This window comes from Lactuca saligna, chromosome 8, assembly GCF_052625555.1.
Source record: "Lactuca saligna cultivar CGN05327 chromosome 8, ASM5262555v1, whole genome shotgun sequence".
Classification (NCBI taxonomy): Eukaryota; Viridiplantae; Streptophyta; class Magnoliopsida; order Asterales; family Asteraceae; genus Lactuca; species Lactuca saligna.
The window spans coordinates 2,668,114-2,812,292 of record NC_136424.1 but is presented as its reverse complement, the minus strand read 5'-3'; the positions used below and the strand labels follow the sequence as shown (position 1 = coordinate 2,812,292).

General features: G+C 36.9%; 3 protein-coding genes and 1 long non-coding RNA gene across 13 annotated transcripts; 1 reads left to right on the top strand and 3 right to left on the bottom strand.

Annotated features, from left to right (window-relative positions):
- Nucleotides 1-21,727: 21,727 nt before the first annotated feature.
- Nucleotides 21,728-23,591, bottom strand: LOC145011749 (TMV resistance protein N-like). Its single transcript, XM_078970480.1, has 2 exons — nucleotides 22,904-23,591; nucleotides 21,728-22,516 (listed from the first exon to the last, which is right to left on the bottom strand). The coding sequence occupies exons 1-2, from the start codon at nucleotides 23,386-23,388 to the stop codon at nucleotides 22,336-22,338; spliced, it is 666 nt and encodes a 221-aa protein (XP_078826606.1). The 5' UTR covers nucleotides 23,389-23,591; the 3' UTR covers nucleotides 21,728-22,335.
- Nucleotides 23,592-70,083: 46,492 nt separating this feature from the next.
- On the top strand, nucleotides 70,084-76,510 carry LOC145008663 (disease resistance protein Roq1-like). Its single transcript, XM_078967259.1, has 6 exons — nucleotides 70,084-70,256; nucleotides 70,623-70,631; nucleotides 73,403-73,726; nucleotides 74,282-75,359; nucleotides 75,448-75,657; nucleotides 76,085-76,510. The coding sequence occupies exons 1-6, from the start codon at nucleotides 70,084-70,086 to the stop codon at nucleotides 76,508-76,510; spliced, it is 2,220 nt and encodes a 739-aa protein (XP_078823385.1).
- A 23,235-nt stretch (nucleotides 76,511-99,745) lies between these two features.
- On the bottom strand, nucleotides 99,746-127,738 carry LOC145010894 (TMV resistance protein N-like). Its single transcript, XM_078969460.1, has 5 exons — nucleotides 127,169-127,738; nucleotides 125,684-126,761; nucleotides 125,386-125,598; nucleotides 100,550-101,395; nucleotides 99,746-100,443 (listed from the first exon to the last, which is right to left on the bottom strand). The coding sequence occupies exons 1-5, from the start codon at nucleotides 127,669-127,671 to the stop codon at nucleotides 99,883-99,885; spliced, it is 3,201 nt and encodes a 1,066-aa protein (XP_078825586.1). The 5' UTR covers nucleotides 127,672-127,738; the 3' UTR covers nucleotides 99,746-99,882.
- Nucleotides 127,739-132,119: 4,381 nt separating this feature from the next.
- Nucleotides 132,120-138,660, bottom strand: LOC145009284 (uncharacterized). 10 transcript variants are annotated; one of them, XR_013663822.1, is made up of 9 exons: nucleotides 138,309-138,660; nucleotides 138,165-138,234; nucleotides 137,983-138,016; nucleotides 137,431-137,600; nucleotides 135,662-135,736; nucleotides 134,771-134,840; nucleotides 134,051-134,117; nucleotides 133,130-133,200; nucleotides 132,120-132,307 (listed from the first exon to the last, which is right to left on the bottom strand). It is a non-coding gene; the product is annotated as an uncharacterized LOC145009284 (long non-coding RNA). The 10 variants fall into 10 exon arrangements; XR_013663821.1 differs by lacking the exon at nucleotides 133,130-133,200 and having other exon boundaries at nucleotides 132,122-132,307; XR_013663825.1 differs by lacking the exons at nucleotides 133,130-133,200; nucleotides 134,051-134,117 and having other exon boundaries at nucleotides 132,124-132,307.
- Between the last annotated feature and the right edge of the window lie 5,519 nt (nucleotides 138,661-144,179).

The window sequence follows — 144,179 nt, the reverse complement described above, 5'->3', positions numbered from 1 at the left end:
CGAGGAGAACTCCTTATGAAGCTCGGACATCAACTTCATAGCTTCAAGACTAAAGAACTTTTAATTTCAATTTCGTCTAAATCGCCCACCACTTCCGAATTAGGATCGTGTAACATCCGTATTTTAAGTGATGCAAACACTAAATAAAGTTTTCCGATGCTTCAACCCTTTTTTTATCAATGAATCTTCTCTATTGTCTTCTTTTCTGGTGAGTACTGAGTTCTTTTTCTTAATTTTGATGAAGTTGGTGTTGTCTGTTGAGAGTTTTAGATAAATTGAGATAGATTATGCCAAATTACATATCTTATATTGCTTATTTTATACTTTTGAACACTATATATTTGTTTTTTTTTTTTTTGTCATAATACTTTCTAAAACTTGCAAATAACAGATGTTTGTGCTTGACAGAATGCATCGACTAATGTTCGAAGCTTTTATGTTAATAAACTATTATTCATGCATTTTCATTCTAAAAACTATTATTCATACATTTTCATTATTAAAAGTCTAGCACATAGATTTGAGCTAGATAAAATGATTTATATTATATTTGCTTGGCAAATAAATCCATCATTTATGCCATAATATGAAAAAAAAAAACTAGGTATATGATTATTTTGTGAACATATCATAAGATACCAATTAGATACATGAGTAACTCATTGGATGACTATAAGGACACTATGAGAGTACTTAAGAAGAACTAAAAGAATGTGTATGCGTTAATCAATCTAGAAGAAGATCTTTATGTAAAGAGCTACACAAGATGCTAACTCCAAAACACATAGATATAATTATGAATTATAATTGGATTATGACTTCAATAGAATGAAGAGTAAGTTTTCTTGGAATAAGGTTTAAGCAAAACAAAATTGCACAGTCTACTACAACATCATAATACATTACTGCTTTAGAAGATGTAATCAAATATGACTAGATGAATAAGTTCATTAAAAAACTATGTTGATTCCTTCCATTTAGGGATAACCTAGAAATCTTTTGTGGCTTAAAGAGTATATTTAATTGTAACACCGTAAATTTCAAGACAAAATTTTCATTTAAAATAATCATTTTATTCTTAGAAACACTTGTTTAAAATCTCATTCATAGTCGATTTACAAAACATGACTCCATTTTCACTTGCATAGAAAACCAGGATCCTCCAAAATATGACTCTTTCTCTGGTGTGTACAATCAAGCCGGTGCCGTCCCGTGATACTGAAAGAAACCTGAAAAACATCACACAAAACACTGTAAGCACGAAGCTTAGTGAGTTCCCCAAAATACCACACATAACACATATTAGCCACTTAAGGCTATAACTCTATGGGTCCGTGCACCCAAACTCTGTGAACCCTCAGGTTCTAACTCTGGGAACCTTCCGGTTCCAACTCTATAAACATGCACAACATAAATCACATAGAAATAATGCAGTACAACACATCACGTACATATAGCATACAAATACTTTGATCACATAACTCTGGTTACCTACTCAAGGTAAAGTATAGTGAGAAGACTCACCTGGCAAGCAGAAAGCAGATATCCCCACACTTGAATCTCGAACTCGCCACCGCCTAACACGTAAGGCAAATACTCTCATGAATATAACTCTCGAGACTAGAATAAATCCTCTCATAACACCCTCTTATGGGTAAAAGACTATTTTACCTCTCTCTTGGCCCAAAGGCCACATCGCTGATCAAACCCTAAAAGTCAACGGCCAACCCTTGGTCGAAATCAAAGTCCCCAGTCTAAGTCAACCCCTGACTGACCCTACTCGCCGAGTCAACCCTGTGACTCGTCGAGTTCCCATAATCAGAACTTCACTCAATCTACGACCTAACTCGCCGAGTCACCCCGAGACTCGCCAAGTCCAATAACTCTGAGTCCACTCGCACACGACTCACCGAGTCATCCCTCGACTCACCGATTCTCGACTCAACCAGAGAATATTTGGGACTCTTCGACAAGACTTGCCGAGTCCAAATGGACTCGTCGAGTCCAAGGCTATCTTCAACCTACTCGCCGAGTTGTTCTTCCAACTCGTCGAGTTCCAGGCCATCTTCAAGCAACTCGTCGAGTCGCCCCATGTGACTCGTCGAGTACCACCAGTCTGAATCCATACAGAAGCATCTCAGGCCATGCAATTGATCCAAAACATAGATCTAGTCTCCTACCACTCATCCATCACGTAAAGTGGCAAACTTTACGTGAATCCAAAGAGATCTAAGCCGTTTGCACATTGGGGCTAGGGTTTGGGACATGTAAGCTTCACTAAACACTCCAACACAGGGACTTTCATGCTCTCTGATTCTTCTCCCTTCCAGATCTGAGGTAGCAACCTCAGATCTAACCTATAGACTTCCCATTTCATCCATAGACAATTTCTCACAAACCCCAAAATGAAGAAACAACATAACAACAGGTCAATAACGAGATATTACCTCTAAGTGATGCCCCAACTACAATGCAATTCGAATCCAAGCAAAGCCCCTTGCTCCAAGCCTTCAATCTTCCCAAAATTCCTTCAACCATTACTTCTCGAAGCTCCAATCCACTCAACAATGGTGCTTCTCCGTGATTTAGGGTTTTCTAGGGCTCAAGGGGTGATAAAGAGGCTGGGAGGAAAACATAGTGATCTTTATATAAGGCTCAACCCCGAGAATTAGGGTTTTCTCCACTCAGCGTCTACTTGCCGAGTCCATTACACTGACTCGCCGAGTCAGCCACTTAACACGCGACCAAGTCGCGACTCTACTCGCCGAGTCCGCATATGGACTCACCGATTCACTCTTTCCCAATTTACTCTTTTAGCCCTTCAACTCTACTCTTGATATTTCGGGATGTTACAATTCTCCCCCACTTAAATTAGGCTTCGCCCTCGAAGCCTACAGCAACTCAACTCCAGAAATACTCCCACAACGTGCCACCTGGCCTTAATCGGACCAGATCTCACAAGGCATACCCATCGAAACTCGAACACACTTTTCCTTTCCTTACGGTGTCCTGACCACTGTCTCGAACCGGGCACCAGATGTACCCTCTGATAACCACACTCAACGATCCGAGAATTACCCATGAAACATCACTGACCCAAATCTCAACAATTACTCGACCCATAATGTAGCACCTGGTTTCCGGTATGTGAATTTTATTTGAGCATTGCCCTATTTTAGCCTTGGACTCGGCGAGTCATAAGGTCCGACTCGCCGAGTAGGGACGAGACTCAGGACACGTTTAAGTGGGCGACTCGGCGAGTCCATATCCTGGACTCGGCGAGTCACTGCTGCTGGATGAAACCCTAAGTTTCAAGGGTTTGCACCCTATTTAAACCCTCACTCCGCCCCAACTCGTCCCCATTCACCCCCAGAACTCCCCCAACATCATTTTCCCTTATTCCCTTGAGAGATTGAAGTGTTCTTGGTGTGTTCTTGGAGGTTTTGAGGAGAAAGAGGAGTAGATCAAGAAGAGGAGAAGGAGATCAGCCATCTTTGTGTCATTTCAAAGTATTCCTTGAGGTATAGCTCGTTTCCCCTCTGTTTTCAAGCTTGTAATCCCTTTTTGCTTCATTGGAGTCCTTCTTGGGCTCTTCCCCAAGCTTGTTTGTGCTTTGTGGGTGATAATAAGTTGTTAGCCTTTAGATCTAGGCATGATCTAGTCCCTGGAACTTGGATCTAATGCCTTTATGGGGTCGTATTGCATGAAAGCCCTAGATCTACCCCTTTTGGTGCACTTTGAGCCTTAAAATCCATATTGGTGAATATCTACACGTAAAGTTGGAAACTTTACGTGTGATTTGTGTCCTAGAAGCCCAGATCTGTGAATGGCATGGACTGGAATCGAGCAAATCGGTGTATTTTATGGATGCATGGCTACGACTCGACGAGTCATCTATGTGACTCGACGAGTCTGGTCACGAGTCACTGAACCGGTCCCTTTAAGATGTATCGAGTTGAGCCGTGAGTCACAGGGGGTGACTCGGTGAGTTGGAAACTGAACTCACCTATGATAGGACTCGGCGAGTCAATGCCCTGACTCGGCGAGTCCAAGGCAATCTTCATAGATCAAGAACAGACTCGGCGAGTTGTTCATACAACTCGGCGAGTCTTAGCATAAAGTGTTCTGCGGATGAAGATGAACTCGACGAGTTGTTCATACAACTCGGCGATTAGGATGAAGAGGGTGAACGTCAGTTTAGAAGATGAACTCGTCGAGTCATAGCCCAACTCGACGAGTAGAATCAGGGACCCAGGACAATAGTTTGCTAGGGACTCGGCGAGTGGAGATCCACTCGGCGAGTCGGGTAAACTAATAATTGACTTCGATTTGACTTAGGGCTAGACCAGGGGTAAAATGGTCTTTTTACCCAAAGGACAGTTAGCAGTGTATGATTAAGTATATTGTGGGAATTACAGCCGGGGAGTTTCCGGAGCAGCAGCAGCAGTAGTAGGTGATCAGTTCCCACACAGACCAGCAGCTATTTCGAAGTGAGTTTCCTTTCATTAGTAATGGGTCTAAGGCACCAAGGCCGGCCCGTGTAGATGTGACGTTAGTATTATAGTGTGGGCCGAGCCCGTATCTATTAGTCGAATTGATTGTGACATATATACCAGTATGATAGAACTGTTTATACTTGTTGTCTGCGTGATACTTGTATGATATATGTTGACGGTTGGGTGTGGACGAGGCTCGTATCCCCCCGAGAATGGAGTGTGGGCTAGGCCCGTATCTCCCAGGTAGCAAAGTGTGGGCGGGGCCCGTATCTTCACGAGTGTGGGCGGGGCCCGTATCTCTCAGAAAGTGAGGTGTGGGCGGGGCCCGTATCCTCACGAGTGTGGGCGGGGCCCGTATCTCCTAATTGCATGTTTTGTTTTATGTTGTATGGTATGGGGTATTATGGGGGAGCTCACTAAGCTTTGTGCTTACGGTTTCAGTTTTGGTTTCAGGTACCTCCTCAGCTAGGGGAAAGGAGCTGGCACGGTAGCAGCATGTCACACACATACTCTTCGGTTTCCGCATTTACGAGATTCACTGGGATTGTACTCTGATAATTGATGGATTGTATGGTTTGAATATTAAAACATGTTTTGCGATGTGTTATGGCCTGATCAACAATACTTTTATTTATTAATGTTTTCTAAAAGTAATGTCTTAAAAATGAAATTTTGGACATGAAAATTGGGTCGTTACAAGTTGGTATCAGAGCCCTGGTTTGAGGGATTCGGACACGCCTTTGGGAGTGTCTGAACTCAAATCGAGGGATTGAAAGATTTTCCAAAAGAAAATGTTTTCTAAAACTCGGAAAGGAGTCATAAGAAAGAGCGAAGTGTGTGACGTGCGCGACCGGCCGAGCTCAAGTAAGTATTCCCCATAGTACCCATACAAGTTTATGTTATGTTTATCAGCTTACGTAGAACTGCATGCTAGAATAGGCTAAGGATCTAGGAGTGATGCCTTATGTGCCTGCTTATGTGTTACAGCTTTATGAATATTGCATGCTAGAATTGAGTAGGCAGCAGTAGGATAGCCTGTTTAGGTTATGCCTGATAATATGAGCTTAGCATCCTATGTTAAGTGTCGTTTCTTGTTATAAGAATAGTTTTGGCTTGAGTCTGTTTTTCCCTTATCCGAATGCTGCTTGCTTCGTGCTTGGTGGGATTCTGAGTAATAGGAGTGAGCCACTAGGTAAACACGTCACACCACATGTAATCAGGGTTGAATAATCCCAAAGTATTGGGACTGGCCCTATTGCGCAACTCTTGTTTGAGTCCAACCGTTGTAGGGACGGATCTTTTACTTGAAGGATTATCTAGTCCTCATCACATGTGATGGTGTTTAGGTGGTGGCTAACTAGCAGCATGTCACACACACACTCTTCGGTTTCCGCATTTACGAGATTCACTGGGATTGTACTCTGATAATTGATGGATTGTATGGTTTGAATATTAAAACATGTTTTGCGATGTGTTATGGCGTGATCAACAATACTTTTATTTATTAATGTTTTCTAAAAGTAATGTCTTAAAAATGAAATTTTGGACATGAAAATTGGGTCGTTACACATAAGGGTTAGAAGCCATGAACCATCGGATCCCCGATCCGAATCCCATTCTATCCAATCCGTGACGACAAAAAGGCCCACTCTTCAATCCCAGAGCAACTCTCATGAGTCCTCTTCTTGCAATCAAGCACCCAAGCCGCACCAACCTTTGCACTCTCGGGTTAGGAGAACCCATCGCACTGATGACATTTCTAACATCCCCAGGAGACACCACCATTACGCACACGGCCCTTGATCAGAATCAAGCTGGGAGTCCCAGACTCCATCCCTACATCCATCCTGAGACTCTTGGCTCTACACCCGCGGAATCCCTTCCGCATCCTCAGCAGACATCCCATCATGATATCATTCCATACCACTGTCACAGGCACAATGTTCGACCATCATACTCCAAATCATCCATTCTCACTACAACTTTCACTTCCGCGAATCGACACTTTCCTCAGCAAATGAGGGTCCGACACTTCCTCCCATACAACAACACAAGGGGTGGCATACCAATGCACTAATGATGGCTGTTGAAATAGGATAACTCAACCAAGGATAAATACGTGCCGCAACACCCTCCGAAATCTAATACACATGCCCGAAGCATGTCTTTGAGCGTCTGAATTGTTCACTCCCTCTGAGGTGTCCTCAGACATCATCATGATAGGCTCTAGCTCATCTCATATCCCTATTCGAGACTAGTCACCAGGTCAGCTTTTGACTCCACAGTTGAGCCTCCAAAGGTCACCCAAATCATGATCCAAATATCCCACTAACTTCCTCCCCGTGACCACTATCCCGGCCCCGTGACACGCAAGTCATGAAATTCTCTTTTCCTTATGCAAGAAAGTACAATCCAACCGAGGATCGTCTCCACTCTGATCTCTGGTTTCTGCTGCGCATATCCCTTGCTCATCTCACCACATTCCCTGACAGAGACGGGGACCCCAGTCTCGCCCCCGGTCCAACATCCAGGCTCCAAAAACTCAATACTAGGGCTACTCAATCCCAAAACTCTTCCACATCATACACTGATCGGAGAACATTCCATCATCACACTCTCTTGCCATCTAGTGAGCACTACGGCTCCCCGCGGTATCACAGCACCCTCTGACTAGTGAGTACTACGGCTCCCCGTAGTATCACAACACCCTCTGACTAGTGAGTACTACGGCTCTCCGCAGTATCACAACACCCTCTGACTAGTGAGTACTACGGCTCCCCGCAGTATCACAACACCCTCTGACTAGTGAGTACTACGGCTCCCTGCAGTATCACAACACCCTCTGACTCCACTAGTTCGTGCTCCACAGACTATCATAGGCGGCTACCCATACTCGTCTCGAATATTCATCACAGACTCTGGAGGCAATCGTTATAACAGATGCCCACCCTTGCGAAGATCCACTCTCCCAAGTAATCTCCTGGATGCCCATACTCGAAGGCTCTCACTAGATCCATAGATACCTGATATGCCACAAGTCGTCTCAACTCAAGATTCACGAATAACTTTGAAATAAAGATATCAATACTCGTATACCTCGGAACACCCCCACCGAACATCACAAGATCCTGCCACAACCACAGATCTCCTGCTCCAAGCACCATATAGGTGCAATAATACATTCCCTCTGAACCCCATAACTAGATCTTCATTTTTCCCAAGTTGCAACTTCGGTGTATTCAATTTCTCAATTACAATACGAAGAAACGCTAATGCTACGAAATACGCTGATAATTCTCCGAAACCCTTTTTCCCGCCGCTCAAAATCCAAACAAGGATACGCATACCGACCCGGGAGTTGGCTGCCCAATCATTCTTTATCTACTTGCCCCAACACTGACCAATACCAGATTTCTGACTAATAAACACCTGTCGTGGAGGCATTCATCCTTCTCAAACAAGTACTTCCCGTATTAACTCACTCTGACCCCTTTCCTCAATCACCGACATCTCTGGTCTCATGATTTCTTACCGCACATCTCTATACTTCACTTATAACTGCTCTTGACAAACCTCTGCTTTCTTACATATGGCACCCGGTTCTCCCCCACTTAAGGTTTGAACCATCACCAAATAGCACACAACCAACCCATAACTATTTTCTCCAGCAAAATCGCACCTGCCCCCGGAAAGTGCTACACAACGCCCGATGATCCCCCTTAAGGAAATGAATCGACCTCATATACTCTGAACCTCTGATGAACTCCTCTAGAACTTCTCGTCACGTCTGTCTCTAGTCGTTCCAAATCTCGTACCAATCTAGTACCAAACAACTCAACTGCTCAATAACATCCCTGGCTCATAGACTGAACCATAAAATCATCGTACCCCTCACCTCAACTCAGTAACCAACGCTCCAACACCGGGATCATCCCAAGAACAGGAACCCACTCCCAAATTCAACACCCCATGGATAGAAAACTCTCTGCACCGCTAAACTCGACTGAACTCCCCACTGATACCACTACCATACACCCGACTAAACTCAATTAGGTATAGCGTGGCCCTCGACTATCCCAGTCCAAACTGACTATTTGCTCATGATAAATTACTGCCTCGCGGCACACATGCTACCTGATACTCTGGTGGGAAATCATCATCAATGACGGCCTGCAGGGTTTACCCCTAAACCCAAAACCAAAACATCATGCTTCTCATATTCTCACACGTACATAATCAGTACCTCCCCGATCATAGGAGGTGACATCTCCTTTATCGACTGCTCGCTCAACTCAGATCGAAATTCTCCCTTCCACTGACTCCTTACTAGAATACTCTGAGGGACTCTCGATCTCCCTCTCAAGGGACGCCTCTTCGAACCTACTCATGACCGAATAACCGGAGAACCACAAAAATCCTTCACTACGAACCATGGTACTCATTCCATGACATCTCTTCTCAATATGCCCCGTGTATGGTACCCTAACCATAACATCACTCCCCAATCCGTTCCGATGTATGGTACCCGGACCATAACATCACTCCTCAATCCGCTCCGATATATGGTACTCGAACCATAACATCACTCCTCCATCCGCTCCGATGTATGGTACCCGGACCATAACATCACTCCTCAATCTGCCCTGATGTATGGAACCCGAACCATAACATCACTCCTCAATCTGCTCTGATGTATGGTACTCGAACCATAACATCACTCCTCAATCTGCTCTGATGTATGGTACTCGAACCATAACATCACTCCTCAATCCGCTCCGATGCATGGTACTCGAACCATAACATCACTCCTCCATCCACTCCGATGTATGGTACCCGGAACATAACATCACTCTTCAATCTGCTCTGATGTATGGTACTCGAACCATAACATCACTCCTCAATCTGCTCTGATGTATGGTACTCGAACCATAACATCACTCCTCAATCTGCTCTGATGTATGGTACCCGAACCATAAAATCACTCCTCAATCCGCTCCTTAGAACCTTCAGAATACTCCCTGTATCAAGTATGGGTCCTCTGCTTTCAGTAGTACGGGCCCATACTACCTGCCACATCTACCGATACTTTCCACACGGACCATCCCAGAGCTTCTAAGTAGCTGCTCGACCTGCCCTTTCACTAATCCCATCGCACGTGCTCGCTCCCCAGCGAAATTCTCTATTCTACAAGCGCACTCATCTGGATAGGGTTACTCCCTAGGCTCTTCCGTTGTCCTCCCACTTCTTTGCTATCAGCTGTTGAAGAGCTCCTAATGATGCCAGCCATCTACCTCCTGAATATCGTCATATTCACTTGGTAGCTGACTCCCATCATCGAGAGTTCCACAAAGCACAAAGCAAGCAGCATTCGAGCATCGAAGAATACATAGGACTCCCTCTTTGTGATAACTCCACCTTCTCAGCTCATCCTCGAAAGTACCACCGAACTCTGTAACTCTACCCCTCATGGGTTCTAACTGGATACTCTCACTCATCACATACTCAAAAGCATAACACCTATAACAACGAGTCCTAGGCTAAGGCATCACAAATCAGGCCACTCTAGTCCTAATATATGAAATACCTAGCCTGTCTCTAGCGTGCAATAATATCTCATAAAGTGCATCATAAATATCTTAAAACACAAAAATAAGGGTATTTTGGGAAATCACCGTTCGGGGTCTGGCTGATTGTACACACTGCTCTTTCTTGCTTTCTCTTTGAACTCTTATTCATTTTTAGAAAATTATTTCCTTAAAACTTTTCTTACTTCCTCAGTTTGAGTCCAGATTTACCCGAAGGCGCATCCGAATCCCTCAAACCAAGGCTCTGATACCAACTTGTAACACCGTAAATTTCAAGACAAAATTTTCATTTAAAATAATCATTTTATTCTTAGAAACACTTGTTTAAAATCTCATTCATAGTCGATTTACAAAACATGACTCCATTTTCACTTGCATAGAAAACCAGGATCCTCCAAAATATGACTCTTTCTCTGGTGTGTACAATCAAGCCGGTGCCGTCCCGTGATACTGAAAGAAACCTGAAAAACATCACACAAAACACTGTAAGCACGAAGCTTAGTGAGTTCCCCAAAATACCACACATAACACATATTAGCCACTTGAGGCTATAACTCTATGGGTCCGTGCACCCAAACTCTGTGAACCCTCAGGTTCTAACTCTGGGAACCTTCCGGTTCCAACTCTATAAACATGCACAACATAAATCACATAGAAATAATGCAGTACAACACATCACGTACATATAGCATACAAATACTCTGATCACATAACTCTGGTTACCTACTCAAGGTAAAGTATAGTGAGAAGACTCACCTGGCAAGCAGAAAGCAGATATCCCCACACTTGAATCTCGAACTCGCCACCGCCTAACACGTAAGGCAAATACTCTCATGAATATAACTCTCGAGACTAGAATAAATCCTCTCATAACACCCTCTTATGGGTAAAAGACTATTTTACCTCTCTCTTGGCCCAAAGGCCACATCGCTGATCAAACCCTAAAAGTCAACGGCCAACCCTTGGTCGAAATCAAAGTCCTCAGTCTAAGTCAACCCCTGACTGACCCTACTCGCCGAGTCAACCCTGTGACTCGTCGAGTTCCCATAATCAGAACTTCACTCAATCTACGACCTAACTCGCCGAGTCACCCCGAGACTCGCCAAGTCCAATAACTCTGAGTCCACTCGCACACGACTCACCGAGTCATCCCTCGACTCACTGATTCTCGACTCAACCAGAGAATATTTGGGACTCTTCGACAAGACTCGCCGAGTCCAAATGGACTCGTCAAGTCCAAGGCTATCTTCAACCTACTCGCCGAGTTGTTCTTCCAACTCGTCGAGTTCTAGGCCATCTTCAAGCAACTCGTCGAGTTCCAGGCCATCTTCAAGCAACTCGTCGAGTCGCCCCATGTGACTCGTCGAGTACCACCGGTTTGAATCCATACAGAAGCATCTCAGGCCATGCAATTGATCCAAAACATAGATCTAGTCTCCTACCACTCATCCATCACATAAAGTGGCAAACTTTACGTGAATCCAAAGAGATCTAAGCCGTTTGCACATTGGGGCTAGGGTTTGGGACATGTAAGCTTCACTAAACACTCCAACACAGGGACTTTCATGCTCTCTGATTCTTCTCCCTTCCAGATCTGAGGTAGCAACCTCAGATCTAACCTCTAGACTTCCCATTTCATCCATAGACAATTTCTCACAAACCCCAAAATGAAGAAACAACATAACAACAGGTCAATAACGAGATATTACCTCTAAGTGATGCCCCAACTGCAATGCAATTCAAATCCAAGCAAAGCCCCTTGCTCCAAGCCTTCAATCTTCCCAAAATTCCTTCAACCATTACTTCTCCAAGCTCCAATCCACTCAACAATGGTGCTTCTCCGTGATTTAGGGTTTTCTGGGGTTCAAGGGGTGATAAAGAGGCTGGGAGGAAAACATAGTGATCTTTATATAAGGCTCAACCCCGAGAATTAGGGTTTTCTCCACTCAGCGCCTACTCGCCGAGTCCATTACACTGACTCACCGAGTCGGCCACTTAACACGCGACCAAGTCGCGACTCTACTCACCGAGTCCGCACATGGACTCGCCGAGTCACTCTTTCCCAATTTACTCTTTTAGCCCTTCAACTCTACTCTTGATATTTCGGGATGTTACATTAATCAAGCTAAGAAACTCTAAATCATGTCAGAACACCAATCGTATTCTCAAAAATATTTAACTATATTTAGAATAAAGTCAAATATGGAGATGAGAGTATTCGTAGAATTCACAAAAATTAAATTTGGTCAGCCCCATTAATAAGGTCATTCCTTTAAGCTAAGCATGAATGACCACACTTGAGATGTAGGACTTTGTTATTCTAGATATGGGATTTGATTTGGATTTAGTATTTTGATATTGGAACATTATAACAACTATTATATTGTTTAGATATATTCGGACATGATATTCACGTCAATACTTGTTGTATTCTATATTAACATGTTTAATCCATGAATAAATTTATTATTCTGAAAGTTCATAGTCGACATGATTGTGGGAGCAATTATGAAGTAAGATTAGTATGAATTGGATTTGTTGACTCTCATTAGGTGAATGTAGGCAATTGGTTGTAACCAAAATTCATAGGTACTTGTCAGAGAACTAGTATTGGACAGACCCACATCAAGATTACATCATAGACCGCTTTCGTGAGTGATACTTGATAAAAGTTACTACCTTTGTATAATTGTATCCTTAATACATGAGGAACATAATGAGACTTAATACATGAGGAACATAATGAGACTTAATACATGAGGAACATAATGAGTACTAAGCTTTTATGTGGTCAAACACTTATCCTTAACGTGGCAGTTATAAAAGCTACTATCAGGTGTGGTGTGAACTATACAAGAGGCTTATATAGTCAAGATGTGATTTCTTCCTCTTATGTGTTGAGAGATAGACATCCAACGCACATTAACTAAAGTTGAGAACCAAATGAGATTGATTGTGATCCAAGTCTCATATCCAACATGTTTGTAACAAATGGATAACTGATAAACTTACCTTATACAACAATTATAACTTTGAGCTTTTGAGAATTAGATGTTGATGAATAGGTAACTCATTGGATGACTATAAAGCATTCTTCGTCGTATGTTATTGGGCGCAGTGAAATGTTTATAGACGTTTACCACTGTCTATATCAATCGATGATGAATCTTGTGCAAGTGTGAGATTGAAATATCTTTATTCCCAAGAGTTATTATAAAATGATATTTACTAATGACATGATCCTATAGGGCTAGACCTTATATCAAGTTACTAATAATTAATTATTCATTAGAGTAATTTTGATTATTAATAAATATCAATAGTTGTATTTAACTGAAAAAATATTATTTTATGAAAATAATATTTTACCAACATATTGGGAATTATTGTTTCAAGGAAATAATAATAAAGAGAACAAAACTAGTAAATATCATATGGTATGAATAATAAGGTTGTGTACAAAATTTTTGGGAATTCTAAGTAATCACTTTGTTATATTCTAACTAGCTAGTTATGGGATGGAGTATAAGACACATTTTGGTCTTGACTTTGGTCATCAAAACCGTAGATAGAAGGAAGAAGCTGTAACATCCCAAAATTTCCAATAAATTCAAACTTTTTAAAATAACATAAATCATCCATTTACAACATTTTATTTAAAACAAATGAAATATCAAACCCCAAGTTCAATTATGTTTCTAAACATTATTAGTTATAATACTAAAATTTATGAAAACACAACCAATACAATATTAATACCAAAAACCCGCCTCGAGCAAGTGTATACAATCATGCATGGCCATCTTATTGTACCTGAAATAGTATTTTTAAGGGAAAATGAGTAAGCACAAAGCTTAGTGAGTTCCACACATACACATTATCATATCATATAGTCGTCACCCTTACATACAGATACAAATGGTATCAGTCACAAAACCACACATGCATATCAAAAAACGAATCATTAACAGACATACTCCTATCGAGACTTTAAGTTTGGACAACACATAACACACACAAGCTAACATAAAGAGAATATAACACAACACGGTGTAGTGAGGAACTCTCTAACATTCCGTTTGAAATTTAATTAAATAAGTACATAAATTATTAACCCAAAACCCCGAGATGTATTTTATATTTTATTGTAGCCCTAAATCTGTAATATCTTAGCAGGGCGTTAGGCTTTGGTGAGTTAGATGATATGATTTGGACTTTGGGGGTTAAGATTGTAATTTCCGGATTAGTTTTGTAAGGAATTTTGAAGGATGAGGGCTGTTTGGTAAATTATGGATTTAATTTGAAAAGGATTTCAGAGGGCAGGGGAGGTTTGGTAATTATTAGGGTTAAGTTGAAAAAGTTTTAGTGGAGGAGGACTAAATTAGGAAGAATGAAAATAAGTTTGAATGAGGGACACGGGATTGAACCTGAAGATTCTCCCTTCTGTTTTACTGGAACAACCCTAAACCTAGTCCCACTTTCATCAGGCACCACCATCTTGGAAGCTATCCCAGCCGTCGCCGCAGTATCGAGCCCAACTGCCATTCCGCCATCTGCTACCTTGATGTCAGCGCCTCCTCAACAACTCCTGCTGCCGGACGTCGTGTGCAGTTGGGAAAAACCACCGAGACCGACGATGGAAGTCGTGAACGTCGATGTGGGGGTCGGGAATGACCGGAAGCTTCTCGGTAAGTAAAGTTGCAACCTATATCTCCTCTCTTTTGTTCTTTCCGGTAAGTGTGACGTAGGGAAACATCCCTACTGCCGCTGTCGGATTCCCCCACAGTTTATTTTAGCTGTCGGGTCGTTTCTGACACCTTGTAGGTGGTTGAATGTGTATGTGTTCGCATGTATGGGTTGCTTTCGAAACTCGTGGCGTAGTACGTGCATTATTTGGTCAGAAAACCCACCACCACCACCATGAGGTGGTCGCTGCCACCGTTTGTTGCCGCCTACCATCGCGTGGGTGGCTGTGTGTGTGTGTGTGAGAGTACGTTTCCTATATGTTGAGATGTTGATTGGATGTTTTCGCTGGAGAAAAGTCAAGGAGAACCCCCACAACCACCATAAGGTGGTGGTTGCCGCTATGAGCCGTCGTCGACCACCACTGCTCGAGGTGGTAATGGGGGGTGCCCGACATAGTGAAACTCTAATTAATCTAAAAGCTTAACTTTGGACCTAATTGGAATGCGTTTGGGTTCGAAACCCTGATTAGGATTTAGAAAACCCTAATTTTGGATATGTTAGTTTTTGAATTGTCAGGACCCGCATTTGGACCAGTGGATTAGAATTATGACTTATGCCCGATTACATTGTATGTTTGGCCTAGTGGAGTGATGAAATTAATGGATTAAGTCCTTAATGGGTTAAGTAAGAGCACTTAACCTTAATCGTCATTTTATGTGAAAACCCTAATTATGTTGGGCTTCGAGTTGGACCTTTTCTTTGGGGCTTAGGTGTTTGATTTCCTAATGGGCCATCCAAGAACAAGTATATGGACTAGAATGTTTGGATGGGCTTTAGGGTAAGGCCCATGTGAGGGGTTTGGGCCCAATTTGGAAAATTGGGCCATAATTGGGCCTTGATTAATAGTTTGGCTTTTTGGGGCTTAAGAGTGTGAGTTTGGGCGTTGGTCTTGGACCAAGCTAGGTTAGGGATGAAATGGTCCTTCACCCAAAGTATGGACTTATGGTTATGCATTGAAACCCGAATGTTAATTGGGTTTTGTTTTGACGATTGACAGTTCGGGGATTTGTCAGTTAGCAGCCAGAGAATTATCCGTGGGTCTTCAGCAGTTCTAGGTGAGTTTTCCTCCTGTTTGAACAAGTCGAAGGCACCAATTTCGACCCATATTTATGATTGAATGTATTTCGGACTAAAGTCAGATGTCGGGTAGTGCCTGATGTATGTTTGTTTTCTTTCCGGATTACTGTCCGATGTTGGTCGGCGCCCGAGGAATGTTTGTATAGTTGATGTCTTCGTGATTCTTGCATGTGTCTTTATTAGTATGTTTCTAGATTACGGTCCGATGTCGGGCAATGTCCGAGGAATGTTTGTATGCTTTTCGGATTACAGTTTGATGTTGGGCGGGGCCCAAAGAATGTTTATATGCTTATGCTATGTGATTATTCTATATGTATTTGTTGATATGTTTATATGTATATCGAGCTTTGCTCGATTCCGGGTGGGGCCCATAATATGTTTGTATGTGATTATGTGTATTGTATGTGATTATGTGATTATGTGTATGGTATGTGGTAGTTTAGGTGAACTCACTAAGCTTCGTGCTTACGATTTCCAGTTTTGGTTTCAGGTACTTCTAGTAGCAAAGGGAAGAGCTCGGGATGAATACATTGCACAGACCATGATGTTTTTAGCCTGGGATGTTTACTCTGATGATTTTGATATGGATACTCTGATTGTGATTTTTTGGATACTTTGACTTATGTTTTTGACGGATGTTTTGATAACTATGGTTTTACTCTATAATTAAAAATGAAATTTTCGGGACCATATTTTATGTATGTTACAAGTTGGTATCAGAGTCTTGGTTTGATGGATTCGGACACAGTCCTGGGTGTGTCTAAACTCAAACTGAGGACTTGGTATGAAATTTTTAAAAGAAAATCATTTTTATTAAAAAGGAATTTTAAAGAGAGAAAATGGTGTAGTGCATGCAATCAGCTGAGCTCAAGTAAGTTCTCCCAAATTACTCATACACGTTTAAGTTATGATATGAATTGTGAATATGTGAACTACATGCTACATTAGGGCTAAGGATCTAGGAAGGATGTCTTGTATGCCTACTGTATGAGCTTATTGAACTGAATGCTAGTACTGATTAGTCAATTATATGATAGCCTGATCAGGATATGCTTGGTGAGTTTAATATGGTTTTTCATGAAAAACTTTTCAAGTTCCATAACTTGAGGACAAGTTATTGAAGACATAAAAAACATTTTATGATGACATTAAAATTAGAGACTCTTCCATTTTCATAACATATGACTTTTAATTACATTTTAAAAGAAAAAACTCTTCATTTTCCATAATCAGAGGACAAGTTATGGAGTTCATAAAAACCATTAAGATCAAATTACCAATTAACACAATAATCAAGTAATTTTTCTATGAACAAGATCAAACTCATAAGTGAAGATAATTCATATCAACAATTTTCAAGAACTTAGCTAATCACATAAACTAAAACAAGTCTTGAAACTTTGATAATTATCATTTATTTGGATGAGAATAAACATTACCATAACATCAAAATCAAGTTTTATGAACAAAAACACTTTGTGGTAATGATTCTAATCCAAAACAGGCCAAAAAAAAAAAATCACTGAACAGTCACCACCTAGTGGTAAATTTTACCACCTCGTGGTGAACTAGCGGATTCCAAAAAACGATTTTTTCTTGCAAATAGCATCAAGTATAATTGAAAACAAGTCTAAGCTCTGATACCACTGCAGGGGTTTGAGCATTCTAACACTCTTATGGTGTACATGCATCCCTATAAACCTTGGATCTATGTTTTCTCTATTATACATGCAAATATTCTATATTCCAAGGTTTCATCCTAACTAGCATAATATGAAGCAACTATACTACAAAGCCTAGTTAGATGACATACCTTTTGATGGAGCTTGAAGTCTTGAACCTTTAAGAGCTTAGTGCCCAAAGTGTTGCACCTCAAATGGAATCACACAACACCAAAAACACTTGGAATAACTAAAGAATAAGGATACTTAGGTTCCCTCTTATGAAATCAGCCTTGCCCTCTTTTTTATGCACTAGTGCCCATTTCATGAACCAAGGACCTCTTTATATAGTGTGGAGGATTAGGGTTACATTCATGTAAACCCTAATACCCATGACCTTTCATTTTAATAGGATCCATGGGTTAAACACTCCATGAACTATCCATGAAAGCTTAGCCCAACCTAAATGAACTTGGCCCACCACACACACACACACACACACACACACACACACACATATATATATATATATATATATATATATATGTGTATATATATATATATGAGTCCATATTTAATTAATTCCTTTTGATCACTAAATTAATTCTTGATCAATACTAATTAAATAATACAATTTCATATTAATATATTAGAACTTATAACATATTAATATAAATCACTAGTATCATTTTTCTCATTTTGTCTATCCAATTATTCTGATGCCATGCAACCCAAATGGACCATGCCAAATCGGGTCAAGTACACACCAATTGTAGTTATGGACTTAGACACTAATTCAACACCTGCTGCCGCTGCCAGCTTCGGGCACCGTTTCTTTTAGCTTCGGCCCTGCCGCCTTGTAGGTGGCTAAATGTGTATTTGTTCGCATGCATGGGCTAGTTTTGGAACTCGTGGTATAGTATGTGCATTATTTGGTCAAAAAACCCACTATCACCACCATAAGGTGGTGGTTGCCATCGTTTGCTACCGCCTGCCACCATGTGGGTGGTTGTGTGTGTGTGTCATTAGGTGTGTGTGTGTGAGTACGTTTACTTTATCTTGAGATGTTGATTGGGTGTTTTGGCTAGAGAAAAGTCAAGGAAAACCCCCACCACCACCTTGCCGCCATGAGCCACCATCGACCACCATTGTCCGAGGTGGCAGTGGGTGGTGCCCATCCTAGTGAAACTCTAATTAATCTAAAATCTTAACTTTGGAACTAATTGGCACGCGATTGGATTGGAAACCCTAAGTAGGGTTTATAAAACCCTAATTTTGGATATGTTAGTTTTAGAATTATCGGGACCCGCATTTGGACCAGTAGATTGGAGTTATTACTTATGCCCGATTACATTGTATGTTTGGCCTAATGGAGTGATGGACTTAATGGATTAAGTTCTTAATGGGTTAAGTGAGAACACTTAACCCTAATCATCATTTTATGTGAAAACCCTAATTATGTTGGGCTTCGCGTTCGGCCTTTTCTTTTGGGCTTAGGTGTATAGGCTCTTAATGGGCCATCCAAGAACAAGTATATGGACTAGAATGTTTGGATGTGCTTTGGGGTAAGGCCCATGTGAGGGATTTGGGACTAATTTGGATAACTGGACCAAAATTAGGCCTTCGTTAATTTTTTGGCTTTTGGTCCTTCAGAGTGTAAGTTTGGGCCTTGGTCTTAGACCAAGCTAGGTTAGGGGTGAAATGGTCTTTTTACCCCGAGTATGAACTAATGGTAGCCTAAGGTCATGTCGTGGGGACTGGTCTGAACAACTCAAACGAGCTTAATCCATTTTCTTTTGATTCCAAGAGCTCCAAAGCTCATATTTGATCCTTTCCAAGGTCTTAATGGATAAAGTTTCTAACTTTATCCATTAGGTAGATCCAAACCACCAAGATGAAGACTTTAAGCCTCAAAGTGACCCTAAAATGCATCTTTCTCAACTTAATCCATTAATTCGAAGTCTCCAACTTTTAGATCTGAATCAAGAAGATGTCTTGATGGATAAAGTTTCCAACTTTATCCATAACAATTCCACAATCATCCAAGATCTAAACTTTAATACACCAAAATAGACTTAAGGACAAAGATACCTTGCATGGCTAAAAGGGAAGACCAAGGATCACAACTTTCCTAGCCAATGAGGTCCAAAAAGCATTCTAAGATGATCAAAAGATGTTGGAGTCAACCCAACTCCAAGATCTCCCATAAAATGGACCAAAAGTGCCAAAATCCCAAATAAGAAGATCTAAAGAACTAGAAAGCAAGAATGGAACTTTATATTTACAATAGTCCAAAAATGTGGTGTCTTTGATGGATCTAAACTTGAAACATCATTCCTTGCAACCAAAAGAACCTTCTTGATCTTCTTATTTCATCAAATTAACATAAAAAGCATCCAAAAGAGGAGAAAAGAGAAGGAAGAAGCTCAAATCTTGAAGGTGGAGGCTAGGGTTTCTCCCAAGGGGTTCTAGAGATGATGGATGCTGATAAAATTCCCAAATTGCAGAACATTAAGCTTAAATATGTTGAAACGCCTAAAAAGATCATGGGCTTGGGCCTGACTAATCCACATGCCGTGGCCACAACTTTTCACACAAACCGACCCCAATTTCAAACAACTATAAATTCTTTGTTTCAACTCCATTTTCAGCGATCATTATATCCACGGAAAGGTATTGACGGTCTTCACAACCCTATCTCATTACTTCTTACTTGATACATGTCAAACTAAAACCATAATCCATGCAAGAAGCCCGAAATATTAATTTTCCCATATTACTACTCTTTTTCTTCCAAGCACAAATCGAAGGCTTTAATCACTTAATCAACATTATCATCATCCAGTAAGGTCTAAACCCCATTCCCTTGAAGCCTAAAGTCTTAACTCACTCCATTTATAGCCCGAAATCCCGAAATAGGAAACTTTTCAAAACAGAATGTTATAATAAATTTCAATATAAGATTTAATCACTTAAATGAAACTTCAACCCTATGTATCTCTTTAGGTCTCACTTAACAATCGACACAAGGTAAATGTACATATCAAATAACAAACCGTTATAAAAGCTAAGATTTGGCCATCGTTTTCGACCATTACACTACTTGTCACAACTTTTTTTTTCATATGATACATTCTAATATAAAATTTAATCACTTAAGATTAAACTACGTCACCTTATATGTCTTTACGTTTCACTTAATAACCGACACAAGATAAATGTACATGTCAAATAAAAACCATTATAAAAGATGACATTTGGCGATGGATATTCGATCGTGGCACTACTTGTCACTAGTCTCATGTAAAATCGATGTTAATGTGTGAAGTCTGATTTACAGTTGTTACTCGTTTTGAGTTAACGGTCCTAAACTAATTTCTAGGTTTGTTTCCATGAAGGCTTCATGGAAACCATCATAGAAATTAGTTTATGACCGTTAACTTCGAGAAATATGTAATCGACATCACCTTATTTTTAGAAATTGTTGCCAAATGTCGGTTTTATACTAATGTATGGTGGTGAAATTTTTCAAGACCTCACATAAGACTTTAATGCAGATCAAGAGGGTTTTCCTTTGGTTCCTTTGGATATGACAAATCATGATGAAATGCTTCAAGTTGGAGAGATTCAACTGTGTATGTGCTATGAGAAAGACATACACATTGTCACCAGGGACGTTCACAATATTGATACCGTTAAAATGGTAAAATTTGTCTTATTAGAAATTTTTATTTTAAGGTTGAATCATACATTGAATTTTATGTCACCAGGGACGTTCACAATATTGATACCGTTAAAATGGTAAAATTTGTCTTATTATAAATTTTCATTTTAAAGTTGAATGATACATTGAATTTTATGTTGATTCTTATATTAAATGTGTGTGTGGGTGGGCATGGTGGGTAGAGAGTAAGGGTGGTAGGTAGGGTGGGTAGGGATCGGTGGGGTGGGGTGGAATGGGTAGATATGAGATGTGGTGGGGTAAGGTGGGTAGGGTGGAGTAAGGTATTGTGGGATGAGGTAGGGTGGGATGGGTGGAGTGTAGTGTGAGTGGGGTTGTGGGTGTGTGTGGTGTTGGTTAAAATAACAAAAATTGGAAAATAAAAACCGATAGAAGAATGCAAATCTAAACATGTTTTCTAATGTTCTAAAACAGAAAATGAAAAAGGAATAAGTTTTAACTAAGCACATTTTCTAAATTTTCCAATGAAATCCAAAAACAGAAAACTGAAAACAAAAGATGAAGACTATTTTTCTGTAACTAAATAGACTCTTAGTATCTTGGATCTCTTTTAGTCTCGCTAATGCACTCCTCCACCGTTGAATGTTTTTGTCACACAGAAAAGAAATGGGGACTGTAAGTGCTAATGGAAGCCCACCAATATAAGAGACCATCACTTTTGAAAGCTGCTCATAATCTTCCAAAAATCTGTGATCCCAAGGTGCATGCTTGCGAAAAAAGATCAATAGCCTCATCATCGTTAAACAAACTAATATCTTGTGCCAAAACTATGTGAGCTTTTAATAAATGCTCATCTCTGGTTGTGATTATTATTTGGCATTTCGGTTTCCTTCACTGAACCAATCAATCAGGTGATCCAGCTAAAGATAAGGACCTTTCCATGGCGCAACCTCTTACTCCTCCAATGTTGTTTGCTTCCATTTTTTGAAAGAATTTTTTCTTGCAATGTTTCCAAACCATGCCTTCTTGATTCCTCTCGAATATTTGCAATAAAGCAACAACCATATATAGAAGATGCAAGAGTAGCCTTACCACCACCCCCAACCCCCCATATTCCTATCATGCGCACCTGACCAAAGTTGTAGGTTTGATTCAAGACCATGGACCCGAGCCCCTGTTCCAATCAGGTTCTCATTTGCATTTGAAGTTACTAGTTGCAACCTGGATGAAATCTTGTCGACAATTTCTTTGATAGCCATTGATTCATGCCTACAGATTGGAAAGAGGGATAATTAAGACATGATCACATTGAATAATTCAAACAACTGAAAGCGAAAGCATGGTGGATTTGTTATTCTAGCTTCAAGCAAGGCTTTAAGTAAGGAAATTGAGGTAGAACTTAATAAAGTCCATCATAACTTAATTTTAGCTTATCAATAATCCTAAAACTTGAGATATGTTTTAACAGACCGAACCGATCAATTGATCTAGTCAAAGCCTCTGTTTTTTTTTTTTTTTTTTTTTTTTTTAAATCAAGGGCATCATATCATCAAGAAAAACTAAATGAAATTAAGCTTATAAAGTACAATTATAGAATATCTTTTAGAGCACACATATCTTAAGTGTAAAAAGTGCAAACAGAAAGGGGAGAATTACCCGTTGGCAATGTTCATGGGTTCCCATCCAGAAAGGTTACTTGCATCCACAAGTGCTTTTCTCCAGGATTCAACTTTGTTCTCCAACTCATGTTCAGCAAATGCTTCTCCGTATTTCCGTTTTTGCTTTCGCACTTCCACATCATAAAATATGGGCATCATGATTTGCCCTCTCATGTCCTTGCATTTCATAATATGTGTAAGTTCATCCAAGCACCCAGGTGAATCAACATAGTTTTCAGAGAATACGATAACAGCTATTTGTGATTCCTCGATAGCCTTCATAAGGGATGGACGGATCGATCCACCCTGATCAACTGTTTCGTTATCCTTGTAAGTCTCGATTCCTTGTAGGACAAGAGCCGAGTAGAGATGTTCAACAAAAGTCTTGTGGGTATCTTCTCTTCTAACACTAAGGAAAACATCATGATTCCATGATTGAGAAGAGAAGGCTGGAGTCGAGCGAAAAGATGATGAAGATGCCATTGACAAGTTGATTTGTTTAGATAGAATGTATGTGATGTGGTTTCAGCACCACAATGAAATGAACTATATACTGCGAGACTGAGAAATGTGAGTTTCCAAGAAAATACCAATTAACCTAAACCTCAAGAAGCGACTATGTCAAAACATGTTGATTTGCTATTATAAAATGTATGTAGCTTGAAAAAGTCAATGATACATACATACATATATATATATATATATATATATATATATATATATATATATATATATGCAGTTGACATTGGCAATATAAATCATCAAGATCAATGAATTTTTATCGCAATAAGTAACAACTTGCTTAGCTAATTCTAGCATATACACAACAGATGTCATTTTCCATAAAACTTTCAAACTTACCAAAAGCTAAAGAAATATCCACTTGACAATTTGAGTAAAAAATGAGTCGATTTCACATCATCAAAATCAATGATTTTTTATTGCAACAAGGAACAACCTGCTTAGCTATTTCTACCAATATACACAACAGATGTAATTTCCTAAGGAACTTCCGGTTGATATTTTCAAACTGGATATACACAACAGATGTGATCTTCTGAAGATATATCCACTTCACATTTTTAAATAGATCATCATAATCAATGATTTTTTAGTAGAAAAAAAGACAATGGGTTCCCTCTGTAAAAGATATCATGAAATCAGTTGACGTATCTTTTCCTTCTATTGTAAAAAATATAATTAACTGCAAAACTTCATTTTGTTTACCCATATAAAATACACTTTTAAAATGCATCCAAAGTGACCTTTAACAAGATTGCAGCAAACACCATTAGTATAATATGGTGCACCCCACAAAATCAAGAATCTAATATCAAAACAGTATATCAGATCAGGGAAAGCTAAAAACTTATATATGGTGTCGGAACAGCTGCCATGACAAAGCCTGTGAATGCAGCTAAGCCTGCATACCATACATCACACATTAAGCTAAAAATCAATACTTTATGATCTATCAATAACCTGAATCTAATTCCCAACAATTTTAAGTAAAATAACTATTATATTGTTAGTGCGATTAAGCAGAGTAAACTCCATTCTAGCATCATTTAAACCCAATCGGTTCACTTCCACCACCATGGGATTAACATCACCGATAACTACAGTAAAGGAAAAGGACAAAAGAGGAATCCCCGTGCAAGCGATGAAAGTTAAAAGAAAGAAAGACTGATCGCTTGAGCTTAATCCAGGCGGCAATGGATAAGACGGAAACCTAGGATTCCCAACCTCAACCTCAAAGGTCTCATATGCAACATCGTCTTTAATAACAAGATTTTCTTGGGGCACTTTGATATTTACAGTGGTAGGAGAAGGAGTGCAGGAATTACAAAGAACGGAGAAGAAACGAAGAAATGGCGGTGATGGCGTAGAGATAGAAACTAGAGAGAGAAGATGGGTCAACGGAGAGAACAAAATTGAGTGGGAAAAGGGGCATGAGATAGGGATGGCAAAAGAAACCGAACCCGATGGTGAAAACCGAAAACCGACATATTAGGGTTGGGTTTGGGGTCGGTTAATTGAGGTTGGGATCGGGTTTGGTATGCTTTTAGAAAATTTTCGTGGGTTTGGTTACGGGAACGGTAAACAAAATACCCGTCCCGATTGCCCGAAATCAAAACCAAAACCGAAACCCGTTACCTGAAACCGTTAATATATATATATATATATATATATATATATATATATATATATATATATATATATATATATATATATATATATATATATATATATATTTCTTTGAGTTATCTTCTTTGTTGTGAACGATTTAAAGATAATTTCTTGAGATAGTTTCATGTTTATTTGTAATGCTAGTGTTTTGATATTTTTTTATTCATATTACTTAGAGTAATAGTGATATTATGGTTTATGAATGCTAGTGTCTTTATTATTTTTGTTGCCACTAGTAACCACTTATGTATCAAAACAAATATGTATGCTCTTAGTAGTTTTGTAAATTATCAAAATTATTTTGGATGTGAATTTATGTTTGCATCACTAAGTCTAATGGTTTGTATTCCCATTTCATCAAAATTATTTTTAATTTGAATGTTAAACGGGGATCCCCGTTACCCCGTTGGGATACCCGCAGACCCGATAGTGTTTGGTAAACGGATACCCGTTGGGAATTGAGCCGGTGATGGGATCGATTTTCATATTCGGGGATGGGGGCGGGATTACCAAAACCCATCCCAAACCCGCCTCGTTGCCATCCCTAGTATGGGAAGTGATAGACGAGGGTTTCATTATTGATTTGCGGGTGAGATGACTGATTTACGGTGATGGGATGTAGAAATTGGTAGGGCTAAAGTGGTGGTGAGGTGATCGTGTTTAAGAACAAATTACTAAATGTGACTTAGGAGGGTAATTATATAGCGTTGTTCACATATTGGCAACTTTTTTTTTTTTTTTGTACCTAATATACCAACTAACTTGTTTTAACCGTTTACATTATAATATTATTACCGGCTAACCTCCATTTTAACCGGTAAATGCAATTAATTCATTTAAATGAAAAGGAAAAGAAAATACGTGACTCCAGAAGATTATACGTGGCATGTTACGTGTCTATTTATACCTCACTTATTATATAGAGGGTGTTTGTCGTTGAAGCCCTAGACCGACAATGGCTTCTTCTTCTGCTTCATCTGCTTCTTCCAAACGAAATGTTGAACTCCAAGCTGACCATCCATGTAAGTGCGACATGCCATATCGTGTGAAGATTTCAAGAACACCCGATAATCCAGGAAGAAAATTTCGAGTTTGTCAAAATTCTTTGGTAAATATGTTTTATTTATTCAACCCGGAACTGAATCTTCTTCATCTTCTTTTCAATTTTTTTTATCCTTTCATGAAGAGTGCAAGAACTCCAAGATGTAATTTCTGGGAATGGTTGGAAGACGACGAGTACCAACAACAGAAGAACAGTGATTTGGGACAAATCTACAACATAACATTCAAGCTTGGAAATTTGGAAAACGAAATTAGTTATTGCAGGAAGAAGTTGGAAGAAGAGAATAACTCTAATTTAGTTTTCAGACAAGAACTGGACAAAGTGAAGTGGAAGTTGTTTACTCATAAAGCTGCATTGTTTGTGTTATTTTTCTTTTATGTTAAACATGTATTTTTTAAAGTTTGATGTGTTCTTTGTATCCTGTTTGATGTACTCTTGTTTGATGTATTCTTCTTTGATGTGTTCTGACTAAATCATGTACTTCATGAAGTTTTGTATGCAATGAAAGTTATGACTAAAGTTTGATGTTTAATACTTGATGTATTAAGACAGTAAACATGTAATGTATACAAACACATAAATAAACATGTATTAAGACAGTAAACATGTAACTTGGGAGTTTGATGTATTAAGACAGTAAACATGTAATGTATATAAACACATAAATAAACATGTATTAAGACAGTAAACATGTAACTTGGGAGTTTGATGTATTAAGACAGTAAACATGTAATGTATACAAACACATAAATAAACATGTATTAAGACAGTAAACATGTAACTTGGGAGTTTGATGTATTAAGACAGTAAACATGTAATGTATACAAACACATAAATAAACATGTACTTAAATTAGGGGATAATGACTTGGGAGGGTAAACATGTACTTAAATTAACATGTTCTTAAAGTACCAAAATACCCCTAATGACTTGGGAGGGTAAACATGTACTTAAATTAACATGTACTTAAAGTACCAAAATACCCCTAATGACTTGGGAGGGTAAAAATGTACTAAAATTAACATGTACTTAAAGTACCAAAATATTCCCAAACATACAGGACCCATGATGTTAAAGTATCAAAACATTCCAAAAGATGTGCCAAGTTTGTCCTATTGTGCCAAACAATATTACAAGACCCAAGATTCCAAAACATGCAAAATAAAACAACACATTGAATTCAAATCTCCAGTGGGTGGTCAGTACTGCTTCCTTCCTTCCTCCTTATGTTCTTCCTTAACTGAATCTTTATGAGTCTTTTTGAAGTTTTTCTTGTCCTCTTCCTAACTGGATTTTCTACATTGTGTTGAATTTCATGTTCCACATTATCTTGAACTTCAATTTCATGTTTCACTTCAATGTTAGCTTGAATCTCATCTTCTATGTTAGCATCAACTTGAATGTCATCTTGAATCTCCCCTACAAGGTTATCTTGGACTAAAGGAACATCAACTTCAACTTCAGGTACCACATAAACTTTAGGAACATCAACTTCAGCTTCCACATCAGGTTCAGGAACATCAACTTCAGGAACATTAGCTTCCACATCACTTTCACTTTCAAAGTCACTATCACTTTCACTTTCAAACATGACAACATGTTCCACTTCCAATTCAGCTTCAAGGTCTACTTTACCTGTAAAAGGGAAAAAAATTAGAAATGGCACACAAGTATAATATATTAGATAATTTAACACCATACCTTGTTTCTTAGGTTTCTTTTTGTTAGAACCTGAAGTAGATGGTACATCATTTGGTCTTTGAGGACATGTTGATCTGTTATGTCCTCTTTCCCTACAAATGGTACATCTCATGATCATTCCCTTTTTTGAGACTGTATGCCTTGTTACCTTAGCTTCTCTCTCAACCTGATCCCTTTTCCTTTTCATTGTTGGTCTTCCAGGTAGTCTTCTTTTTTTAGGGGGCAATGGTTTGGTGTAATCCACTTCAGGCCACATAGCACTACAGTTTAGTGGCCTAATATTATACCTATAACAACTTGCATACATTGATGTAGTAAACCACTCTAACACTTACTCCTCAGGGTCCCTACTAACTGCCATGCCCTGCATCCACATTGCCTAGTATTCAGGTCTACAGCATACCCTTCAGTCCCCACCCTCACCTCAAATTGCATATACACAGAAGGTACCACTTGCCAAAACCTATCCATAATCATATACAAATTAGAAAATATTAAAAATGACAAACATATAAGCAATAAGAATTTACCTTTGTGTTTCCTTGTGCTTATTCAACTTCAACCTTATAGAAGGACATATGCTTAAATCCCAAGATTGACCCTTGGCCTTGTATATACACAACCTTTCCATTACATAAATCTGGATTTCTTCTAACATGGTAATAAGTGGTTTCTTCCTAGCAGCTTCAATCACAAAGTTAAAACTTTCAAAAACACCATTTTCATATGCATCACAACTCCTATCAACCTGAAAAATGCTTTACACCATGTTTTAGGGTCCCTTTCCATCAAATGTTCATAAGCTAGTGGCTCCAGCTTCTTGATTTCATTCATATGGTATTCAAATTTTTGTGGAACTGTAGATCCAACAGCTCTCCAAAACAGTTTCTTAAACATTTGCCTCTTAAATCTTTTTTGGAAATTAGCACATATGTGCCTAGCACATTGCCTATGCTCTGCAGCTGGAACCCTTTCCTTTACAGCTTCAACTAATCCCTATAATCAAAACATAAACAGCATAAGCAAAAACATATTAAGTATGGAAAATAAGTATGGAAAATAAGTATGGAAAATAACAATAATTGAAGTGTGAATATTACTTTGTGTTGGTCTGATATTATGGTTAGTCCATGCCCAACTCCCATTCCAATGTCATCAATTAGAAGATCAAGAAACCACTTCCATGATTCTTTATTTTCTACTACAACCACAGCCCATGCAATAGGATATATGTGGTTGTTTGCATCCCTCCCAATGGTTGCAAGCAACTGACCTCTGCATATGACCTTTAAGAAACAACCATCTACTCCAATTACCCTCCTACAACCCTCTATCCATCCATCCTTCAAACCCTTTAAACACACATAAAACTTTGAGAAGTATGTTTCTCCATCAGGCATCACATCAACCTCCATCTTAACTGTTGATCCAGGATTTGTCCTTTTTAGCTCTTCTCCATAACTCCATGTTTTAGCATAATCCTCTATTAAAGTACCTTCTATCTGCTGAAATGCATATTTCCTAGCATTTCTGCATTGTCCAACACTAGCTATCAGGTTAAACCTTTTACTGACCTTAGCTTTCAATTTCCTAATGCTCATCTTTTGTTTCTGTATTATATCATTCATGAAATGAGTTCCAATCCATTTGTGGCTTACAATGGACCCAAATTTGAAAACTCTTGCACAATTATGCCTAACAATTAATGACTTAATCTGAAAAGACCTCTCATTCTTCATCCAGGTTGCCCACAACCTAAAGGGACAACTCTTACTCTTCTTGTTCTTCTTATATTTACAACATTTTGCCAACAGCTTTTGATGATCATTTTTTTCAAACCATAAGTCATACCCATTCTTGACAGCATAGTTGGTTAGACAAAGCTTCAATTCAAGAGGGTTGGCAAACTTCATACCTAAAACTGGGACCATTTTATCCCATTCTTGCTTCTCATCAAAGACAGGGAACACAACCTCATCATCTTTATCCCTATCTTCATCATCATCAACATCATTTACTTCTTCTTGATTACTATTGAGAATGGGTTTACCACATAACTTGTTCAAGAATTCATCATCATCTGTTTTGTCAAATGTATGCACCTCTTCATCAGGTTCATGCTCACATTCCCTTATATCTGAAATTTGTGACTCTGTATCATCATCTTCTATTACATCAGACAACTCATCACCTGTTAACAACTCCTTATCGACCCAGTCAAGAATGGGTTCGTTTTCGTGGTCAATGTACACATTCATCCTTAGCTCCTGCTTATCCATGTAACCATCTTCAATAAACTCAAAATATTCAGCGTCATTGTCGATTCTTCTGATACCCTCTGCCAATCTTTCATGAGTACTACAATAGTACAAGTTCTCACAGCTTCATCTTGTCAGCTTTGAAACCCACAACACAAATTCTCTGTAGTCCATGCCACCAAAATCCACATCACGAACTGACATTCTCATAGGGTCTAAGTACACTAACGGGTTTGGTGCAAACATGCCGTTGAAGTGAAAATCTATAGTGAGATACTTATTGTTAGATGCTTCCATTGTAGTGAGATACGTATCGTTAGACGATTTCAAGTCCGAACTTTAGTTCCTACCGTTTCGATCGACTGAATTCTGAGAAAACTTAAGTAACCATGATCGGTTTGGGGAATGATTTGGGAGTAGTTGTTAAGATTAAGAACCCTAAATAAATTAGACCGATATGTGTAAATGAAGTCGAATACAGACAAAGGGTGAAATAGCCACGTCATAAGCCACGTATTTTCTTTTCCTTTTCATTTAAATGAATTAATTGCATTTACTAGTTAAAATGGTGGTTAGCCGGTAATAATGTTATAATGTAAACAGTTAAAACAACTTAGTTGGTGTATTAGGTACAAAAAAAACAAGTTGTCAATATGTGAACAACGCTAATAGGTAGTTACCCTCCTAAGTCATTAATTAATAGGCATAATTGTGCAAGAGTTGGGGCAGATTCACGACACTTTCCACGTGCAACTCTACTGGCAAACTGCAACTTTACCCAAACCACATGGATGTCCCAGCTTCAATATCCAAAGAGCTCGCGCGATCAAGACCAAACTCCCCCTCGAAGTAACACCGGTCTTCAAATCCGCAAATGAATTCCCGAAGCTTCAAATACCCACTCTTCATTCTCCCCCTTTTTATAATAAAAAAAATGATTATAAAACCCATTAAGGGTGAGAAGCGCTTGAGGATTAATCTTCACAATACTCCCCCTTAATGTTTGCCAAAAATTGTTGGGTACAAAGTTATCCATGTATGACTTTGTAAATGGTTTGACTTTTGTAGACCCACTTGCATGTGGTAAATTAGCCTTGTGACATGAGAGAGAGAGAGAGAGAGATAAACACCTCTATATAAGGTGGGTTCATACCACTAGTAGAGATGTAAAATTGAGAGTGTTGGTGTGTTAATTATGTAGATTTAGATATAGATCCATTTTTGTAACATCTTTCATAATCAAATGCATCTCTTAAACATCAAAATCACCGTGTTCTTTGTATGTTCTTTAATTCCACATGTCAAACCAATGTTCATAATTCACATCAATTGGTATCAGAGCGGATCTTCGAAGATCAACATGAATTTTTGAAGAAATGATTCTTGGTTTGGCTAAATTCGTCACAATTGGAGCATTTATGGTGAGTCATTGTATGATCTCTCGAAATCTCGTTGATTCGTGTGTTACGTTCTTGAATTTTTGATCATTTTGTCTCGGTTGGATTGAATTTGTTTCAACCCCAATTGTAGATCCAATCTATTTTCTTACTTTGATCAAGCCCAAACCAAATTCAAAATCATTTGATTAACTATTTTTCTAGAAAACCAAAATTAATCAAAAAATCGTCAATCTTTTATTATTCACAAGGTTAATTGAGCCCAAAAAGAATTTCTAAATATGTTTACTGTTCATGTCCAATTCATTGAGCCCAAATGTCGAATGTTTACTGTTCATCAATTTTGAGTTCATATCCATTTTCGAGATCCGAATTCATTGTTGAGCTCAAGAGGTGATTAAGTTTATCCGGATTCTAAGATTCGTTAATTGAGTCGATTTTATCATTCACACAAAAGTGTTGTATGTTCTTGACTCTTGTTGTGATTTTGTTTCCAATGTTCCGATTTCATCAGTTTTATCAATCTGGATGATCGATTGTTGTTTGTTTAATTGATAAAATAGCCTTCTGAATCGATTTTGTATTGTGTGTTCGATCTTCAAATCGATTTTATTTAAATCTTACTATAGAAATCGATAGTTGATTTTTGATTTTATGAAATTGGTCAAGAACACTTGAAATTGATGAAGAACAGTTGAAGAACGGGATGTTTTGGGTTTGATCTGAAATTGTTCTGAATATTATTGATTTCGTGTTTGTCGATGTTCGTATGCGAACGTTAATATCGAACTGGATTGGGATGGATGTCTGATTTTTGACGTAGTTTTTGATTCTGATTCACCACAAAACTCAAAATCAAAAAGTCAACATTTGTGTTCTTGGATGTTGAATGATTGACACTTGGGTTGATTGATTTCAAAAACAGTTAATGGATAAGTTGGATATGATCGATTCGCATAGAGTGTTTTAAAGTTGACTTTGGATTGAAGAAGTTTGGTTGATGTGTATTGCTTGAAGTCAAAATTGATTCTTGAATCTGTCGACATTTGACTGAAGTCTTTTTCGAAATTGATTTTTGTTATTTGAAATCGATGTTGGTTCGATGGTTGCTCTTCAATGGAGAAATTGTTTGGGTTAAAGAATCGAAGATTTGGATTGCTTGTGATTTCGAAGATGAGTGATGATAGTGTTTTGGTGTTTGAAAAACGAAGGTGTTAATAATGAATATTTTGAATGGAAATGAATATGGTGTCCAATGTACGAAGACTTTTATAAAGTGTCGATGGCTAGTATCAACTAACGAAAATATGGTTGTTAGAACGAATTTCACCTAATGAAGGTTTTGTGTCAATGTTACGAAGGTTTTGTAGTAGTTGGAAACATTCGTTACCTGGAAAACCAATTGAGAAAGAAAACATAAAAGTTTCAAAAGTGGACATTAAAGTTTCGCACGTTTGACACTTTAATCCTACATTTGAAAGTTGGACAAAATTTCGAAAATTTGGAAGCAAAGGAAAGTTTCGAAATTGGTCTTTCAGATTTCGACATCTTGACACTTTATACACATTTCAAAAATGGAGCAGAAATTTTGAAATTAGTCTTTCATGTTTCGAAAGATTGACACTTTGCACCCACTTTCAAAATAATGACTAAACTTTCGAAAGTTTGAAGATGTGTGTAGAAGTTTCGAAAACTGTACCTGAAGTTTCAAAATTTTGGCAGACCATACCCAAATTCGAAAATGGGCTGATTTTCTGAGAAATTGAAGAATGTACATTTCAAGCCCCTACAGTTAATGCGAATTGACGCTTTCTACTCTGTTTCGCAAATGGGGGAATGTTTCGCATTTTTGGTTGTTTTGGGCACAACGGGTGACTATAGAATTTTGAAATTGACAATTTCTACCCAATGTTGAGAAATTTTGTCAAAGGCGGTCCGTGAACGAAGCTAAAAATTGCAGATTTTTTTGGCTTTTCCGGATTGAAGCAAAATGTTTATGCCATGTGTTAATAGGGAGTTTTAGATAGAAAAATTCCGAATTGAGCACTTTCTCATTCCTTTTTGGTTTTATAATCAATTTTCGCTTATAAAAAGGGGGAGAAATTTATATGGAAATTCGAAAGTTGAATTTTTCATATTACGCAGACTTGAAGACCGAATTGACCTCGAGTATTTGAAGTACATGAGATGATTCGATTGGAGATTCCGAAGTGGATCCGGTTCATGATGGGTTTGGACTTATTGAAAATTTTTGGGGTGTGCTTTTATGCTTGATAGAATAAGAACGGTTTGATGTGCAGGGACAAGGTTTGAGAATTCAAACTTTGAGTGAATGCTTAAGATCAATGTCTACTTGCTAATATATGTTCAACTAAAGTCTGGAAGGACCAGTCAAGTCTTAGATAATGTTTTCAACAAATGATCAAGTCATTAAATGAAGAATGAGAATAAATGATCAAAGTAAAGCTAATAAATGAAGAACAAGAAGAATGTTTTGAAAGAAGTTTGAAACAACTTAGTAAAATCCAAAAGTTGAGTGAATGATCCGTACTTAACTTTGCATTCAAAGCTCCTATAAATAGGAGAGAAGGTTACAGGAAATTAACTGGAAAGCTTACATAGGATTGGACAATAGAAATGTTTATGACATTCTGATTGTCTAATATTACAATAAAACTAGGTCTTATGAAACGTTACATCAATACAAAGACAAAATTCGTAAATGCATAAAGACAAAACAAGGTGATTTCGGATCAGCACCCATTCCGGACATGAGAGTCATTCTGGAATGTATTCACGTTAACTTTTCTTCTTCTTCTCCTCTTTTGGTCCGGACAAATTTTGGACCACTCTTCATATTTCACTCCGGACCATCATCAATTTCGGAATATCTCTACTTTGGAATTTAAGCTTAGGATTGCTAAGGGTTCACTTTCAGGTTCCAACAATCTCCCCCTAAGTGAACTTAGCAATCCATACAGTTTAAACAACATCTTTTTTGATGAAGGTGTGGGATCTGAGCAACCATTCTCAAACTGCAATGTACCAGGATAGATGACTTACAAATTTGGCTTTGACTTGTTTTGGAGCTTCTAATTTGGAGGAACATGAAATGAACTTCTTTAGGGCTTTAGTAGGAACCAGGTGTTTGTCAAGGACTTGGAAAAAAATCCTTCTTGTTTATTTTCCTGGTAGTGTAGACAAACCCTAGAATCGGTTCTTCAATTGGACCATCAACAAGCATTTCAGCTTCCGGAAGAACATAACTAATTTTTGCCACAAAGTTTTCAGTTCCGTATAGGTGCACAATCTCATAGTCGTGTTTGCAAAATTATGCGACATAATCTTTAAGAAAGTTCATAGCTGTGTGATATGCACCTATACTGATGTCATATCTTTGAATCCCTATGAAGTAACCAGCCAGTGTGAGAATGTCGTTCGGATTCATCGAAGGGAAATTCACATCAGAAATGGTCCGGGGAGTTGGCTTGTTCCGGAGGACATGAAATCGGAATAGTAAGCAGCTCTGATCGAATTTTACCAAAAATTTCTTCCGAAACCATCAACTTTAGTAATTCTCTTCCTCGTCCACACTTCCTTGAGAGGTCGTGTGTGCTTGTAAGTCTTTCTCACTCAGTCCGGAGGATTACTTCCGGATCGTCTGATCGGTGAAGATGAGCAAACTTGGTGTAGAATTTGTTGTAGGGAGAGAGAAGAAGATCCAGTTGTTTGGAATCATTGGTGGGAATATCGTAATACATGAGTGGGATAATCTCATGATCACGGATGATTCCTTCTAAAAAAAGAGGAGAAATTACACGTATTAGATCAGGGCGATCCTTGAGAGCTTGGATCCGGATGATGTCCTCTAGTGCTTTATTGATTTCCTCCTGAGACCATCCATGTTTTTGCTTTGGAGGAGGTCCGGAGCGAGCAGCTTGTTCGTCTGTTAGAGGCCTTTTGCCTTTGTCTTTTTTCAACATATCAATGATTAGCTTCATGTTTCTGTCTGTGACAAATTCCAAAGTAGGGCTTGGAAGAGGTTCTTCCGGAATTTCAACAGGGATCCGGAGTGGAGAGCCCTGGTCTACTGGAGCAATAATTAGAGCTAGAATCAGAGGAAGCATTGAAGGCGTGGCTCGGAAGGCTTGGGCAGTGAGTAGAGAATTTGCTTTTGCCATTTAAATACCCATCTGAAGAGCGTTAGGACGAGAAGATGGCCAGGAAGCAGCGGATCAAATTCTTTTTTATTCATCAGTCATGACCTTTGGGAACATCTTCTTTGGATCCTCGAGACCAAGGACAGGCTTTGTTACAAATTCTTCATCACTATCTTCCTCATTGTGTTTAGAAGGGGAGGAAATGAGCTTCAGGTCTTCTTCATCAGAGTCAATTTCATCCCAGAGTGTGAACTCCGAGGCAGGCTTCCAGATTTGACTGGGATCTTCTCCCCCCTTGCATCGGTTAACCTCCAAAACCGGTGTAAGCATCAGCGGTTCACGCAGGCCGTCAAAATTTTCAAACACTTTTTGGAGTCCAGTGTTGAGCTGTTTTATGAGGGCATCATATGCTTTCGTAGTGGGGGCTTGAGCAGTAAGGTGATCAAACAGATGTCCTAGAACGGCGAACATCTCATCAAACTTTCGATTCGGAACATCAATAATGTTCCATGTGGATCAAAGTAGTTTGATGAGGACTTGTTGAATAATTAGATTCATTTCATCCTTCTTCTTTATCTCCTTCTACAGTCTCTGAATTTGTTTTTCGTGACGAACATGTGTCTACTTGATGAGTTCATTTGTAGCAGACACCAAGTCATCATGAACTTTTAGCATTGTGGTGATGTATCCAGGAAGTGTTCAATCGAGGCATCATACTTGGCTTCAACTTCCTCCATTGAGTGCTTGAGCCGGAGAGAAATTAATTGGTTCATTTGTGCTTCTCTTTTCGCAACTAAAGTTCTGTTCCGTCGTTCAACTACACCATTATGTTGATGAGTGTAAGGAACAGAAAAATTATGGTCAATTCCCTTCTCGGTAAGAAAGTTCCCAATGGTGGAGTTTGTTAATTCCGAACCATTGACACTTCGAATACGTCTAATTGGGAGTATGATGAGAACTTCTATTCGTTTGATAAAATTTATGAGTTCTGAGGCTGTTTCTGACTTTAACCTGAGGAAGAATACCCAAGTAAATCTAGTGAAATCATCCACAATCACAATAATGTACTTTTTGTGATGTAAACTTTCCACTGTTGATGGGCCACACAGATCAATGTGTAGAAGTTCTAGAGGCTCGGAGATTGATTTCTCAATGATGGCTGGATGACCTTTCTTTGACTGCTTACCACACTCACATGTTGCACATAAGTGATCATTTTCGAATTTGAGGAGTGGTAGACCTTTAACCATTTCGCCTGAAACAAGATCATTCATGTATCTGAAGTTCAAATGAGCAAGCCTTCGGTGCCATAACCAGCTGACGTTAGGAATAGCTTTGGTGAGTAAGCACAGTTGGGGCTTGCCAATGATCATGTTGATGTCAATAGGGTACATATTTTTGTTGCAGTTGGACTTGATCAAGCATTCTTTTCTATCTTCAGTCATGATGTAGCTATGTTGTTTGCAGAATTCAACTCGATGATTTGAATAAGTGAGTTGAGAAACACTTATCAAGTTGTGTTTTAGATCAGCTACATATGCCACGTTTGAAATCGAAAAGTTTCCATTTGTAAGAATGCCATAACATCAGATTTGGGAATCGGAATTGTTGCCATAAGTTACATATCCAACATTTGGTGCTAGTTCTAGATCTCGCAGAAAGTCCTTCTGCCCCGTCATGTGCACGGAGCAAGCACTATCAATATACCATATTGTCTCTTGCTCTGAAGCACAGAGTACCTACAAAATTAGTGAATAGTGGAGTTTTTAGGCTCCGAGTTAGATTTTGGGACAAGCACGCGAGTCTTGGGCTTTTGAGGTGAATTATGAGGGTCCAACTGACACTTTTGGAACTACAGCTTAATCAACAAGAGTTTTAATCTTCCACACAAAATTTTTCTTTGAGGATTTTGAAGAAAATGTTTTCTTTAACTCTTTTGGTTTTCTTGATGACACAGTGGTTTTTGAAGACTTTGGTTTAAAAATTGTGCCATCAGATTTAGCAATGAAAACATATGAGACAGTCTAAGGAGAGGTCTTTTGGACCGAAGTGGTGTCCAAAATATTTTTGAAATTGGTGGAATTGACTACATCCTTTGGTTCTATAGGATCAGTGGAAGGTCTCTTGATGATCTTATTGGGAGTGAAGTGGTTTTGACTACAGACTGAGGATTGAGAATTCCGAGATTCACTCTTTTTGGAGTTATGAAGAAACCTGGCATTTTGTCTAGACTTAACCTCGGTTTTCTAAGCATTTCGAGCTTCCACTTTATATCCTTCCTATTGAGCATTGATTTTTTCATGGGTTGAAATAAAGATTTTGAGGTTTGTCTTGCATAAGGATTACTAAATTTTGGATCAATGGGAAACAACTTGGTTTTTGAAGAAACTAACGATTCTTATTCACACAAATCAGAGGAGACACAACTTGAAGTTTCAATTTTATCATCTAAGCATGTCCATACACACTTAGAGGTAGCAGTTTCAGTCGTCATCGGAATGATTTCCTCAACAACACAGTTGTGAGGAGGATTATGTCTTGGAACATAATCTACACAATTTGAAACACTATGATGATATTCCATGGTCCGATTCAGGTCCAGGTTTGTCAGAGGCGTAAAAGGCGTGGAATCAGGACACTTGACAACAATTGGTTGAAAATCAGGAATTAAGGAAACAAAGTGATCTTCTTTTTCGTGAAGAGGTGACAAAGGAGAAACTGGGTTGTCCGAATGTTTGATGTTCGAAACCTCTCCCATGAATGTCAGATTTTGAAATTCCTTCAAAGGACGAGTAACTGGCTTAGGAAACTCGCTTCCGAGGCCAGGTGCTTTGGACCATGGATGATGAAAACTATGAGTCATCCGAATATTCGCTTCAAGCATGTCTATGGAATTATGCAATGCATCTATCTTAGCATTAAGATGTTTGTTATCATGGATCAAAACATTTCGTTCGGAATAGGTGATTTCACATTTATCTTTCAAAATGATACATTTATCGTTTGACATTACAAGTTCATGCTCTAAAGACTCGATTTTCAACTTTTTATCCTCGAAACATAACCTAAGACGATTTAACTCGATTTCCTTCTTCTCACTGGCTTCTATGGTTGAATCATAGGCTTTGAAAATGATCTTCATGTTTGATTAGATCTGAGTTAGATATGGTTTACAAACAGATAAATTGAAATTATTTTTAGTAATCATAATTTTTACCTATTGAATGATGTTTCTCCCTGGTGGATCGTCCGTAGCCATGTAGCAGTAGTTAGGTTCAACATCTTCATCTTCCTTTTCAGATCCGGATAACCAGTATCCTTCATCACACTTTATTTTTTGCTGAGCCATGAGACACATGTTTCTTCCAGTTATTAACTCATCATCATCCCCAGATGACCAGTAGTCTTCCATATCTCTCGAAACCGTTGTTACAAATGCTTTTTCACTTTCAACCATCTATTGAGCTTTGCATGTCCACACTTGTGACACACAATTTTTGTTTTGTCCGATTTGGAACTCTAGGAGGGTTCCAGAGCAGAGTTTGGTTTAGAGAGTTTCGATTTGTATGTGGGAGGATTTTCCGAAGTTGATTTATGTTACGAGGCTAAGTGTGTTTGAGGATTGATATGGTGAGGAGCTTGAAATCTATTTGGTATGGTTTGAAGGAAGGGTTGAAAGGACATTTTTATTTCATTGAGAGAAGAGCAAACTCCTATTAAAAACGTAGTTCAGAGTCCATGGCTTCGGAATCATCTGTAGGATAGATTTGTGTGGGTGAAATGGGTATGGATTGAACAGATGGAACAATGGATTTTGTAACGTCCGCGTTTCCAGGCTAGGCATTATCATTGATGTAATAGTCTAGGTTAACCCTTGTAACTCTTTTTGGATTATTAATGATGAAATATTTGAGTATTACGTGAATTATGTGAATTATGTGTTTATTTTCTTAATTATTATGATTTAATGAATTAAGAATAAAATAAGCATCCAAATTAAAGTATGAGATAAGCCCGATATCTTTGCATAAAGATGTAGTGCTCAAAACAAGGATTCCGAAGATATAAAGAATGCCTAAATCCGAGTTATAACGAACAAGTGCCTAAAAAGAACCAACAACACTGAATGACGTAAAAAGTGAAATTTACGTTAGAGAAATATTTAGCCTTAGTGATCTAAACGAAAGTCATAGATTTCGTTAAACCGAGAGTGTGCCTAAAAAGAACGCCCAAATCTGACTTCGTATGAGGAAGATATGATTTTTTGAAGTTTATTAAATATTTTCGATATTTAATTTAAATATAAATTATCCGATATTATCCAAGGGGGGGAGTCAGCGAGCTGATCCTCATTACGCCCAACGTAATTTCAGATTACGCCCAGCGTAAATCGAAGTTCCAGCCCCTATAAAAGGATATCGAGGGCAACCGAGTTCTTTGCTCATTTCTTCCCTTTTTCTCGCGTTTTTGCATCGTGTTTCATGCAAGAATTATCCCGAAGCCCCGGTATCATTCCTGAGCCCCGAAGCAAGTCCAGAAGCCCCGAAGATCCCGAGAAGTGCAATTCCCGAACCGATGCTCTGCCCGCATGGAGTCCGGTTTTTGTGAAGATCTACCAGATTTGCCGAAGAATACTACTTCTACAAGTCGTAGTGCTGTCCGATCATCTTCTGATCAAGTGAGTGTGTGGTTACTTTCTTCTAACGCATAATTATGAAGTATTTTATACGAAATACGTGTTATGTGTATATTTTGTATTATATGTGTGAATGTATGTTCATTTTCTTCTATCTCATAGATATGATTTATTCTCTATGAAATACGTGTTATGTGTAAGTGTCTTATCTGTTGTTTTGGAATATGTATTGAATGATAATGCTATGCAGGTTTTAAACTATGTATAAAAATATATATTTTTATCTACTAATATGTCGGGTAGAATATGGGTAGATAGTTGTGTGATAAACAGATGAGAGGCCTCGATGTTGTTTTTGATTCAGTCATCTAGCGGAGTTCAGATGAGAGGCCTCGATGTTGTTTTTGGTGGAATTAAATATAATTATTTATTATGGGTTGAAAACCCTATATGCTCACCAGGCTCCCAAGCCTGACCCACTCAGTTTATTTGTATTACCAGAAGTGGTGCAAGGGCATAAGATGGATGAAGCATCAAGTTCTTTTGTTTACAAGTCTGTATATGTATATATTTGTTGAATGACTTGTAATGTTATCGTTTATGCTTTATGGTCTGTATCGGAACATGACATCCCGAGTTTTGATTATATAATGAAAATAAATTTGTTTATGAAATGCTTTGGTAAATATTATTTTATCATACTTTGTTTTTGGGAACAAATACCGCAACTCTTTCAAATCAAAAGGATTTACTCTGAAATTATTTTAAAAGCATAAATGAAAATCGTTCTTTTCTAGCCGAGATTTTTGGGATGTCACAGATTTGAAGGAATCCGGAGTAGACAGGTTCAGAATGGTTGAATCAAAAGAACTGACTAAGGAAAGGGGTCCTCCAGAGAGTTCCCTTATGGTTTGTGCAACATTAGATTCATGTCCTTGAAGCTCATCAAAGAGTTGCTAGAGCTTCAACTTTTTCAAGGAACCATTGCTTTGCAAACAGAATTTCACATTTCCCCATCCTTTTCCTAGACTGTTTATGAATTTGAGATTGTACTCTAATGGAGTTCGGACAATCCCATGAGCAGTCATGTTGTTAACCATGATTCGGTAAGGGTGGGAGGCAGATGCCACAGATTCGCCAGGAGTGGTTGTGAAGGTATCAAATTTGCTGATGACTGAAGTAAGGCGCTTGTCTTTCATATTTTTTGAAACTTTAATCAGGTCCTGAAGAGTGTCCTAAATCTCTTTGGCTTATTTGCACAAATTGATGTGCTCGAAGAGTGAGGGAGGAACACCAAACACGAATCTGATAAAGAAACCTGATCAGCATGCAGCTTCTCAATATCATCTATAGTTAGAGGAGCTAGATGATTTTCATCTTGACCCATAAGCTGAGCAGCAACATCTCTTACAGTGGTTCTTACAGGAACATGAGGACCTTCTGTGATAGATCTCCAAATTTCTTCACCTTTATCTTTGTCTAGTAGAAATCTTTCCATTCTAACTTTCCAGTGATCATATTCTTCCATAACTAGTAACAGGGCACGTGTAGGGCCACCCACACTATTTGCGATTTGCATTGAAATCATTTTCTAAGGATTAGAAGTAGCCATTGAAGTTAAGATATCTTCAAGCTAAAGTGGTATATAGAAGATCATTTATCCTTATCACATATATGGTTGAAATACCAGGGTAAATTCAAACTAATTATAATCTGATCTTATGGATTCAAAGGACAACCACTCAAGCTCTGATACTAATTGAGAGAACAATAATGATATGATGCGCAAGGACAAGGTTTGAGAATTCAAACCTTGAGTGAATCCTTAATATCAATGTTTGCTTGCTAATATATGTTCAAGTCAAGCCTGGAAGGACCAGTCAAGTCTTAGATAATGTTTTCAACAAATGATCAAGTCATTGAATGAAGAATAAGAATAAATGATCAAAGTAAAGCTAATAAATGAAGAAAAAGAAGAATTTTTTGAAAGAAGTTTGAAACAACTTAGTAAAAGCCAAAAGTTGAGTGAATGATCCGTACTTGACTTTGCATTGAAAGCTCCTATAAATAGGAGAGACGGTTACAACAAATTAACTAGAAAGCTTACATAGGACTGGACAATAGAAATGTTTATGACATTCTGATTGTCTAATATTACAATAAAACTAGGTCTTATGAAACGTTACATCAATACAAAGACAAAATTCATAAATGCATAAAGACAAAACAAGGTGATTTCGGATCAGCACCCATTTCGGACATGAGAGTCATTCCGGAATGTCTTCACGTTAACTTTTCTTCTTCTTCTCCTCTTTTGGTCCGGACAGATTCCTTACCACTCTTCATATTTCACTCCGGACCATCATCAATTTCGGAATATCTCTACTTCGGAATTTAAGCTTAGGATTGCTAAGGGTTCACTTTCACGTTCCAACATAATAGGTGTTGGATTGATTTGGAAGGGAGGTTTGTTTTGAATGATAGTGTGTTCTACGTACACATTTTTAATGTTACCAGTTTCATCCTTGTTATTACTACTGCAAATATTTTGTACCACGTTTAGTGAGTATGAGTGCTCCGATTATTAGCAATGAAACTTCATAATATAGTCCCCACCAGGCCCCTCTATAATCGCTTGGTGTATACAAGTCATGTATAATTAAGATTGGTAAGACCGCCGACTGAGGGACTCTGCCCTAAATCCAGAACCAAATAAGGAACAGGAAATAAGGCAAAATCACACACTCTAAGCCTTTAAAATCTCAATTATATATGACCCTAATGTATACACTAATCCATCATAACTCACTTACAAGGATCCTTAGTTTTTATATGGTTGATATGATTCGTTCAGACGAGAGTGTAATTTATAATTATTTACTAAATACTTTAAATATCTTTATTGGGAAACGTACCACTACTCATAGGAGATTCCAGGAGGGTCTCTCCTGCAATGATCATCAACACCCTTCCATCCCCGTCATAGTTCCTTGTTATTGGACAATTCCTCCTGAAGTGTCCTGGCCCACCACACCTGTAATAGGTCGAGTTTATTCCGATGTCGGGGACCTAGGAGATTGATTGTGCCGATGCCTTGCATAAATGGGCAGTGTACGTCTTCCTGTTGCAAATCTTGTAGTGTAACTCTCGGCATGCTCCATAGTGATGGAAACCGCACTTGTTGCATTTTGGGTGAATCCCAACATATAGTGCTCTCGGTGTTGAGGTGGTAAGGTCAGTATGGGTATGGGCTACTACCACTTGTTGCTTTTTGGTAGGTCCTTGAGTTGAGCTACTTCCTTTCTTTTTCCAAGACTTTCGTTTCTTGTTCTTGGATTTGTGGTTTGGGGTGTCTTGGTAGGTAGCCGCTCGTTGGTGCTCTTGGCTATTTCCACGACTGGAATAGTCGACACCTATTCCATTTCCGCTTGTGCTGTTACCATTGAGTTGTGCCATGATGGCTATCACAGCAACTATCACTAGCTTGGAAAGTGGCGGAGTCTATCCATAGGATCGGTGTTTTGCCGGCGTGTTGGTTGTCTCCATGGGAAGGCATGATTCTGTTGTATGATGAGAAGCGAGTTCATGAGTAACTATAGTTATTTCTAGTTGTATTTCATATATATTCATAGACATACATTTATTTATGTACATATATAAGTCACATGTTTTGTTGTATGATTCTAAAGGCTTCGATCTACATTCCTTCAATGTATTTTTGGTGATACGTAGTGGTAGGTATTAGATGATCGTTAAGTTTAACAAAAGAGAATATAGATTTCAGTACAATTAGTTGGTTCAGATTACATGGGTTCTTGGAGGGTGTACCTATCTTGATTTACTACTACTAGTTATAACGAAATACATAATAAACCTACGACATACCGCGATTAGTGCAGTGATGCTCATATGTCGAAATAGCGCACAAGGTGCTCGGCAATTTCACTCATTTCACGAGTGGCCTCTTCCACCCTCTACTCTGCTAGGGCTACCTTAGCTTCGGCTATAATGAGTTGTTGCCTCATGGTGGCCACTTCTTCCTCTAGGGAGCGTAGACGGTTGGTAGTGTCCTCTTGCTCTGCGTGTTGGTTTGGTATTGCTCCCGAAGGATAAGGCTCACTAAGGATCCCTCCGGTGCCTTCATCCTCATCTGAATCCTCATCAAAATTCTCCCCCTCGTAGTTCATTTTTGGTATTCTTTAGGACCCACTCCTAGGTTCCTCCATTGAACCTCTTCTGGCTCCTCCTTGATCCATTCATTGGCCACTACGGCCGGGTAGTAGGGGTCTTCGTGGTGAAACTCAGCCATGTTGCTTGCGCGAAAATAGAGGTGTGAGAAGTGTGTAGAAGGTTTAAGTGCGAGGGTTATATGGTATCCTAAAATACTCCTATAATATTTTAAACTTCATGTTTGATCCTAATGTCTCTTTGCATGTACAGTTGGTAAGTTTTATAGTTGTTGCAACACCACTATCACTCCCAAACACATGTTGGTCGTATCTCAAATAAATATAGTTGATCATGCTATAGTTATCTCAGATATGATTGCATAACTTTCTAGGTTTGACTGTAGTGTCCAACATCTAAATACTTTTATTTTGTTCTTATTATGACACCGTTCTAATAGGTGTATATATACTTTTATAAAATACTTATACTTTTAAGGTATAATTTTAGTCAGAATGTTTTAGTCCCATTGTATTTATAGTTGTATATCTTGTATGGTTTGATATACTAGTTCACCATAAACAATGCTCTAGTACCAATCTATCGCCCACGAACTAGGACGACAGAAACGTCCGAGGGAAGATGACGTCATTGTGTAGTACCATAACATCTGAATATGAATGAAACATAGCATTACAAGTGACATACATTGAAAATACAAACTTACATTGTTTACATATTGTATTTGTTCACCAGTTACAAAAAAGTGACAAAAAGTAAAATTTCCTAAGGTTGCACCACTTGATCTCGTCGCAGAGCTGATTATCAATTACTGGATCTCTGAGAATACAAGTCATTTTGAAAAGCATAGTTGGATTTCTAGTCAGTAGCAGTGCGGGGATGCAGAGTATGGTGGAATTCAGTCAGTCGATTGTGGGGTGCTCGACACCGAATGATAGTAGGAAGAATGCCCAGTGGGTACTGGCAACGATGACCTGTACTGGGAGTGGCGGGAGTAATAAATTTGGTGAGGAAAGGGTCTTCACTGCGGCAGAAGGGATAGATGGTTATGGAGCATTGCCTTGGGAGAGGCAAGGAAAGTGCGTAAGGAAAGAAAGGGTGAACCCCTACGGGGTCAGTGCAGTATTTGGAGATTACTAGAAAGATTGTCGGTTGAGTAAGTTGTGTTACAGGATGTTCAGGCTCAGGATGGACCCGAGATTATTATCTGTAAGGATTGGCGTTGGTCTGAATGATTGAACGGAAGGCCAGCAAAGTTAGGCAGCTGGTGCTAGAATGGATGGTGGGGCTTTGGAGGCAGATCGCCGGCAGTAGAGTATAGTAAACTTCGAGGACGAAGTTTATTTTAAGGGGGGGGGAGAGTTGTAACACCCAAAGTTTCAAAGGCCAAGAAAGGAAAGAAAAGCCCTAACTTAAGGGTCGACTCGGCGAGTCCAAGGAAGGACTCGACGAGTCCGAGTGGGATCCGAATCAAGGAATAAGTGAACAACTCGGCGACTCGGCCAAGGCGACTCGGCGAGTAGGGTCTATGCGAGGAAAACCCTAAATCCGGGGCTTGCAGCCTATTTAATCGCCTCATTCTTCTTCCTAGTGCTCCTTTACTGTCTCTCACGCCCAGAACGCCGCACCCTAAGCCCCCATTGTGCTCATTCATGCTTTTGGCCATTTTTGAGTGATTTAAAGGAAGAAGAAGTGGGAATCTTTGAAGCATCAAGGAGTGGCTTTGGATCCGAAGTTTGGGGATCATTTCAGATCATTTGAAGGTATTAAGTCGTTTCTCCCCTCCAGATTTTCCTTGGTTATGAGTTTTGGGGCTTTTAAGCCATGTTTGAAATCAATCTCGAGCTTGAGGTCCAGATCTGAGGTTGCTACCTCAGATCCATGCTTGTTTTGGTCTAGAATTCCATAAAGTATCAGCCCTTGAGTGGATCATGGAGTCTTTTTGCCTTAAGCCCTAGTTTTTGGCATGTTTTTCCTAGATCTCCTTCTCTACACGTAAAGTTTGCAACTTTATGTGTGGAATAGGCTTGGGAAGGGTAGATCTACAGTTTGGAGTCCATGCATGACTCTAAAATCCTCTGCATGTAAGGAGAACTGAAGGGACTCGGCGAGTCCTTTGAGTGGACTCGGCGAGTAGCATGAAGTTGTGGAGAAACTCGACGAGTGGGATGAACAACTCGTCGAGTCGTATGAAGATTGCCTTGTACTCGGCGAGTCTGTTCTTGGACTCGGCGAGTCAGGTCGCGAAACCCCAAACCCTTCGAGTTGAGACTCGAATCAATGAGTCGGGTGGAGACTCAGTGAGTTGGACAGGTCTGGACTCAGAAATCGGTAGACTCGGCGAGTCATGGACTGACTCGGTTAGTCGAGTCATGAATGGAAGGAATCTGAATATTATGAACTCGGCGAGTCAGTAGGGTGACTCGGCGAGTAGGGTTGACCTGGAAGGTTGACTTTGACCAGGACTTTGACCTTGGACCAGGGTGGACTTGCTTGTCTTTCGGGGGTCAGTTAGACTCAGTGTTGCATTGATATTGATAGTTCGAGGAGCAAGGGGAGCAGGAGTTCCGTGAGTTGTCGGGCAGCAACTAGTGAGATCATCAGCAAGTCCAGCCAGTTCAGGTGAGTTTCTCTTTGTGTGAATGGGTCTAAGGCCACAATGCCAGCCCATGTAGTTATAAGTAGAAGACCCGGGGGTTAGCCCTAGGTACAGTATGCTAGTATTATTTTCAGGACGAGGTCCAGTAATAGCGGGCGGGTGCCCGAGGAATTGTTTATATGATAGTTTATACTTGTTGTCTGTGTGATACATGTATGTGCGTGGTAGGGAGGTGAGTGTGGGCGAGGTCCCGTATCTCACCAGTAGCAGAGCGTGGATGGGGTTCCATATCTCATTAGTAGCAGAATAGGGGCGAGGCCCGAACTAGAACAGGAGTGAGAGTGGGCTAGGCCCGTACCTCACTACCATTAGTAGCGTGGACGGGGCTCCATGACTCATCAGTAGCAGGACATGGGCGAGGCCCAGGATATGCGAGGCCTTAGGACAGAACCAGTTGCATGTGTTAGTTATGTGTTGGGAAATGTTTATGTGTTATTATTTGTTGACGGGCGAGGCCCTGTGACAGGCGAGGCCTAAGTAAAACGGATCTGTATCCGAGCGGGGATCGAAGCCAGGCGGGGCCTGGAGCGGCGGGGCCGTTGTAGCGGGCGAGGCCCGAGGTAGGGGGCGAGGCCCAAGATAGGGGGCATGGCCCAGTATGTGCAGTATATGGTTATGCATGGTATGTGGTAGTGTGGGGAACTCACTAAGCTTCGTGCTTACGGTTTTCAGTTTTGGTTTCAGGTACTTCCGGTAGTGGAGGGAAGAGCTCGGGGTGATCGCATGGCACACACCATAGATTAGACAGCCTGGGAATGTTTACTCTGATAATGAACATGTGTTTTGAAAACTTATACTCATATTATGTTTTGGAATGATGACTTTACTTTAAGTAATGATTTATTAAAAGAAATTTTTTTTTGGTCTTAAATTTTGGGTCGTTACAAGTTGGTATCAGAGCCTTGGTTTGAGGGATTCGGACATGCCCTCGGGGGTGTCTGAACTCAAACTGAGGAATTGGTAAAGAAGTTTTCAAATGAAAAGACAGTTTGTAAAAAGGGAGTTTTGCTAATGAAAATAGTTTTAGAAAAGCAAAAAGAATTCGGAGAGATAAAAACTTTGAAAAGAGAAAAGAGGTGTGGTGCATGCAATCAACCGAGCTCAAGTAAGTACCCCAAAATACCCATACAAGTTTATGTTTTGATCATCAGTTAATAGAACAACATGCTAGATTAGGACTAAGGATCTAGGGAGGATGCCTTATGTGCCTGTTATATGTGCTTTTGATCTGCATGATAGTGCTGAATAGTCAGTAGTAGGATAGCCTGATTAGGTTATGCCTGAGTTTATGAGTTGTGTTGCATGCTAGTTCAGATTCTTGCTATGTGGATATGATTGCTTGAGTATGTTATGGTTAGATTTTCCCTTGTATGAATGTTGCTTGCTTTGTGCATTGTGGGATTCTAAGTGATGGGAGTTAGCCATTAGGTGGATACGTCACGTCACATGAGATTAGGGTTGAATAATCTCAGAGTGTTGGATTTGGTCCTATTGCGCAGCTCTTGTTTGAGTCCAACCGTTGTAGGAACGAGTCTTTTACTTGAAGGATTATCTGAGCCTCGTTACAAGTGATGGTATCCAGGTGATGGCTAATTGGCATTGCGAGGAGGCCTTCAGCAGCTGAGGACTGGTTTGAGTTGAGTCAAAGGTTTCCCTAGGGTAAGCCTAGGATGAGGTAGTGCTGGGAGCAGTAGAAGTAGAAAAGGGACCTGGTGGAGTCAAAGCAGTTCCTGAGGAAAGTACGGATAGATGTGGAAGGTAGTATGGGCCCGTACTACTGAAAGCAGAGGATCCGTACTCGATTCAGGAAAGGCCGAGACAAGACCGGGAACCTGGAGTGAGTATGTTTAGCCTCGCAACAGTGAGGAGTATTCTGATAGCGGTTATGTTATATGTTTCAGTATGGTGACATTGCAAGATGGACCAGCAGGCGGATCAGGCGCCGGAGAGGGATTGAGCTCGGGTTTAGGGGACGAGCAGCTCGAGGAGCGGATGAGAGAGTTGATATCAGCGGAGGTTACTGTGACATCCCCAAAATCTCGGCTAGAAAAGACCGGTTTCATTTATGCTTTTTAAACATTTTCAGAGTAAATCCTTTTAATTTTAAAAGAGATGCGGAATTTGTTCCCAAAAACAAAACATGATAAAATAGATATTTATCAAACCTTTCATAAAGAAATATGATTTCATTTCATAATCAAAGTTGGGATGTCATGTTCCGATACAGATCATAAAGCATAAACGATAGCATTACAAGTCATTCAACAAATATATACATATACAGACTTGTAAACAAAACAACTTGATGTTCGCCCATCTTAAGCTCTTGCGCCACTTCCTGTAAAATAAATCAACTGAGTGGGTTAGGCTTGGGAGCCTGGTGAGCATATAGGGTTTTCAACCCACAATAATTATATTTAATTTCAACAATCAACAATAAACCCGATTACCCATTCCCGTTATCCTCACCTTACGTTCCTAAAAATAACGTCTATTGTAAGGAACCTATTTCAGGATTTTCCATCGGGACGAACATCACTGCAGAGGGGCTTCCTCAACAATAAGTGTCCTAAAGGCAACCATGTGGGGGATAGAGTACACCGGTGAACACGTCGTTCACAACACCTACAGGTAATGAGCCTGCTAGTGTTCCACAGAACAGTCTAGAATAGTCTGTGGTCGTCATTCATACTCTGCTGAATGACTAGAATAACACCAATAACACCGAGGCCTCTCATCTGTTTATTACACACCAATTACCTACCCATGTTCTACCCAACATATTAGTAGATAAAAATATACGTTTTTATACATTGTTTAAAAACCTGTATAACATGCTTTAAGCAATATATATTCCACATAACAGATGAGTCATACACACATAACACGTATTTCATAGAGAATACATCAGATCTATAAGATAGAAGAGAGTGAATATACACTCACACGTATAACAACCAAATATCTACACATAACACGTATTTTATAGGAAATACTTCATAATATTGCATTGGAATGAAAATAACTACACACTCACTTGATCAGAAGATGATCGGGCAGCACTACGGCTTGCAGAAGAGGTGTTTCTTTGTAGATCTGGAAGATCTTCACAAAACTGGGATCCTCGCGGGCAGCGTTTCGGCTCGGGAATAACGCTCTTCGGGATCCTCGGGGCTTCGGATCTTGCTTCGGGGCTCGGGAATATTACCGGGGCTTCGGGGTATAAACGGCACGCAAAACGAGGCAAAACTTAGAGAGGGAAGAGTTTGAACAAGAGAAAATGGTTGAATTCGAGTTCTATTTATAGGCTGAGGGTCTGGGATTACGCGAGGCGTAATCTCAAATTACGCAGGGCGTACGCGAGTTACGCAGGGCGTACTTTGACGTCACTTCGTGCGTCGACTGGTGGCACTCGAGTATCGGTCAGACAAGTTGCATCCAAATGAGTACACTGGGCGTACTCAAATTACGCGGGGCATAATTGACTCGTCGAACTTCTAAATTGCGTAACATTCGCATACGAGCTCCGTTTTCGACGTTCTTTATATCCACGCGAAGGTCAGACCATACTCTACAACTTTCATTTAGACTCCATTGGCTAATTTTGAATTTTATTTTTATTATTTATTTTTAGAAGGTCGGGACAGAAAAACTTCGTTATAAATTCATAACTTCTTTGTCTGACGTCCGTTCTCGCCTAACTTGTCATCGTTTCGCTACTAACAACGAGATCTTCGATTCTCATTTAGATTGTTTCGGCTAAAAACCGCTCGATCTCAAATCGAGTACTCGAGCTGCATACTACCACGTCGAAACTTCAGAAAATCATAACTTCCTCATACGAAGTCAGATTTGGGCGTTCCTTTTATGCACACTCTTGGTTTAACGAAATCTACGACTTTCGTTTAGATCGCTAAGGCTAAATATCGCTCTATCTTAAATTCATATTTTACATCACTCGGCGTCGTGCCGGTTCTGTCTCGAAACTTCGACAGGTCATAGCTTCTTTGTTATAACTCGGATTTTGGCATTCCTTATATCTCCGGAATCCTTGTTTCAACCACTACAACTTTATGCAAAGATGTCGGGCTTATCTCACACTTTAATTTTGATGCTTATTTTATTCTTAATTCATTAAATTATAAAAATTAAGAAAATACACACATAAATCACATAATTCAAATAATTCACAAATAATACATTCTTATTATTTCAAGTTGAGTTACAAGGTTAAACTATACTATTACATTGCTAAAAGTGGCAAGCCTAGAAACACGGGCGTTACAATTCTCTCCACCTTAGAATGATTCCGTCCCCGGAATCACACACCAGCAAACAAATGCGGATAGCGACTCATCATGTCACTCTCCGTCTCCCAGGTGAGATTCGGCCCATTCACGTGTTTCCATTGGACAAGCACTAACTCAACCATCTTACGTCGCAACTTCATAGTCTTTCGGTCAACAATTGCCTCCGGTTCCTCAATCAACCTTTTGTTCTCATCGATCCTCAACTTCGAAAGTGGAATTATGTCGGGAACTTCTCTCATGAACTTCCTCAAATAACAGACATGGAAAGTGTTATGAATTCCATTCAGTTCTTCTGGTAGTTCGAGCTTGTAAGCTTGGTTCCCAATCCTCTGAAGAACTTTAAACGGTCCAATAAACCTCGGACTTAACTTTTCCCTTTTTCCAAATCTTATAAGTCCCTTCCACGGCGAGACTTTAAGCAAAACCGAATCTCCAACTTCAAAAGTCATCGGTCTTCGCTTTTTGTCAGCATAACTCTTTTGACAATCCTGAGCTGCTAACATTCTCTCCCTAATTATTTTCAACTTTTCAGCAGTTTGATGGACTATCTCCGGCCCCATAAACTGCTTTTCCCCAGCCTCAAGCCAACAAGACGGCGTACGACACTTCTATCCATACAAAACTTGATAAGGTGCCATCTTTATGCTCGAGTGAAAACTATTATTATAGGAAAATTCTACCAAGGTAAATGTTCATCCCAATTACCTAGGAATTCCAAGGTACACGCTCTCAACATATCTTCAAGTGTTTGTATTGTCCATTCGCTCTGACCATCAGTCTGCGGATGGTAAGCTGTACTTAAACACAACTTGGTACCCAATTCCTCTTGTAGACTTTTCAAAAATCTTGAGGTGAAACAACTATCACGATCTGACACAATTGTTAGCGGAACACCGTGAAGTCTCACAATTTCCTCCACATAAGAATTCGCAAGCTTTTCCATAGACCATTTTTCCCTGGCTGCTATGAAATGCGCACTCTTAGTGAATCGATCGACGACCACCCAAATCATGTCGTGACCATTCTTTGTTCTGGGCAGTTTAGTGACAAAATCCATAGTAATGTCTTCCCACTTACCCATAGGCACAGGCAATGTTTCTAAACTCCCGTACGATTTCTGATGTTGTGTCTTGACTCTCGCACAAGTCACACACTCCGCCACATACTTCGTAATGTCAAGCTTCATCGTCGGCCACCAGTAGTAGGGTTTCCGGTCCCTATACATTTTAGTACTACCGAGATGAATCGAGTACATGGTCTTGTGAGCTTCTTCCATCAGAAGATCTCTGACTCCTCCTGTCTTAGGTATCCAAATCCGATCTTGGAACACCTTCATTCCGTGACTGTTTACACCGAACACCAACGTTTTGCCCAAACGTTCCTCCTTTCGGTCATTCTTCTCAGAAGCTTCGCTTTGAGCTTTCTTTATACTTTCCAAAATAGTCGAGACAACTTCAATTCTCAACGCTCTTGGCCTTCTCCTTTCAAGATTGACTTTCCGACTGAGAGCATCAGCGACAACATTGGCTTTACCAGGTTGGTAAAGTATCTCACAGTCGTAGTCTTTAAGTAATTCTAGCCAGCGCCGTTGCCTCATATTCAATTCTTTCTGATTGAAGAGATATTGGAGACTCTTATGATCAGTGAAAAGTTTGCACTTCGTGCCATAGAGGTAATGCCTCCATATTTTCAGAGCGAAAACTACCGCTACCAACTCCAAATCATGAGTCGGGTAGTTCTTTTCATGCTCTTTCAGCTGTCGAGATGCATACGTGATCACCTTATCTCTTTGGGTCAAGACACAACCCAATCCAACACCACACGCATCGCTATAAACAACGAAGTCTTCAACTCCATCGGGTAAAGAAAGTATTGGTGCCTCGCATAGTTTCTTCTTTAGCTTATCGAATGCTTCTTTATGCTTCTCACTCCAAGCATAAGTAGCTCCTTTGTGGGTCAAAGTTGTCAATGGAGTAGCAATCGAAGAAAAGCCTTGGATAAACCTTTGGTAATATCCAGCTAATCCTAAAAAGCTTCGAATCTCCGTGGGACTTTTCGGTTGTTCCCACTTCATCACAGCTTCGATCTTTGCTGGATCAACCATTATCCCTTCTTGGTTGACCACGTGACCCAAGAATTGGACTTCACGAATCCAAAAATCACATTTGGAGAACTTAGAATACAACTTCTCCTTCTTCAAGACTTCTAACACTTCTCACAAGTGTCTGCCATGCTCCTCCTGGCTTTTTGAGTAAATCAGAATGTCATCTATGAACACTATCACAGATTTATCAAGGAACGGATTGCAAACCCTATTCATTAAATCCATTAACGCTGCCGGAGCATTGGTTAGTCCAAACGACATAACCAAGAACTCGTAGTGTCCATATCTAGTTCTGAACGCAGTCTTCTCTATATCATGCTCTCTTACTTTCAGCTGATGATATCTTGACCTTAGATCGATCTTCAAGAAATAGCTCGAACCTTGCAATTGATCAAATAGGTCATCAATCCTTGGCAACGGATATCTATTCTTTATTGTTGCCTTGTTCAACTCTCGGTAATCAATGCACATCCTCATGCTTCCATCTTTCTTCTTTACGAATAACACCGGAGCTCCCTAGGGTGATGAACTAGGTCTAATGAAACCTTTGTCCAATAACTCCTGAAGTTGCATCATCAGTTCCTTCATCTCCGTCGGTGCTAATCGATAAGGTGCTTTTGCAATTAGCGTTGTTCCGGGAAACAAGTCAATACGAAATTCCACTTGTCGATCAGGCTGTAATCCAGGAAGATCTTCGGGAAGTACTTCCGGATAATCACACACAACAGGAATATTTTGCATCACCTTCTTTTCCTTCTTAGCATCGATCACGAATGCTAAATATGATGTACATCCCTTGGCATCATTGGCACTAAGCCAATCCATTCCCAAAACGATGTCGAAACCATTAAGTTCGATAGGCAATAATTCCTCGTGGAACTTATTCCCATTCAAGTCAATTAAGATGTTTTTCATATAATAGCTAATAGGTACAAACTTGCCACTAGCAACTTCGACTAATAGAGCATTATCTAGTCTAACAACAGGCAAAGCTAGTCTTCTACCAAATTCATGCGATATAAAGGAGTAGTTGGCTCTAGAATCAAATAATATTTGGGCAGGCAAATTGTTAACGAGAAAGGTACCTGAAGCGACATCAGCTTCATCTTTAGCAGCTTCCAGTGTCATCTGGAATGCTCTCGCCTTTGGCTTTGGCGGAATATTGGGTCTTACTGCTTCCTTCTTTTTCGTACAATCTCTTGAGATGTGCCCCTCCTCACCGCAACCATAACAAACATTCTTGGTGAAGGTGCAATTGTTGGCATAATGCCCTGGCTTTCCACATTTGAAGCATGTGGTTTTCCCGCCACACTTCCCATGATGCTTCTTCTTGCACTTGTCGCACCATTTCGCCTCTACCTTTCCTCCACTTCCTCTCAAACTAGACTTAGAAAATTTACTTTTCTTGCTGGACGCTGAGAATCCATCGATTTTCCATTTCTCACCAACCTCTGACCTTTCCAGACCTTTTTCCCTGATCTGGGTCTCAACATTTCTAGCAGCCCAGATGGCGGCTTTCAATGTGGTTGCTTGCTTAACCATTGGACCATAGTCCGCTGGTAGTCCAAGGGCAAACTTGTTGACCTTAGAGAGTTCTGTAGGCACCAAATATGGGATAAACTTCATCTTTTCCGTGAAACTTGTAGCGTATTCAATAACGCTCAATTTCCCTTTCTTCAAATTCTGAAACTCATTACTGATTTCCAGAAGGTCCTGTTCGGAGCAGTATTGTAGCTTTAGTTGTTCCACAAAGTCTTCCCAAGACATTTTGCTTGCTTCTCCCTTGGGCATAGAGTCAGCTAACAGCTTCCACCAACTCAACACGCCAGATTTTAGCAGAGGGATCGCAAGAGCGGTCTTCTGCCTGTTGCTTCATTCGCAACTTTCAAACATAGTCTCCATTTCGGAGACCCAGTCCATAACTTGTACCGGTGTCGGGCTTCCGGATAGGCATGGTGGTTTGGATGCCATGAAATCCTTATACTTGCACCCACGACCATCATTTCCTCCATACTGGTTATTGCGTCTAACCACTGGTTGTTTGTCTTGACCAATGATCCCACTAAAGTTTTCTCCTTCAGACTGCCCTCCATTCTCCTCGGGCTCTTCTACATGAATTGACGGTTCTTCACGATTCTGCCTAAGCAGACGTCTTGTTTCTTCCATCTGACGATCCATTGTTATCGGCTCAGGTGCAGCAGCTACGACAGGTACTTGTTGATTTACAGGCGGTTGATTCCTGTTTTCATCAGCATTTCCAACTCCGCTTCTTGTTCTCACCATTTTGATCTATACACCGAATAATTTCACCTTATTACTCCAAACGATTACATGCTAGTTCTAATATTGTATACATACGCTTAGAATCCTAAACACATAAACCTTTAGATCTGGTTGGCAACAAACCGTAGATCCGAACAAATGATATCATATATGGCGACATATAACATTTAGCACATAAAAGCATTTTAGGCAACTTTCCTAAAATAAATTAGTGCTCGTGTCTAAAATTTATCAGACACACATCTCACAATCTCCACTTAGCATCCTAAGTTTAAGTCTAGAAATCCTACAAATTCCTAGTTCGCTTAAACTAATGCTCTGATACCAACTGTGACATACCCAAAATCTCGGCCAGAAAAGACCGGTTTCATTTATGCTTTTTAAACATTTTCAGATTAAATCCTTTTAATTTTAAAAGAGATGCGGAATTTGTTCCCAAAAACAAAACATGATAAAATAGATATTTATCAAACCTTTCATAAAGAAATATGATTTCATTTCATAATCAAAGTTGGGATGTCATGTTCCGATACAGATCATAAAGCATAAACGATAGCATTACAAGTCATTCAACAAATATATACATATACAGACTTGTAAACAAAACAACTTGATGTTCGCCCATCTTAAGCTCTTGCGCCACTTCCTGTAAAATAAATCAACTGAGTGGGTCAGGCTTGGGAGCCTGGTGAGCATACAGGGTTTTCAACCCACAATAATTATATTTAATTTCAACAATCAACAATAAACCCGATTACCCATTCCCGTTATCCTCACCTTACGTTCCTAAAAATAACGTCTATTGTAAGGAACCTATTTCAGGATTTTCCATCGGGACGGACATCACTGCAGAGGGGCTTCCTCAACAATAAGTGTCCTAAAGGCAACCATGTGGGGGATAGAGTACACCGGTGAACACGTCGTTCACAACACCTACAGGTAATGAGCCTGCTAGTGTTCCACAGAACGATCTAGAATAGTCTGTGGTCGTCATCCATACTCTGCTGAATGACTAGAATAACACCAATAACACCGAGGCCTCTCATCTGTTTATTACACACCAATTACCTACCCATGTTCTACCCAACATATTAGTAGATAAAAATATACGTTTTTATACATTGTTTAAAAACCTGTATAACATGCTTTAAGCAATACATATTCCACATAACAGATGAGGCATACACACATAACACGTATTTCATAGAGAATACATCAGATCTATAAGATAGAAGAGAGTGAATATACACTCACACGTATAACAACCAAATATCTACACATAACACGTATTTTATAGGAAATACTTCATAATATTGCATTGGAATGAAAATAACTACACACTCACTTGATCAGAAGATGATCGGGCAGCACTACGGCTTGCAGAAGAGGTGTTTCTCCGTAGATCTGGAAGATCTTCACAAAACCGGGCTCCTCGCGGGCAGCGTTTCGGCTCGGGAATAACGCTCTTCGGGATCCTCGGGGCTTCGGATCTTGCTTCGGGGCTCGGGAATATTACCGGGGCTTCGGGGCTCGGGAATATTACCGGGGCTCGGGAATATTACCGGGGCTTCTAGCTCAGACTCCTGTGATCTTTAGCACGGTTAAGGAGGGTATATTGGAGATTTTGGATGAGAGGTTGGGAGCCTTCCGTATTGAGATGATGGCTTTGTTGGGAGCGCGTACCTTGACATTTCGGGAGTTCAGGGCTTGCGGGGCACCAGATTATCATGGGGCTAGGGACCCCATCGCTAGCAGCAGATGGTTGGCTGATGTTGCCAATACATTCCGTACGAGCCGGTGTCCTGAGGAGGACAAGGTCAGACTCGCTTCCTGTCTTATGAAGGACAGAGGGAGGGATTGGTGGGAGGAGATTGGTCACGTTTTGGGTGATGATGCCACGTTGGACGCGATGACTTGGAGTGATTTCTCAGCGAGGTTTAGAGCAGAGTTTTCACCGATTATTGAGGTGCAGCAGTTGGCCCGGGAGTTTCAGGATTTGACGCAGACTACTGAGATTGTGGCGGAGATCACCACCAAGTTCAGAGAGAGAGCCCTTCTTGTTCCGCAGTATGTCGCGGATGAGGAGATGAAGAAGGCACGATATCACGAGATGCTGAGGGATGACATTAGGGAGTTCGTGAGCAGGTCCGTATGTAAGACTCTGGAGGATATGATTTCTCGGGCCAGGGAGAGGGAAATTGATTTGGAGCAGATCCGGAAGAGGAAGCCGGATGAGGTTCAGGTAGCCGCGAGTTCGGGCAAAAGGCCCAAGGGATCGGATTCGAGGTCGAGGGATTATCAGGACCGCAGTCGATGCGGAAGGTGTGGCGGGACGCACAGGGGCGCGTGCAGGAGTGGTAGTGGTGGTGAGTCTGGCTGTTTCAGGTGTGGTCGGACTGGTCATTTTAGCAAAGATTGTACTGCTACCATCACTCAGGGATCAGACTTGATATGTTTTCACTGCAATCAGCGGGGACACAAGAAGGCCCAGTGCCCCAGTTTGCTTTCAGCAGGACGGGTGATGGCACCTGCCCCTGCAACTTTGAGGATCACAGACGACCGTCAGGGCCGTGCGGAGGTGCCTGCGGTAGGAGGCCGGGCTTTTCAAATGGCTACTTTGGAGATGCGAGCAGCGCCGGACATTGCAGGTATGCGACTTCCATTTTCAGTTCTTTTATTTTGTGCATGATTATATTGTTATGATTCTGCATCATTAGCGGTTGAGCATTTTATTTTCGAGCGGGTTCAATGTGATCGAGTTATATGCCATTTGCATACCTTGGTTATTGGTTAGTAATTAAGGGATGGGTTGTATCGAAGAAGGTTACCTTGAGTGCAGTATCAGTAGCATGCCTTGGAGAGACTCGGTATGTCTCGCTAGTTCGGAGTCGTATAAGTTTTAGAATGGACAGGTTAGATCCTTAGCTATGGTAAGCTTGGGATTCCTCAGCGGATTGATTATGGTAGCAAGGATTGGGATTCCTTCTCATCGATCATCGAGGTGTAAGCAGGATCAAAGTGGGGGAGAATCCTCCGAGTGTATAAGGGTAAAGGCACGCAAATCTAGATCGGGTATATGATTTCTGAGAAGGAAAGAAGGTAGTTCAGCATTTGACAGATTGAGAAGTTCAGGGTTGGGAGTTTGAGAACTTCCCATCAGTGCGGGCGTGTAAAGGGTAATGGTGAGTATGTGATTTAGGTTAAGGGTCACATGTAGGACTCGTGTGAGTCGGAATGGAGATCTTGAGGTCAAATAGCAGGAGGTGTTTTCGTGTTAGCAGTCAATGGTGGAAGTGTCGTCAGACTACAGGGCAGCCGTAGCATTTTGTAGTAGCTTCGTTGGCGGAGTCGGGGCGAGGCCCTTATCTCCTAGCATTCAGATAGGGATCGGGAATGGAGAATGGATGAGAATGGTAAGGAGTTGCATGTATAGCCATTGAGAGGTGAGACCTTGGAAGAGGCCGCTCTAGGATATAGTCGGGTGAGACCCGTGGGCAACGCCCGTATGAGGATAGCAGTATAGGTGAGACCTGAGAGCAGGGTGGCTCAGTAGTATCATTGGGTGAGACCCGTGGGCGAGGCCCGTGAGTTTTAGTAGCACAGGTGGGACCTGGTAAGGATCTTAGTGTCTAGATAAGGGGATCGGGGATCCCAGGAAATTGTAGTGCCAGCATGGTAGAATAGATTGAGCAGTATAGGTGGCTGAAGTATCTTCGAATGTCGCTGGGAGCGACTAGTGGTTGTGCTGGGTCAGTAATCGGTGAGAGTCGGTAATCCAGATATTGATAGGTTGGTAGGGACCAGGATGGTCTCAGTTTATTCGGAAGCCAGATAAGAATAGCTGGATTTCTAGTCAGTGGCAGTGCGGGGATGCAGAGTATGGTGGAATTCAGTCAGTCGATCGTGGGGTGCTCGACACCGACTGATAGCAGGAAGAATGCCCAGTGGGTACTGGCAACGATGACCCGTACTGAGAGTGGCGGGAGTAATAGATTTGGTGAGGAAAGGGTCTTCACCGTGGCAGAAGGGATAGATGGTTATGGAGCATTGCCTTGGGAGAGGCAAGGAAAGCGCGTAAGGAAAGAAAGGGTGAACCCCTACGGGGTCAGTGCAGTATTTGGAGATTACCAGAAAGATTGTCGGTTGAGTAAGTTGTGTTACAGGATGTTTAGGCTCAGGATGGACCTGAGATTATTATCTGTAAGGATTGGCGTTGGTCTGAATGATTGAACGGAAGGCCAGCAAAGTTAGGCAGCTGGTGCTAGAATGGATGGTGGGGCTTTGGAGGCAGATCGCCGGCAGTAGAGTATAGTAAACTTCGAGGATGAAGTTTCGTTTAAGTGGGGGAGAGTTGTAACACCCAAAGTTTCAAAGGCCAAGAAAGGAAAGAAAAGCCCTAACTTAAGGGTCGACTCGGCGAGTCCAAGGAAGGACTCGACGAGTCCGAGCGGGATCCAAGTCGAGGAATAAGTGACCAACCCGGCGAGTCGGCCAAGGCGAGTCGGCGAGTAGGGTCTGTGCGAGGAAAACCCTAAATCCGGGGCTTGCAGCCTATTTAATCGCCTCATTCTTCTTCCTAGTGCTCCTTTACTATCTCTCACGCCCAGAACGACGCACCCTAAGCCCCCATTGTGCTCATTCATGCTTTTGGCCATTTTTGAGTGATTTAAAGGAAGAAGAAGAAGTGGGAATCTTTGAAGAATCAAGGAGTGGCTTTGGATCCGAAGTTTGGGGATCATTTCAGATCATTTGAAGGTATTAAGTCGTTTCTCCCCTCCATATTTTCCTTGGTTATGAGTTTTGGGGCTTTTAAGCCATGTTTGAAATCAATCTCGAGCTTGAGGTCCAGATCTGAGGTTGCTACCTCACATCCATATTTTTTTTTGGTCTAGAATTCCGTAAAGTATCAGCCCTTGAGTGGTTCATGGAGTCTTTTTGCCTTAAGCCCTAGTTTTTGGTATGTTTTGCCTAGATCTCCTTCTCTACACGTAAAGTTTGCAACTTTACGTGTGGAATAGGCTTGGGAAGGGTAGATCTACAGTTTGGAGTCCATGCATGACTCTAAAATCCTCTGCATGTAAGGAGAACTGAAGGGACTCGGCGAGTCCTTTGAGTGGACTCGGCGAGTAGCATGAAGTTGTGGAGAAACTCGACGAGTGGGATGAACAACTCGTCGAGTCGTATGAAGATTGCCTTGTACTCGGCGAGTTTGTTCTTGGACTCGGCTAGTCAGGTTGCGAAACCCTAAACCCTTCGAGTTGAGACTCGAATCAGTGAGTCGGGTGGAGACTCAGTGAGTTGAATAGGTCTGGACTCAGAAATCGGTAGACTCGGCGAGTCATGGACTGACTCGGTGAGTCGAGTCATGAATGGAAGGAATCTGAATATTATGAACTCAGCGATTCAGTAGGGTGACTCGGCGAGTAGGGTTGACCTGGAAGGTTGACTTTGACCAGGACTTTGACCTTGGACCAGGGTGGACTTGGTTATCTTTCGGGGGTCAGTTAGACTCAGTGTTGCATTGATATTGATAGTTCGGGGAGCAAGGGGAGCAGGAGTTCCATGAGTAACCAGGCAGCAACTAGTGAGATCATCAGCAAGTTCAGCCAGTGCAGGTGAGTTTCCCTTTGTGTGAATGGGTCTAAGGCCACAATGTCGGCCCATGTAGTTATGAGTAGAAGACCCGGGGGTTAGCCCTAGGCACAGTATGCTAGTATTATTTTCAGGACGAGGTCCAGTAATAGCGGGCGGGTGCCTGAGGAATTGTTTATATGATAGTTTATACTTGTTGTCTGTGTGATACATGTATGTGCCTGGTAGGGAGGTGAGTGTGGGCGAGGTCCTATATCTCACCAGTAGTAGAGCGTGGATGGGGTTCCATATCTCATTAGTAGCAGAATAGGGGCGAGGCCTGAAACTAGAACAGGAGTGAGAGTGGGCTAGGCCCGTACCTCACTACCATTAGTAGCGTGGACGGGGTTCCATGACTCATCAGTAGCAGGACATGGCCGAGGCCCAAGATAGGCGAGGCCTTAGGACAGAACCAGTTGCATGTGTTAGTTATGTGTTGTGAAATGTTTATGCGTTATTATTTGTTGACGGGCGAGGCCCTGTGACAGGCGAGGCCTAAGTAAAACAAATCTGTATCCGAGCGGGGCTCGAAGCCAGGCGGGGTCTGGAGCGGCGGGGCCGTTGTAGCGGGCGAGGCCCAAGATAGGGGACGTGGCCCAGTATGTGCAGTATATGGTTATGCATGGTATGTGGTAGGGTGGGGAACTCACTAAGCTTCGTGCTTACGGTTTTCAGTTTTGGTTTCAGGTATTTCCGGTAGCGGAGGGAAGAGCTCGGGGTGATCGCATGGCACACACCATAGATTAGACAGCCTGGGAATGTTTACTCTGATAATGAATGTGACATCCCCAAAATCACGGCCAGAAAAGACCGATTTTGTTTATGCTTTATAAAAATCAGAGTACTTCATTTTATAAAAAGGTTGCAGAATTTGTTCCCAGAAAAACATGGTAAATACGTTATTAAAACATTTTCGAAGAAACGTATTTATTTCATTTTAAAATGTTTGGGATGTCATCGTTAATACCAAAACATAAGCATAAACAGAACTTACAATGATTTACACTAGTGATCTACATCTCTTTTAAATCTCTCAGTGTAATGTCACTTCACTTCGTCACCTGTGATATACATAAACTGAGTGGGTCAGGTTGGGAAACCTGGTGAGTACATAAGGTTTTCAACCCACAATAACATAATTACTATGTTCAATCAAACAATCAACCCAATTACCCATCCCCATTATCTTCTTTACTCTTTAAGGATTTAACCTAAGAGTCGTCTATCCTGCATTCGTTTATTCCGAAGTCCCTTACCTCCAGGGTTATAGGACTGACACTAAATCCATAGCTGCCAATGTTCGTTCATAAAGCACTAATTCCATAGCTGCTATGGTCTATTCATCAGGTACTAAATCCATAGCTACCAGTCTTTATCTAATAGGTACTAAGTCCATAGCTACCAATGTTCAACAGGTACTAAGTCCATAGCTACCAATTCCCAACAGGAACTAAATCCATAGCTACCAACGTTTAACAGGTACTAAGTCCATAGCTACCGGTGTTTGTCCCATAGACACTAAGTCTATAACTGCCAATGTATCATCTTCTATCTCTCATCATTCATCTACCCATCTCATACCCAACATATTCGTATATATAAAATACGTATACAGCTTAAATTCTTTAAAACATGTATAAAACGTTCATCCAGCATAGACAACAAGTATTCAGATAATATGCACACATAGCACATAGTTTATATAAAATACTTCATATCTATGTGTAAGATGAAAGGGACTATGCACTCACCTGAGAAGGTGGTGACTCGGTACTCGGACAGCGCTTCGTTTACTTTAAAATAATTTCCTTTGATGAAACCTAATATTATCACCACTAGATTTTAGTCTAATATTACCGTCACTAATTATTAGTCTTATTATTATTATTATTATATAAGCGTTTAAACAATACTTTCCAACTACTATGTACAGACAGGGGCCAGACATAAAACACCGGAGGGCAGGACCATTTTGGCGTATAGCACTTCTAAAATCCAACAACCCTATGCGGCCCTTTAAACCAGATTCCCGTACCGCGAGTAGTTAAAAGATATTATAACGACACTTATATAAGTCATAATAATAGCTCAAATATTTATTATAAATTTATAATAACAATACTAATTTTAAATATAAACTATATTTAAAATAGGGTAAGCATAACTTACTTTCAAGGGGATTTTAGCTAGGAGTCGGGCTCTGCAGGGGCAGAACTTCGTCGCTGAATCTTTCTAAGAAAGATTCGTGCAGCGCTTCAGCGCTCACCTTACTATACTAAAACTACAGAAAGAGAAGTCGAATCACGAGGGACCGAAATGCTCGGGTGATAAGGAGAGAAAGACTCTTGAATCAAGAGAATGGTGCAAGAAATATGAGAGCCCAAGGCTCTTATTTATACTAATTGAATTTTCAAAAACTACCCTCCATAATTACTTAATGACCTTTTAGTTATATAAACAACTAAACACCCCTCTATAATACTATTTTAAATGGATTTAATGATATTTGTACTAAAATAATGTCGAAAGAACTCAACATTAGTCTTATAATGACCGCATCGTCGATACCTTTCTAATGATATATACATATGTATATATATGTGTACGTATACATGATTTATACTTTATTTTAATACGTAAATATGCTATTATAATTTGTAACTCGTTCATACGAACTCTGTTTTTGACGTTCTTTATATACACGCGTAGGTGGAGACGTACTCTACAACTTTCATTTAGACTCCGTCGGCTAATTTTGACTTTATTTTTAAAGTTATATTTTTAAGAGGCCGGGACAGGATTGGTCTGTTAAAATCTCATAACTTCTTTATCCGATGTCCATTTTCGTCTGTCTTTTTATCATTAAGCTACTAATAACGAGATCTTCGATTCTTGTTTAGGTTGTGTCGGCTAAAAATCAATCGATCTAAAATTCGAATTTCGGGTTGTACACTGCTAATCCGAAACTTCGAAAAATCATAACTTCTGCATACGAAGTCAGATTTGGGTGTTCTTTTTATCAATGTTCTTAGTTTAACATATTCTACGACTTTCGTTTAGAGCGCTAAGGCTAAATCTCTCTCTATCATAAATTTACTATTTACGCTTCCCGGCGCCGTGCCGATTCCGACGCGAAACTTCGACGGGTCATAACTTCTTCGTTATAACTCGGATTTCGGCGTTCTTTATATGTACGGAAACCTTGTGACATATTCTACAACTTGGTTAAGATTATTTATTCTAAATAATCTTTTTGTCGAAAAGTCGTTTTTGACCCCTATTGCCTTTAAATTGACTAGCCCGGATCTGCGGGCATTACAATGAACATGTGTTTTGAAAACTTATACTCATATTATGTTTTGGAATGATGAATTTACTTTAAGTAATGATTTATTAAAAGAAAATTTTTTTTGGTCTTGAATTTTGGGTCGTTACAGTAAGTCTCGTTCTAAAACCATGAATATATGCATGGATGTCCTTTGTATTCTTTTGTTTGTATTTGTGAAGCGAACATTCCCAGAAAATCCAATATTTTATGATGTAAGAAAACTATAGTCTTAAACCCTAAGACCGGAATTGTAAGACACTGAATACTTGATAAATGATTTGCAGTTTTATAGTTAATTAAAACCGATGAAGTGTAAGCTTCCTGTAAACCAAAATCGTATTGTTAATCCCTATGTGAGTCGCTATGACCATGCTTGATATGACTGATATGCCTGTCATGGCGTTCTTCGGGCGTCGGTTTTGATAAGATATTTGTCACCCTAGATTGGCCCCGTCTAGCTGTAGCGAACAACTCAAGTGTGGGGATGTCAACCCCGTATAGATCTATACACAATTATCTCGCTCTCCCTCCAGGAAACTCTGATTATAACTACAGGACTTGCGGTGCATGCTAGGTATGTGCAATGAAAGAATATCTCACAAGAGCCTTAATAGATTTACGTGAACTATGACTTCGTCTTACTTGCAAAATAAGATAATTACGCCTTTAAATAATTATGAGTCCTTTGAAATTGAGGTTTGAGACCTTCAAACTATACCGATTATAATTTATTATGCTTGTTCGTCAAGACAATTTATATAATCATATATATAAATACATATAAGTTAACATGTTTAGATGTTTTAAAAGTATATATATATATATATATATATATATATATATATATATATATATATATATATATATATATATATATATATATATATATATTGTAACACCCGTGTTTCTGGGATTGTCATTTTTAGCAATGTAATAGTCTGGGTTAACCTTTATAACCCAAATTTGAAATAATAAAAATGTATTATTTGTGAATTATGTGAATTATATGAATTATGTGTTTATTTTCTTAATTATTATAATTTAATGAATTAAGAATAAAATAAGCGTCAAAATTAAAGTGTGAGATATGCCCGATATCTTTGCATGAAGATGTAGTGGTTGAAAAAAGGATTCCGAAGAGATAATGAATGCCGAAATCCGAGTTATAATGAAGAAGTTATGATTTGTCGAAGTTTCGTGACAAAACCGGTGTGGCACAGCATGACGTAAATAGTGAATTTACGAAGGAATAATATTTAGCCTTAGTGATCAACACGAAAGACGTAGATAATGTTGAATCGAAAGCGTGCATAAAAAGAACGCCTTAATCTGGCTTCGTATGAGGAAGTTATGATTTCTCGAAGTTTCAGTTTAGCAGTAGACAGCGCAAAAGTTTGAATTAAGATCGAGCGAGTTTTAACCGAAACTTTCTAAACGAGAATCGAAGATCTCGTTGATAGTAGTGCATTGGTGAAAAGACAAACAAAAACGGACGTCAGACGAAGAAGTTATGAATTTCTAACGAAGTTTTTCTATCCCGACCTACTAAAAATAAATAATAAAAAATAAAGTCAAAATTACCCGACGGTCTCTAAACCTACGTGTGGATATAAAGAACGTCGAAAATGGAGCTCGTATGTGAAAGTTATGAATTTTTGAAGATCATGGCACACGTACCAAAGCTTATCCGAAGCGTACGCCCAACGTAACAAAAATTACGCCCAACGTACTTGAAAATTACGCCCAGAGTAATCCCAGACCCAACATCCTATAAATAGAATGCGAGAGCTACCGATTTCTTTTGTTCAAACCCTTTCTTATCTCTAGTTTTTGCCTCGATTTGCGTGCCAATTATATCCCGAAGCCCCGGTATCATTCCCGAGCCCCGAAGCAAGTTCTAAAGCCCCGAGGATCCCAAGAAGTGAGATTTCCGAGCCGAAGCCCTGCCCGCGAGGAGCCCGGTTTTTGTGAAGATCTTCCAGATCTACCGAAGAATACTACTTCTGCAAGTCGTAGTGTTGTCCGATCATCTTCTGATCAAGTGAATGTATAGTCCCTTTCAATACATGATATTATACAAGTAATCGTTGAATGTATTTAAGAATAAGGGTTATGTGAGGGTATTATTATTACCTTCTAACACATAGACTTATATGACTCTCCTTGAAATTTCTTGTTATGTGTTTACGTATTTCTTGCTATTTGGAGGGAGTATTGAAAGAGCATGCTATATAGTTTTTCTTTTAAAAATTATGTATAAAACATGTATATTTTTATCTACTAATATGTTGGGTTGAACATGGGTAGACAGTTGGTGTGCAATGAAATAAATTGATGAGAGGCCTCGTTGTTGGTGTTATTCTAGTCATTCAGCAGAGTATGGATGACGACAACGGACTATTCTAGACAGTCATGTGGACCGCTAGTAGGCTCATAACCTGTAGGTGTTGTGAACAATGTGTTCACCGGTTTACTCTATCCCCCACATGGTTGCCTTTAGGACACTTATTGTTGAGGAAGCCCCTCTGCAGTAATGTTCGTCCCGATGAAAATCCTAAATTAGGTTCCTTATAATAGATGTTGTTTTTAGGGACGTAAAGTGAGGATAACGGGAATGGGTAATCGGGTTATTGTTGATTGTTGAAATTAAATATAATTATTTATTGTGGGTTGAAAACTCTATATGCTCACCAGGCCCCGAACCCTGACCCACTCAGTTTATTTGTATTACAGGAAGTGGCGCAAGGGCATAAGATGGATGAATCATCAAGTTGTTTTGTTTACAAGTCTGTATATGTATATATTTGTTGAATAACTTGTAATGTTATCATTTCTGCTTTATGATTTGTATCGGAACATGACATCCCGATTTTTGATTATGAAATGAAATTATATTTCTTTATGAAATATTTTGATAAAAAAAATCTATTTTATCATGTTTTGTTTTTGGGAACAAATTCCGCATCTCTTTTAAAATCAAAATTATTTAAAAAGCATAAATGAAACCGATCTTTTCTGGCCGAGATTTTTGGGATGTCACAGTTGGTATCAGAGCATTAGTTTAAGCGAACTAGGAATTTGTGGGATTTCTAGACTTAAAATTAGAATGCTAAGTGGAATTTTGAGTTAAGTGTCTATTGAATTTTAGACACGAGCATTAGTATATTTTAGGAAGTTGCCTAAAATGCTTTTATGTGCTAAATGTTATATGTTGCCATATATGATATTATTTGTACGGATCTACGGTTTGTTGCCAACCGGATCTGAAGGTATATATATATATATATATATATATATATATATACTTACATCTAATACCAGTATAAGAGCTTTTAGTATGATAAAGGCAATTTCTTGTTTTTGACTTTTCTGTCCCTGTTTTTAGAAAACTTATAGAAAAATCATCATAAGTCGAAATTTGGATCCGTAAACTCTGAGAGTTTTTAAAATGAGTCTAATTTGTTCATGATTTTTATCATAATTTTTAATGGCCTCAAACCAGTGTGAAAATGTTCATCTTCACAGACTGGTCTGAAATCATTCCTGAAATGATAGACAGTTTTGTAAAAATCGCCAAAAATTGTAGAAAAATCGTATGAACATATGCGAGTAGTCCTTAGAATAAACCTAAACTATTTGCATATTAAACAGTTTTGAAAAATATTAAGTTCAAGATGGTCAAAATAGTCCTTAAATGGACCATAACTTTTCTGTTGAAAGCTGATGTTTAAGTTTAAGTTATATATGTTTGAAACCAACACACATTTTTGCTATTTTTTGAGGCTATAACTCTTATCCATAAGTTTTCATGCAATATATATGTTAACAAACACATTTCTCAGGATTTTTATGAAGTTGTATAAGATAAACTCCATGTTCATGCAAATACTCAAAGGTTGAAAACATTACACCCCGGTACATGCAATTATCCATTGGTTAAACGAGATTTGACTTGTATTCCCCCCAAAAGTATAAAAAACACGAAAAATTGTGGGTTATGAATCTCACCTTGAAGAGTTTCATGTGGAAGGAAAAAGAAGAAGCAAATTTCGAGCCTAGCTTTGTGTCTTGGAGAGATTCTCGAAATGTGGATGTTCTAAGGGTCATATACACAAAAATGAGGGTGTAAGTGGAAGGATCTTAGGCTAAACATGAAATAAAATACTTTGAGTTTAACATAGAAATTACCAAGAAGCCTCGAATCCGATTTTTGTAGTGAAGAACTCGAAATTTTTTGAGAGCATAATGGATGATGTTCTTGAGAGTAATCCGATTTTTGCAATTAAAAAATCATTCATTATCGTAATTTAAATATATTGAAAATGTCAAGTGGATATTTCTTTAGATTTTGGTGAACCGGAAATTTCTTAGAAATCACATTTGTTTGTGTATATTGGTTGAAATAATTCAACAGTTGTCATTTGTTGCAATAAAAATCATATTATATTTAGCTGTTGGTAAATTGGAAATTAATTTCTTGGAAAATCACCTCTTAATATATATATATATATATATATATATATATATATATATATATATATATATATATATATATATATATATATATATATATATATATATATAAGGTTGTAAAACTCGTTACTCGGTACCTGCTCGGCCAACTACCGAGTAGCGAGTACTTGGGAGTACTCAGGAGTACTCGGGGAGTACGCAGATTTGGTAATTCATGTAGTAATATTTTTAGGGAAACTATATATGTCAAAATCATAAGTTAATATCATAAGTTTATTGAAATATATAACAAAATTAGATACATGTGAATACAAAAAAACTAAAAAAACAAATAATGGTCACACTTCGTGAATAATTACTGAAAATTTAAGATATATATGTAATAATAATCACATGTGTGTATGTTAAATAATAAATCATTAAGTATACCATACATATTAATCACCGAGTTGACCGAGTTTTACAACACTGCTCAATTCAGTAAGGGGTCGATCGGGAAGTACTCGGGATTTTCTAACTCACCTCGGCAAGGGGCCGAGTAGCGAGTACTCGGAGGAGTAATCGGTCAACTCGGCGAGTTTACAACACTGTATATATATATATATATATATATATATATATATATATATATATATGTCAACTAATCAACATGTCATTACTTAGATATATCGTGAGCTTCTGGTAAATTGAAATTTTCTTAGAAACTCACATTTCTCTCTTTTCTATATAGTTCATTTCATTGAGGTGGTGACACCACATCACATACCTTTCTATCTCAACAAATTATCAACTGATCAATGGCATCTTCATCATCATCATCTTCTCCACGGGCTCCAGCCATTTCCTCTCAGCCATGGAATCATGACGTTTTCCTTAACTTTAGAGGAAAAGATACTCGGAAGACTTTTGTCGATTATCTCTATAAAGCTCTTGTACAACAAGGAATCGACACTTACAAGGACGAAGAAACGCATCATCATCGATCTGTCCATTGTTGAACACGACTCTTTTATATGGGAAACAACAAGACTTTTATTAAGACACTTAAGGAGAACTTACACTTTATGAGACTACTACACACTTTGCTTTCTTTGAGGCTTTCTTGGATACTTGGATGTTGGATTGTTTGGAGCAAATGAGCTCCACACCTATTTATAGGTGTTTCCACCTCCTTATAGGAAGTTTCTAGATCTACATACATTCATGGCTATTCTAGAACTATCTACCATATTCTATATCTATTACAAGCTTTTATATGTTTCTAGAATGTTCTATAATGTCCTAGATAAGTATAGACATTCTTGTGTCTTCCATAGTGTTCTAAAATGTTCCATAGCCTTCCAGGGTCTTCCATCTCATTCTAGAGTATTCTAGAATCTTCCAGCATCTTCAACACTCCTCCATAGTATTCCATAATGTTCTAGAATCTTCCAGATCATTCTAGAACATGCTAACTTCTTCTAGACAATAACATGATTCTATTGGGCTAGTGACGACCTTCAACACTCCCCCTCAGCACTAGCCCCTATTCGTTGTACCATGTTGAGCTGATAATTAAAGCCCTCATATTTGTTAGTACTTAACCCTTTATGAACTCCATTTGCTACTTGGTCATTAGTCTTGATATGTTTCATATTGACTTCTTCCTTGAGAACTTTTTCTCTTCCACATGTTTTGTTTTTCCTTAGTTGTTGCAGTTGTTGCTTCGTATATTGTTTCGATAGTTGACAACGACATTTGTGGTTGCCTTTTGTTGCACCATAATATTGTTCGTGACCCCGTTGAACTCTCTTATATAGTTTCTTATGCCTCCCGTTGGAGAACTTGTAAGCATGTGGGGTGTCCCTTTTACAAGCCCTGGAAAATTCCTGTAACATGTTATGACGTGATCCCTTATTGATCTGATCATCTCGTTTAGATGTTGCTTGGTTGAGAGATTTTACTTTGCTCTTACGAATTAATGTGTTTTTCTTCTTATTCGCCTTATCCGGTTTCTCCATCACATGTTCCACTTTTCTTCTAAGATGCGAGTTTTTATGTAACCCTAGTGACATTATGTTCTTCTTCTCCTTCGGAATGTCCATCTTTGAGGGAACAATTTCCTCCTTCAAGGCTATCATAAACTTTGCCTCACTCTTCTTGAGACCTTTGTTGAGTTGCATAGTTGATAGGATTTGGGATCCAATCCTATTTCTCTTCAAGGGTACAATGTGAATTATTGAACCCTTGGTGATACGCATGGTATCATCTCTCTCAAATGACCATGGTCGTACATTGTCTAGAAAATCCATTCCCAATAGCATATGATAGTCATCCATATTCACCACTGTTAAGTCTATGGTGCCTTCCCATTCTGCTATCTTAAGAGGTACTCTATATGCAACACCAATGATAGGCTTGGATAAAGAGTTGATGACTTTCAACCGGCCTGGATTTTTGGTGTATTTGATGCCCAACTTTTTAGCTTCATCTTTAGCAAGGAAATTATGGGATGAACCTGTATCTACTAAAGCCTTGGTGTATCCTCCATTTACCCTGGCATCCACGAACATTAGCCTTCCTCTTTTAGTCTTATTCTCTTCTATAGCACATAGTGCCTCAGCATCCCATTCATCCTCTACTTCCTTTTTGGAAGTTACTACATTGCTTTCCAAAGACTTTTTCTTTGACCAACAATCCTTGGACATGTGGCCCCACTTTCCACAATTGTTGCAGTTGCCTTTGAACCTCCTCCCCCGAGAACTCTTATTGTCGGTCTTTTGAGATCTCCATTGTTGTGAGGTTCCTGGCTGACTCTTCCCTTTGTCAGCATTTTTGTATTCTTCTTTAGACGGTGGCTTGAAATTCCTCCGATTTTTACTTGTGTAGAGTGCTTCTTCTTCACTCTTCAGCGTGATGCCTCCCATTTGCTTAGCCATAGCTTCTTGGTTGGCCAACGAATTCTCAAACTCTACAAGTTATGGTTGAACGGGCCATCCTTGTACAGCAGTAACAAAGCTTCAATATTCCGACCTCAGTCCATGGATAATGATCCTCTTCATTCGAGCTTCTGCAATGACGAATTGTGGATCTAGTTCAGTAATCTCCCGACATATCGACTAGACCTTGTGGAAATATTGAGCAATCGTCATGTCACGTTGTGAGATTGATAATAGCTCGTTCTCCAAAAGTTGTAGTCTCGTATCATTCTTCTTTGAGAAAAGCGTCACAAACGTGTCCCAAGCTTCTTTTGGGGTGTTCTCATCCTGAATATGCTCCAACATCTCTTCTTCGATTGTGGTCTTCAAGGAAAACATTGCTTTGCCTGCTTTGATTTTCCATTTGCGGAAAGCACCATTAACGTCTTCCTCTGGTGGCGTAGTTTCGCTTCCACCAACAACCTCCCATAGATCTTGTCCTTGTAAGTAGGACTTCATACATGTTTCCCACGTTTTGTAGTTGCTGTTGTTGAGTTTCTTGATTCCTCTGACGACTTGGAGATCACCCATCGTGTTGGCAGTACCTCGGTAATACCAAACAAGCTAGTTTCGACACTAAACTTGCAGAGTCACAAACTACTCACGATACAACAAGAATCACTCGTTCTCACTATCAAGAAACCTTGCTCTGATACCAGATTGTTGAACACGACTCTTTTATATGGGAAACAACAAGACTTTTATTAAGACACTTAAGGAGAACTTACACTTTATGAGACTACTACACACTTTGCTTTCTTTGAGGCTTTCTTGGATACTTGGATGTTGGATTGTTTGGAGCAAATGAGCTCCACACCTATTTATAGGTGTTTCCACCTCCTTATAGGAAGTTTCTAGATCTACATACATTCATGGCTATTCTAGAACTATCTACCATATTCTATATCTATTACAAGCTTTTATATGTTTCTAGAATGTTCTATAATGTCCTAGATAAGTATAGACATTCTTGTGTCTTCCATAGTGTTCTAGAATGTTCCATAGCCTTCCAGGGTCTTCCATCTCATTCTAGAGTATTCTAGAATCTTCCAGCATCTTCAACACTCCTCCATAGTATTCCATAATGTTCTAGAATCTTCCAGATCATTCTAGAACATGCTAACTTCTTCTAGACAATAACATGATTCTATTGGGCTAGTGATGACCTTCAACATCCATCCCTTGTGAAGGCTATTGAGGAATCGCATATTGGCGTCATTGTATTTTCTAAAAACTATGCAGATTCACCGTGGTGCTTAGATGAACTTACACATATTATGAAATGCAAGGACATGAGAGGGCAAATTGTGATCCCCATATTTTATGATGTGGATCCGTCTGAAGTGCGAATACAAAAACGGAAATACGGACAGGCATTTGCCAAACATGAGCTGAAGAACAAAAAAAAGGTTGAATCTTGGAGAAAAGCACTTGTAGATGCAAGCAACCTCTCTGGATGGGTTCCTAAAAACATTGCCAACAGGTATCTTTTATTATTATTGTTATTATTATTATTATTATTATTATTATTATTATTATTATTATTATTATTTTCACTTTTTATGCTTAAGATATGTTTGATCTACGAGACAGTTATCCTTGTACCTTATAAGATCTTATACAAATGTTTTAAGTATTCTTGTTGATGTTGATAACCTTGATTAAACAGAGGCTTTTACTTGATCAGTTGGTCAGTTTGGTTAATTAAAAAATATCTCAAGTCCTCATATTATGGATAAGCTCAGATTAAGTTATGACGTTGAGTTTTACCTTTAATTCTCTACATAACGCCATGTTTGAAGCTACAACATCAAATTCATCTTTCTTCACCTTTTTCTGTTTGAAACTATTCAACATTTCCCAAAAATATTGTTACAAACTAAGTAGGTATATTAACTTTACAATTTTATATTAAATCTGAAGTATAATGGGTACGTGGTTATGTCTCCTCCTTTTTTCATAATTAAAGCATGACAACGAATTCTCTCCTTTGTCAATGTGATCATGTCTTAATTATTCCTGTATACCCAATATGTAGGTATGAATCAGCGGCTATCAAAGAAATTGTTGACAATATTTCATCAAGGTTGCAACTAGTAAATTCAAGTGTAAATGAGAAGCTGATCGGAATAGTGACTCGCGTGCAACGTTTAAAATCAGCATTACAAATTGGGTTGGGTGGTGTGAACATGATTGGAATATGGGGGGGTGGAGGTGGCGGTAAGACTACTCTTGCATCTTCTATATATGATGAAATCCATAGAATGTTTGATGGTTGCTGCTTTGTTGCAAATATTCGAGAGGAATCAAGCAGGCATGGTTTGGAAGAATTGCAAAAACAAATTCTTAAGAAGATGGAAGGGAAGAGCATTGGAGGAGGAAGAAGCTTGATAGATAAGAGGTTTCGTAATAGAAAGGTCTTGATTGTTCTTGATGATGTCAATCACCTTGACCAACTAGAAGCGTTAGCTGGATCACCTGATTGGTTTGGTGAAGGAAGTCGAATAATAATCACAACCAGAGATGAGCATTTATTAAAAGTTCATGAAGTTGTGGTACATGATATTAGCTTGTTAAATGTTGACGAGGCTATTCAGCTCTTTCACAAGTATGCATTCCGGGGTTCCATGCCTATGGAAGATTATGAGCAACTTTCAAAAGAGGTGGTCTCTTATGCCGGTGGGCTTCCATTTGCACTTACAATTCTCGGTTCTTCTCTTTGTGACAAAAATATTGATCAGTGGAGGAGTGCATTAGCAAGACTAAAAAAGATCCCAGATAATAAGATTCTGGAAAAGCTAAAAATCAGCTTTAATGGACTTACAAAAGTTCAGAAAGACTTGTTTCTTGATATTGCATGTTTTTTTAGGTGGGTGGAGAAAGATACGGCAATGGAGATGCTTGATGCTAATGGTTTTCATCCTGTAATAGGAGTAGAGGAGTTGAGACAAAAGGCTCTCATAACTATTTTGGATGGAAGGTTTGATATGCATGATCTGTTGCAAGAAATGGGACACTACATTGTTAGAGAGGAACACCCTAGGAATCCCGAAAAACATAGTAGAGTTTGGAAGAAGGAAGATGTTCTAACAATATGTGCTATGGATGCTACGATGGTAACAGTTAATTTATCTTTGTGTGATATATGTATGAACAATCACTTTTAGCTCAAAATTAATGGCACCATTTTGTTCCTCTTCACAGGAACTTGACATGATTGAAGCAATAAAAGCTGATTATAGTAGCTTTCGAGAGGCAAAACCTCCTCCTATTCTTGCAAACATGAGAAACCTTCGTTATATTCAATGGAAAGGTGATCCTGCAAATCCGTCGGGTAATAACTTTCCACCAAGGGGGCTTTGTTGTCTGGTATTAGAATATGCCATCCAAGACCAACTTTGGAATGGTTATAAGGTAATTCTTATTGTTTATCCAAATCACAAATGAAAACAAAGTAGATAGTGAATTAATTATAGACTGTAATCCATCAGAGTAAATTTTTAGTTAAATGGATACATGAGTACCCTTTTGTCTAAACATACCTTTGTCACCTTTTATCGTTTGTCTAAACATACATACACAATTGCTTTTGTATTTTGAAAATAAATACTATTTTGTTATATATAGGTAAGATTTCAATTTAAATTCTATATTTTTGTTTATTAAATCGATATATCCGTCAGTTTGAGTTTAAAAGTATGTTCTTTGTTTTATTAAGTGATTTTTACATATTAAATTAAACAGTCAAACACTTCAAATGATTTCCATTCGGATTTTGTTAAGCTCTTATCACGTACCTTAGTACATTATTTACTTAATTATTTACACTTGTATACAACAGTATCTGCCAAATTTGAAGATGATTAAACTTTGGCAATTGAAAAACCTGGTCATGACACCAAATTTTGATGGAATTCCACTTCTGGAAAGATTCAAGCTTCATGGATGTCCGAAACTAAAAGAGATTCATTCATCATTTGGACGCCTGGACAAGCTTGTTTGCTTATCGATAATAGACTGCAAGGGTATTAAGAAGTTTCCATCTATTAGCCGATTTAAGAAAATCGAGACCCTTTCATTCGCAGAGTGCCCTAGAGTTTTTAAGCTTTCAAAGATCCAACGGAAGATGGACAGTTTGGGAGATGAAGACATGAGCTCTGCTGTTAGGGAGTTATCCGACTTGAACAACATACAGTTACGTTATTTTCGTTATTTTCGTTTTTTTCGCAGAGAGTACTTGAGAAAGTTGGATCTCGGTTTCTGTTAACTGGGGGATGAAAACATGAGCTCTGCTGTTTGGGAGTTACCCAACTTGAAAGAACTCGATCTAGGAGGAAATTACTTTTCATGCTTAAGTTTTGGTCTCATGCGAATTCCTCGGCTCAAATTTCTCGATGTGTCATCTTGCACATGCCTTGTAAAATTATCAGAGCTCCCATCAAGCATAGCTGTTCTTAAAGCAAATGATTGCAAGTCACTTAAAACTTTTGGAGATACTTATAACTGTAAATGGTTGTGGAAAGTCTCGCTTTTTGGGGCCCACGAAGTAGGTTTAGCTGCTGGTTCCATGTTGCTAGATTATGTGCTTAAGGTTTGTCTCTATCCACTTTTGGTATATCGATAAAAATTGGTAGGAATCGTGGATATTATTTTCTATAATTATAACGTCAAACTTACTTGATAATGTTTTGAATCAATTTATTTTAAATCATAATGTTTTGAATTATATCGATACTATGTATCATATATTTTTGGATCATACTAATTTGGATAATATTAATTTAGATCATAATATATTGAATTAAATAAACTTATTGTTCAATACAACATTTAGATCATTATATTTTTGAATCATTTAATTTTAAATCATAAAAAATAAAATAATTAAGGATCATTAAATATTTTTAGATCATTACAAGTTAAGGATCATAAACATATTAAATCATAAATATTTTGAATCATTCTATTTGAGTCATATTATGTTCAACATTATTTTAAAACACTTTTAGTCTTTTAAAATCAAATTTGGTATTTAAAACACTTTATTTAAAAAAAAACAAATTATTTTTACAAAGTCATTAGAATAGTGAATAGAAATATTTTTTAAATTTTTATAACTTTTGAAGAATTTTTTTTCTAGGTTTTTTTTAAATATAAAAAAACAAATTTTCATGATTGTGTTCATTTTGTAGAGAATTAAATATTAAGAACTTTAGTTTTTTTAGTATTTTTTTTCAACGGAAAAAAAAGTTATGACCAAAAAACTAAGCAAGTGGGAAAAAAATATATCGGCCAATAAGGGTTTGACATTTGTAATGCTTGGTGGGGGCACGTGTCAATGTCTAGAGAGGCCACATGGCCCGATTTTTTTTTTCTTTTTTCTTTTAATCTTTTTACTCTTCCACTTATACCATCCAAACAAGTAACATTCTTCTGAAATTATCAAAATATCACAGTACAAAAATGTCATCATCTCGCAAGATTTTAACGATAAATAAAATCAAATCTTACACATTTATTTTTTCAATCTTGAGGTCAAAAATTGTCCTCGCGGTGCCTACCATTTTTTGAGCTCCTAACTATTCCTACTTCTCTCTCTCTCTGTATGTGTGTGTGTGTGTGTATATATATATATATATATATATATATATATATATATATATATATATATATATATATATATATATATATATATATATATATATGGCTAGGTTCGTGTGTTTCTTACGTTTATTGTGTGCCCATAAGGGCAATTCTAGACCAACGGATGAGTAGAATCAGTGGTTAAGATTTGAGGGTCTATGATATTACAATAGAGTAATATTTATCATATAATCAATATGGTAAGAGGTTGAAAAATCATGAATTTATATATTTTTAGATTTTTTTTTGATAAAAAATAACCTCAAAAATAAGGGTTAAAAAACTTATCCTATTGATCATAAAAAAGTTAATGATCATATTTAAACTTATATATATATATATATATATATATATATATATATATATATATATATATATATATGTTCATGTGAGACGGCCTAATTTTGTGAGAACGTGAGACGTATTTTTTTATTTTTTTACTTTTTATTTTTTTATAATTTTTTTTAGTTAATTCAAGTTCCGAAAATAATATTAAATTTTTTTTATTTTTCCAATTTTTTTGCATTTTAAAATTATTTTTTAGAATATGTACAGTGTAATATTCTATTAGAATATTTCACGTATTTTTCAAAAAAAATAGAATTTTTTTTTAGTTAATTCAAGTTCCGAAAATAATATTTAAAAAAAGAGTTTTTAGATTTTTCCATTTATTTTGTATTTTAAAATTATTTTTAAGAATATGTACAGTGTAATATTCTATTAGAATATTTCACGTATTTTTTTAAAGAAAAAATAAAATAAAATAAACGGGATTTTTTTTATTTTCCTTATTATTATTTTTTTTAGTTAATTCAAGTTCCAAAAATAATATTTAAAAAAAAAAATTTGGATTTTTCCATTTATTTTGCATTTGAAAATTATTTTTAGATTTAGTCTTACGGTCTCACAAAATTAGAATGGTCTCCAATGACTATCACCCTATTAAATTGAACATCCGTAAATTTTCAACTTCTAACTTTTTTTAATTTACTAAATATAAAATTATCATTTTAGTTGTAAACTTTATAAATTATTAATATAATTTTTTTATATCTCAAATTAAATATGATATTAAATGCAAAATCTAAATTAACATTTTGAATTAGTATTATAGTATTTTGAATTTGTCAAATTAAGTATGGTATTATATGCAAAACATAATCTAAAATATCAAACAGGCTTAAAAACAAATTGTTCAAAAAAATTATTTTCAAAATAGTTAAAAATATTTAAATAAATAAAATGTAAAACATACATTGAAATATTAAATTAACTAAAAAAATATCCAGTTTCTTTTTTGTAATAATTGAAATTTTTCTAAAATGTGCTTTATATCAATTAAAAATAATAAGTTAAAAATAACACAAATTATAAATTATGTTTTGTTACTTTACAAACAAGTCACACGAGGCCATTGAGTGATGTAATTTTAAGGTATGATTATCTTATAATATTGTTCTAATTAATTAATTTTTTATATATAAACTTAATGTAAGAACTATTATTTCATAGTTAATGTTAATACCATAATTATTTTCAATAACATGTATATGCCAAAAGTTTAACGTATAGTTTTATGTTGCGGAATGCGCCTAATAAGAATCATAACATGATGTGTTTCCCATGGTAGGGAAATGCTATTGAAGATCACCTTATCAATGTTACTCTTCATCCTGAGATTCTAGTGGGGTCTGTAGATAGGCTGTTTAGAGGGAACTCATTTACATTATGTCTTCCACATGATTAGTACAATAACTTTTGTGGGTTCTTAATACGCGTTGTTACCTTCAACGTAATTCCATTTCTTTCTATAATCATCAAGCACGGGGTAGATGAAGTTCCTCCATTTGAGCTTTGACAGGATTTTGATGAAGAACTAGGGTATGGTTCTGACAAAGAACTGGAGCAGGAATCCAATGAAGAACTGGACCCAGAATATGTGACACATGTAGGATATGTTTCCTTTAGTTCATTGAGGCACATTATATCCTTGAATTCAACTTACAATGTGATCACGATTTCGGTAGATCAATTTGATTTCAATCTTATAGAGACAACTAGAAATAGAATAGGAGCTAAACTCATTCCTAGGAAAAATATAGATGATCTGGTGCAAACAACAAAAGAAGAAACAGGAAACTCAGAATTTTGGGATGAGGAAGTTGGCCTTACATCGACAATTACCATTGAACCTGATTCATCAATCAAGATTGTATTGTTGACCTGATACTTAGGCTAACATCATCAAGTAAACGACTATAGTTCATGCTCTCAATATTTTTTTTAGCATTATTTTTGTTAAATGATCAGTGGTAACAAGTACTTTTCTTAAATTCTTGATAAAATGATATTTCCATATGCATTAACTCTAATAAATAAGGATCTTTTTTGCTACATGTGATACTCTCATTTATTTATTTTTTCACATGTCATTTTGTGGTTATTTTAAATTATTTTTTTCCACATCGGATTTTATGGTTTCTTCATTTTTATTAAACTTCACATAATATATTGATATGTAAAAATTGTAATATATATCATAATAAATGGATATCAATTTCATTAATGTAAACTTTCCTTCTAATTTCAAAATTCATAAACTAGTAAATGACATAATTCACTACTATTCATTAATGGGAGAATTTCGTATGTGCTCTTGTTAAACGTCTAAATATCGTATTTGCCCAAGCTAAACTTTAAATATCATGTTTTCCTTTGTTAATCTCTTCAAATATCGGATTTGCCCAAACCTATTTTTTTTAATGTTTTTTAATATTTAATAATCTTTAAAATTGAAAACAATGGATGGTTTTTCCCTTTACTCCTAAAACATAGGAAATCTTCACAGTGCATGCTTTTCGCTTCTTCCCCACGATCATCGTTGTTCAGTCTCGTCGTCTTCCCTTTTGTATCTCACCACATTCCTTATTTTAGTCGTTAATAAGCACCATATATGCTCTTCCTTTTTTGCCCTTCTTTTTGGCAACATAATCAACCAAGAGAAAGTATTACTCTAGGAAATCGATTTGAGCTAATTAATTATAACTATTGAGGGTCTTCAAAATCTTTGAGAATGAATGATCAATTACTACTTTGACTACTTTCAGCATTTTTACCCAACACTACAAAATACAAAACAATCCTTTAAATGCAAGACAAAATAAGTCAGGAATTAACAAAAGCATTGATGTAGCTTTTTCTTCCATTCACAATAAGCCTTCAGTGTACCTCCAAGAGCAATGACTTTGGCTGTTGTAATATGCTATTCTTTTTCTCCACATTCTTCTTATTCTTACAGTAACAAATCATAGTTATATCGTTAACTAAAGTAAAAAAATTATACTTAATAATAGTTTTTGGTGAATTAGTTTCACCCGATTGGACTTATGTACCAGAAAGCACTAATTTTTATTTGATAGTCATGCCATTCAATATGATTCTTCTTATTAAAAGTTACTTTGATTATCACAAACCAAATACACAGTAACACAGACAATTTAATTTGGTTATTATTGTCACTGTAATTTATCAATTGTATTATCTTATTGATCAAGATTATATTGAATATTAGATGACTATTATATGTTAACTTATATAGTTAAGTCTTATTTTAATATTTTAGTAAAATTACTACGTGTTATTCTGCTCAATAAGTAATGTTCAAACATTTCAAATTTCATACTTTTTTTGTTCTAGGATTGGAGCCAAATTGGAATTGAGTTTTTTTTTTTAATGTTGTGCCAAATTGGAATTGCTCGAGAATCATCTATGCCTCTTGATCCTCCAGTTCATGACATGCCCACTTATTTAGAGAGTTCCTCGGGTCCTCTTATTCTTGAGTCCGCCCCTTTGACAGCTGAGATTGATAACCCACCTCCACCACGCCTCAGGAGGTTATCCTATCAAATCCACAAAACTTCCAGATTTTTCTTACTCTACATACTCAGGACCATTTGTTTCATTTATAGCGAGCATCCATCATCTATCTAAACCTGAATGTATAGAGAAGATGTATTAGATCCTATTTGGTAGAATTTTATGGCTGAGTAACTCACTGCTCTTCACCAAACTCATACATGGGGTTTGGTTTCTCTTCCTCCTAGGAAACATACAATTGGTTATCGTTGGTGTACAAGATAAAAACACAAGTTGATGGTTATGTTGAATGGTACAAGGCCAGACTTGTAGCAAAAGGGTATTCCTAACAGTACAATTTTGACTATAAGGAGACATTTGCCCTAGTTGCAAAGATGATGATAGTCCATACTATGATTGCAGTTGCATTTATTCGACAATGGGAGATCTTTCAAATGTATATCAATAATGCTTTTTGAATGGTGACCTTCATAAATAGGTTTATATGTCTCCCCTCCCCCCCCCCCCCATGAATTCAACATCAGACGGGTGAGGTGCTTTGTTTGAGAAATTCTCTATAGTGATTAACTATCTTGTATTTGTCCAGAGTAATCATGATTCAGCTTTGTTTGTTAGATGCTCAAGTGCAGGATGGATTCTTTTGTCCTTATATATATAGATGACATGATCATTACTGGTGATGACCATGGTGGTATTGGGTTTTTAAAGCATGGTGGTATCAGTCTCTAGATCTTCCACAGAGGTTGAGTATTGTGCTATAGGTGTGACTACATGTGAGATTATCTGGTTACGGTAGTGAAACATCCCAAAAATACAAGCCAAATTTTTTTTTAATCATTTGATAATCATAATCTCATTATCATAAAAAAAATCATCAGACATATATTTCGAATCTCATAAAATCTGTCAATAAATAACTGTCTCATAAAATATCATATTAAACTCCTAGGCTAATTAATTATGGTGTGTGCCATGCCATCAGCTCGAGCCCTTCCCTTTGCTAGCTGAAGTACCTGAAACCAAAACTGAAACTGTAAGTGTAACGCCCAGGTTTTCAGGACTAAGCATTTTTGTCAATGTAATAGTCTAGGTCAACTATTGTAACTCTTTTTGAAGTAATAAATATGAAATATTTGAGTATTATGTGAATTATGTGTAAATGTATAATTAATAAAGAATAAAAATGAGCGTCAAAATTAAAGTGTGAGATAATCCCGATATCTCTACATAAAGTTGTAGAATATGTCTCAAGGTTTCCGTACATATAAATAATGCCGAAATCCGAGCTATAACGAAGAAGTTATGGCCCGCCGAAGTTTTACGGCAAAACCGGCACGACACCGGGAGACGTAAATAGTGAATTTACAATAGAAGACTTTTTAGCCTTAGCAATCTAAACAAAAGTCGTAGAATATGTTAAACTAAGAACATCGATAAAAAGAACGCCCAAATCTGACTTCGTATGAAGAAGTTATGATTTTTCTAAGATTCGGCTTAGCAGTGCACGGCTTGAAACTCGAATTTTAGTTCGAGCGGTTTTTGGCTTACGCAACGTAAATGAGAGTTGAAGATCTCATTAATAGGAAATCAACGTTAAAAAGACAGACAAAAACAGAGTCCGTATGTAGAAGTTATTAATTTTACGCAGACGTTTAACAGTATAATCTCCTTGTACTGTTAAATTTAAGATCGGTCGAGAATTAGCTGACGGTGTCAAAATGAAAGTTGTAGATCTTATTATTACCTACGCGTGGATATAAAGAACGTCAAAAACGGAGGTCGTATGTGAAAGTTACGGATTTTAGAAGTCGGAAGTGTGCTGTGCGAAAATGGGTGATGTGGCACAATCTTGGCCATTGCTTTCTCCCCAAGGCTTGCCACCAGATGGTGACATGTGGCCCCAAGTTCAGCCACATTTCACCCTATAAATACCACCTCTCCCACCCTCATTTTCTTCACACCTTTCCCATTCTTTCTTCTCTTTACTCTCTCCCTCTCTAGAACCTCTCTCTAGCCCCGAAATCCCCCGAAAAGCCTAGGGAACCTCCCTAGCACGAGGCGGAAGCCCCGGAGTGCTCGAAGGCTCTGAGAAGAAGAGCTTTTCGGCTCGGGAACGCTGCTCCAAGCAAAGCCCGGTTTTCTATAAAACCCGCTGTAAGTGAGCTACGCCTACGCTATTTTTAATATAACTTTTATTTAATTATAGTAACGTTATTAGGAACTTATAATAAATACTTGGGCTATTATTATGGGTTATATAAGTATTTTTTTGACGCTTATATAATAATAATAATAATAGCTAGACTATTAATTAGTCTCGACGAATAATAAACTAAACTCTAGTGGTAATAATACTAGGTTTCGTCGAAGAAAAATTCTTTTTAAGAAGCGAAGCGCTGTCTGAGTTCGAAATCACCACCTTTTCCGGTGAGTGCATAGTTACTTTCAGCTTACACATAGATATGAAGTATTTTATATAAATTACGTGCTATGTGTGCATATTATCTGAATACTTGCTATCTACGTTAGATGAACGTTGTTATACATGTTTTCAATGATTTAAACTGTATATGTATTTTATATCTACGAAAATGTTGAGGTAAAACATGGGTAGATGTAATAGGTGATGTGTGATAAAATGATGAGAGGCCTCGATGTTGTTGTTGTTGATCCAGTCATCTAGCGGAGTATAGATGACGACCACGGACTCTTCTAGACAGTCCAGTGGAACACTAGCAGGCTCGCAACCTGTAGGTGTTGTGAACGATGTGTTCACCGGTGTACTCCATCCCCCATATGGTTGCCTATTAGGACATTTATTGCTGAGGAATCCCCTTAGCAGTAGTGTTCGTCCCGATGATGATCCTTAGGCTAGGTCCCTTATGATAGGTGTTTAGGGACGTAAAGTGAGGATAACGGGAACGGGTAATCGGGTTATTGTTGATTGATGAAATTAATAAACTTATTTATTGTGGGTTGAAAACCCTATGTGCTCACCAGGCTCCCAAGCCTGACCCACTCAGTTTTATGCATTACAGGTAGTGGCGCATGAGCATAGGTGTGATGTTTTGGACGAGGGATTACGGATATAGGCCTGTAGATATGAAATAATGTAGTAAGGCTTATATTGTACTGTTTATACTTTTGATCTGTACGAACATGACATCCCGAGTCTTTTAATGAAATACATTTCTATGGAAATGCTTTTGATAAATCTTTATCATATTATTGTTTTGGGACAAATTCCGCAACCCTTTTATTAAAAGATAACTCTGATTTTGAAATAAAGTATAAACAAAACCGGTCTTTTCTGGCCGTGATTTTGGGGATGTAACAGTTGGTATCAGAGCATTAGTTTAAGCGAACTAGGAATTTGTAGGATTTCTAGACTTAAACTTAGAATGCTAAGCGATGATTGTGAGGTGTGAGCACTAGCTTATTTTAGGAATTGTGCCTAGAATGCTTTTATGTGCTAAATGCTTTATGTATGATATGCTGTTATTTTGTTCGGATCTATGGTCTGTTACCGACCGGATCTGAAAACCTTATGTGTTTAGGATTCTAAACGTACGACTACGATATTAGAACTAGCATGTAAACGTTTCGGAGTGATAAGGATGATTTAAAACGTCTCTCCTAAATAAAGATCTAAATTCACCTTATTCGGTGTATAGATCAAGATGGCAAGGACCCGTAGTGGAAACGTGAACACAAATGGAGGTAGGAACCAACCCCCAGTAGTTCAGCAAATACCTATTGTTGAAGAAGTTGCACCTGAGCCAGTTACCATGGCTAGAGTTCAAGCCATGATTCAGGCTATGCTAGCTGAACAAAGGGAAGAAATGAGACGGATGCTCCGCGAGAATAGGGACGAACCTACCATACATGTTGAACCAATGGAGCCAGTTCCCGAGCCATCTGAGGAAGGGAACTATAGTCATCAAGTGAGTCAAATAGGGACTCAAGGTGAACAAAGGGATGGCCCAGAAGGAAGAAACAACAAGGATGGGCGGATGTACAAAAATTTCTTGGGTGCAAAACCACCAAGTCTCTCAGGAAGCCCAAAGCATGTTGAGATTATGGACTGGATCTCCGAGATGGAGATGGTGTTTGAGAGTTGCGACTGCAACGAAAAGCAGAAGACTGTCTTCGCTGTAAGACAATTGAAAACTGGAGTCTTGAGTTGGTGGAAGCTATTGGCAGATACGATGCCACGAGGAGAAGCCCTGAAAATGTCATGGGATGAGTTCTTGGAACAACTGAAGGCGCAGTATTGTTCAGAGATAGACCTGATTGATCTGAACAATGAGTTCCAAAATTTGAAGAAGGGGAGAATGAGCATCGATGACTATGCTACTGCATTTATGGAAAAGATGAAGTTGTTTCCATACCTAGTGCCAACCGAACTTTCTAAAATTGAGAAATTCGCAAACGGACTGTCGGCTGACTTTGGCCCAACAGTCAAGATGGCAACCACTCTGAAATCAGCTGTTCGAGCAGCTAAGAATGTGGAGACCCAACAAAAGGAAAGAGGTCTGGAAAGGGCTGAGGTCGGTGAGAAACGAAAGTTCGATGGATCCTCGAAGTCCAACAAGAAGAGTAGATTCTCGAAACCTAGTTCAAGAGGAGGAGGATCAGAAGCAAAGTGGTGTGACAAGTGCAAGAAGAATCACTTTTGGAAGTGTGATGGAGGGGTCAGTTGTTACAAATGCGGAAAGCCTGGGCACTATGCCAATGAATGCACCCTTAACCAAAAGGCCTGTTATGGGTGTAATGAAGAAGGGCACATTTTGAAGGACTGCCCGAAGAAGAAGGAGGCAGGAAGACCCAACATACCACCAAAGCCGAAGGCGAGAGCCTTCCAGATGACGCTCGAGGCTGCAAAGGAGGCAGCAGACGTCGCTTCAGGTACCTTTCTTGTAAATGGTTTGCCTGCAAATATACTGTTTGATTCCGGAGCCAACTACTCCTTTGTGTCGCATAAATTTAGTGCGAAATTAGCATTACCTGTAGAAAAACTTGATAACGCCCTAATTGTAGAAGTTGCCAGTGGCAAATTCGTACCTGTTAGTAATCGTATTAGGAACATCGTCATTGACCTAAACGGAAACGAATTCCAGGAGGAACTATTACCCATAGAGTTAAACGATTTCGACATCGTTTTGGGTATGGATTGGCTTAGCGCCAACGATGCCGAGATATTATGCCGAAAGAAGATAGTTAGGATAAACCCACCCGGAAAGGAATCATTTATGGTGTACGGGGACAAACGCAGAGTGAGTTCTGGAATCATCTCCTTGATGAAAGCCAAGAAATGTTTGTCCAAGGGATGTGCATCGTACTTGGCATTCGTAATCGATGCTATGAAAGAAAAGAAAGAGGTGCAGAATATACCGGTTGTGTGCGATTATCCGGAAGTCTTTCCCGAAGATCTTCCCGGATTACCACCTGATAGGCAAGTAGAATTTCGTATAGACTTATTACCAGGAACAACACCGATAGCAAAGGCACCTTACCGATTAGCACCGACGGAGATGAAGGAGCTCATGACGCAACTTTAGGAGCTGTTGGACAGCGGTTTCATTCGACCTAGTTCATCACCCTGGGGAGCTCCGGTGTTATTCGTGAAGAAGAAGGACGGAAGCATGAGGATGTGCATAGACTACCAAGAGTTGAATAAGGCAATGGTGAAGAACAAGTATCCATTACCGAGGATTGATGATCTATTCGATCAGCTGCAAGGTTCGAGCTACTTCTCAAAGATCGATCTTAGGTCAGGATATCATCAGTTGAAGGTGAGAGAGCAGGATATTGAGAAGACTGCATTCAGAACAAGATATGGACACTACGAGTTCTTGGTTATGTCATTCAGACTAACCAATGCTCCCGCAGCATTCATGGATTTGATGAATAGGGTTTGTAAACCATTCCTCGATAAATCTGTGGTAGTGTTCATCGACGACATTCTCATCTACTCGAAAAGCCAGGAAGAGCATGGCAAGCATCTACGAGAAGTGTTGGAGGTGTTAAAGAAGGAGAAGCTTTTTGCAAAGTTCTCCAAATGCGACTTTTGGATACGGGAAGTCCAATTCTTGGGTCATGTTGTTAACCAAGAAGGAATAATGGTTGACCCTGCCAAGATCGAGGCTGTAATGAAGTGGGAACGTCCGAAGAGTCCCACGGAGATTCGAATCTTTCTAGGATTAGCCGGATACTACCGACGATTTATCCAAGGCTTTTCTTCGATAGCTGCTCCATTAACAGCTTTGACCCATAAAGGAGCTACGTATACATGGAGTGAGAAACACGATGAGGCATTCGAGAAGCTAAAAAAGAAGTTATGTGAAGCACCGATACTTTCTCTACCCAATGGAGTCGAAGATTTCGCAGTTTATAGTGATGCATCTGGAGTCGGTTTGGGTTGTGTTCTGACCCAAAGAGAAAAGGTGATAGCATACGCATCTCGACAATTGAAAGAGCACGAAAAGAACTACCCCACTCATGATCTGGAGTTGGCAGCGGTAGTATTTGCCTTAAAGATATGGAGGCATTACCTCTACGGCACGAAGTGAAAGCTCTTCACTGATCATAAGAGCCTCCAATATCTCTTTAATCAGAAGGAGTTGAACATGAGGCAACGACGCTGGCTAGAACTTCTCAAGGACTACGACTGTGAGATACTTTACCACCCAAGTAAAGCAAATATTGTTGTTGATGCTCTCAGTCGGAAAGTCAATCTTGAAAGAAAAAGGCCAAGAGCGTTAAGAATTGAAGTCATCTCGATGGTTGTGGAAAGTATAAGGAAAGCTCAAGAAGAAGCCTTAGAAAAGAATGACCGAAAGGAAGAACGTTTGGGAAAAACGTTAGTGTTCGGTACGAACAGTCGAGGACTGAATGTATTCCAAGATCGAATTTGGGTACCTAAGACGGGAGGAATAAGAGATCTTCTAATGGAAGAAGCACACAAGACCATGTACTCGATTCATCCCGGTAGCACTAAAATGTATAGGGACCTAAAACCCTACTACTGGTGGCCGACGATGAAGCTCGATGTTGCGAAGTATGTGGCTGACTGCGTAACATGTGCGAGGGTTAAGGCACAACATCAAAAACCGTATGGGAGTTTAGAACCCTTACCTGTACCCATGGGAAAATGGGAAGACATCACCATGGATTTTGTGACTAAACTGCCCAGAACGAAGAATGGTCACGACATGATTTGGGTAGTCGTGGATCGTTTCACCAAGAGTTCACACTTCATAGCAGCCAACGAGAAGTGGTCTATGGATAAGCTCGCAAATGCTTACGTGAAGGAAATTGTAAGACTTCACGGTGTCCCTCTTACTATTGTGTCAGATCGTGATAGTTGTTTCACATCGAGGTTTTGGAGGAGTCTACAAGAGGAGTTGGGTACAAAGTTGTGTTTGAGTACTGCTTACCATCCGCAAACTGATGGTCAGAGTGAAAGAACGATTCAGACGTTGGAAGATATGTTGAGAGCATGCACCCTCGAATTCCAAGGGAATTGGGACGAGCACTTACCTCTGGTAGAATTTTCCTACAACAATAGTTTTCACTCGAGCATCAAGATGGCTCCTTATCAAGCCTTGTATGGGCAGAAGTGTCGTACGCCGTCTTGTTGGCTTGAAGCCGGAGAGAAGCAGTTTATGGGCCCTGAGATAGTCCATGAGACTGCTGAGAAATTGAAGGTGATTAGGGAAAGAATGTTAGCAGCTCAGGATCGTCAGAAGAGCTATGCCGACAAGAAAAGACGACCGATAACCTTCGAAGTTGGGGATTCAGTTTTACTTAAAGTCTCACCGTGGAAGGGACTTATACGATTTGGGAAACGAGGAAAGTTGAGTCCAAGGTTTATTGGACCATTCAAAGTTCTTCAGAGGATTGGGAACCAAGCTTACAAGCTGGAATTGCCCGAAGAACTCAATGGTATTCATAACACCTTCCATGTGTGTTATTTGAGGAAATTCATGGGAGATGCTCCCGACATAATTCCAATCTCGGAATTAAGGATGGATGAGAATAAAAGGTTGATCGAAGAGCCTGAGGCAATTATTGACCGTAAGACTAAGAAGTTACGACGCAAGATGGTCGACTTGGTGCTAGTCCTATGGAAACATTCGAATGGGCCGAATCTCACTTGGGAAACAGAGGATGACATGATGAGTTGCTATCCACATCTGTTTGCTGATGCATGATTCCGGGACGGAATCATCCTAAGGGGGTGAGAATTGTAACGCCCGAGTTTTCAGGGCTAAGCATTTTTGTCAATGTAATAGTCTAGGTCAACTATTGTAACTCTTTTTGAAGTAATAAATATGAAATATTTGAGTATTATGTGAATTATGTGTAAATGTATAATTAATAAAGAATAAAAATGAGCGTCAAAATTAAAGTGTGAGATAATCCCGATATCTCTACATAAAGTTGTAGAATATGTCTCAAGGTTTCCGTACATATAAAGAATGCCGAAATCCGAGCTATAACGAAGAAGTTATGGCCTGCCGAAGTTTTACGGCAAAACCGGCACGACACCGGGAGACGTAAATAGTGAATTTACAATAGAAGACTTTTTAGCCTTAGAAATCTAAACAAAAGTCGTAGAATATGTTAAACTAAGAACATCGATAAAAAGAACGCCCAAATCTGACTTCGTATGAAGAAGTTATGATTTTTCTAAGATTCGGCTTAGCAGTGCACGACCTGAAACTCGAATTTTAGTTCGAGCGGTTTTTGGCTTACGCAACGTAAATGAGAGTTGAAGATCTCATTAATAGGAAATCAACAGTAAAAAGACAGACAAAAACAGAGTCCGTATGTAGAAGTTATTAATTTTACGCAGACGTTTAACAGTATAATCTCCTTGTACTGTTAAATTTAAGATCGGTCGAGAATTAGCTGACGGTGTCAAAATGAAAGTTGTAGATCTTATTATTACCTACGCGTGGATATAAAGAACGTCAAAAACGGAGGTTGTATGTGAAAGTTACGGATTTTAGAAGTCGGAAGTGTGCTGTGCGAAAATGGGTGATGTGGCACAATCTTGGCCATTGCTTTCTCCCCAAGGCTTGCCACCAGATGGTGACATGTGGCCCCAAGTTCAGCCACATTTCACCCTATAAATACCACCTCTCCCACCCTCATTTTCTTCACACCTTTCCCATTCTTTCTTCTCTTTACTCTCTCCCTCTCTAGAACCTCTCTCTAGCCCCGAAATCCCCCGAAAAGCCTAGGGAACCTCCCTAGCACGAGGCGGAAGCCCCGGAGTGCTCGAAGGCTCTGAGAAGAAGAGCTTTTCGGCTCGGGAACGCTGCTCCAAGCAAAGCCCGGTTTTCTATAAAACCCGCTGTAAGTGAGCTACGCCTACGCTATTTTTAATATAACTTTTATTTAATTATAGTAACGTTATTAGGAACTTATAATAAATACTTGGGCTATTATTATGGGTTATATAAGTATTTTTTTGACGCTTATATAATAATAATAATAATAGCTAGACTATTAATTAGTCTCGACGAATAATAAACTAAACTCTAGTGGTAATAATACTAGGTTTCGTCGAAGAAAAATTCTTTTTAAGAAGCGAAGCGCTGTCTGAGTTCGAAATCACCACCTTTTCCGGTGAGTGCATAGTTACTTTCAGCTTACACATAGATATGAAGTATTTTATATAAATTACGTGCTATGTGTGCATATTATCTGAATACTTGCTATCTACGTTAGATGAACGTTGTTATACATGTTTTCAATGATTTAAACTGTATATGTATTTTATATCTACGAAAATGTTGAGGTAAAACATGGGTAGATGTAATAGGTGATGTGTGATAAAATGATGAGAGGCCTCGATGTTGTTGTTGTTGATCCAGTCATCTAGCGGAGTATAGATGACGACCACGGACTCTTCTAGACAGTCCAGTGGAACACTAGCAGGCTCGCAACCTGTAGGTGTTGTGAACGATGTGTTCACCAGTGTACTCCATCCCCCATATGGTTGCCTATTAGGACATTTATTGCTGAGGAATCCCCTTAGCAGTAGTGTTCGTCCCGATGATGATCCTTAGGCTAGGTCCCTTATGATAGGTGTTTAGGGACGTAAAGTGAGGATAACGGGAACGGGTAATCGGGTTATTGTTGATTGATGAAATTAATAAACTTATTTATTGTGGGTTGAAAACCCTATGTGCTCACCAGGCTCCCAAGCCTGACCCACTCAGTTTTATGCATTACAGGTAGTGGCGCATGAGCATAGGTGTGATGTTTTGGACGAGGGATTACGGATATAGGCCTGTAGATATGAAATAATGTAGTAAGGCTTATATTGTACTGTTTATACTTTTGATCTGTACGAACATGACATCCCGAGTCTTTTAATGAAATACATTTCTATGGAAATGCTTTTGATAAATCTTTATCATATTATTGTTTTGGGACAAATTCCGCAACCCTTTTATTAAAAGATAACTCTGATTTTGAAATAAAGTATAAACAAAACCGGTCTTTTCTGGCCGTGATTTTGGGGATGTCACAGTAAGCATGAAGCTTAGTGAGCCCCCACCCCCACCCCCAACTACCACATACCATACACATATAACAAGCAACTAGGAGATACGGGCCCCGCCCACACTTATGGAGATACGGGCCCCGCCCACACTCTACTAACTAGGAGGTACGGGCCCTGCCCACACTCCGCTAGCTCTAAGATACGGGCCCCGCCCACACTCAGCTACTAGGCAGACATACAAGTATCACACATTCAACAAGTATAACTAGATCTATCATTCAGACTTATATCATAATCAAACTCAGCTACCATGAGATATGGGCCCCGCCCACACCCAACTAATTGGGAGATACGGGCCCCGCCCACACTCAACTACTAATCATAACGCGCTAAAGGCCGGCCTTGGTACCTTCGACCCGTTCCTAATGAAGGGAAACTCACCTTGTGTGACCGACTGCTGCAACTTTCGGTGAGAAATCTCTATCTGCTGCTCCGACGACTCTCCGACTATAATTTCCATAAAGACACATAGTCAAAAATTGGTAACTGATCTTAGGGTAAAATGACTATTTTACCCTTGGCCAAAGTCAATATCATGGTCAAGTCAACTTCCAGTTTACTCGACTCACCGAGTTGGCCCGCCAACTCGCCGAGTCCCTATTCCATCATTTGTCCCCCAAACCGACTCAACTCGTCGAGTTTAGCAAGAACTCGACGAGTTCTCCTTCAATCATATCATCGGGACAATCTTCAACTCACTCGCCGAGTTCCTCCTTGAACTCATCGAGTTTATCTTCGTCATATGAACGTGTCTAGTCTGTGACTGGCCAAGTTATATGAACAACTCGTCGAGTCCATCTTCATGGGTTGGGAGATGGCCTTAGACTTGCCGAGTGCGTTCATACACTCATCGAGTCCCATGGCTTCCAGGTCCATAGTTATGTCTATTTCGTTGGGCCCTTCTTCTTGACTCAACTACAGCCCTTCTAACTCAACTGGGTTCCTGTAAATCATAATAGGTTGGGGGAACCAAACCCCCGGACTCGCTAAGTCCCAAGAACGACTCGTCGAGTCGACTATTGCCCAAGTCCATAACTCGATTTCTATGTACAACTCTCATCCAAAAGGTAGATCTAGGCTCCTTAAGTCGACATAACACGTAAAGTCATGAACATTACGTACATGCATGGGACTTTTATGCTCAAAGGGACAAAATGGGGTTTATTTCATACACGGGGTTCCCATGGCCATGAATATGGCACCTTTATGCCATGAGGACCCTCCAAGGTTCCAGATCTGAAGATATATTAACTTGTGACATCCAAGTCCCAAGGATCAAGCTTCTTGGACCCAAAACTCCATAAAAATGACCACAAGGAGATCTAAGAAACTACAAGTCAAGTATGAAGCTTGATTACCAGAAAGTGAGGAGAAAATGATGTTGTTCCTAGATCTACAATCTTCTCTTAAATTCCTCCTCTTTCCTCTTCTTCACACAAACTTCAAATCACACAATATTACTCAAAAATGGCACTCAAACACTCACAAGGCTCAAGGTGGCAAGTTAGGGTTTTCTGAGCGTTGAGAGAGTGATAAGGAGGCTACAAGGGTGTTATGTTTCTTTAAATAGGGGGACAAACCCTAAAAATTAGGGTTTCCATCAAACAGATCCTACTCGCCGAGTCGGTCTTCCGACTCATCGAGTAAGTCACATAGTTCCCCGACCCGGAGTCGATCCTACTCGACGAGTTAAGCCTCCAACTCGTCGAGTCCAAGGGTAAAATATGAAGTTTGACTTGAATTAAATGCGTACCTTATAAGTGGCGTCTTTCGGATATGGGGGTTCACATTTCTTCATCTACTCCCATGCATTGTGATAACAAAAGTGAAATACAAATTGCAAAGAATTCTATTTTCCATGAACAGACGAAGCACATTGAGATTGATTGTCACTTCACACGTCATCACTTACAACTTGGAACCATATCGCTTATGTTTGTTTCATCAACGTTGCAGCTTGTGGATATTTTTACGAACGCTCTATCAACATCTCGGTTTTGTTTCTTGTTTGATAAACTCTCAATGCTTATTGTTGTGGCATTGTGTGTTTGAGGGGGGATGTTAGTCTATATGTTGTTAGCTCACATGTTTATGGGCCCTTTAGGCTTTAGCTCATTAGGGTTGGTCTTAGCTTGTATTTATTATCCCTTTCTTCTTTGTAGCCTTTTATGCTTTTCATTGAGAACCTTGTAATTTCCCTCTTTCAATAATCATATGGTTATATTATCATTTATTTTCATCTTCTGCCAACAAAACATATAGCAGGTTGTGATTACTTCAAGTTCCAATTCCCAACAGATTCCATTTCTTCCAAAAACGCTCTTTAAAAGTCTCTTCCAATTCCTAACATCCTATGTTAAGTTAAACTTATTCTTGTTTACGTATTCAAGACATGTACTCTAACATCTCTGACTTTTTGTTCTAGTATTACATGGTCTACTTGCAATGTCTCACAAGTTATAGTTCCTTTTTTTGCTAGATTTTATCTTCCCCGAGTGAATTTAAGTTCTCATGTATATAATATATTACAACTAACATACTTGTAGTTTATACAAAAAAAGGCTATAAACCCGGTTAATATGGCTAATAGAACCCGGTTTTGCAACAGGGTTATATGAAGGCGAGTCCTATGTGAAAGCATCCAAACTCCAAAGAGTATAAAACCTGGTTACTTGTTTTAAATCGGATCATAAATGAAAAGCCCCTATTTCCCTACTAATAAAACCCGTTTTTCTTCAAAACCGGGTCCTTTCTTGTTGTCATTGTTGATAAAACTTACCCTTGAATATCCAAGAATAAGACAATGCCACTGATGATTAATATGATGCTTTTACAGGGTAGTTTGCTATACTAGGAAGCTATTAGATACCTAACCCTTGTTCAGGTTGATTTTAGCTTTAGCTTTTTTAGACGGTGTTTGGAATGTACCATTTTTAAAGAAACATAACTAAGATCGTAAACTAGAAATTAGGTTCAAAGTGATCGTCATTAGAACAACAATCTGCTCACTAATGAGAGAGAAGAAGAAGTCAACCACTAAGGCTTATTGTCACCACCGGATGAGGTCTTTAGAACCGGAGATTTTGATGTTTGTCAATGGTTTCCTCCCCGAAAAGATGACTTAGGATTTAGCTTTAATTCCTTCAATTCTTATGAAAGAATAATGAACGTCTGACTTTTTATGGAATTGGTGTTGACCTCCTCCGAAACAAACAAGGTTTTTGATTTTTTTTTTTTTCGAATTTATCTTCACTTTTTTCAGAATGTATTTTGGTCTTTTCCTCCAGCCCAACATGTAGTCACTAGATAGTACTGCCCTTGGTCCAAAAGAAGGATTATTACCTGCCGGTAGGATATATGACTCGTCCGAGTCACGATTTGGCTTGACTCGGTACGAGTTAACCATCAAATTCCATATTACCAAGTCACTACTTTTTGGGTTTGAAATAACTCGATTCATAGACTCGTATGAGTTTGACAAATATGATTATAGCAATGTCATCAAAGTATAAAGAAATATTTATTGAAATAATTGGGTAGATTTTTTCATGTACAATGTTTTGTTAGTTAAAAAAAATCGAAGGTACAATGTCAATGAAATAAGTGGGTGGATGTTTCAAAGTTTTCTCCCTATAAGAAAAAATTGAAAGAATAATTACAAAATCGGGTAGTTTTGTCATTTAAACAATTATAGCAGTGCCATTCAAATATAAACTCGCTAGTAGGACATATAACTCCTCTTAATAAGAACAATTTTGAAAGTACATTGTTATAATTGGGTTAATTTCCCACAATGTTGGATTTTTAATTTATCAAGTGTTAACTAATATTGATAAAATTATCATGTGTTAGTTTTCTGCATGATAGCCATTTTTAGTTTTGATCTTGCATCTTGTAATAACCGTACAACCATTTAATTTTTATCTGTAGATTCCTGGCGTTGCTTTATCCAGGGGAAAAGTGGCCAACAAATGACAATGGATCATGTTTTGGGCTTCAAGAGTGTAAGACAACATATAAAGAAAAATATTCATTAATGCATATATTGGAAGCTTTTTAGCCGATATTCGTTCCCAACATCTGGTTGTTAATCTTTCATTTATTATTTCTATTTATTTGTCATCATTTCCTAAAACCATGAGAGGAGAGAGTTAGTGGAAACTAGGATGCGATAGTCATGCCTCCAGCTAAATGTAGAACTGTACCGTGTTAACTATTTGTAGGTGCATGTGTTGCAAGTGTTGGAGAACATAAATTACAGACCGGCACTTGAAAAGGACCTTGAGTACGTCAAACCATTAATGATCATTATTATTTATTATATATGGGGCTGATATTGATCAAAGATGAAATTTTAGTTGAAGCTGCTGAACATTTGGAATGTGCTATCATCAAACTGTTGATGTTTTTAAATCCAACTGTTAAATATCTATTATATTCGATAAAACAAATCACCATAATATTCCATTATTCATTTTGTTTTGGCAGCTTCTTCTCGTAGGCCATCCGAGTAAAGTTGAGGAGATTGATGTCTTTATCGTCAGGTTTGGCCCTTGCGAACCAGTTGGAGAATATTTGTATATTTTTTTGTTTTTGTTTTTATTTTTATTATTTATCTTACTCTTAAGTTTTGACACAAGTTTTCTATTTCCCATATTGAGATGAGAGGTGATTAGAAGTGGTTTGAAATTAATACTTTTAGAATTTTTCATAAGAGGTTAAATGCAAGAAATAGAAACACACATTCACTGATTTGTTTGTTATGGCATCCTATTTTCCTTTCTTCATATTACAACATTGTTCTTCGAAAAATCTACTCCAACATCATCCAAGTAGAAAGCTTCGAAAAATCTACTCCAACATCATCCAAGTAGAAAGCAATTTTTCGCTGTTGTAATTGGATAGATTTTTCTAAGCAACATCCTAAAAATAATTTGTTTAAAGTAAAATGCGACTTGTTTTGTATTTGGATGATATTTTTTTAATGGGTAGATTATTCATTGTATAATGTCTAAACATATAAAAAAATGGAAATGTTATGCTTATAATTGCTTTTTTATTTAGATGGCATTCTCGTAATTTGTTAGATGTTTAAAAAATAGGAAGGAAAGGAAGTAGGATGCTATAATAAACAAATGATTAAAGCCTTTTCTTTTTGTATCTAATCTGGTGTTATCCTGGTGTAACATTTTGTATATGTTGTTTATTTTACCTTACTTTGAATGTTTACCCATGTTTTTCAATTTGTAGGACTGAGATGTGAGTAGAAGTGGTTTAAAATGAAGGGTTATTACGAAAAAACTACCCATTTTTTGGATAAAAGTTTTACCACGCTTAGACTGGCTGACATTTTGGTCTTTGGATGGATAGGATGGAAGCATGTGTGCACGGATCTTACTGGTGTCTCTCCTCTTGTTGGTTTGGGGAGCGGAGGTTTCGCAGCTGGGCATGCCGCTTTGAAAGCCGTTGCGTGCAAAGTGGTGAAGCACGAGAATGCATGTAGAGAAAATCAACATGTGTTTGTTCCTTTTGCATTCGATACATTTGGTTTTCTCGCACCAGAAACGGTGGAGCTCCTTAATAGAGTCCAACGGGTCATGCATTCTAATGTCATATCTCCTAGATCCACAAATGTTGTTTTCAACAGAATTGGTTTTGCCATCCAGAAAGAACTAGTGGCGCAGCTTGTTGCCCGTTTGCCTTCAATCGATATATATTGAACTGACAATTAGTTTAAGAATTGAACAGATATTGGTGGTTAAACCGAACTTTTGAAAAAATATAGTATCTTTTCGTAATTAACACAACACATAACACATAACAGGTGCAAATAATAGTGGTCGCACTAAAATATTTTAATAAAAATTGGTGGTTTTTCAGAACGTATTAAAAATTGGTTCTTAAACCGAACACTCGGAAAAATATAGTGCTTTTTCCTAATTAGCCCTAAAATAAATACTAATACTTCAAACCAAAGGGTTTATTCCTAGCGGTATAAGGAGTTGACGAAAAGGTGCCCTTCAACCAAAGGTTGAGGAATCAAGTCTCTTTGTAGACTAAAGGTGTAGATTTAAGAGAGGATAGTTGATATGTTAGCTGTTCTAAAAAAAATCTCTTCAGTGCATACCTCTACGCCCTTCACAATTACTATCCTTACTGAAATAGCTATTACACTGGCACCATTGTAGTTTTGTCTTACAAAGGGATCACTTCTGTAATTTTGTTATTACACAATGTCTATTGTATTTTGATGGGGACCATTTTTGTAATATTTACTTTTACACATGGACCATTTTTGCAACTCTGTTCTACATAAGGACTATTAATGTAATTTTTTCTTATACATGGACAATTTCTGTAATTTTGCTATTACATAGGGCCATTTCTCTAATTTTTTCTTACTCATAGAGAATTATCTAATTTTGGCTCGTTGATCATTTCTGTAATTTTCTCAAACTAAGGAAATTAAGGGACCGTTAGATAATTTTGCAAGGATCATTTAACTAATTTTCTCAAACATAGTGACTATTAAATAAAATATGAAGTTTGTAGAAGGACCATTTCTTTAATTTTCTCAAACTTAGAAACCATTAAATAATTTTGTAGGGACCATTTTCTGTAATTTTCTCAAACATAGAGACCATTAGATAATTTTGCAAGGACCATTTTTTGTAATTTTCTCAAACATAGGAACCATTAAATAACTTTACAAAGACCATTTATGTATCTTTCTTAAACATAGGGACCAATAGATAAATTATAATTTTATACACGGACCATTTCTGTAATTTTCTCAAACATAGGCACAACTTTCTAAATGTGCCTGTAAAATTGTGATATTTGATTATTGATAATTTAGTTTCTAAGAACAAAAATGACAGAATAGCACTTGAAAATGACCACCAAAACTTGAGGGTACATATGTATTTCTTCGTTTCACCTTACTTTTAGTTTTTAAACCAGTTTTCTATTTATAGAATTGAGAGGTGATTAGAAGTGGTTTAAAATGAATACTTTTTTTACAAATTGTTATAGGTATGAGAGGTGATTACAAGGCACTATAAACGGTAAAATTAATCGAATTTTTGAATGATCAATTTATAAGCAATATGAACTCTTTGATACAAAAGTTTATATATGAAATTAGACAAAATAGAATATATTTCACGTATTGTGACATTTAACTATATGGAGTGTGGACAAATCTAAAAACTGATTTTATATACATTATACTAGCTACTATCAGATTATACTCGAGTATTTCTTGATAGAAAACAATAAGGACGATCAAAACTATAAGTTCTAAATAACTTTTCGATCACCACACTAAGTTATGTTGAAATATCCATATATATTCTAAGGATTCTGTTATTAGAAGAAAGAAAAAGAACAACACTCAGATGCAGGAAAAAAAAAGTAAATGATGGTAAAAGAAACTACTAAGCCAGAAGCAAAAAAACAATAGCGGCAGAGCAATCCTTCAAAGAGAAAAGCAGGAAATTAAGATATCTATATATATGAGTTTGCTAGATGTTGTCCTAATGATTAGGTCGCCATAAAATATTAATACATGACTTTGTATTTTGTTTGATCGTAAATGTGGGTCTAAAATGATCTTCATCCCAAAATTCTGAGCAATCTGTCTCGAGTTTTGTTGTTTGCACCGGATCATTTTTAGGAACGAGTGCAGCTCCTATTCTATCCGTAGCTCCAATAGGAAACCCATGCTGGCGTAGAGAAATCAAAATGACATTGTATGTTGAATTCAAGAATGCAGTGCCCCTCAATGAATTAAAGGAAACATATCCCACATATGTCTTTGTTCCATCATATTCAGACTCCAGTTCTTCACTGGATTCTCGTCCATGGCCAAGCTCAAATCGAGAAACTTCATCGACCTCCTGCTTGATGAGTATATGAATTTCTGGAAATATTTTGAAGGTAACAACGTGAATTAAGATCCCACAAAACTCATTGTACCAATTACATGGAAGATGACGCAGTGTAAATGCGTTCCCTCGTAAGAGCCTACCAACAATCCGCTTTGGAATATGATGTTGAAGAGTGACACTGATACGGTAATCATTAAAAGCATTTCCCTGTCATACATGTAAAACACATTCAGTCGTGATTCTTCTGCATGTTTGGGTTTGTATAATATTATAGATTGAAATTCCAAAGGAATTAACGTAGAGCCAAATTAACCTTGAGCATGGAGTCTAGCAATGTACCATCAGGTGGATCACCATCACCTACTTTGTTGGCCCCACGAAACGAGACTTTCCACAGCCATTTACAGTTTGAAATATCTCCAAATGTTTCAAGTGAGCTACAATTGTTTGCTTTAAGAACAGCTATGCTAGATGGGAGCTCTGACAATTCTACAAGGCGTTTGCAATCTGACACATTGAGAAATTTGAGGCTCGGAGTTCGTATGAGAATAAATTCTAATCGTGAAAACTTATTGTGTGATAGATCAAGTTCTTGTAAGTTTGGTAACTCCCAAACAGCAGAGATCATGTCTTCATCTCCCAAATTGCAACCACTCAGATCCAACTTTCTTAAGTATTGGCGACAAAAACATAACCGTATATGTTTTAAGTTGGGCAAATCCCGAACAGCAGAGCCGGTGTCTTCATCTCCAAAACCACACAAGCCCAGACACAAATCTCTTAAGCATCTGCCAAGAATACATAACCCTATGTGGTTTAAGTTGGATGACTCCCAAGCACCAGAGCTAACGTCTTCATCTCCCAAACTGTCCATCTTCTGTTGGATCTTTAAGGACTCAATAAGTCTAGGGCAACCTGCAAATGAAAGGGTCTCGATTCTTTGTAGTCGAGTAATGGATGGAAATTTCTTAATACCCTCGCACTTTACTATACATAAGCAAACAAGCCTGTCCAAGCCTCCAAACGATGAATGAATCTCTTTCAAATGTGGAGATCCTTTAAGAATGAATCTTTCAAGCTTGGGAAGTCCATCAAAATTTGGTGTCATGATTAGGTTATCCAAATACCAAAGTTCCATTATCTTCAAATTTGGTAGATACTGTTGTATACAATGCAAACAAGTATAAATATATCAAGCTGATACAACGAAAATCTTATTATTCATACATGCATACAAACATACATTGTTGAGAATTTTAGTGTTACCAACATATTTTAATGTAGTTAGTATTATCTTCAATTTACTTTCCGAGACCGGAGGTGCGGAGTGTACACCCGGATAGATGAACATGGACCGGGAATATGGGGATCCAGCTCAGCATCCGAGGTTCCAAGGAGCAGCGCCCCTAGCAAGGTTCGAGGGACAAAGCACATGGCGGGGATTCTGCTAGAAATGTATTTTCACACTAAAAACCTTTATTATGTCATTATTATTATTATTATTATTATTATTATTATTAAGTGTCGTTTTCCCTTGTAACGGTCATCATCCATGTATTTAAGGAAGATTGACATTGCAAACATTAGATACATGTTACCAAAAACTACATTGTTACTCTGAAGACTTGTCTTTGGAGAAACGCAAATCAGAACAAGGTATTTCTTTTGTTTTAGATTATAATTAGACTTGTCATCAGAATTGAATTTTTTGGATTATCTTACTTCTGGATTCATATACCCCATGCATTAGGGATGAATTCCACATATCAGAAAGTGACACAATTTCAATCAATGAAATATCCAATTTTATTGTTATTCGAATTCCCTAAAACTAATATATATATATATATATATATATATATATATATATATATATATATATATATATATATATATATATATATATATAGGTTCATGTGAGACGACCTAATTTTATAAGACCGTGAGACGCAATCATAGTCACTCATTTATTAGATAAAACAAAAACATTTTTAAAATACAAAATAATTGAAAATTTTCGAAATTTTTTTTCCAATATTATTTTCGGAATATATATTTTCCAATTAAATACCCAAAAAAATAAAAAATAAATACAAAAAAAATCATTTTTTACATATTTTAGTAGAATATTTAGAATATTCTACAGATCTGACAAATCTAGTAGAATATTCTAAGCATTCTAAAAATCATATTAGAATATGTACAGTGTAATATTCTATTAGAATATTTCACGTATTTTAAAAAAAAACGATAATTTTTTTTCTTTAAATAAAGTTCCGAAAATAATAATTAAAAAAATGAATTTCCTTTTATTTTGCATTTTAAAATTATTTTTAGATTTGGTGTCACGGTCTCACAAAATTAGCATGGTCTCAAATGAACCTGAACATATATATATATATATATATATATATATATATATATATATATATATATATATATATATATATATATATATATGAGTCAAGATCAAATAAGAAGGAAATTTTTGGTAGGAAGGTAAGAAGTTTTTTTCCTACATATTTTTTTCGCGAACAAACAAAATGAATCATTATATGATTCATTTGTAAGATGATTCACAAGAAAAAATTCTCAAAAAAACATCTAGATGATTCATTTATATAATGATTTTGTTGTTATTCACTAAAATTCTCATAAAAATGAATATTTTCTTAATTTACTTAAAAATGAATCATAAATATGTTTTTTTGAGAATTTTTTCTTGTGAATCATCTTACAAATGAATCATCTAGTGATTCATTTTTTTTTGTTCGTCAAAAAACTATGTAGAAAAAAAACTTCTTACCTTCCTACCAAAAAAAATTTCTTACCGGATCTATATCCTATATATATATATATATATATATATATATATATATATATATATATATATATATATACACACACACACACACACACACACACACACACACACATATATATATATATATATATATATATATATACACACATATTATTGGTGATTTTAATGTTATCGACATATTTTGGTGTAGTTAATATTACTATAGAGACAAACGTAGTTCAGTTTACTTTCTAAGTTGGGATTTAGGGGATGCATACTCAAACCGATGAAAGTGGACTCGGGAATACGAGGGTCCGATGGCAGCGCTGCTAGCGGAGGTTCCGCTGATAATGTAACCTTCATCTTCCATGTATTTAAGGAAGATTGACACTGTAGACCATAGACATACAATACGAAAAACTATATCGTTAATCTGCATAATTATCAAAGAAGAAACGCAAATAAACACAAGTTAATTATGTGATTCGTATCCGATTAGGCTTGTATTCGGAATTTAATTTCTTGGATTATTCCACTTCTAAATTCGTGTAACCCCGGGCAATACGGAAGAATTACAGATTTCGAAAAGTTACATAATCACGATCCATGAAATATCCTAGTATATTGTTATTCGAATTCATAAAACTAACATTCGAAATATATAATTTTACAAGCAATAGCAATGGCAAAATATGCCAGGGACATGAGTTCTAAATTTAGAAAACTAGAAAAGTTTGAAGGAAACGACTTTTGTCGTTGGCATAAAAAGATGCATTTCCGTATCACCACTCTGAAAGTTGTTCATGTTTTAAGTACTCCTGCACTAAAAGCACCAGAAGACGAAACTATGAAACATACCAGACAAAGATGCAAGTGGGAAAACGATGACTACATATGTCATGAGCACATTTTGAATGGTATGTTAAATTCGCTCTTTGATCTCTATCAAAATCATGAATATGCAAATGATCTTTGGGATGCCTTAAATCCGAGTACATGGTAGAGAATGCCTCTAGTAAGAAGTTTCTTGTTAGTAATTTTAACAATTACAAAATAGTTGATTCAGTGCCTATCATGGAATAGTACAACAAAGTCATGGGGATTCTGGGACAATTTGAACAACACAAGATGAAATTGGATATGTCCATTTGTGTCATAAGTGTCATAGAAAATTGCCCCCATCTTGGAAGGATTTCAAGCACATACTAAAAAACCAAAAGGAAGATTTTTCTCTTATATTACTTGGCAGCCACTTACGAATTGAAAAGGGCCTTCGGGTTCAAGAATATGGAAAAGGAAAGGAAAAGGAAGTTTCTAGATATTTTATGAATATGGTGAAAGATGAAAAACATCAGAAAAATAATAAGGGAAAAAGGGAAAAAGAAATATGACCATCATAAAGGTTCCAACAAGAAACCAAAATTTGTATGTTGGAATTGCAACAAACTAGTCACATGAAACGAGATTGTCATGTAACGCCTACTTTCCGATCATGTTTTAATCATCCAATTTTAATTAAGTTTAAGGAAAATATAAAAGAAGGTTTTGGGTGGAAAACAACTTTGTGGCGTGTCTATGTATTGTTCACGAGACGTGGGGGATTTTTATACATGACGCATCCATATGGATTTCGCGACACGTCGCCACCAACAACCCAAAACCCTAATCTCAGGATTTGAACACTATTTAAAGGCACTAAATCCTAGGGTTTTCTTTCATTACGGTTGTAAACCTCTAGTAGCCTTATTTCCTTGTTTTTGTGTGTTCGTACCTTTGGTGTGAAGCTTGAAAAAGAAGAAAGTAATATTTAGTGAAAATGAAGGGAGATCCAAAGAGTTTCAGCCTTTGTATCCTCTAATAGTGCTTTGTAAGTGACAAAGCATGCACCTTTATGGCTCTTTGCTTCTAGATCTAGAGTTTTAATCATTTTTTCCTTTTTGCTATGATATTGTTGGAGTTCAGAAAACTCTAGGTTTGTGGGTTGTCTTAAATGGATTTTTTCAAGACTCAATGAAGTAAAAAGAGTGCATGCTAAACTCTCTTTGAACCATGCAAGAAATCCTTATCCTTTTGGCATCGTTTTGGATCTAGGGTTAGTATTTGATATGTTAAGGGCTTGCATGTTAGTAAAATTCAAATATTTATTCATTACACACCTCCCAAGATGGTGTCTAGAAAGTTATAGCCCGTTATGTAACAGATTAATCAATTAATAGAAGTAGTTGTTTTGCCCAGGAAGCACGATGCGACCAAACGTTGGTCGCAACATGAATTGTAGCCTGGTTCGCGACTCTTTTGGACTGTACTGGACACGATGCGTCCCTATGCTAGACACAACGCATTGAACATTTGACCAATTTAACTTTTAGTCAAACTTTGATGATACATGGAGTTTTATACTTTAGTTAACATATGTTTGGTTATGGTCACTGAGACGCATTTAATGATGAATTTAGGTAGACCGAGGTAGTTGATCCGTTGCGGAGACTTCTGTGTGAGAATCAGATTACTAGCTTTAGCTAAGTTCTCTCATTATACGATGTGTGACATTATATATCCTTTGCGTGGTAGGATGTTTGCGCATTGATATTATATGAATGTATGATTATACTAGAGTAGTCTTTGTTATGTTAGTTGGTGGGTATTATGATGAGATCATTTGCCTTTGGCTGGGATGATAGCAGGAATGGTATTGAGTTAAGGGATAATTATGGAACAATCATAGGCTATGAGCCTACAGACCCGATAAGATGGTAACGAAAGCCTACAGGTCCGCTAGGATGATGAAGAATGCACGATGGGATGATGGCGAAACAATATTAGACTGCAAGCCTACATGCCTGGTAGAATGGGGGGCTCACGATGGGATCGTGAGCCTATAGTTTTTATGCATTGAATGTGTAATGGAATATGTGGTATACTAGGGAAGTCACTAAGCTTTGTGCTTACCCGATATATTTAAATGTTTTTTAGTTTGTTCCTGTGAGAAGGGCAAGGGTGTGATGTGATTGTATTTGTTGGATAAGGTGCTAAATCCATAACTATATTTGGTATGTACTTGACCCAATTTAGCATGGTCCATTTGGGTTGCACTTCACCAGAATAATGTGAATTTTTGAGAAGACGATATGTATAATTTATTAATATATTATAAGTTATAATATATTAATAGGAAATCGTATTATTTAATTAGTATTCATCAAGAATTAATTTGGAATTAATATTGTGGTCAAAAGAGACTAATTAAATATATAGTGATTGATTGTGTAGATCATTCATTCTTATAATGTAGGCTAATAATCCATGATTCCGTATGTTGGGCTTAACCCATGTGGTGACCCATGGATACTCCATGGAGGTTAAAACCCATGGATCATGAGGAATGTGGAAAGTCATGCACATTAGGGTTTACATGGTGTAACCCTAATGTAACCACACTATATAAGAAGCACTTTGGTTCAAGAAAATGGCACCTAGAGTATTTACAAAGAGTGGCCAATTTTTGTGAGCATTGGAGTCCTCTTCCAAGTTTCCAAGTGTTAGTGGTGATTTATGATTCCACTTGAGGCATTCATACTAGTGGTGCTAGACGCTTAAAGCTCCAAGCAACAAACTACAACAAAAGGTATGTTATCTTACTTGTTTCATTACTCATGTATCAAAGTTTTGTATGATAGTTAGGGTAATACCTTGGAAAATGAAAGTTTGCATGTATAATATAGAAAACATAAATCCAAGGTATTTAGGGTTACATGTACACCTTAAGAGTGTTAGAATGCTCAAAACCTTTCGGTGGTATCAGAGTCTAGGCTTGTTTTCAATTATACGTGATGCTACTTGCTATTAGAAGTTGAAAAAATCGAGTTTTATGCATTCTGACTGATGAACTCGCCAAGTCTACTGATGGACTCGATGAGTCCATGTACAAAATGAGCTACTCGGTGAGTCGGGTTCATGGACTCACCGAGTTGGCTGGGCAGAGTGTAGAAAAATGATTTTTTGGCCCCAAATGGATATGATCATTACCCCAAACTGTTTTGAATCATAAAAATATGTTTTTTAAGATATGGTAATGATCATGCTCATCCATTTGAAAGGTGATTGTCAAATTTTCATATTTTGTATTCATTTATATGATTAGTCTAATTACATGGAATTTGTTTGATTTGAATTAACTTGTTCATATGAGTTTAATCTATAACTTGAACATTCTTGTTAGTTGAATTGTTGTTCTTGATGATTTTAATGGACTCCATAATTTGTCCTCAAGTTATGGAATTCCAAAAGTTTTTCTTTTAAATGAATCATTGAAAGTCATAGGTTATAGAAAAATGAAGAGTCTCATTTTAAGAACCATTAAACTCATATGTTATGAAGTTGAAAAGTTTTGAAGAGTTTCAAAACTTGCCCTCGAGTTTTGGAATTTGTAAACTCACACATTAATACTTTAATTCCAAACCCTAGAGTTTTAAAAGTTTAAATTTCAACCCTTATACTATTATAATATTATAAGTTTAATAATATATATACATATATATATATATATATATATATATATATATATATATATATATATGTATAAGAACAAGTCAGTCTTACCGTTAGTAGACCTCATTCATAAAGTCGGTCTATAAGGTGGGTATAAGGTTACTGCCTATAAAATGGTGGTTTAATGGGTGTCCACTCTCACCCACCGCTTCCTTGACTGGTGGAGGGTCATTAGCCGAACGGGTAGGATAGGACATTAATTATCATTTAGTATAATGATAATTATAAAGTAACTAAATGTTTTATAAATTCCTAACCTTAGTTACTTTAAGAAAATATGAATTGATGCTAACCCATGAAATTACACTTTGCATTTTACCAACTCGTTAGTGGAGCGTGTATGGTTAACCAACACACTAACATGGACTAGTAAAGGTGGCAAAGGGTAGCTTAATGTTTGCCATAGATTGATGGAGCGTGTGTGGTTAACCGGCACATCGATTAGGTGATAAATAACATTAAGAGTACCAAGTATATTTGTATGGTTATTCACACCTTGTTTGTGATCTTCGGTATCCCGATAACAAACTTAAAGGGCATAATCGAGATTTAAACATGTCATTGAAAAGTTTAATGAGTCTCAAAAGAATCTAGGAATTTCAATTCATCTAAAACCTAATAAATCAATTTCATTTTTCATGGTGGAAATTGGTAAATCGTCATTTACCTACCCTCAAATATTTTGCAACTTGGATTATGGCATCCCTCTTCCAAATTGTAATTGTGTTGGGTCCTAGCCTTGATATTTCATTTTGGGTGTTATATTAAGGACTTTATATCTAATCGAAACTTTGTATTTCCTCTCCTTCAGATCTCTTCCAACAATGCTTCTGGATCAAACCCTATCGGCTCTTTCTCTCTCATGAACCTTTGTGGGAGAGTCATATTCGATGGAACTAATTTTAATGATTGGATTAGGATGGTCATGCGCTACGAGGACAAGGAATATGTCCTTGACAAGGAGCTTAAGGCTATCGATGAGTCTTTTGTTACTCCCGAGGAGATTGTTGAGTATACTACCCATGAGAAGGATGCCACTTAGGTGTCTTGCATCATGTTGGCGACAATGACACCAGAACTCCAAAATTCTTATGAGGAATTCTACCCTTTTGAAATGAACCAAGACCTGATGGAAATATACCATCATAGTGCACGCCAAGAGAGGTATGAAATCATCACCTCCATGATAACAACAAAAATAATTGATGGAGAGCCCATCACGACCCACTTGCAGAAAATGCAAAGATTTGTGGACCGTTTGCTTAAGTTAAATGTGAACTTTGATGAGGAGCTTGCTATAGATATTATTCTACACTCCTTACCTCCATGTTATGATCAGTTCCGCATGACCTATCATATGAACAAGGAGGAGGTCACACTTAGCAAACTTCGGGGACTTTTGGGGACTGCTGAAAGTAGTCTCAAAGGTAAGAATGTTGTTATCACTCCTACTCTTGCTCCAGTATTGACAATCAGGCAAGGAAAGGGAAAGAAGAGGAAGACCCCTTCCAAGGGTCACAAAGGAAATTCTCTTGATGGATCCTCTTCAAGCAAGACTAAAGTTTGTCCTGCTACTCCCTCCTCCAACCCAAAAGAAGCCGAGTACTTCTATTGTCATGATAAGGGGCACTAGAAGCGAAGTTGCCCAAAGTACTTGCAGGATGCTAAGGATGGGAAAGTAAAACCCACCCATGCAGGTATTTTCACTATATTGTCTAATAAGTCACCGCATACTAATTCTTGGGTCCTTGATATAGGCTATCGTATTCATATTTGTTCTGATTCGCAAAGACCAAAAAGAAGTGAGAATATGGAGCACGGGAAGATAAACTTAATCATGGGGAATAAGAAAGCTTCACCTGTCACCAAGATTGAAGTTTATTCTTTATTGCTTTGTAATGGGTTAAAGTTAGATTTGAATAATTGTTGTTACTCGTCTAAAATGGTGATAAATATTATTTCTTTTCACGGTTTGTACAAACAAGGTTTCACATTTTCGTTTGATAATGAAATTGGTGTAATAAATGCTTATTATAATGGTGTTTTTTATTTTAGAGCATTACCTTGTAATGGTGTATATAAAACTGTGATGGTTGTAGACAACTTAGGAAATAATTTACTGCATTTTGATTTTTCCACTAGCTTGGATAAAGCATCCTTATGGCATTATTGTCTTGGACATGTTAACAAGAAGCGCATAGGCCAACTCCAAAAGATTGGAGTCTTGGAATCATTTGACTTAAATTCAGATGATAGTTGTGAATCTTGTTTACTTGGGAAGATCACTAAATCACCCTTCACTGGTTCTTGTGAAAGGGGTGAAGGTTTATTGGACCTCATACATACAGATCTGTGTGGACCCTTCAGAACCGCCACAAAGGATGTTAATCACTTTTACGTGACTTTTACTGATGATTATAATAGATATGGATATGCCTACTTAATCAAGCATAAGTCAGAAACCTTTGAAAGATTCAAAGAGTTTAAGAAAGAATTAGAGAATCAACTGGGTAGGAAGATAAAGATGTTCCGATCCGATCGACGTGGAGAGTATCTTAGTATCGAATTCCTATACTATCTTAAAGAATGTGGAATTTCTTCACAATTGACACCTCCTAGAACACCACAGCTTAATGGTGTGGATGAGACGTGTAATCGAACCTTGTTGTACATGGTTTGTTCCATGATGAGTCGAGCTTCGTTACCAATCTCATTTTGGGGGTATGCGTTAGAGACTGCCACCCATATCCTTAATCTAGTCCCTGCAAAAAAGGTTGCCAATACACCTTACGAGATGTGGACAGGGAAGTTTCCCTCGTCAGCACACATCAAGGTTTGGGGTTACGAGGCCTTCGTGAGATGCGAGACTCACAAAAAGCTCGAACCTCGGAGTGAGCGGTGTATTTTCATCGGCTACTCACAGAAATCCTTTGGTTATCTCATCTACAGATCGAGTGACAATGTTGTCTTCGTTGCGAGGAGAGAAGTTTTTCGTGAGAGAGAATTCATAAGCCAAGGAAATAGTGGGAGGCAAATTGACCTTGAATAGCTTCAAGAGTAAAGCGGTGAAGGAAGCTCAAACACTAGCGATCAACCTGAGGAGGAAACTCTTGTTGTGCCGATTGATGAATCTGTACCTCTGAGGCGTTCCAAAAGAGTTAGGAATACACCTGATTTTTATGGTTTCCATATTATTATAGAAGGTGATACATTTATCAGTGATAGCACACTGGTAAATTTGGATGAACCTAACAGCTATAAGGAAGCCATGGCAGGCCCCGAGTCTGCAAAGTGGAAAGAGGCTATGGACAGCGAGATTCAGTCCATGTATGACAATCAAGTTTGGAACTTGGTTGACAATGTACCAGATCGTAAGACAGTCGGGTGCAAATGGATCTTCAAAAAGAATAACGACATGGATGGGAAAGTGCACACATATTAAGCACGACTGGTTGCGAAGGGCTTTACTCAAACTCTGAAAATTGACTATGACGAGACCTTCTCACCAGTAGCAAAGATTAATTCCATTAGGGTTATGCTAGCCATTGTTGCATTTCATGACTATGAAATATAGCAAATGGATGTCAAAACCGCTTTCCTTAATGGAAAGTTGGCTGAGGATGTTTACATGAGTCAGCCAGAGGGTTTTGTTGATGCTAATTATGCTAATAGAGTGTGTAAGCTTGAGAAATCCGTTTATGGATTAAAACAAGCATCTCGTAAATGGAATCTTTGTTTTGATGAGAAAGTAAAAGAGTTTGTCTTTTCGAGAAATGAGGGTGAGTCCTGTGTATATGTTAGAGCTAGTGGGAGTATAGTTAGCTTTTTGGTATTGTATATGGATGACATACTACTCATAGGAAATGACATCCCAACCTTGCAGGAGGTAAAAGCATGGCTTGGGAAGTGTTTCGCTATGAAGGACCTTGGAGAAGATGACTATATCCTAGGGATAAGGATATTGAGAGACAGGAGTAAGAGACTAATTGGACTTAGTCAAAGTATCTACTTGGACAAGGTATTGAAGAGGTTCAACATGAAAAATTCCAATAAAGGTGACTTACCGATCCAGCACAATGCCAGACTGAGTAAGACTCATAGTCCGAGTACAGAGGCTGAGATAGTTGAGATGAGTCGATTACCATATGCTTTCATTGTTGGCTCGATCATGTATGCTATGACTTGTACTCGCCTTAATGTGGCCTTTGCTTTGAACATGGTCAGAAGATATCAGGGAAACCCTGGTAAGGCTCACTGGACTGTGGTAAAGAATATTCTCAAGTACCTGCGAAGGACTAAGGATTGGGATCTTATCCTCAGTAGGAGTGATGACTTGAAAGTGACAGGGTATAGTGATGCCAGCTTTCAGACTGACAGAGATAATTTCCACTCTCAATCAGGTTGGGTATTTACCTAGAATGGAGGAGCAGTTACTTGTAAAAGTTCCAAGCAGGAGACCGTAGCTGATTCAATGTGTGAATCAAAGTACATATCAAAAAGTGAAGTGCAAAAGAGGCGATATGGATGAAGAACTTCATTGGTGACCTTGGAGTTGTACCAACCATAAAGGAGCCTATGGAGATTTTTTTATAGTGACAGTGCGGTTGCCTTAGCCAAGGAACCAAGGGATCGTTGCAGATCCAGGTATATTAACAGAAAATATCACTTCATAAGACACAAGATAGAAGAAGGACTCCTCGTAGCAAAGAGGCTATCATCATAAGAGAACCCATCAGATCCCCTCACGAAGGGACTGAATAGGGTTAAGCATTTGCAGCATGCGAGGCGCATCGAGCTGAAAGACGATATTAGTTTTAATGATTAGATAGTTATTTCTCAAACGTGTAATACATAAATGTAATTGACATTCGATGATTAAATAAAAGTTGTTGTTTATTTATGAGTAAAGATACTATCTTGTGTCAATTATTTACTATTGTTTCAATTTTACATGTTTTGACTTCCAGAATAATAAGATTATTCAAACTGTCCATGGTCAATCATACTTTGGAAGTAGGTATTGAATCAAGACTGTCATGAATTTGGCTTGTAGATTATCTGAAATGGTTAGACATTTCTATGACATTCATGAGTGCTCATAAGTTCTGAGTATTGGATTAAACCCATGCTCACTTGTATCACTTCATGGAATTCATCTCCAGTGATCGTGAGACGATAATATCATGTAAGTATTCAAACCAAGAGATATGAGTTGTTAACTATGAGTTGATTGTGCATTGAAAGTACGAAAACGCATTAGTAACTGGATGTTATAAAATGTGTTGTTGTGTATGATTTGGCGAATAGTTAGTACAAGCATATGATTCAAAGTTTATATGTTCCTTTTAATCCTTGGAGGATTAAAAGCGATATCTTGGACCCCTCGATGATTTCTTTTCGACTTATGTGTCGGGACCGGTCAGAACTCAATTGATGTGTTAGATTAAGTTCTATGTTAAACAAATCAGAAATCGGGAAACAAACTGCTGGACAATAAGTATAATGTTGTTCCATGTATTTTTCTGCCTGATATCTTGAGAACAGAGGATTATATGATCACTCGTCTAAAATGACGCATCTTAGTTCAACAAATTTTTAAGAGCTAAGATTGTTGGTCGGTTGCTGAAGTCGTACTTGCAACTATATTTATTAGACTTATCCATGTGGGAGACTGTTTGATAAGGTGTCTAAGTCCATAACTATATTTGGTATGTACTTTACCCGATTTAGCATGGTCCATTTGGGTTACACTTCACCAGAACAATTTGGATTTTTGAGAAAAGGATATGTATGATTTATTAATATATTATAAGTTACAATATATTAATATGAAATCATATTATTTAATTAGTATTGATCAAGAATTAATATGGAACTAATTTTGTGGTCAAAAGAGACTAATTAAATATATAGGGATTGATTGTGTAAATCATTCATTCTTATAATGTGGGCTAATAATCCATGACTCCTTATGTTGGGCTTAACCCATATGGTGGCCCATGGATACTCCATGGAGGTTAAAACCCATGCATCATGAGGAATGTGGAAAGTCATGCACATTAGGGTTTACATGGTGTAACCCTAATATAACCACACTATATAAGAAGCCCTTTGGTTCAAGAAAATGGCACCTAGAGTATTTACAAAGAGTGGCCGATTTTTGTGAGCATTAGAGTCCTCTTCCAAGTTTCCAAGTGTTAGTGGTGATTTGTGATTCCACTTGAGGCATTCACATTATTAGTGCTAGGCTCTTAAAGCTCCAAGCAACAAGCTACAACAAAAGGTATGTTATCTAACTTGTTTCATTACCCATGTATCAAAGCTTTGTATGCTAGTTAGGGTAATACCTTGGAAAATGAAAGTTTGCATGTATAATAGAGAAAACATAGATCCAAGGTATTTAGGGTTGCATGTACACCTTAGGAGTGTTCGAATGCTCAAAATCGTTCAGTATTCACATCTATGTTGTGTTTTTTAGACTTCCGCTTGACTCTATGATTATGTTGTAACGTCCCGTTCCTGGTACGTATTTATTTTGATTAAATGTTCTTTTAGGAAAAGATACTCGGCGAGTTGTAGCCCTAACTCACCGAGTAGATGTCAAGTTGGATACGGGCTTTAAGCGATTTACTCGGCGAGTCCACGCATGGACTCGGCGAGTACGCCAATCAGGAGGAGACCCTAATTCTTAGGGTTTGCAACCTATTTAAACATCCTTATAGCCCCCATCTCAGCCTCCATCACCCTCAGATCATTCCTTATAAAACCCTAGCCGTTTTCTTAGTGAGTGTGTGTGTGTGTGTGTTTATTGCTTGTGAAGGCATCTTTGGAGTAAGAAGGAGAAGGAGAAAGTTGGAGAGTTCAAGGAAGAGGAAGTAGATCCAGAATACACAATCTATTGATCATCTTTTCTGGTATTAAATTCTATACCTTTCTTATTAATCGTATAGATCTATGTTGTCCATAAATTGTGGTTTCTAAGCCCTAAAACCCCAAATCCCTTGTGATTAGGCCTTGTGGCCGGGTTATACCTCATATTTGGACACTCATGGCATGCTAGAAGTATAAAGTTTTGGTTGTGGTTGTGATTAAAGTCTCCATTGAGCCTAGAACCTCATTAAGAGCTTATTTTGGTCATATGAAGCCTTTAAAGACATGCATGCACGTAAAGTTAGCAACTTTACATGAAAAAACATGCCCTAGAAGTCTAGATCCATGATTTGTAGCAGCTGCATGGCTCAGATCGGACATGTATGGAAAAAGGGCTGAATGAACTCGGCGAGTCCTCATGACGACTCGGCGAGTTATATAAAGTTAGCCGTCGACTCGACGAGTTGGAAGAACAACTCGGCGAGTCCGATGAAGTTTGCCTTAGAAATCGACGAGTTGTATGAGCAACTCGGCGAGTCCGATGAGTTTTCCCAAGAAAAGTGGTGTTTGAGTAGGGAGGCTTCATTCCTTCATAGTTACATGTAAATTTAGCAACTTTACGTGTTCAGATGGTTCCAAGATTTCAGATCTACGTGTTAGGAACCATAGAGCGGATTCGAATGTAGTTGTATGGAATCTGCTCGACAGAACTCGGTGAGTAGTTCCTCAGACTCGGCGAGTCCGGTCAACTGGAGGTTGACTTTGACCAGGGGTAAAATAGTCATTTTACCCTCTGTATAGTTATCAGTAATTGATTGAGTGTATTTATGGAAATTATAATCGAGGAGATACCGGAGCAGCAGCAGTTGGTTTCCAGAACAATTCATTTAGCAGCCAGTGTACGAGGTGAGTTTCCTTCTAGTAGGAACGGGTCTAAGGCCACAATGCCGGCCCGTTTAATTAGTAGTAGTTTCCGGACTTCGGTCCGATGCAGTAGTCAGAATGTTTGATGCCTTCGTGGCTCAGATAGTGTTTATGTGTTATGTGTTCCGAGCTACGACCCGATGCAGTATGCAGTTTATTTGTCAGTATGCAGTTTATGTGTTCATGCTAGTTGATATGTTTATGCTATGCTATGCTATGCTCAGTTAGTTTCCGGACTTCGGTCCGATGCAGTTAGTTCCGGACTTCGTTCCGATGCAGGGGACAAGGTCCCAGTCAGTTCCGGACTTTGGTCCGATGCAGTCAGTTCCGGACTTTGGTCTGATGCAGTTAGTTCTGGACTTCAGTCCGATGCATGGGACAAGGTCCCAGTCAGTTTCGGACTTCGGTCCAATGCAGTTTTCGGACTTTGGTCCGATGCAGTGGGAAAGGCCTAATATGTGTTTATATGTTATTGTATGGTATGTGGTAGTTTGGGGGAGCTCACTAAGCTTTGTGCTTATAGTTTCAGTTTTGGTTTCAGGTACTTCCGCAAGTAAAGGGAAGAGCTCGGATTGATGACATCGCACACACCACAGCTTCAGTTCATCCTGGGAGATGTTTTAGCTCTTCATAGATATGATTTGATATAATCTTGATACATTTTTTTCGTAATACCTTGCTATGGTTTTGAGATATTGACGTACGAGCTTTATTTTATGATATTGACATGATGTTTTCAGTAATTATTAAACAAAAATTTTGGGTTGTATTTTTGGGATGTTACATATGTTTTATGATATTTTAACTCAATGGATATTTATGTTTCTTTTCAAAAAATGGTTTTGGTTGTTTAAATTATATTTAAAAAATAAAATATTGGTTGAAAATTTGGGACATTACAAGTTGTTATAAGATCCTCAATTTCAGGGATTCTGATGAACAGGAGCGTGTGTCCAAACTTAAACTAGAGCTTGAATGAATTTTATAAAACTTTTTGGAAAAGATTTTTATAAAAGAAAGAATGATGTGATGTGTACAGTCATTCGGTGCTTGACAAGAAGTGTAATTCCCAATATACTAATATTGGTCTTATATGTTATTTATGTTTGATAGATATGCATGCTAGAATGTAGGCTAAGGATCTACTCAAGATTTGCATGTTAGTTTACCTACTTAGGAAAGATGCCTTTTTTCATTATATATAGATAACTAGATGCTACTTGAAGTATATTTTAATATTGATAAGTTGTTAAGTGAATGTTTTAGGGTTGTATGCAGTTAGAATCAGATAGCCTTAGAATTATTGATTTGGCCTTATTGCATGATCATGGTTTGGTTGTTGGCTTATGGTAGAGTCAATTATTCGACTATCTATCTCATTCATGACTACATATAACTGTGCATTTATAAGGCGACTTATCAATATCAACAGAAATTTCATTTAACATGATAACAGAGTGGAGTCTTAGAGAGTCTTAAAAGATTAGTAGTATGTGCATATGTAGGCATATATATATATATATATATATATATATATATATATATATATATATATATATATATATGATAAAGAATTTGGTAGTGGATGTAAGGGGAAAATTAGAAACTTTGGGGAAATTCTTGAAACAAGTAAGGATATGTGTGGAAGGTAGTATAAACGCGCAATACCAGAAACATAGGATGTGTACTTGGATCGAAAAGGGTCGCAAGGGTTCTAAGGAGTTGGTAGGTGGAGGAATAGTGTAGGTATAGCGCTATGTATATTTTTTAACCTTTTCTGTCTATGTCTACAATATGGTGGCTAATAGAGATGTAAGGAGCAACTCTGATGCAAGTCTTAGTGAGCCAGACTTGCATGTCATGAATGCTTTTGAATTATTGCAATTCATACTCGATGTGATGCTAGTGATGTTTGGAAATACCAAAGATGAATTGATCATGATGTTCAATGAGAAGTATGCTTCTGCTCTGACAACTGGAGGGGTTGGTCAGACGAGGACTATGAGCGTTACTTACCGTGACTTTTTCTACATGTTAGTCTCCCTTCTTTAAGGGGTAGAAGGATCTAATTATTAGCATGTGTTGGATCATAGAGGTAGAAAGTGCCTTTCACGCCATTTTTACCTAGGGATGCAAAGTTACGGTTCGCTGTGAATCTCTTGGTGAATGTGAGGAAGGATTTATGGGGGTGGATTGTTCAGTATGCTATTGCGACCGAGCTTGAGGCCATGATATTGGAGGAGTTTATGACTCGGCTTAGGGAGTAGTATGTGCCCCTAGTGGAGAATGATCGAGTGACTCGGGAGTACCTGGAACTTAATCAAACTATTGATTCAATGATTGAGATCACTAAAGAATTCATGGACAGGGTGTTGTTTTGCCTTGAGTATGTTGTAACTAAGAAAATGAAGATATATCGTTACTCTGATATGATGAAGATGAAGATTGGGGATTTTGTGCTTAACATCAGGTGACAGAAGCTTGGTGATATTGTGGATATGACACGAACTCGGTAGTTAGAGTTAGAGATCTAGAAAGGGAAGAGAAAGCAAGTGTAAGTTCATGCATCATCGATAGTAGCTAAGAAGTTCAAATATGTTGATAATTGTACTTGCGAACAGAGGAGCCAAGGTCGTTGTGTCAAGTGTAGGAAGATGTAAAAGGGTTAATTTTGTGTGTTTAGGTTCTATAAGTGTGGGCAGAAGGTTCATTACAATCAAGACTGTAAATACGATGTGAGGGTATGCTATCATTTCAATCGGCTTGTCCACATTAACATTGGTTGTCCTAGACTAGCTGCAGAGGAGGTACGGGCTCCAGCACCAATGGCTTTGCAATTGACTAATGGACTTCATGGGAGGGTGGAGGTCCCTAGGGCCAAGGGTAGAGCTTATTAGCTTACTGCAAAGGAGGCAAGAGCAGTACCCGACATGGTCACTAGTATGTATTCATTTTATGCTTATGTTGTTCTTTTGTTGTATTCTTATCATTACATTTGTGGATAGGTACATTTCTATTCAACTACGTATATGCCTTAGTTTTATTTGACTTTGGGCGAGTCATTCATTTGTTTCGCTTGCTTTTAATGAGGGTATTGATGTTGCTCAGTAAGTGTTGGACCACTGATCTGGCCGTATTTAACTATGTAGTTTAGGCCATTATCCTAATATATTTGAGTAAAAATGTTAAATTTTAAGATATATGATACTTAATATGCTTTGAAATGTTCAATTATAGTTAAAATCGGAGTTGGGATGCAAAAAGAGGAGAAAGGAGTTGAAAAAGACGCATAAAGGATATTGTTGGCAGATTAACCTCTCGTCAGTGTTTTAGCCATATCTTATGACTCATAACTCTGAATGACGATATTCAAAAAAATTTGGAAACTACACAAAATTATAGACAACTTTTTTTAAGAAAGTTCTAATTCCTAGTTACCATGCTATGGAAAAGAGTTTTCACAGCGTGGAAATTCGGAAAATTTCGTGGACGCGAAGAAACCATCTCCCACGGCGTGGAAAACCTTTCTCCACATCGTGGTGATGCTGTAACTCTAAATTAATCCGAGAATTAACCCCAGGGATATATCTTCAACCATAATTCGTTCCCTAAGATTATAAACCCAAAAGTGTCGTTTTGAGGGTCTAGAATGCAGTTAGAGGGCAGTTAAGCATATTTGGAGCAAAGAACTGAAGGATTCGAGAGCACATTCATGTTAGGAATCATTTGTTTTGCTTTTCTGAACATGATTAGCATTCCAATTCTTTCTATATGTGTTTTACTTTCTAAATTAAGGTGTTAAAACTCTTTGATTTACGTTTATGATTAAATGAATCATTAAGATTATGGATTAACTTCTTATTTGGATTATTTATTCTTATTTAAATTATTTTGTCGAGTTTGAATGAAAGATCCATATGTGTTAAAGATTGTTACTTTATTCCCTATTTCTAAATTAATAGAGTTTATAGGACCATTTTGACTATGTTAATTTGAATCATAGTTGTCCATGATTATTGGTAACTATACCTAGAGATTGATCATAACCTAGGGTTAGGATAATAAAGTGATGAACTTTAATATGTGTGCATGAGTAGATGATAATTCTATCCATAATTTAATTCCTATGATCATTACGATTAATAAATATCAACTCTTGCTTAATACGAACTCAACAATGAATTTGTGGATAATTAATGACATGAAGATGAAATTAAGAGACTTTAGATTGACTGGGATTAGTCATGATTCTAGTTATATTAGGAATCGGTGGATAATGAATCAATATCCATTACACTTGAGTAATTAATCATGATTTTGAGATGTTATCTAATCTAAACCAAAGTACCTAAAGTGATTTGTTATCAATCAATTTATCTAGTTCGACCCCCCCCCCCCCTTATTGTTTTCATTTATTTAATGTGGCCTATAATCAAATATTCTAATATAAATTCACTACCGTTTCCCTTGAGTGTGACACTCTTTCTTATCAAAACTATACTACACTTAATTAGGCTCACTACTTGTAAGGTGTGGTTTAGATGCAATAGACTATGAATCATAAATAAATAAAAAAACTAGTGCATTAAAAATACACATCAACCATACTCTTATGGTCAAGATTGTCAAAGATAAGATAGGTAAGACATCAAGGGTCTAGATGGTGATTGTACACTAGAGATATTTAAGGTGAGTTTTCCTATATACCTTATCCATATTCCTATGGGAGAGATTAGCATGGTGCTCGGTATGGATTAGTTGAGCCAATTCGGGTGATTGTGGGCGACAACAGGTGAGAGTTCGAACCCCAAGTGGGGAGAACTGATTATTCAGGAAGAGGATACGAGGATCAGTTTTTGTTTTTGTTTGGCTGTAAGTTCCATAAGGTATTTGCAACACGAGTGTGCAGGATTTCTGGCTTATATGGTTGATACGCAAGAGGAAAAGAAGAAGAAGAAGAAGAAGACTATCATATAGGTACCAGTGATTAGGGAATTTATCGATGTGTTCCCTGAGGATTTTCCCGGTATTCCTCTCGAATATCAGGTCGAGTTCAGGATATACCTTCTTCCATGTGCGACTTTGATAGCCAAGGCACCGTATAGAGTTGTAGCCCTTATGATGCAAGAGTTATCCACACAACTTTAGGAGCTTTTGGACAAGGAGTCTATTCAGCTGAGTAGTTCGTCGTGGGAGCGTTGATTCTATTTGTGAATAAGAAGGATGAGTCGTACAGGTTGTGTATCAATTACACGGAACTTAACAAGCTCACAGTGAAGAGCAGACACCCGTTGTTGACGATTAATGATTTGTTTGATCAGTTGCAAAGAGTTACATGTTTCTCTAAGATTGATGTACATTCAAATTATCACCAGATGGGGATGAGTGAGAAGAGTGTACAAAAGACGACCAATGTTAGATCGTTCTGTCATGGTGTTTATCGAAGATAAGTTGCTCTACTCGAAGATGAAGGAAGAGAACGATGGTCATTTGTTAGAGGTATTAGAGGTTTCGGGGAAGGAGAGTCTCTACACCAAGTTCTCCAAGTACGATTTTTCCTTATGAGAGGTCCAGTTTTTAGAACACCTCGTCAACCAAAAAGATATTATGTTCAATCCTATCAAGGTTAAGGTAGTGATTCAATGAGAGGTCCTGAAGACTCCCTCTGAGATTATGAGCTTTTTTGGGCTACTCCCCTAGCGGGTTTCAAGGGGCAAAAGCCCCAAACGGGGGTTCCAGATATTAGACACATATTATATAAATTTTTATGGATGACATGGGCCCAAAAAATATATTTTCCCACTAAAACCCTTTATTGTGTTATTATTATTAGGTGTTGTTTTTCCTTGTAATCATCATCTTTCATGTATTTAAGGAAGATTGGCATTGTAGAAATTAGACACACATTACGAAAAACTTCATAGTTACTCTACAAAATTTTGTTTAGAGAAACAAGAGGACGTGATCCTAGCCACATATTTCAGTGAGAAAAAAAAAACAACAACAACAACAAAATTAATAATATTTATTTATAGTTTTCATCACTTTTTATATTAAAAAAACCATTGTTATAATGATATATTCTATAAAATATTGTTCCTATAAATACTATAGTAATATTCTATCATTAATATTATAAAGATTTTAAAATTTTGTATATTGTCACATTAAATTTATTATTCTATTAGATTTTTATTAAAGATTTTTCTAAATTTACATAAGATAAAATTTGATAGAATATTACGTTATATACCATATATAATATTTTATTAGAATATTAGTAAAGTTTTTAAAATGTTATAGAATATTAAAGTTTTAATAAGTAATATTTTATTATAATAATACATTAAAATGTGATTTTCTTTATTTTTTTTAATTTAAAGTTGTTTTAGATAAAAAAAAAAAAAAAAAAAAAAAAAAAAAAAAAAAAAAAAAAGTGACGAAAGTGATTGTTAAATATCTGTTTTCAATTTTTTTTATTTTTGATCTTCAAAAATGTGTAGCTATGGTCATTTTCTTTAATTTGTCACATACATACACACATACATATATAAACACTCACACACACACACACACACACACATATATATATATATATATATATATATAAAGAGAGAGAGAGACAGAGAATAGGCGAATAACCTTGTGTTGTGCAGAATACAATAATATATTTGAAATCTTTACAAATAAATGATTATATATATATATATATATATATATATATATATATATATATATATATATATATCAATGACGTTGTTGTTAGTTATTATATAATAAATCTTATAATAAGTTGGTATAAACATTGTTTGTTTTGAATTATATAATAATATAGACATCTTTTAAAATTCTATAATTTCAATTGCCTCAATGGTCTCTACCTGTAGGTTACTAATGAATAAAATTAAATATAATATATGGCTTAATGATATTTATAGTTGTTGTAATTATTTAATTAATTTTAAAAAGTTTATTTGCTTAAGATTTTAATCTCTATCATTGTAATTATTTAAAACATCAAACATTGTTTTTATTTTTAATGGTAACAATATAAATTTTGTTTAGAATGTTACTTTTAACTACTATTGTTGTAAATTTTTAAATTATAACATATTTATAAACTTTTAATTATTTTAATTTTGTTTTAGAAATTAAATTTTTTTTAAAGTTATTTGATGAATATTGCTAGTTTCTTTTATTATAATTATTTAAAAGAACAAACGTTTTTTTTTTGTTTATAAAGATAACATTATAATTTTTTTTTATATAATATTAGTTTTAACTATTCATATTGTAAGATATTTTTAAGTTACAATTTTTGAAAATTTTTATTGATTATAAAAAATATTTTCATATTTTTTTTTTTTTGTTAATTTAGGATTACAATTTTGGTTTAACATGATTATTTATAACTTTTAAGTATTTATACAATAGTCCCTCGATTTTTCTAAAGTTTAACTGAAATTTTGATTTAAAATAACCATTAAACATTGTATTGAAATTAATAATTTAACTGTTTTGCATAAAATCATAAATTTTACAAAGTTATGAATTTAAAATGACAATTTCTCATTAACAACAACATATCTATACTAATAAGTTAACTATAATATGTTGAAAAGTTAAAGTCATAATTTTATAAATAGAAGTAAAATATGATATTTTAATATTGTAGTTTAGTTAAGTTATAATTAGAATTTAGTTTTTGCATTAATTTATCATTATTAACCAATTTATAATACTTATTAGAAAGAAATCAAAAATTCATGGAATTTAGTTTTTGCATTAATTTATCATTTATAGTAACCTTTGGTGGTTTGGTAGTTTGTTAATTGTTAAAGACTTAATTAATTTGGTGGTTTAATAGTTTGTTAAACTGTTAACGACTTAATTCATTTAGTGGTTTGATAGTTGGATAATTTGTTAAATTGTTAATGACTTAATGTGCTTGTGACATAATTGTAGGATGTTGATGTGAACGTTTTTCTTCAAAACTCGACGTCTGTGACGACAATTTGAGATATTATTCGCTCGTTTAAGAACCAAATCAACAACGAGGAAAACAACGATGGTGAAGACTAAGACACATAATATTTATTGTTTTATGTTATGGATGATGTTATTTTGGATTTATTAGATAATTTATGGATGATATATTTGATGTTTATTTTGGATTCATTAAATAGTTTATGTAATATGGTATATTTGACGTATGTAATGTGGTATGTATTTATTTCTGTATTTTTACCAAACATGCATTATTTATATATATATATATATATATATATATATATATATATATATATATATATATATATATATATATATATATATATATAAACTAATATCATAAATAAATTGTTTTTTCAGGAAAAAAAAAAAACATTAGCAACAACACCTTTACGGACGACATTGACCAATTGCGATAACTACTGATTCCGGGAAGAGTATCCGGAAAAACTCCGACCGGTGGCCGCAATATCAATAGAGACGACGCCAATAGCGACGACAGAGTCATTTAGCAACGAAAAGTATTAGAGACGACGCCATTTGCGACGACAAACGAGTATTAGCTACGAGGTATTAGCGTCGACAAGGGGCATCAATCGCGACGTCTTATGTCATCGCTAAAGGTTACGTTTTTGCTGTGAGGATGCTTGTTATTTCTTTTTAAATTGATATTGTTTGTGTGGTTATTTTGTTGATATTGTTTGTGTGGTTATTTTGTATATAAGGACAACATGATAAGTTTGATAGTCTCATCATCATGTGCCGGTCTTATCAAAAGTTATTTAGACATATTTTTTGTGTGGTTATTTTTTACGTAAAGGTAATATGATAATTTGGATTGTCTTGTTATCATGTGCTATGTTATCAAACGTTATCCAGATTTTTTATGTGGTCATTTTGTATGTAAGGGTACTATCATAATTTCAATAGTCTTGTTATCATGTGACATGTCATCAAACGCTATCTAGATTCTAAGACACATTCTTTGTTTGGTTATTTTCTATGTAAGGGTAATACAATAATTTTGATAGTCTTGTTATCATGTGCTATGTTATCAAAAACTATCTAGATATTAGACAATAACGTCCTTGTCTTGTCAAGCTAGTGTACCAAATGTGATGTGAATACCTTGACTATAGGTATCAAGGTGTTGGAAAGGTGTTCCTCTTCTAAAAGGTTATGGGTTTAAGTCTTATTATGAACAATGGAGTAGTTACAAGTAGGATTTAGTGGGTGTGTATATAATCCATTCAAAAAAAAAACTATAGATAAAAACTAAATTGTTTCAAGTGTGTGATTCTTTAATTATATATCTAAAATCACTAAATGAAAACAAAATTATAAAATATTTTTAAATCCAAATTGGTGATATATCAATGTTTTATAATGGTTATTAATGAAAAAAAATAGATTTAAATTGAAATCTTCTCAAATTAAGAAAATAGTATTTCTTTTCAAGAAAAAATTATACTAAGCAGTTTTTTTTTTTTTTTGTGTGTATATATATATATATATATATATATATATATATATATATATATATATATATATATATATATATATATATATATATATATATATATATATTGAAGTTGCTTAATGACACCAATAATAAATGACATAATTGTGTGTTAATATCCTTTTAAGAGCATCCACAATGCTTAATTGGGATTCAATAGATTAAACACTACAATTGTGGGATGCCATATTTGCATTCAAATATTCAATAGATATGGAGTTCAATGGAAAAAAAAAACATTTTAACTATTAAATATATATTCCATTGAACTCTATTCAGTTCAGTGAATTATAGAAAAATTAATGTAGAGTTGTATAGAAAGTAAAATGATGATGTGTCAATCCATTAAACTCTAATAAGTTTATTGCATTGTGGATTCCTAACTACTTAAAGTTTACTATCTAGATTAATCAACTCAATAATTCATCATGCACTTTGTTTTCATTATATGCATTAGATAAACAATAAGAAATACCTTATAACCATTCCAAAGATGGTCTTGCAAGCCTGTACGCAATATTAGACAACAAAGTTCCCTTGGTGGAAAGTTATTAACCAAAGGATTGGTTGGATCACCTTTCCATCTGATATACCGAAGGTTCCTTATGTTTGCAACAATCGGATGAGGTTCTTCATGTACTCCAAAACTATTGTAATCAATTTGTATTGCTTCAATCTTGTCAAGATCCTATGATAGATGAATAAAATGGTTTAAATGTTGAATTAAAAGTGTTTTTTATACATATATCATGAAAAGCTAGCTTAATGATTACCATTGTCGCATCCATAGCACATATTGTTAGAACATCTTCCTTTTTCCAAACTCTACTATGTCTTTCAGGATTCTTAGGATGTTCCCCCCTAACAATGTAGTGTCCCATTTCTTCCACCTGATCATGCATATCAAATCTTCCATTTGAAATAGTTATGAGAGCCTTTTGTCTCAACTCCTCTACACCTATAACAGGATTAAAACCACATGCATCAAGTATCTCCATTGCCCTGTCTTTCTTCCACCCCCGGAAAAAACATGCAATATCAAGGAACAAGTCTTTCTGAACATTTGGAAGTCTATCAAAGCTAATTTTTAGCTTTTCCAGTATATTGGCATCAGGGATCTGTTGTAGTCTCGCTAAAGCACTCCTCCACTGTTGAATGTTTTTGTCACACAGACAAGAACCAAGAATTGTAAGTGCTAATGGAAGCCCACCGGCATAAGAGACCACCTCTTTTGAAAGTTGCACATAATCTTCCATAGGCATGGAACCCTGAGGTGCATGCTTGCTAAAGAGCTCAATAGACTCATCAGCGTTTAACAAGCTAATCTCATGTACCACAATTCTATGAGCTTTTAATAAATGCTCATCTCTAGTTGTGATTATTATCCGACTTCCTTCACCAAACCAATCAGGTGATCCAGCTAACGCTTCTAGTTGTTCACGTTGATCGACATCGTCAAGAACAATCAACACCTTTCTGTGGCGAAGCCTCTTATTTATCAAGCATCTTCCTCTTCCAATAGTGTTTGCTTCCATTTTTAAAAGGCATTTTTCTTGCAATTCTTCCAAACCACGCCTTCCTGATTCCTCTCGAATATTTGCAATAAAGCAACAACCATCAAACTCTCTAGAGAGTTCATCATATATACAAGATGCAAGAGTAGTTTTACCACCACCCCCAACCCCCCATATTCCAATCATTCGCACACCACCTGACTTTATTTGTAACTCGGATTTCAAACGTTGAGCACGGGCCTTTATTCCGACCAGCTTCTCATTTGTATTTGAAGTTACTGGCACTAACTTCAGTGAAATTTCGTCAACAATTTCTTTGATAACATCTGATTCATGCCTGCACATTAAATATACAAGGATAATTTATACATGCTTACATTTAAAAAAGTGGTTATTTGTGTCATGGTCTATGAAAAAAAAAAAAAAAGAATCCTTACCACCCTTTATATTTCATATTGAATATTGCACTTGTAAAATTTGTAATTGACAATTTTCTTGGAAACAACGAATACTTTCAAACAGCAAAAGTAACATGAAGATTGATTTGATTTTTGTAACTTGCAGCAAGGTGTTCAGAGTTATAGGTAGAACGCAATGAAGTATGTCATAACTTAATTTAAGCTTATCATAATTCTTACACTTGAGTTATCTTATAACTTAACAAACTAGTTGTTATTAAGGTCATCAACATCATCAAGAATTATTAAAACATTTGTATAAAAGAATATAAGGTAAGAAAATTACCCGTTGGCAATGTTCTTGGGTTCCCATCCACAAAGGTTACATGCATCCACAAGTGCTTTTCTCCAATATTCAACTTTGTTTTTGTATTCCGGTTCATATTTGGCAAATATTTCTCCGTATTTCTGTTTTTGATTTCGTACTTCAGACGGATCCACATCATAAAATATGGGTGTCACAATTTGCCCTCTCGTCTCCTTGCATTTCATAATATGTACCAGTTCATCCAAGCACCACGGTGAATCTACATAGTTTTTAGAGAATATGATGATGGCAATCTGTGATTCCTCAATAGCCTTCATGAGGGAGGGGCCGATTGATTCGCCATGTGAAAGTGTTTTATCATCCTTATAAGTGTCAATACCTTGTTGCAAAAGAGCTTTATACAGATGATCAACAAAAGTCTTTCGAGTATCTTCTCCTCTAAAACTAAGGAAAACATCACGATTCCATGATTGAGAAGAAAGCATCGGAGCCAATGGAGAAGATGATGATGCACATGCCATTTGATCAGTTGATTTGCAGAGATAGTAGGTATATATATGTGATGTTGTTTCATCACCTCAATGAAATGAAATATATAGAGGCCAATATGGGACTAGACCATTTGGCACATGTTTTGCCCCTTAGATTGGGGGTTCTTGATTTTTAATATCGACGTTGGTGAATACTACTAACTTTGTGATACTAACTTCTAACCATCAACCAGCCGTTCAAAAAAATGAAATATATAAAGAAAGATAAATAAATGTAACTTGGTGATACTAACTTCTAACCACTAACTAGTGGTTAAAAAAAATAAAACATGTAGAGAAAGATAAAGAAATGTTCATATTGCAACAAATAGAACATAATTAGCTACTTTCTACGGATATCGCAAGTTGCTTTATTTTTTTTACCCTTTATAGTAACCAAATTAATCTTTCACCAATATTAATTAGGCAATTTGAAAATGATGTGGAACTTTTCCCTTTTCACCGTCAATGATCATGAAATTTTCTAAAATTCAAATAATTATAGATTCATTATCATTAATATATGGGGATTCAAAATACACCTGAACTAAAACCATCTTTAAGAGTCAAAAAGGTTTTGACTTGTATTAATCCATTGTGATGGGATAGAGGATGATTAATTTACATAATAATAAAGATGGCAGTCTCGATCATAATGATGTTTTTATTGCTCTTGGTCAATAAAGTAAATAAATAAATAAATAAAATAGCTTAACTTACGTTTCCTTTATGAATTTATTAAAATTATTTATGACCTTTTAATATATATTTAACTTTTAATATACATCTATGGAATATTGAAATTGTCATATAATATATCAATTTTATTTTGAATACTTATATAATCCGATTTATTTTTTATCATTACATAATTAATTTTATTTTGTATAATATCTCAATTTTATTATAGGGATTTTTATATAATACTTCTAACTTTAAAATTTTCTTTAAGTTTTAATATTCGTGATATCAACCGGGCAACGAACCTAACGAACATGCATACATATTTATTCATATTAGTTCATCTAACCTTAAACGATAAATGACGGTCACGAACAACTAAACGAATAATAAAAAACATAATTTTACTTTTATTTACCATTGTTTTGTCAAACACTGACATATTTTACTTTTATTAATTATCAGGGACATTAACTATATAACATTACAATTATTACGTAGTGCATTTTGTATTCATTTACACCGCATTAAAATAAAAATATGGTATTTATTGTAAATGTAGGGTAAATTAAAGGACAATAAATGTAAATATAATTATATTATTATGATTTGATCGTATTTACCCCGAAATAAAGATAGAGCATTTATTATAAATGTAGGGTAAATAACCATAAATGTAAATATAGTTATATTATTATGATTTATTGGTGGTTGTATTCATTTACACAGTGTATTTATTGTAAATGTAGAATAAATTAAAGGACCATAAATATAAATATAGTTATATTATTTTATTTTGATCTTAATCGGTATTCATTTACACCCCCAACAACAATAAAGATAGGGTATTTATTATAAATGTAGGGTAATTTAAAGCACCATAAATGTAAGGGTTATTGTGACTATAGCCCAACAAACTTGAGTATATTGGTTTAAATGGTCCTTCGTGACTTTTTTTTGCATTTGAAGGGCACGAACTTGTATATTGGTTTTAAAAGATCCTTTTGGAAAATTTGAAGGGGTCATCCGGTGACACCCATCCTAATCAGCAGGTTTAGATGCAAACTCAATTGACACGTGTAACACCTAATGTATCGTCTTTTATCTTCACCTGCTCCGATGTTATCTTATCCGACTCCGCCGCTTTCTTCTCCGACTCCGACGGTGGCCCAGATGTGTGACTCCGGTAAAGATAAACCTAAGTTGCTCAACGTTGTTTCTGTATGTACTCTAATCATTTCTGTCTATATTTTTCAATCTCTTATGTCAAAATTTTAAGGGGTTTCGTGTTCTTAAAATCCCCTTCACTGATTGCTAGTTGATATATTTCACAGAATGAGACCATATTATCTTCTTAAAAAAAAACTCTGTAAAAGTTGCAGTTATGGCTTTCGAAGAAGACGATGCTCCTGTTTGGATAACCGATAACGCCCCATTTGTGGTGGTGACAGATCCCCACGATGGTTCTCATAACATCGACACTTCAATCCCCACCGAAACAATATTCAAGATCTACCAATGTTTAATAGAACTCGATAATCTTCCAATAGAGGTTAAGGCGTTGCTGAATTCATTACATAGCAGAAAGGGTCGGAAGGGAAGAACATCAATATGATTGCAATGTGTCGAAGAGGATGAAGAAAGAAGAGAAGAAGAATAAGAAAGCTGCCAAGATGATGATGGTTTGCAATGAGTCATCTTCCTCATGGGAGAGTTCTTGTTCTTCAAAATCTGACTATGAAAACGTTTAATTCACCACCACCGTTTTTCGATGAGTAATTACATTAACCACCACCGTTTAATTCACCGCCACTGTCGCCTCTTCTCTCTTCCATCGGTCTAGAATATGTCGACAATCGGCGAAAAGAATTGACAAACAAAACTAAAAATAGAGATTGGATGTCGTTTAGGCTTGATTTCTATAAATCAAAATTGGCAAAACCTGTGCACAAAAAGATAATCCACAGGCACCGACACCTTTATTTTCCCTTAATTTCTGCTTCTCTCTCTATACTCTATAAGTTTAGTGGATGTGTATATAAATATAGAGAGATAGACATGGAAAACTAATTAGGGTTTAATTAGCAGCCATTAATCAGAGGTCGAGATAGAGGAGATGCTTTTATGGAGTTAGTGATTATTGTTTTCTTTGTGGTTTAATTCGAGTTTTAGATCGACTGGAAATATATATTAATTTATGTTATAAACTAATATATTTTATAATATTTTAGTATTAGTGTTTGAGTAAATTTTGGTTAGGATTTACTAATTTGTGAGGTGGATTTTAGTTTAATTCTTATAACTTTTGAAAAAGTCATGTCATCAGGGATACTGGTAATAACAAGTATTGGGTCTTTTTTAGCAGGTAGAAATAAACTTTATGCCCCTAAACTACAAAAGAAAGTCACAAGAGACCATTTAAGCTAATATACTAAAATTTATTGGGCTACAGTAACAATAACCCTAAATATAAATATAGTTATATTATTTTCATATGATTATATTGGTATACATTTACACCACACTAAAATAAAGATATACTAAACTATATATTTATAGTAAATATAGGATAAATTAAAGGACCATTGATGTAAATATAGTTATATTATTTTGATTTGATCGTAACTGATATTCATTTACACCGCACTAAAATAAAGATAGGGTATTTATTGTAATCACAAAGTAAGTTAAAGGACCATAAATATAAATATAGTTATATTATTATGATTTGTAACTGATATTCACTAAAATAAAGAAAATAAAGATAAAGTATTTATTATAATCGCAATGTAAGTTAAAAGGACCATAAATGTAAATATATTTATTTTATTATAAAATAAAGATAGAGTATTTATTGTAATCACAAGGTAAGTTAAAAGACCATAAATGTAAATATAGTTATCTTATTATGATATGATCATAGTGGTATTCATTTACACCGAGGATTTATTGTAAATATAAAGTATGTTAAAGGACCATAAATATAAATATAATTATTAGTTTTGCCTGAAAAATATCATATTTTGTTTGTTTATATTCAAAAAATTAAAAAATGCATTAAAACTAGGGAAGAATCCTGGGATAGGTAGAAGTTTTTCACTTTTTTGGAATTTACTTTTATATTCCTTACTAGGCTATAACCCGTGTACCACACGGTTGATGAAGTAAAATAACATTGAAACTTTAAAAAACATGTTAATTACAGATTTGCAAACATTTATTAATCTTTATAGATCTTTTGCACATTGAATACCACCTCATTGTAGAAGTAACAAATTGTGTTTACATAGAAATATGATAGTTTCCAAGGAGAATACCAGTCGATCACACAATTACCAAGCGCTTGAAGACATGAAATTATGGGTGTTATGATGTAGGCTTTTAAGGGGTAAAATGATAAATAAGGTTCCCAAAACCAAAAACAAAGTCATTGTGATTATTATGCTTAAATTACCATGCCAACGTTATGAACAATAGATTTGGTGAAAATAGAGAAAATATGAATAAAGATGATTCAAACTAATAAATTAAGTAACATCCAATAGTAGATTGATAAAAAATAACATAATGAATGTGCTTTAAAAGTCGTAATCAATAATCATAGATGTGAAAACAGTTATTTTCACATAAAGTGTGTTGTTTTGTCCGTAATTACTAAAAATCACCTTATACCAATCATTTTATGACTTGAAAATTAAACACGTGTGTTACATGGTTTAGAATTCAAAAAAAAAAATCTAGAAAAATAAAACCGTAGTATTGAAAATATTATTCTGTTAAGTATATAATGGGTACATCATCTTCCTCCTTTGAATAGATAAATATACAAATACTACCCTCTAATTACTTGAAATGATTAAGATGTCCCTTATCATAAAGATAGTAATTCGGAAAGCATACCTAACAACTTGAACATGATCTCACTCATTCTTTTGCCTACATACCACTGTCAACAAAAAAAAAAAACCTTGAATTCCCTAAACTTATTACGTTTTAAGATCTTATCAAAAACCAAAAATAGATTCACTTAATTTATTAAAATAATAATAATAATAAATAAAAAATAAAAAACTAACCAATTCTCAGCCAAAACCAAAAATACAGTCACTTAATTTAAATAAATAAACTAAAAAAAAAAAAAAAAAAAAAAAAAAAAAAAAAAAAAAACCTAACCAATTCTCCAGCTAATGAACTCCAAAAAAGTAAGATATTTGTAATAGAGTAATACTTAAAATAAACAAAATAACAAATATAAGTCAAACTCATATAAACAAAACACCAAATTAGCAATAACTCACTGTGATCAAATTTTCACCTTTAAAAAGTCATAGAATGGTAATTACAATTTGTGCAGAAATGATAAAAATTTTAAAAAGCTATAAAAAAAATTAAAAACCAAAAGATTAACATGAGTGTCATTGAGCATAATTTTGCTCTCTTGCATACAAATATGATCAGTTGTAGGATATCGAGTCGTATTAGATACAAAATATTAAGAAAAATAATATATAAATAGGAAAAATAATTAACAGTGATTGTTTAATTTTGAAATGGCATGTTGCCCATAAGAATAACACTATATGGAACCATTTCTTGAAAGCAAGAGCATTTATGCTGAGAAGAAAAGAGAAGAAAAAGCCAAATTACAAATTTTCCTAGGAGCTATTTAATATTCAAATCTTTATGAGGATCATCAATAGCTTCATTATATTTAATCAAGAACTGGAGTGTAAATCAACCATAAGCACAATGAAGGAAATATTCATACCATTAAACCTTGAAACTTAAATATTATGCGCTAAAAAACTGTTGAATTATTAAGCTTAGTTCATGTAATAGCTGCAAGACAGTTATTAAAAAAAAATGCTTAGAACATGGTTTATTAGTTTCACGTAAAGATATGAAGCTCAGTAATTTATAGATAAGACAAGCGCCGAAGAATATAGTCTTTGAGATCCCTAAATGAAGTACAGTAGGCTAGGAATAAAAGCAAATGAAAATAGGATGTTATACTAAAAAAAATTAATGCGAATACATCACTATTTTTGACTTTAAACACAATCTTTTATAATTTTATTAATATCCCTTAAGTTGTGACCATGCCAATAGTTTATAATTATGATAAAACATGTGAATAATATTCAACAAATTGTGTTTGTGCAGATTTTCAAGGTTGATTGAATGATTGCTGCAAATTTAACGATATGGAAGGTAGATATTTTGACTTTTCCATTAACTAATGCCCATATGAACAATATTTTTCATCCCCTTCCATCTGCACCCTTTATATTCTCCCATTAACTTATCCTCTTGTAATCCTTCTTTATTTTTGTAATTATACTTGTAATTAGGAAATCTCTTGCTAATTGTGGGACGCAATATACCAGTTTGTGTATATTATTATTAACATATCTTACATAACTTAAAAACAAAAAGTGTTCCAATTTAAAAATAAACAAATGAATTTAAATGTATAGATCCAGAATATAGACAAAAAAAATAATAATAAATGTGAATGGTTCAAACACATATTAAAAAAATCACAAAAAGGAAACCAATCCTAAGCAAGACCACAACAGATCAACACCATTTCAATGAACTAAAAGGCAACATAAAAAAAATGACAATTATAGAATCACACAAGAACCAAGGGCAAAACCGTCCACCAGGTCAAAAAAAAAAAACTTACCAACAGCTAAAAGAAAGTAAGAGCAAACCAACAAATGTACATCCCATGAACTATTAAGCAATAACACCTGTGAAGATTAACCATAACCACCCTCAACATAAGCATACAAGACACAAGGGCAAAACTGTCACTAACATGCTTAAAGTAATGATAAAATATATGAAATAGGATGTTTAGTAATAAAATTCTATTTTTGGGTGGCAGATTTCAACATATACCCAATTATAACATTGTACCTTAAAAGTAGAATGCTATTTTTTGGGTGTCAAGAAATAGCCAATTATACACATACATCTTAATATTTATTATCTTTCAAGAAATATCTAATTATAGACATATATCTTAAACCAAAAGTAACAAATAGATAAGGTATGAAAGTACATCGAAAGTTCTTTTTTTAATTGCTTTTAAATAATTTAGGCTTATTATTGTTTTTAGGGATTATACTGTTCCTTGATGCAATTACTTAAGGTTGGTTTTTTCATGCATTACAGAGGTTTTGTTATATTTGTTTGTTTTATTTTTTTCGTATTAAAGCATCGCACTTTCAATGTACAATGTTAAATTGGCGTAAAAAATAGGACATTGTTACTTTATTTATGTACAGTAATTTAACTTAAACTTTTTTTTTTAATGAAGAGGTTTTTTTTTTAACTGAATTGAAAAGGCCTCCTTCGGGTTTTTGAAGTCCAGTTGTCTCCAAAGACAGACGATTCTAACCTTGATGGTGTACTCATCTTTGAAGAGATCCATGTCTTTAAGGAGAGTGATGCTTTTTGAATCCATTAATCTGTAGTTAGAAGTAACAATTTATTAGAAAAGGCAATGTGGTAGATCATAGATGTGTATTTTCATTCCAGATGCATTCCTCTTGGTTATGTGTGTTATTACAGAGATGGTTAGCTTCAAGATAAAACAAAATTTTCAAGACATGTGAATTCATAAGTCATCAACATATTAACATGTATTAGCATGGAAAATATCTTAAAGAATTTTACAAAATAGGCAAGTTGTTGACAAATAATCAAATGTTTTGCTTCCATTTTCTTATTCTTGATTAAATCCCATGGTTATTTGTATACACTTTTAATCTTTATCTTTTACTGTATTTGGGTTTTCCTTTTCCCTGATGGGAATTGGAATATTTGTTTAGTTTACTTGATAAGAAGCATGAAAACCTTTCAGTGTTTTAAGAAAATTTAGAAAATCATTAAAAAACCATGAATTTGTAAAACCATTAATCTACGAGCTTAAAATCTTACTCGGACATTTCATCAAACAGTTAATCTACAAACTTAATTTATAGAATATTTACACAGACATGAAACATACTAAATAAATGTTAACAGTAAGAAGGATCGAGCTCACCACCTAAAATCCCATAAAAAGATGAATTTACAAAAATTCAAATCCCAATTCCAAAAAAATCTGGAACAAAATTGGTAAATTAAAGAACGATAAAAGCAATAATGGTGACTTCTGGTGAATTGGATTCCTTCTGGGTGGGGGAAACGAACTCTGAAACAGATCATCCCAACACATTCCAAAGACAAATATATAAATCAATTACCTACAGAACTATCACACAATGAAATGAGAAATTTATCTTACTTATTTCACACCATTGCAGTCGATAATAGATCTGGATTTCATTCTCATTATCAGCAAAAGAAAAAAAAAACAAACCTGAGATATATAAAAAAAATTAAACATGAGATATCACAAAAAAAAAAAAAAAAAAAAAAAACTGAACCTGATCCAAGAAAAACACATCAACTTAGGTTTAAAAATGTTCTAGCCAATACATCCAAAACACATCGAACCTAGTTCAAGCAACACAAATCAATTTAGGGCTAAAAACCGAAAATGAAAATAAAAATTTGAACCTGGTTCAAGTTATGAACTACATAAGAGCGAAAAAAAACTCATCTCAAAGCCATCATAGATGGTCATCGAAGAGCAGACGGAAACATAATGCTAAATTTGTGTGAATTTGTTTAGAAATGCAATCGACAAACTTAATCATTAGGCAATTCTAATAAAAAGGGGAAAATTAGAAATCAGGATCCCTGATTTGTTGCCTAAAATCTCTTAGCTGATATTAATTGGGATATTAGATTGGTAAACATACGTATTTGAAACTGAGAGGGTGAAGATGAGTGGAAACAGATTGAAGTTGGGCGGGAAAACAGTCAAAGATTTTATGTGGTAGTGACACGTGTCATAGTTGTGGCTTAAAAAAGTGACATGTGACGTTTAAATGAGGTTTTTATTAGGTATGGAGATATTGATCACAAACATAACCTAAATTGGTATGGTATGGATTTACATGCTCTATCACGTTCTTCTTTATAGCGAATCATGTGAAAAACATAACGAATTAGCATGAAACCATCTAAAAATCAAGAATTAAAAGTTAAAAGTTAGAAAACAACCTTTTGCTTTGATCAGGCATAGAAGTAAGTATAAGTATAAAGAAAACATCTTCCTTTGGTTTAAATATTTTTCTTAGGTAACATACTACTATTTTAGCATGAATTCCTAATGATTCAAGACTATACTGATTAAAAAAAGAATTAAATAAATCCTGGTTCTACACGATTCTCCTGTCCCACTCAGTTGTAAAAAGCAATCCATCCCAAACTGGTGAAGAAATATCAGTTGTTATATATTTTAATTATAATATTCATATTTTAATAATATATATGGAAGGCACCATATAAACCAATTTCTACTCGAATCAAATTTAACATATTCTTAATTTAATTATGACCACTGCATATTTAAATGTGTACATTCACATTCACGATTTTTCTTTAAACTTGTTAATAGAATTTCTTGGGATTAGGATTTGTGATTTTAACAATGTAATAAGTAGAAGATTCAAAATTGATAACATGAATATAACATTTTATATTAGTAAATATATAAAATTACATGCGCTTTTCTCTAAATCAACTTTTACACAACATAATAAATCAAGCTAAAAAAATCTATTATATAAGTCTATAATCAAAACAGAAACTCAAATATCAAGCATCAAAATTTATTCCAAATGCTCATTTTGTATTTAACTATCAAGTCATTAGACATCACTTTTGAAAGTATGTTTCATGGTACAAAAGTCAACAGAAAATATATATATATATATATATATATATATATATATATATATATATATATATATATATATATATATATTTTTGGAGCATCTACAGTAGTAAAAGTATTTTGGTAAATAATGTTATTAAGGGTGTGTGGTGTGTGTGGTCAAAATTCAAATGCAGCTAATGTTGTTCTTGAAGGGGCTTGTGAAAAGGTAATTAATTGGTGGTGATCTATACTGTAATTAGAATTGGTGAAAGTTTGACTATAAATACCTTAAACTTCAATTAACGGATGAGTCCAGAGATTTGGTTCTATATGCAGCTGATGTTAACCAATAAGTGCACTCTACAACATTCATACACATTCAGCTGTTCTACTAAAATATTATCACTGAAGGCCTTGAATGTCACAACTTGGAATCAGTTCTTCCTCTCTTGTCTTTCTACAAGTTAGTGTACAAAATAAATCATTGGTTTGCCAAATTCAACAATCCAATCAGACTCAGCGTAAGAAAAAACAATAAAATACATGAAATCATTACAGTTTACTCAAAACCTACACAGAGCAATCCATTTGAATTCATCTTCTTTATCTTATTCACTTTAAAACATAAAAATACTTAGCAACCTTCATCATAATAAACAATAAAACATACTCACTTTCACCGACGCCTTCTTCATTAACCTCCTTCTTAGTTTTAATATGTGCAAATCAAGAATAAATCATATGTAACATGGTTGTTGATTTTAAGAGAAGGGGAAACAAGAGCAAAGTGAAATTCAGCGCCAGTAAAAAGAAGAATCAAAATCTACGATTTTACATACCAATTCCCCAAGGTGCTCCAGTAATCTAGACAACCTACAGTTTATTAAAAGTAGTTAGAGATATAAAAGGTGGAACTTGATGTTAAACTCATAAAGAAATTCAAATCATTTCACATTCTAAGCCTCAGACCAACTCCTCAACCAAAACAAAGAAAGAAAATTTTGAACTAAAATTGGAATACCTTAGATCATCTCTTCTAAATTTATAATATAAAATGTGTGGTAAAGACGACATTATGAATGAAAGTTAACCTGATGCAAACATAAACCACGACATTAGTAAACAACCAGATAAAAAGAAAAACTTAAGGGCTTTGAGATGATACCGGTGGTTGAATACAGCGTCGATGAAGGTTGTGGACGGTGAAACTTTTAGGAGATAGTCATTTAAATCAAAAGAAGTAGAAGAAAATTAACTGAAAAAGGAGGGTAAGGGTTCAATAGCCATAGTCGATGGAGAACTGGAAACGAACAAAAGGGAAAAGAAAATTCGGACATAATAACCCAAAATCAAGTTTTATGAGGAATTTTCCAGAACACCGGTGAGGTGATCTGATCCTTTATCCGCAAAGAAAAGCTACAAACCTTGCAATCCTGGGCATACATCTGATGAGAATAACGGATCGAAAAAGGAATAGAAGACGGTTTAGGGCGACTCGCTTTAGGATAGAATACCTTGGTCACCTTGGTCACGTAAATTAAAAATTAGTTAAAAATAGTTAATAAGGGCATAACAGTATTTTTTAGGCCGGTCTAATCGTGCAACAAAAAAAATATAATAGAGACCGTTCGAATTAAAAATAATAATAATAAATAAAATAAAAATTAGCAACAAAACTCGTAAATTACCCCAAACCACAGGAACCATTCGTGTGTATATATGTGTGAAAAAGCTGAAATGTCAATAATAGTGTTGCAAAAATCAGTTTTGGCGGCCGATTAATCGTTTGGCGATTTTAAACCGATTAAAATTAGGGTGGTTGGTGGAAATTTGTCAAAATCGGTCAAAGTCGGCCTTGGTGGTCTCGGTGGTTATATGTGAGAATTTTTTAAGAAATTCAAAAAAAATTAAATTTCAAATATTACACCAAAATTTTAAGCTTTCAAATTTTAAAATATTAAACTAAAATTTTCAAAATTTTAAAATTTTAAAATTTAAAGTTTTCAAATACTTAGTTTTTTAAGGAATATCAATTTTTTAAAAAATTTTATTAATAATTAAGAGTCCCCGATTAATCTCTGATTAATCACCGTCTAGTCCGATTAATCGCTTATCACCAGTCAATTGTTACCGTCGAACGATTTTTACAACCTTCAATATATACTAAATTGAAGTAATAAGGACCAAAACTAATTTTTTTAAATAGAAAGGGTACAAATTGAAGTAATAAGGACCAGAATAACCACCGTTTTATAATTTATTTATTAATTATCAGGGACATCAACTACATAAATATTACAATTCTTTAAAAAAAGTTTGCAGCTTTTTTTATAATTTTGCTGAAAAAAAAAATCGTTTTTTTTTTCAAAAAAAAAATCAGCCAAATTATATAAAAAGTTATGATTTTTTGGAATATAAAGTCAAAAAACATTTGTGATCTCTAAGTATTTTTTTTATGTATTTTTTTAAGGTTTTTTTTTTCCATAGACCCTAAACCTATATATATATATATATATATATATATATATATATATATATATATATATATATATATATATATATATATAATATCCATAAAATTTAAGCCAATTTAAAACTTTTTCAACCAATTAAACCATTAATAATTACAAAGTGTTTTCAAAATAGTTTTATGTCAGAGTATCCGAGAAATCAAAATCATAAAAATGTGAGGAGTTGTACGATCATGTCTGCGCTTTCCTACGATCATCCGAAGTACTTGAAACCAAAACAGAAACTGTAATCCCGAAGCTTAGTGAGTTTCCTCAAAATACCGATACACAATAAATAGCACATATACAAATAAGACCTTGTAATGCGTCCACAGCTATACATACTAGATTACCCCTAGGCCCACAATGTGAGACTGGCTTGCCTTCCGGGGCTACAGCTCACATCTGGCTTGCCCCTGAGCCCACAGTACGAGTCTGGAATGCCTTGCCCAGCCCTCAGCTCGTATCTGGAATGCTCCTGAGCCCACAGTATGAGTCTGGCATGCCCTACCCGGCCCTCAGCTCGTATCTGGAATGCTCCTAAGTCCTTAGTATGAATCTGGCATTCCCTGCCCGGCCCTCAGCTCATATCTGGAATACTCCAGGGTTTGTTGGCTACCGCACGGAGCAGTACAACCTTAACCCATCCCACATAACATGTAGATATATAACATAACTAATGCACATACATATAATCAGATAGTAACATAGGTAGTCCTACAGATCTACCTAACTGGCATAGCAACTAGCATGCATAACTAATTCATACTCAACATATCACCAACTACTAGGATATCAGATCCAATGGGTCGGCATTGGTGCCTTCGACCCTTTAGTATAGTGAGGATAACTCACCTCACACTGTTGAAGTCCTGCGGATAAAACTCCAATTGCTGGATAACAGATTCCCGAACTGTCAATATCAAACAACGCCCAATTAATAATTAGGATCCAATATATAACCACGAGTCCATGCTTGGGGTAAAAGACTACTACCCCCAACCTAGCTTGATTTAAGTCCAAGGCCCAACTCACACTGCAAAGGCCCAAAAGTCAAGTAATGGTCCAAAGCCAAACATATGGCCCAATTTTCCAAACAGGGCCCAGACCTCTACATGGTCTTTCCTTAAGGCTCATCCATTTATTCTAGTCCAAACTCTTGGTACTCCAATGGCCCATTGTCTCATAATCACCAAGGCCCAATTATGGCCCAATTTCCCAAATTTGGCCTAAGCATTTCCAATGGGTTATCCTAAAGCCCATCTAAATATTTTAATCCATATGCTTATTTTTGGATGACCCATCAATAACCCAAACACCAAAGCCCAAAAGAAAGGCCCAAGTGAAATTAGGGTTTTCACATGAAATGACGATTAAGGTTAAGTTTTCCTACTTACTCCATTAGGTCCAAAATTGACATAGGTTAATTGCAAATGATTATTAATTAATATTTTAAGTTTAATGAATAATTCAAGTGCAGGTGATGTGTGTAAAACCAACTAGTTTTAATCCTACTAACTTAGACACAAAATAAACACACGAAAGGCAGTGTACCTATCGATTAGTAATATAGTTCAAGCAAGTAGGGTATCGAACACAGGGAATGGTAAACAATTAAAATAAATGCTAATATTATCTAAATAAAACAAATAACAAAAAGGGGGGTTTTCTCTAGTTTTACAAGACTAGAAACTTAATTAGAATAACCAACACACAAATTAACTAACTAGCAACTAAACCAGTTAATTACCAACTAAATTCAATAGTAAAGAGGACTTCTGTTTAGGTACGACTCATTTGTTCCCATGGATGATTTTAATGTATCGGATTAATTCTTCATTGGCTAACGATTAAGATAATTAGGTTCATGTTCGCTATTCCTAATTCTTAGAAAACAAATTAACTCAAGCAATGGCCAGTTGTCTAAATTAACGGGTTTCCTAGATTATTGATTCGGGTTAAGTAAGACTTGTAGTGGTTAACTAAATTGGCCCTTCAATTAACCTCTTGTCAATATTCATCCAACAAGCTTACACATTAACTTACCTATCTTCTAGTTAATTCTAGTTTCACGTTCGTTATTCCTAGACATACAACTATGTGGTCACAATAAATCATATGAAATTAATAACTAAGAGATGTTCATATAACTTAATTACTGATTTATTAATAGAAGAATAGTTATTGTCAACACATAAGGTTCTTTAACAAGCTTAACAAAACATAATTACCAATCAAAATTAATCCTACTCAAATAATCAATCCATGTTCACAAAATTGTCTACCCTAACAGAAGAATAAGTTTTTAGCTCATGATTGCAGTAAACATAAACTCAAAAACGAAATCAAAGTATGTAAACATGATTCAAATCAAAAAGTTACTAAGAATAAACCAAAATTGTCTTGATTCTCTTCACAATTGAATGTTGGGTTGATTCTTCAGTTCCTCACGACCTAGCAGCACTTCCAATCGTTTCTCAGCCTCCTAGGGTTTCTCTCCATGCTATGATATCGATCTGAAAGTCCCTTTATATAGATTTTCACAAAACAGAGGCTACTCGGCGAGTCCAGTGACCTACTCGGCGAGTCCGTCACTTAAAACCCGTGTACGACAAGTCAGAGCGTCCAGAATCGCGAAAGTTCGATACAACTCGCCGAGTAATCGACCCTACTCGCCGAGTACGTTTCGAATCAGCATTTTCTCAAAACACGAAAGTCATCTGAAATTGTGTCTGCTTTTCAGAACATTTTGAATCTCGTCAATCGGAGTTACGGTTCATGAGATATGGCCAAAACACTGACGATGGGTCAAGTTGTCCAGCTACACCCTTCTTTCTTCAAAATCCAATATCCAAGCCTCCAATCGCTAGTTCCGCTTCCTTTTCCTTCCAAGCATGTCATTATTGCTGAAACATGAAATTCTAAACTAATTAAGCACCTTTTGCTCATTAAATGAGATAAAATCAACATAAAGTATTAAGATAATGCATGAATTTTATAACTAAATATGCCCATATCAGCAGGTCCCGATCAAATCCCCAAAATTAGGGTTTCAAGACATTAGGGTTTTCCAAACCCTAATTAGGGTTTCCAACCCAAATACTAGCCTATTAGTCAAATGGTTGGACTTTTAGGTCAATTGGGCTTCATTAGGCCCACTAGGGTTTTATTAGGCCCACTAGGGTTTCATAAGTCGATCACCACCCACTACCACCTCAGGTAGTGCTGGTCAACAGCGGCTCACAGTGGTGGTTATGGTTCTAGTCCATTTTTTCCCAAGCATCCCAAAAGCAATTAAGTACAAGCAAAAGCACACCGCCACCCAACACGGCGGCAGCCATCACCTTATGGTGGTGGTTATGAGTTTTCTTTATTATACTAGACTCTAATTACATTTTACAATGCTTAACCCAAAAATAACACATTCAAATAAAATACATACAACCACTTTGTGGTGGCCGGCGGTGGCGCATGGTGGTGGTGGTGGCTTCCTTGGTTTTCTAGCCACACAAATCACACACACACTTCAGATTGCAGAATACACTCCAGCCACCCACCTGGTAGCTCACGGCGGTGGTAGCGACGGTTTTGCGATGGCAGCCACCACCTCACGGTGGTGGTGGTGATTTCTTTTGGTTCCCAGTTAAGCAGCCACACACAACAGCAAGCCCTTGCTCAAAAATCTGGATGCAACCACCACTTGGTGGTACATGATGATGGCAACAACAGTCCTAGCGGCCACAACGGTGGCTAATGGCAACAGCTAATAGGAGGAGTGAAGAAGAATGGCGGTGGAACCGCTGTTAAAGTGGTGGCGACATGGTCTTATATCCAATTGCCATGAGCTGCTCTTGGAGTCTTCCATGCAAATATCATATAATCACTAGCATACCCCTTAGCATAAAGTTAACTATCATACCACATATGTCTACTATAGCTAGTGTACCACATAACATAAAATGGGCCGGCCTTGGTGCCTTAGAACCAGAGCCGGCCCAATGCAAGTTCATCTAGTGCTATTGAACAGGGCCCAAAAAATTCGAGGGCCCATTTTTTTTTTTTTTGCATTCTGTAATAGACTATGTTCATTCAACCCAAAAAAATTAGGTTATATACATATATCACCAGCCGACGCACGCAGGAAGCAACAAAAGCGGGAGCGGGAACTGAATTTTCGGGAAAAAAAAACTCTTCGGTTTCTTCATTGATAACGCACGCATGGATAATAGGAATCATCATTGCTGGAATGGTAACTTCAATTTACATTCATTTATTTTTCGATTATATCCCATCAATTTACATTCACTTCTTAGTTCTTCCTTCTTTATCTTCTTCTTCACTGATCAGTTTTTACAAAGATTACCAACAATTTTAGAAGCTTCAAAATAAGAATTCGGAATCATCAAATTTTGAAATCAGAAGGTTCAAAATCTGAATTCTGAAGATAGAAATTCGAAATAAGAAGCTTCAAAAATCAAAATCTTATAGCTTTAGGTTTCGAAATCAAAGGTATAATAATAAACTGA

Bases quoted from the DNA above. Each gene is read 5' to 3' on its own strand.
- LOC145011749 (XM_078970480.1), bottom strand. From the start codon at position 23,388: ATGGCATCTTCATCATCTTTTCGCTCGACTCCAGCCTTCTCTTCTCAA. The intron at 22,517-22,903 runs GTAATTCTCCCC...TCCAATCTGTAG, and splicing joins CCCATGAACATTGCCAACGG to GCATGAATCAATGGCTATCA.
- LOC145008663 (XM_078967259.1), top strand. From the start codon at position 70,084: ATGGCATCTTCATCATCATCATCTTCTCCACGGGCTCCAGCCATTTCC. The intron at 73,727-74,281 runs GTATCTTTTATT...CCCAATATGTAG, and splicing joins CCTAAAAACATTGCCAACAG to GTATGAATCAGCGGCTATCA. The intron at 75,360-75,447 runs GTAACAGTTAAT...TCCTCTTCACAG, and splicing joins GTGCTATGGATGCTACGATG to GAACTTGACATGATTGAAGC.
- LOC145010894 (XM_078969460.1), bottom strand. From the start codon at position 127,671: ATGGCATGTGCATCATCATCTTCTCCATTGGCTCCGATGCTTTCTTCT. The intron at 126,762-127,168 runs GTAATTTTCTTA...TTTAATGTGCAG, and splicing joins CCCAAGAACATTGCCAACGG to GCATGAATCAGATGTTATCA. The intron at 100,444-100,549 runs GTTAATTTGGCT...CATGTATGACAG, and splicing joins TGCTAGACTCCATGCTCAAG to GGAAATGCTTTTAATGATTA.